Source organism: Nymphalis io, chromosome 15, assembly GCF_905147045.1.
Source record: "Nymphalis io chromosome 15, ilAglIoxx1.1, whole genome shotgun sequence".
Lineage (NCBI taxonomy): Eukaryota > Metazoa > Arthropoda > Insecta > Lepidoptera > Nymphalidae > Nymphalis > Nymphalis io.
This window is the reverse complement of record NC_065902.1, coordinates 9,830,060-9,949,512: the sequence shown is the minus strand read 5'-3', so window position 1 is coordinate 9,949,512 and position 119,453 is coordinate 9,830,060. Positions and strand designations below refer to the sequence as shown.

General features: G+C 31.7%; 5 protein-coding genes across 6 annotated transcripts; 2 read left to right on the top strand and 3 right to left on the bottom strand.

The window, feature by feature from the left end:
* Positions 1 to 60,506: 60,506 nt before the first annotated feature.
* On the top strand, positions 60,507 to 70,291 carry LOC126773771 (NFX1-type zinc finger-containing protein 1-like). Of its 2 annotated transcripts, none has more exons than XM_050494918.1 (14): positions 60,507 to 61,252; positions 61,598 to 61,811; positions 62,114 to 62,159; positions 62,717 to 62,951; positions 63,407 to 63,571; positions 64,168 to 65,028; positions 65,343 to 65,498; positions 65,953 to 66,100; positions 66,265 to 66,348; positions 66,653 to 66,927; positions 67,354 to 67,500; positions 68,006 to 68,180; positions 69,272 to 69,414; positions 69,970 to 70,291. In XM_050494918.1, the coding sequence occupies exons 1-14, from the start codon at positions 60,581 to 60,583 to the stop codon at positions 70,033 to 70,035; spliced, it is 3,387 nt and encodes a 1,128-aa protein (XP_050350875.1). In that variant the 5' UTR covers positions 60,507 to 60,580; the 3' UTR covers positions 70,036 to 70,291. The 2 variants fall into 2 exon arrangements, with proteins under 2 accessions (XP_050350875.1, XP_050350874.1); XM_050494917.1 differs by having other exon boundaries at positions 64,144 to 65,028.
* A 1,499-nt stretch (positions 70,292 to 71,790) lies between these two features.
* On the bottom strand, positions 71,791 to 81,140 carry LOC126773848 (probable serine hydrolase). Its single transcript, XM_050495062.1, has 2 exons — positions 80,865 to 81,140; positions 71,791 to 74,506 (listed from the first exon to the last, which is right to left on the bottom strand). Exons 1-2 carry the CDS (start codon positions 80,899 to 80,901, stop codon positions 73,599 to 73,601), a joined length of 945 nt encoding a protein of 314 aa, XP_050351019.1. The 5' UTR covers positions 80,902 to 81,140; the 3' UTR covers positions 71,791 to 73,598.
* A 2,560-nt stretch (positions 81,141 to 83,700) lies between these two features.
* On the top strand, positions 83,701 to 101,971 carry LOC126773830 (translocation protein SEC62). Its single transcript, XM_050495034.1, has 8 exons — positions 83,701 to 83,836; positions 90,778 to 90,904; positions 94,857 to 94,990; positions 96,550 to 96,669; positions 97,299 to 97,516; positions 98,259 to 98,445; positions 98,632 to 98,810; positions 99,200 to 101,971. The coding sequence occupies exons 1-8, from the start codon at positions 83,801 to 83,803 to the stop codon at positions 99,345 to 99,347; spliced, it is 1,149 nt and encodes a 382-aa protein (XP_050350991.1). The 5' UTR covers positions 83,701 to 83,800; the 3' UTR covers positions 99,348 to 101,971.
* Positions 101,972 to 103,654: 1,683 nt separating this feature from the next.
* Positions 103,655 to 108,695, bottom strand: LOC126773833 (4-hydroxyphenylpyruvate dioxygenase-like). The gene is made up of 9 exons (XM_050495036.1): positions 108,598 to 108,695; positions 108,111 to 108,200; positions 107,310 to 107,414; positions 106,506 to 106,721; positions 106,027 to 106,127; positions 105,719 to 105,823; positions 105,126 to 105,333; positions 104,690 to 104,929; positions 103,655 to 103,875 (listed from the first exon to the last, which is right to left on the bottom strand). The coding sequence occupies exons 1-9, from the start codon at positions 108,598 to 108,600 to the stop codon at positions 103,801 to 103,803; spliced, it is 1,143 nt and encodes a 380-aa protein (XP_050350993.1). The 5' UTR covers positions 108,601 to 108,695; the 3' UTR covers positions 103,655 to 103,800.
* A 4,144-nt stretch (positions 108,696 to 112,839) lies between these two features.
* LOC126773835 (4-hydroxyphenylpyruvate dioxygenase-like) lies at positions 112,840 to 118,896 on the bottom strand. The gene is made up of 10 exons (XM_050495040.1): positions 118,778 to 118,896; positions 118,587 to 118,679; positions 118,211 to 118,312; positions 117,505 to 117,717; positions 117,065 to 117,165; positions 115,849 to 115,953; positions 115,001 to 115,088; positions 114,109 to 114,231; positions 113,662 to 113,901; positions 112,840 to 113,105 (listed from the first exon to the last, which is right to left on the bottom strand). The coding sequence occupies exons 2-10, from the start codon at positions 118,671 to 118,673 to the stop codon at positions 113,031 to 113,033; spliced, it is 1,134 nt and encodes a 377-aa protein (XP_050350997.1). The 5' UTR covers positions 118,674 to 118,679; positions 118,778 to 118,896; the 3' UTR covers positions 112,840 to 113,030.
* Positions 118,897 to 119,453: the final 557 nt, after the last annotated feature.

Below are 119,453 nucleotides of genomic sequence, written 5' to 3'. Positions count from 1 at the left end.
ATAACTTGTCTACGCTAATCTTATGATGATCTTGAGTATCTGTTTCCATCAATTTATTTACGATTCATGTTTGTTCCTATAATATTTTTTATGTTAATACCTATTGTAATATATCTGAAAAAAAAATCAATAAATCTTTCGAATATATAATGTGTTTTTATTAACATTATTTGTATCTTCAATTGTATGTAGGTAATATGTATAGATCGCTGCGTTTCCCGCAGAGCACATTTTAACCCTCGGGTTTGGGTGAAAGAGCCGACTAAAGGAATTTTTGTGTTAAGCGCATCCATCGATCGAGTTTTGTAAGCGTCCTGTTTCATTTGTATAGAATCGACGAACCAACACACAAAGCATTCCGATGGAGGTTTTACGTCCGCTAGGCGGCTAAGCTACTTCTTATACTGACCCCAAATAAATGCGGATGGGATAATAAGTTATTTTGGTGTGCGTAGAACGAATCAATGTAGTAACTGGGATGATGTTAGAATTCTTAGGATTCCACATATGTAAATCCAAAAGTTAAGGTTGAAAAGAGAAACTCACAAATATACATACATGAATGAAAATCACACATACATACAAAACCATTAAATTACTATTTTTGTGTAGTCGTGTAATTAAAAAATAAATAAATAAATAGAGACTCGAAAGTTTGACGAGATTTTATATCCCTGTTACAAAGGTCGTTAACTTCGTCAATTTTTTTTATTTTATCATATCGTCTCAATTTTATGTGCATCAAAATGTCATACTTATAAATGAACATACATTTTTGTAATTAGACAAATATGTCGCGCATGTATGAAAAATGTACTAACACTTTTCTATTGCATTTACTTTTCGCTAAGAAGACAAAATAAGTGAAAAAGTACTTTACTGAGAAGTAAAAATAAGTATAAAAGTAACTAAGCGAACCGGGCTGCAGGAAACATTTGCAATTATTTAAATTATCAGAAGTTTATCTTTTACATTATATTCCATTTAATGGGTAACATAATACTAACATCCGATCTCGAACATAAACGAGGCCGTTGGATATGTAAAGTTTTGAATAAATCTTTTCAAAATATTGCTTTTAAATATAAAGTAGAATGTTTCTTGAGCAACGATATTATGTCGACAATAAACTTATATCGCAGCAAAATTGCTCGCATGCTCAAATAGCTTTTAAACATCTGAGGCCATATCAATGATGCCTTATCGTGTTGTAAATATATTTTATTTGTGATTGAATTTCGTCTTTTATGACAATCTAAAATAATTATTAGGATCATTGATTCTTAGGACATATTTTATACAATTTGAAAGATTAATGCTCATGATATCGAGTTGAAAGATTTTTTTTTTCTTAGTGATACATAAGTATGATATTTATTTATTTACAGAGTAGCATTAACAATAAACGTTCTTTACATTAATTAAAATAACAGACTTCGTAATACACAATGACATATACAAATATTATGTACCACTCAGTTCGGCAACATTTGTTATTATTTTTTTTTAATTAATAATTTAATTCATTAAATTTTAAAGTAAAATAAAGAAAATTATTTTCATAAAAAAATAACTTTATCAGATTTAGAAAATACTAAGATTTATGAAGTAAGTTTAAAGTTAATCTAAGTTGACGTGTCAGGGATATATTCACCGAAAACGGATAGATAAGTTTTTTTTCTAAAAGCACCTTTTGAATCATGCAATATGTCAATGTACGTAGGTGACGTTTGGTAAAATGGCTAGCTTATATATAATATAAACACGTTTGTTAACACACCGATGTCACCTTTGAGCAGGGCGTTCAGAATACCATATTTAATACTTAGCTAACTTACCAATAAAAATAATAATATTGAATATTATATTGTAAATATTGAGCATTAAGATAATTGTACCCACTCACTGGCAAGTTTTTGTAGTAGTAGTTAATTTTTTAAACAAGTAGGTACATTTAATATAAATATTAGAGTATGTGTATGAGTTTGAGTACTTTCTTTATTCATAATAGAGGAAACGTAATAGAAACGTTGCTATTGGTTAGTCGCGCGACTACAGCGCCACATGCTTTGAACTATAATTCTTGTGTCATCGATATCCGAACTGATCGGTCGTTGTTTTACGCGCTCTTATAAAAAACTATAATATGTGTTCTCTGTGAGTTCTATCTTTTGTGAGTTTCTTTTATTTTGGCGTGATCCAGTAGCATTTTAAGTCCAGTAACCGAACCGAAACCGAAACAGCCCGTGAATGTCCCACTGCTGGGCTGAAGGCCTCCTCTCCTCATTCTGAGGAGAAGGTTTGGAGCTTATTCCACCACGCTGCTCCAATGCGGGTTGATGGAATACACATGTGGCAAAATTTCAGTGAAATTAGACACATGCAGGTTTCCTCACGATGTTTTCCTTCACCGTAAAGCACAAGATGAATTATAATCACAAATTAAGCACATGAAAATTCAGTGGTACTTGCCCGGGTTTGAACCCATGATCATCGGTTAAGATTCACGCGTTCTTACCACTGGGCCATCTCGACTTTTTTTTTTGTCCAGTAACGTATTAGATTAATTTATAACTATTTGTAGGAATTCTTAGTAAGGTTAGATGCGCCAATTGGCAAAGTTTTATTCTATTCACTCATCCACTTCAAAGTGGTGACGTTTGCCAAATTCAATCATTACTAAATTTACTGAAAAACTTTTTCATAGAATTTACAAGTAAGTTAAGCGATAATCGTTTGTAGGTTTTTGGCGATCAATAAATAAGTTTATTATATCTATTTTGAATCATTTTACTATTGTTTTTTAGTTCACAGGATTTAAGTAAACGGATGGTAATTTTTTTCTCTTTTTTGGCGTGTATCCACGCTATTTGAGCGCAATATATTATGCCAAAGTCACGTATAAAATAAATATGGGTATTAAGGGGTAGAAAGTGATATATTATTATGACACATGATTACGTTGTCGAAGTCATCATTCTATGCAGTCTGTTTGTCAATGAATAATAAATGCGTGATATGTCACCGTGTTTTTTTTCATAATGATTTTGAGAAAAGAATTATTTTTAAATATTTTAAAAAGTATGTTTTCTGTTTTATTTTTTATGGAGCTTTGTACTTCTTGGATGTAATAAATAAAATCAGTTTGTAAACATAGCTTAACTTAATAAAAAACCTGAAAAAAGTAGTTTTAGCTAATTTTGAAATATTTTATTAACTAAAAATATATTTTAATATAATTAACCAGACGGTCTATCTACTCGTCTGCCCTCTTGCTATTTATAGATTAAATAACATGACTGCTACATTACAAATACCTAAATGTTTGAAAATATTTATTCAGATGAAAATGATTTATCACACTCAATCTTTTCCTCATTAACATTGGCATGAAAGAGATAACAAAAGTGAATACCCTTCATCCTACGGCCCTTAATATCAATTATACCTACATATGTCGGATATCAAGAAAATTCCGATACATATTGATCATAAAAGGTGTGAAATGAATCGATGATTTTATAGTATATCAGGATGCACGAATTAGTAATTAGTATAAAAATATACTACAGAATTTCGTGCTGGCTCTTATCGACTATATTGACTAACCGGTTGGTGTGGTTGGTGGATGCTTGCCTTTCACGCCGAAGGTTGTGGGTTCGATTCCCACCCAGAACAGACATTTGTGTGCATGAACATGTCTGTTTGTCCTGAGTCTAGATGGTATTATCTATATAAGTATGTATTTACAAAAGAAAAATAGTATATGTAGTATATCAATTGTCTGGTTTCCATAGTACAAGCTCTGTACAAGCTTAATTTGGGATCAGATGGCCGTGTGTGAAAAATGTCCCAGGATATTATTATCATTATTATAAGCAAATAAATACACATAGAAATGATAATATAGATATGAATATCCGGTGGAATACGACGAATGGAAAAGTATAATAATTTGTATACATACATACGAGTGTCACACGTTTTGTGAATTTGCCTGTTTTGCAATTCGATTCTCATTCTATGTGCGTAAGTTTAATTTTCCTTTTCTTACTATAAAATATGCCTATTTTGTCGTTAGATAATATCATATCAGTTATTAGTCAAAAATATTAGAAATAAGCTCCAAACCTTCTCCTCAAAAAGGTAGAGGAGGCCTTAGCCCAGCAGTGGGACATTTACAGGCTGTTACTACTACTACTATTAGTCATATATTTTACATTTCTATCTCTCTTTATTTAAACTTCCTAAAATTCTTATCATGTCATATTTAATATTCACAGCACTTACTACGTCTTGTTTCTATTGTTCCATTTTCATCTAAAGCTTACTTAATTCCCCATTTCTTACTAAATTAAATATCCATAGTAATTTACAATCTGGACTTAGAATGAGGCATAGTACTATTACTGTTCTTGCAGATGAAATTTAACATGGCAGTTGACAGTTGACAACACCACACACACCGCTCACCCTCAGACTCACACTTACACTCACACATGCACACATATAGCGGAGAGGATTTTGAGTTGTTAAAAATGTCCGGTATAACACATACACATTTTACACTAAAATAGCCAAAATCGGTTAGGAATGTTCTTCTTCGATTTTCATATTCAAAATAGCGCCAATTTTCGTTATGATATTCGTGGTTAGGAGGTCAAAATACGTTATTAAACCAAATTTCAGATTCATCGGCAGTATGCGCTTTTCGGGAGTTTATACAAAGATTTATAGTTTAATCATCTATATTTTCACCATTTTCACATTAGATAAAAGTATATAGAGACCATTCATCCTTCCTAATATTATTCTATTATTATTATCTTACGAAAGTGAGATTGTTTGTTTGTTTATTTGTTATGCTTTCACGTCTTAATTACTTAACCGATTATCCATACACGTTCTCAGGGGTACAGAGAAATACATATAATTCCTTCCTCCCGTCACGCGGGGTCGAAGCTACGGGCGAAAATTCTTCATAAATATTTGAAAAACTGACGCAATTTTTTTAAGTCACCAAGAAATTATACAAATATTTGATGTGTTACAATTTAAATTTCAAGTTGAAATGACCTGGAAGTAATCGTTATATTCTTAGAGCGTTTATCATCTAAACAAGCAAACGTTTCTTAATGTTTTTTTTTTAATTTTACTATTAAACATTTCTAAAGGTTTATTGATATCCTATTATAAAAGCCCTCAAAAAAAAATTAATCTAACTAGCTAATGTTTGTATTGTTTCTTGTATTATTAGTCTGTATGTTATTTTAAGTCAATATTTCTAGAAAAATCTTTGATGTTTTCACTAATATACGTCATATTATCATATTTATGATTCATATTATTGGTAAAGTTACATACACATTTCTGTAATCTGCTTATAAAACTTAAATGAAATTCTTGTTACGTAATTCTAGAACATAAGAACCCTTGAAAGATGTGAAAAATTCTTAAAAGAAATATGAGATATAAATCTCTGAGATTAAGATCTAAGGACACTTCGCCATCTTCAAGCATCACACCCGGGTTGTAGCGTTAAGCTGCCCAACGAAATATTGTTTTAAGAAAATGAAAAATTAAATCCAAGATTTCTTTAGATATATTAAAGTATTAACGCTGTTTCGAGAAAAATATTTATCGTGATATGAAGCGTTTTTTGTCACGGTTGCCTGTCACAACAGAGAAGAATTATGGGCACAGGCGCACTCTCCATTCCCACACATACATGATCTGATAAGACGGCAATTCGATACGACCAGAGAGAGTTCAGGCGCAGGTTAACCGATACACGTGCTTCCGAGTTACGAGTCTCAAGAGTCACTTCTGAGATTTTCTTGACTAACACCAGAAGGTTCATTGATCCAACTCGAGATTTAAACCCAGGACCAACGAGGCAGTCAACAATTGTAACAAACATATAAATAAGTACACAAATATCCTGACTGAATGGATAACGCACAACCTGATTACCAAGAAACAAAGAGACGTGAAATTTGAAGATCAATATGGGAGCACACCAAGAAAATATTTTACATATAATAATAACAATAATAATAAATAACTTTATTCACCAAAAAGAAACAAAGACAAAAAGAATTAAGGTGCAAAACCATAAAAAAAGAGTTAACAATATCATATTTCATTATTCGGTGAGCAGCTAGGCTGCTTTTCAGTCTACGCTTTGTACATATGCTGCCAACACAAACGCTACATTCAGTGCAGTAAAAGGTAAAAGAAGATAAAATTACTTAAATAATAAAAGTTAATACAATTTTATAACACGCCCAATATGCTAAAATAAAAAATAAAACATGCAAGCATTACTAAAACAGTGAGTTTTTTTTTTGTTAAATTCTAGAAAAAGGAAAATATTTCATATTGAATAAAAAAATGAAAATAAAATAATAATAATAATTTTAAAATGTTTAAACAAATAGAGATATATGTTTTAATAAATTACAATCAAAATAACAATTAAATATTGAAGTTAGGTTGCACACATTTGTCCAGACACATTGCGTCTTTTGCATAGATAGAAGCCATTGCTTGCATTGTGCCTTAAACTTATTTTGAGATATACTGTTCTTAATCGGAGGTGGGATATCGTTCCAACACTTAGAATCAGCGAAACGAAAGCTACCTCTAAATTCTTGCAAATCTAGGCAGTACTAGTCGCAGAACTCGGCTCAATCTACAATTGGATTCATTTGTTAATATGTATATGTTTGATTCGAAGTGTGACTGAGCATATTCAATCTTCAACTTTATTTATTCGATACTTGCAAAGAGTAGCCTCAACTTCAGATTCACGGACACTCAATAATTTTCAATAAGACCAATTTACAATTATTATATTTCTCCTCTTTTTTTAAAATAGCAATTACAATATGTCGTATACCAACCATACCTTTTTCATTACTGTCAATGTCAAAATAAATTTCAAACCAAGAAGTATCTTTCAAATTAATAAATCTGTAATGAAAAATAACTCAATAACTTGGAGAATTTTATACAACTGATAGAATCCTCATTCTTTACAAACGTGTTAAGTTAAATAATGTAATAGGTTTAAAAAAGTATCATTATTTTTAGGACATCAAGACAATATCATACTATATAAATATCATACTATTCGGATTACGCTCAAAACGAACTTAATAATCAATTATATGGTTTCGATCACTCTTACGTCTGTCTACCCAGTGTCACCAATCGTTTTTTAATTTGGTACTCATGTAGAGTCCGGTGACCAAATCACGGATTAATAGCGTGATTTTGATTTTTCATGAAAATAATTGCCTTTGTTATCCTACTTAAATCGAAATACTTTAATAATGTATTTGTCTTTAGATAAGTGGTTCTCACGTCTGTTCTAGTACTTGAGTCATATCTATAATATTAGAAAGTATTTTATTGTATGAATTATTGTAGAAATCTAATTACTTTTTATCCAACGGGAAATACATTTTTATGAGGTGTCTCGATTTTACTAGGATAATAACTCGGTTTAAATAAACAGAAATCAATACGGTATTGCGCAAGCAACGCTTAATAATATTTCAACCTCACGTGTCGCTAAAATTGTTATAGTAAATGCATTATAGAAAAAATTGTGCTGCCGGTATTTTATCGAATATATCAAAATCGAATTACATGAGCATGGGAGCGAGGGCATATTTCCAATAAATTCGTTTTAATTTATAAGTTTCCGGCTAAATGTAATGTATATTTTTTTTTAATTACTAGCTTGCAAACGATCTGAATATAATCGAGGTGATACTGCTTTAATAAATTGAATATTATTAACCCGCTGTTGAAAAAATATGCTTTAGTAATGTAGCCTTCAACATCGTCTTTTAACGAGCAATATTTAGTATTGTTGTATTCCAGTTTGAAGGATGAGTGAGCCAGTGTAATTACAGGCACAACGGACATAACATCTTAGTTCCCAAGTTTGGTGCATTGGCGATGTGAGGGATGGTTATTATTTCTTACATCGCTAATATCTAAATATATAGAAAAAAAGACTTATTAACTACTCCTAGGATTTTAGAAAAAAAAAATTAACGTAAAACAAAAGAGGTTTTATAATGACAATATTTCTATCAAAATAATGAAATGACTAAAATGACATTTACATGAATCAACAAAGCTTGACCAAATAACGTCATGCTTCCGGTATTTTTTCGTAATAGAGTAAATTTAAGAATATAAGCTTCATGAAAAAAGTATCAGTCACAGCCTGGTATTCTTCCTACTGATCCTCTTCCTTTGAGGCCTCCCCTTTCTTTGAGGCTTGGAGTGTATTCCACAACGTTGCTGCAATGCGGGTTGGTGGATACAATTGGTGGTGTGGCAGTTTTCATTGAAATTAGACAAATGCAAGTTTCCTCACGATTTATCCCGTCACCGCCGAGAACGAGATGAATTATAAGCACAAATTAAGTACATGGAAATTCAGTGTTGCTTGCTCAGGCTTAGACGCGAACATTGGTTAAGATTTACGCGTTCTAACCATCTCGGCTTACATTTTATTTGAAAACATAAAATTGTTTACACTGTTTTTTTTTAATGTTTATTTTATAACGTAAAATTGATTTTGTAATATATTAATTTTAAGTTACTTATAAATTAAATAAACACGATATTTTTGTTGATAAATTTAATGTTTTTGTTATACTTAATAAATACATCAGTACAAGTCATAAATTTTAATTTTTGTTAATTTTAATATGTATATCTTTAAATTTCTGAGATATTTATAAAACTAATTTAATTATTAATAATTTAATATTATAGTGGTAGTTAGTACAAGTGGCGTCGTGGCTCTAATTTTATGTAAATAAAATAAATATATTATTTAAATCCATTGAGATAAAATTTTAGTATTATCATACATACAACAAAATAAAAACTAAAAATTTATGTAATTACCAACTAATTATATTGTTTGATAAGTATTATGTAAATTATTACTATGTATCACGAATATTTTCTTATACTTACTAAAAGTTCTCAAACTTGTTTCTTTATATTGTACACTGTTAAACAATGAAGGTAAATGTTTACAATTCATAAACGAGAAATATTACGAATAAATAGATATGTCACTCAAATGTAGTCGAGAGGGTCCCTGTGTGACAGAGGCGGCCCAGTGATACGGTCGAGGTTAAATTTGACAGCCAAATTATAGATAAAAGTTACAAGTACCTATTATTAAAACATCAATTACCTTAAATATATCTACGAAAATAGATATTTGAAGATTTTTTTTATATAGTCAATTAGTTCTTAAAGGAGGATCTACTTACTAATGTCAAAATTAATCAATAATATTTCGTTTATTTTGTTTGCAATTTAACTTATAATAATAATTATTATTATTGCAAAAGGGAATGGTTTATTGAATGATGAAATCTTTTACTGGTAGGGCTTTTTGCTCGTCTGGGTAGGTACCACCCACTCATCAGATATTCTACCGCAAAACAGCAGCACTTGGTATTGTTGTATTCCGGTTAAGAGAGTAAGTGAGCCAGTGTAATTACAGGCATATGGGATATTACATCTTAGTTCGTAAGGTTGATGGCGCATTTTCAATTTAAGCGATGGTTAACATTTCTTTCAATGCCAATGTCTGTGGGCAGTGGTGACCACTTACCATCAGGTGGCCCATTTGCTCGTCCGCCTACCTTTTCTATAAAAAAAAACCCTTAGTAAAATTATTTAGAAAGCATAATCCTATCCATATATTTTTAGTATAAACCGAATTATTTTATAATACAAGTTTGCTGTACATACAATAATTAGCGTTAGTAAAGAATATTAAACTGTGAGTCATATCGATTTCTCTATAACTATTTCCATGTTCAAGTATATTTTGATGAGTGAAAACTTTTAATTGGCCTTCATGTTATTTAAATTTTACTTTATCTAAACTATAAATTAAGTAATAAAGTATAATATGTAGTAACAGCCTGTAAATGTCCCACTGCTGGGCTAAGGCCTCCTCTCCCTATTTGAGGAGAAGGTTTGGAGCTTATTCCACCACGCTGCTCCAATGCGGGTTGGTGGAATACACATGTGGCAGAATTTCGATGAAATTAGACACATGCAGGTTTCCTCACGATGTTTTCCTTCACCGAAAAGCACGAGATGAATTATAAACAGAAATTAAGCACATGAAAATTCAGAGGTGCTTGCCCGGGTTTGAACCCACGTTTATCGGTTAAGATTCACGCGTTCTTACCACTGGGCCATCCATTCCTATAATATGTAATTTTTGGTTTATTATTAAGTACTTGTTTCATAAGCTTAATTTTGGATTAGTTACTGAACAAATCATCACCGCGTGGAATGATGGCAAGAATGCTAGCAGCATTTCTCCTTTGAATCGCAATTTCGATTCTCTGGGCGAAAAATGAACCAGCCCTCCTGTCACCAGTAGAGGCAATAAGACGGGGTGTAATATTTTTGATGAAATGTACGAAACAATAAAACATTTCAGTGCCTTTTTCTCAGCTTGTTAACCGAACCATTTTTTTTTTGGTAGACTATTGACGAGTTTTAGTATGACCAAAAAAAAAAACGAAAACAGAACGTTATTTATTTTATCGTTAATAGCAATTAAATTTTTAATACGCGAAATCATATGTTTTTTCCTCAATTTTTCTATAATGATCCAATTAAATTTAGACTATTAATAATAATGACCTTTTTTAAATCAATTCGTATGTAGCTTTATGTTTATGTCAGCTGCGTGTCACAAAAACAAAATTCTAAATTGAGTTACATCAAGATTCTATTATCTCCCCATAATCAAAACGTGACTTGATTTTACATAACATAATTTATCGTGAATCTCTCTGAAGATAATGCAATGTCATTTCATTACGCCACGACGTGATTGCTCCGCGGAAGATTTATGACTTCCTCTAACATGGACAAAGCCCACTTTTTTTTTAATCATCGAACATGTGAAAATTTTATACAGCGTTAGGGGTTGTAATATGTTTTAATACTTTATGAGATTTTCGAGACTAAGGGGCTTAGAAAAATATTTTTAAAGTAATTCTGAATAATAATCCATACCCTATTAAAAAAATTGAAGTAACAATGACTCAATGAGAATATTATTGGCAGTAATAAAATAGAGAGTAATAAACAGTATAAATACTAAATTAATGAAATTGAAATTAAAATAAATAATTTTAACTATACATTCAATTAATTATAACTACATATCATTAAATGAAATAAAGACTAGCCAACTGTGCAGGACATATTACAGTGTACAAGTGTGTTCGCAAGCACAGGTGCACTCTCTATTCCCTAACTCTCATAATCCGATGGGACGGCAATCCGACAGGACCGGAAAGAGTTCAAGCGCAGGACCAACGGCTTCACGTGCCGAGGCCCGGATGTGTACACAATTCGAATAACGTGTTATCGGCCCTACCCTGGGATTTGAACCCAGAACCTTAGTAACTACGGCCTTATATGTAGCCACTAGACCAACGATCCAGTCAACTATTTTATAGTATGCAAAAACCATCGACTGTACTCTTTTTTAAATTAAATATAAATTATATAATATATATTTTACCTTACTAAAATAATCGTCATCCTCGACGATTTAAGTCTATTTAAAATAAAAAATAAAGCTCTCTCTCTCTCGACTTGAACTTATCCTAAAAAAATAAAGACTTATTATAGTGTTTTTATAATTAAAGAAAGTAAGAATTGGTTTTCTTTTATAAATTCTACCGGACATGAAGATAAGTGAAATATGTGGTTATTTACAATAATCCCATTTATTAGGATAAGCCAAATAACTTTTACATTGCGCTACAGATAACCAGACAGAACATTGTGGGAAGAGGTTTTTTTTCAAGGTCACATTTAATAGTGAGGCTCATAGCTTGCTTGCTTGTCCAAGGAAGTTCTTTTATTCATTATTTCATTTTCACAAAGACTGTTGGGAGGATACCACCCATTCATTACATATTCTAACACTTAACAGATGTACTTAGTATGGTGGTGCTAAGGTTGGAAGGGCGAGTAAGCCAGTGTCTGTAGTCACAAGGAACACAACATCTTAGTTCCCAAGGTGGCGTGGCGCATTGAAGATATAAGGTATGATTAGTATTTCTTACGTCGCAAACATTTTCCCGTCCGCCTGACTATCAATTACGATTACTGCCTTACTACTAAAATTAAAAAATATATATTCCGTATACAATCAGACGAAATAAAAACAAATGAGCTCATATGTATCTCTATTCATAAATAAAATTTACTGATCAATAGTCTGGAATTGTAATAATCCTTATTATAATATTATATCAATGTTATAACAACCCAATGTCACATAGCGGTGATTCGTTTTTTTTTAATATTTAGATTTGTACTTAGTTGCATATAATTGATATTATTGAAGGTATAATTGTTGTGCTGTTGTGAGAAATAATTACTGACTTTTGTTGTTTGATTAAGGGAGGGGTTAATCAAGAGTTAAGGTTGGAGCAGACGAGTCCTAGAGTGGAGACCGCGAATCGGCAAGCGCAGCGTAGGGCGCCCTCCAGCCAGGTGGACCGACGACCTTAAGAAGGTGGCGGGCACCAACTGGATGCGGAAGGCGGAGGACAGGGAGCTTTGGCGCACCTTGGGAGAGGCCTATGTTCAGCAGTGGACAACGATTGGCTGTTGATTGATTGATTGATTGATTGTTGTTTGATTTTCTGTGCATGTATTTTGTTTTAAATCCCCACTTCTGGGTAAATACCTCTCTCTCCTATTGAAAAAAAACGCAAATGGGTCTGTGGGCAGAAATTCATTTGACACATACAAATTTGCTCAAGATGTTTTCCTTCACCGCATATCACGAAATAAAAACTACAAATTAAGTACATAAAATCTCAATGATATTTGTTTGTTCCAACCACTAAACCACCTCGGCTTACAATAATAAAGTTTATTGTTAGTGAAGAATAGACAGTAAATTGTTCATGTGCATCCGTTGCGGACAGCCACCAGATAACGTCACAGTAATCTCAACTTGGCTCAGGGCTGCCCGACCCTTGCCAAGTTTGCCCTTATACCCATCTTAATTAATAGCTGATAACCAATTATTTACTTTCTTAACTTTGTGAAATTAATAGAGAAATTTTGCACGAGGACAATGGAAGTTATGACGCTATATAGCGCTGTGCTTACGACTTTACACATAACAAGAAAATATATATTTGAATTCGATATTCACAAGTATTAGTACTTGGAACGAGTGATTTCCTGGTGTGAATTCGCGTGGGCGATTGTTGAAAGCATTTTCTGACTTTCCATTAAAAAAGGTTTTTGTTTGTTTCAAGGCACCATTCGTCATTTTACGCTTCCTACATATGTACATGTAACATGTACATATGTATGTTCCATGGCGCGTATAGGAGAACGTAACCATTGTCTTCCTAAATAATATAAATATATCATTGAAATATAACGACCGAATAAAAAATTAAACTTGCCAAATATTTTTATTTTCATTATGATTATTATCATATGTACCAACGAAGTTTTTTGGACGAAGATGTATTCGTGCCACGAACACTTAAGAGAATAGAGAGCGGAGGCGGAGAGCTGGCATGACGGCAAAGAAAAGCACCATGCCGTTAGAAGTCGCATCATAAGGGTCGAACTTACCCTCAAGACGAGCTAAAAGATATCACACATCATAGATATATTGTTGTTACACATTGACGTTTGAACAGCTGAACGGATTCCCATAAAATTTTATGTAGGAGTCAATTAAGTCATGGAATAGAAAGACTAATTTTATAATTAAAGATTATACTTTTTTTATAGAATAGGAAGGCGGACGATCATATGGGCCACCTGATGGTAAGTGGTCACCAACGCCCATAGACAATGGCATTGTAAGAAATGTTAACCATCGCTTACATCACCAATGCGCCACTAACCTTAAGAACTAAGATGTTATGTCCCTTGTGCCTGTAATTATACTGGCTCACTCACCCTTCAAATCGGAACACAACAATACTTGGTATTGTTGTGTTCCGATTTACTGCTGTTTTGCGGTAAAATATTTGATGAGGTACCTACCCAGACGAGCACGCACAAAGCTCTACCAGTAAAATGCACGTCGAACAAAGCGAGGCAACATAAAGCCTAATTTCGTATATCATATGTTTAAACATATAATGGCTAAGATTACAAATAATTTTAAGCGCCATACCAAGCAACGTACATATTTCGAGTTTCCAAATCTGAACTTGAAAATTATTGTATAATTACTTTGACTATTATAATTAAATTGCACGAGTAATATGAGGGTAGACCCATGAAACGTTTACATTGAAGGATAAACACCCACAGGAAAATACACAGAAAAATAGTTGTTTTTGGGCTAGGAATCCTCTCAAACGCAAAAGAAATAACCAAAGTTTCATCACAATCGGATGAATGGTCCGTGGAACACATAGGATATAACAAACGTGACATATACACAAACATTTATATTTATTTATATTGATAAATAACTGAAAGTTCCAAGTACACCATGAGTAACGAATTTCGTAAAAAAACAACTGTTAATTTTGACAAGAGGCGATACCAGCTTAAATAAAATGTCAATTTCACAATTACTGCGCTAAACGTGTAAACTTGAAACTCGCCAAATACGTCCATCTACAAAAGACATCATACAAAGAACTAAATCCAATTACTAGGATACGTTTTATTTCATTTTCCAACCCTTTGCCGACTTTATCCAGATGGATGAAACGCAACATAAATAATTGAATGAAGAGATACGAAAGTACTTTACTGTAAATGTAAATTGTATCCTAATATTACGATAAATTCGTGCGTTAAATTTAATGTTTTTACGATATATCTAATTGGAAACGAACAATTTTCAATGGAGCACATTAATTTAAATAGCTCTTTTATATCCTGATATAAAATAATTCAATTTCCTTGACCGAGACAATTAAGACGTTTAGTTTGTAGTTACAATTATTCGTATTTCTTGCGACGAATAGTGCAAGGGGATGCAGTTTGAATTTTACTTTATTATATGTTTAAAAATATTTATATGATCATCATTTAAAGCAGTTTGGAGGAAATAGTATATTCTACTGGCTACTTTACTTTAAAGTCGTTTAAGCGGCACAGCTTGTCACGTAACCCACTTGTCATGTAACGCATAATATTTTAATATTGTCTTTTAATTAATGTGGTGCGGAATTTTTATTTGATCATTTCAAAAAACAATATAAAGGACCAATCTTTTATTTTTTTATCGTTTTTTGAGGTACTTTTCAATCTCTCTTTCACACACAGTGTGGGCATCGGAGGTATGTTTGTGAATATTTCTCTCGCCTTGCATGTGCTTGGCTCTTAATAACTTTATTGCTATGCAAATATTTAGTTAACACCAGACATATAGAAAATTAATCTTTTATTAAAAAACACGACAAAATTTCATAAGTGTAGACTAAGACAAAATTGCAACCATACACTATTTTTTATCATGACATCTTTTATCACTTATCAACAAGGTTCGAAAAAGGAAAAGCTTTATCTCCATAACGTTTAACATTTCTCTGTGGACGCGTTGAATCCTAAGTGTTTGTAAAGTTTATTTTATTTCCAAATATAATTCGGTAAAATAAAAACCTTCACCAGCTTTCCTAGTTACAGGTGTTCGAGTTTGTAATGGTGATTAGTTACGTCCTTTTACGTTCCACAAATTGAGATTATGTCTGAGTGGTAAATTGCGTGGGTCGGCCTTTTTTTTCTTTCAGCTATTTTATTTCAATTAACTCGAATGCCCAGTTACGTAGTTAACCATCCATGGAGATTTATTGCTATAGTTTCTTTGTATTAGGCTAAGTGAAATTTATCGAAATTCACGTAAACAACAAATAAATTCGTTTTTAATTACAATGATTTATTAATTTTAATGTATTGAAAATTAGTTTAATATTAAAATAACTACGTTAACTGTTGGTGATTAGAAGATACCGTAAACAAAATATTTTTATTAGCCAAACGGTTCGTGCTTTATATGTTTGTATTGTACTGTATCTCTAAATCGTAATTGTATATTACACACATACACAAGTTTACTTGTAACGTTTTATACAGCGTAATATAATTATAGTCGTATTTTTGTTATATTAATCAGTTCATAAGTATGTAATCATGCTTACATACTACGTTGCAATTACTACTTTATACGCGGGATAATATGATTACAGTAGGGACTTGCTTGCTAACAATGCATACAAGCGTCGAACAATAAAGGCTTAGACCTAGTTTCTTCATGAACAATGAGTAAAGGTTTTTTCATTTACATTTAATTTAACCTAAGACGCAACAAATTGCTTCGTCATCCATTATACAGGTTATATAAGTCAACAGTTATCCATATTGTGAGAATATAACGTGTTCAAAAGAAATATCTAGTCATCTGAGACATAGGCATGACCTAATTCAGGCCCTTGTACCCATTGAATACTGTAACTGTAACTGTAACAGCCTGTGAATGTCCCACTTCTGGGCTAAGGCCTCCTCTCCCTTTTTGAGGAGAAGGTTTGGAGCTTATTCTACCACGCTGCTCCAATGCGAGTTGGTGGAATACACATGTGGCAGAATTTCAGTGGAATTAGACACATGCAGTTTTCCTCACTACGTTTCCTTCACCGTCAAGCACAAAATGAATTATAATCACAAATTAAGCACATGAAAATTCAGTGGTGCTTGCCCTGGTTTGGACCCACGATCATCTGTTAAGATTCACGCGTTCTTACCACTGGGCCATCTGGCTACTTATGAATAAGTACGTATGTAATTTAATGAATCGATAAGTTAAGGTCACTAAATGTATAGGCTATTGTTTGTTAGATAAATTAATTAAAATAAAATAAAAATTGTTTGAATTTTTTATTGCTGTATTCGAAAAGTTAAGAAAAATTCTAAAAATCGTATATACACCTTTAGATTTACTAATAAGTGAATTAAAGTAACATGTTAAAGAAACATTAATTTCTACTGCGTTACTCGATAAAAGATTATATACATGATAAAAAACTTGGTTAGTAATCGTTTATTTTAATCTAGGTTATATAATAATAATTTGAAAAAAAAATTAATTACGTACCTATTTAATTTAATTGGTATAAAATTGGAACTACCAAGTTTCTTGTCTGTTCTGTCGATAAGTTAATACGCACTGATGGTAGATTTTAATTTCATCTTTATTTTATTTTATTTACATATTTAGTCAACCAACAACCAAAAACAACATCATTATATTTTACTTATATATAATTACAAATAATTGTGAAATAAGGCCAAATAGATTACACAACATATATAACATATATAAGTTAATCAAACATGTATGATTAGACAAACAAACTCCTTTTTAAGTTTTTTCTTAGTTAAATTAAATAAATCTAAATTTTATTAAGCTGTTGTAGCGAGTCATAAAATAATAGTTTTGTGGATATAATGTATTAGCTTTATATACAACCAAAAGTAAAATCAATGCCTCCTGTGTTTTGACGTCTAAAAGATGAGGCATTGAATGAAAATTTGGCGAAGATCTCACCAATGAATGATTTACAAATGTATTCTATACAAAATTGTTTTCGAATAAATTTTACCTGTATCTTTTCTTAAAACTCAGTCATGCGTGCGCAGATTTAAACCCGCAATCTTCGGATGAGATTGACGTGCTCTAGCCTCTGGACCACCTTGGTTCCTCGTTTTCAAGAAACATAATATAATTTCCGTAATATCCGTAACAACGTGTGAGTGTCCCACTGCTGGGCTAAAGGCCTCCTCTCCTCTTTTTGAGGAGAAGTTTTTTTGAGCTTATTCCACCACGCTGCTCCAATGCGGGTTAGTGGAATAATATAATTTAGTAAAATTTAAAGTACATTAATATATCATGAAATAATAATTTTACTATTTTCTTATTACTATGTAAATTCTTCTTCTTCTCCTCAAAAAGAGGAGAGGAGGCCTTTAGCCCAGCAGTGGGACAATCACAGGCTGTTACGGATACGGACGGATGTAAATTCTTATTGTAATGTAAAATTCATTGCAATGTAACAAGTCTTCGTCATGTTTGTGACATTAATAATAGTCTTCGAGACTGATTTAGGCCACGGCGGCCAATCTCAAGAGAGATTGGCTAATCTCTACAACTAACTATCTAAAACTACGCAGGAGATATGTGCACCCTCTATTCCCCTAACTTTCATAATCCGATGGAATGGCAAATCGACACGACCGAACCGACCTGCGATTTGAATCCAGGACCTCCGGGTCTGCTGCCTTACATCTAGCCATTAGATCAACGAGGCATTTGTGACAGCAATCTGCGAATAAAATACTTGACAAATATTTTTTTAAATCAACTTAAAACCAACTTTTATATATATTATTACTATTTTCCGCTCCCTGCTTCGACCGCGCATGAGGCAGAAAGGGCAGGTAACGTAAAGAATATAGTCCTTTTCGGTACTCTGGACAACGTGTATGCGAAATTTCGTGATAAGCGTACTTAAGATCTGAAAGCATAACAATTAGACAAATATACCATACATATAGTTGGTCTATTTGTATTGTATACCATACATATACAATACAAATAAACCAACACACATTCTCATTGATAATATGGGTAAGGATTATTATCCATTATTACAATTATATCATCATATTATCCATTTATTTTTAAAAATAATTATGATACTTAATTAACATAATAATATACATTTATTATTTTTGATAACAGCAAACGTGCAAATGGGCCACCTCATGGTAATGGTGACCAAAATGGCCCATAATAATTGGCCCCGAAAGAAATATTAAACATTTCACAATGCGCCACCAACCTAAGATGAACTGAGATGTTATGTCTCTTGTGTTATATGTATGTTGTTAACACTGGCTTACTTACCCTTCCAACTGGTATCATAACAATACTAAGTATTGCTGTTTGGCGACAGAATATGTGATGAAAGTGTGGTACCTACCCAGAAGGGCTAAATTATGAATTAACTAGACAAAAAAAGGTTTTTTATGTTGTAAGTCACTAAGTAAAATATTCACCGATCAGAAAAAAGGGTCTCCGTTAATCTTCTCACGATTTCACATTCAGTCCTCGCTTCGCTACCAATTTGTAAGCTTATCTCTAAGCCCGAAATTTTCATGACTCATGCGAGTACCGTCAAACTCGAAACGAAACCCGATCGTGAAATGTCAAGCGATTATGACTCTAATAATCGTAACGTTTAAAAGTACACGCTAAAAAATAGCATATCACTATAAGTTACCATACTCTCGTGTGAGATACGAATTCAATTTTTATACCGAACTGTTGTTTTCAACCGAAAGTAACTTTATAATTAACATGAGTTAGTGTCGCAACGATGATCACACGAATTTTAAAAATGGATGTCACTTTTGTAGTTATTTTGGGAGCAAATATAGATATGACGGTGGCAGCGACGGCTGAGCGAAAGAGCTGTCTTTGTCCATGTTCAGTGGTACGGGGTCCATCACGATATTGTATCAAAATTATTTTTTCTATTTCCTTCAAAATTCATCATAGTCTTATTATTTATAATTACCATAATCGATTAAAATTTTTGAACTGTTATTTTTTTTTAAGTTTTTAAAATGTTTACTTAAGTGTTGTCTCTGTGTTTGTAGTATATTTAATCTGTAGCGTATATGAACCTATTATTGGACTGTGTTTCCATTAATATTAATTTTTCCTTTAATAATAATTTAATATACATAAAAGTAGTTTTGGTTGAAACCATAGATAATGATGATAATAAATGATGATAATAAATTTGTCGAGAAAATTTGTCGGTTTCTACGTCTGCGTTACGTTTTCGCGGTAAAATTGCGTAATAAATTCGTTAGGCCGACCCATTGGAAACCATTAAAGGTTTTTAAAGACAAATTATTTGAAGTTTTTTCGTGGGTGCAATCAACACTAATTGCGAGCTTTAAAAAACATTGTATCATTACGTAGACTTAGGACCGTTGAAATATTTGTTCGTCAGTTTTTACGTTTCTTTATATTATCTTATCATCAATTGTTGACAATAATAATATTGATAATGCATTGTAAATATTAATATTATTAAACAAACAAACTCTTTGAAGATTTCGCGTATGTGTTTCTATTTTTTTGACAAGTAGGTTGGAATCATACCCACTTCCCTACGATGGCCGTTTACAACAGATCCAAATCGCTTTCCTTCGCTTCACGGCTCTTAGGAAATTTACGGAACTTCAGGAGCGCCTTAATATTTAAAAGTGTAAGTATCAACAAGAATAACAGTGCAATTTGCGTTATTTTAAAGCTTTTAACATCTTAAGTCACACTGCCAAATACCGAGCACACGGCGTAAATATTAGTATCTCATAAAAACATTTGTACTTTGGAAAAATACTGCCAATATAGTGACAGTAAGACTGTTATATTTTCGACCAAAAGACTCGAATTTGCGATTCGACGGTAAATCGTTGCTAGCATTTTTGCAACTATTAAACGACGTCATCATTTGTACTGAAACTTTAAGCCAAAAAAATTACCGTTACGTAACAATTAACGGTTAAATTCCTTCAAGGTTCAAGGTTGTTTGCAAGAAGGAATTTCACGTTGCACACGCTCTTTATTTACAATTATTTTTTTTTAGTCATATTGAAAGACATTTTATAATATCCCATAAGATTAAACTCTTTTAGTACATTAGTTCTTAATATCAAAACCTCAATTTCTTGTTTAGTAGAATATCGGAGAAGGTATCTACAATAAGACATTAATATTCATAACGTTTACTTTTGTAATACAAAAATATATAAAATAGACTACTAAAAAATATATAAGTACAACGAAACACGTAACATTTTTATTTTGCAGTAAAAAGGTTTAATATCTGATGTGTGAAATATGAAAGTTGATCTACGTGAGTAACTTTATATCATAATTTTTATTAATATTATGTATTCTAAAGTGCAATGTATGCGAAGAAGACGTTATCAGAAGTACAGAAAAAGACATAGCTTACCTATCCTGCCTTCTCACACTCCGGTTAATCCATGAGCGTGGTGACCATCAACCATCAGGTGACGCATTTGCCAATTTACATTCCTTTAGTATTTAATAGAAGTTAAAAAAATCTTTTACCATTTAGTACGTACATTTACAGTACTATCTGCAGAAAAAAAACAATTATTATTTACATTTACAACATTAATAAAAGTCACATCATTTTAATTATTATGTTTATTTACGATAGTAATGGCAAAACAAATTCAATAATATTTCGAATATAATAAATAAGATCACGTAAAGCGGATATTGGTTAATAATTACAGCATATATTAAACTTATCAGTAATCTTCATTATGAGAGCGGGCGAACACAATCGCTATATTACATTCATGGCATAAATTGCGTTAATCAAGATCATTACATGATATGCGTCATGCGCGGTAGTTTAAGCTTTAAACTTTAATTAAACAAAAACCACGTTTAATTTGTAACAAAAAATTGATTCGGAGACTCGTTATCCGATTAGTCAGACAACTATATATACAAAATAACACTCTGAGTACTTGATATTATAGTCCGTTTAATCGACAACATAAGATTGCAAATTAACTTTACAGTAGAACTTTACAGGAAACGCGGTGAAATCGATGCCACGTGGTGATTTTCTGCACGACCGCTCGTTCTGCCTTCGCTATCTTGACCGCCGTTGCTCCTCCAGTTCGAATTCTCCAATGATTTTTTTTCCTGTTTTTAACTGTCACTCCAACTGTCCAACATCACCATGGCAACAACCGCACCCAAGCAGCTATGAACTGATAAACGTTTCCGATAGATAGCGTTATAGTACTGACGCTGCGACAAATATAATATGTATTATTTTAATTCAAATTAATAAATTACTGTTTTAATGACATATAAATCTTCTGTACGTCAAGTCATTTCTTAGACACTTTGTTTTAATTTTGTATGGGTAAATGTTAAAGGTACAGTTCAAAGATAAAAATTAAATATTGTTTTTAATACATTAAATTTTCACGAGTTGTGTTTGATGAAACATAAAAGTGGACATTTACCATTAACTTCAACAGCAGTAAGTCAAGATGGCCCCAGTGGTAAGACCGCGTAAATCTTAACCGATGAACGTGGGTTCAAACCCTGGCAAGCACCTCTGAATTTTCATGTGCTTAATTTCTGTTTATAATTCATCTCGTCATTTTCGGTGAAGGAAAACATCGTGAGGAAACCTACATGTGTCTAATTTCATCGAAATTCTGTCATATGTGTATTCCACTAACCTGCATTGGCGCAGCGTGGTGGAATAAGCTTCAAACCTTCTCCTCAAAAAGGGCGTGGAGGCCTTAGCCCAGCAGTGGGACATTTACAGGCTGTAACTTACTTTTTTTTTTTTTTTCAAGAGCAGTTGAAACAATCATCACCATCATGATCTCAGCGGAAAGACGTCCACTTCTGGACACAGACGAGCCCAAGGACCTCCTTGACGCCCGTACTTACACCACCTGCATTCTGCGGCCTTCACAAGTTAATTTCTCGTTGATCTACCTCGTAGTAGACCGTGCTGTTTCTTCCGACTCGTGGTCAATATTAGTTAAAACAATAGTCTTCGTATATTCGTTTGTGATTTCGAACTTCAACGAACGCTCTGGAGGTAAATATGATAAAGAGAGGTGTTCAAAAAGCAATCAATTCGCCGCCTCGCTTAGCACACAATGGACACATTTACCGTGAAATTCGATATGCATCAATCCTGAAAAATCTTGGACATTTGTTTTCATAGAACTTCTATTAAGTTTGTAACAGAGCTCGCTTGTAAGAGATAAGATCCTCTGCGTACTTATTTTACAATTTAATAAGACAAACGTTTTCGTTTCCCGGATAAATGGCTATTGGAATAAGATATGTCGTCATTTTTAGCTATTAAATCAATACAAAATATTTTTATCAAAATGAATTTTTCCAAATACAATTAACTGGTCAAACGAAACCAATAAAAAATATTTAAAAATACTTTTTTGTATAATACATATTGATTATTTGCATTTTTAACGTATAAGTCCGCATAATTAAAGTTATATATAATTTAAAATATATCTTACAGAATATCACGAGACTATAAAATTTTACCTGTGGAAAAAGGAACGTCAAAATCGCATGAATTATTATCATCATATGATTGCAGTAGCTTAAGTTCGTCCATTTCTTTTTTCTCAAATTTATTGCCGGAACCAAAACTCTAAAATATACATATATATTTCTTACAAATAGAACAGATATATTTCAATTGAAAAATTGAAAATCAAAATTCATTATGCCATATAAAAACATTCATACGTTATTTTGAGCAATAAAATAGTTAAGCCAGACTGTGCCCATATGAATAAAATAAAACAGCTTTTAAAAAATAAAACGCAAACGCTACACTACACAACGAGTAAGTATAAGACTTAATATAAATAACAAAGCCATTAAAGCCTAAACCGCACCATAATTTACCATTAAGTTTCTGGAAACAACAGCAATTGGCGGCTTCGTACAGTTTAAAACCTAAACACTATAGATCATGTAGGATCTACATTTAATATATTTATATATATAAAAGTTATAAAATAATTTTACACTTATAGAAAACTTAATGTACGCAATTTTAATGTTGCCAAGAAAATAAGAATTCTATAAAATATGAACTGGTAACAAAGTGCTTATGGAAGATGTTGGTAACACTAAAATTTTACATAAATAGAAGCGATGGTCAAAATCTTTAGTTAAGCCAGTAAATATCCCACTACTATCTAAGGTCTACTCTCCTTTTGACATCTCCTTCATGTCAATGTTCCACTACACTGAATGCGAGACGTTGGATACACTCATTTTCATACAACATGTGTACTTCACGGTTTTTTCCTTCAACGTCAAATACGAAATTTTAGAGACGCTAGCCCGATTTTAAACCGCAATTTTCGCTTAAAATACTATGGTAAAAAATTTGGTGCCAAGCTTATTTGGGTATGTTGCTTTGTGTTAAGTTTGTATGATAAAAATCTGACTCAAAAAAGAGTTTCATACGTATCACGTGCAAGTGAGCACGTGCAAAAAACAGTATAAAATCACTACGTGTGCAAGCGCTTTAATTTTTTAATTTTTTTAAGACTAAAATTTGCTTACTTCCTTTTCTAAATGAACAAGTATGGTATGCAATGTATTTAGAGATTATACCTCAAAATATTTAATAAGTATATTTTAAAAATATTTAAGATTATTTATTTATTTTTAATTTGCTTCAGATTATATAAAACAAATATATATGTAAGCCATTGGTAATAATAATAATAACATCCTGGGACATTATTCACACACGGCCATCTGATCCCAAATTAAGCTTGTACAAAGCTTGTGCTATGGAAACCAGACAACTGATATACTACTTATACTACTTTTGTTTTGTAAATACATACTAATATAGATAATTACACCCAGACTCAGGACAAACAGACATGTTCATGCACACAAATGTCTGTCCTGGGTAGGAATCGAACCCATAACCTCAGGCGTGAAAGGCAGGTATCTACCAACCACGCCAAACGGCTCGTCGTTTTACATCATTATGTTCCTATTTTAAAATATAGATGCAAATAGTATCACTTTTTACTAAGTAAATAATAATATGAACCATATAAATCTATACAGTACAGTAACAGCCTGTTAATGTCCCACTGCTGGGCTAAGGCCTCCTCTCCCTCTTGAGGAGAAGGTTTGGAGCTTATTCCACCACGCTGCTCCAATGCGGTTTGGTAGAATACACATGTGGCAGGATTTCAATGAAATTAGACACATGCAGGTTTCCTCACGATGTTTTTCTTCACCGTCAAGCACGAGATGAATTATAAACACAAATTAAGCACATGAAAATTCAGTGATGCTTGTCCGGGTTTGAACCCACGATCATCGGTTAAGATTCACGCGTTCGAACCACTGGGCCATGTCGGCCCAAATCTATACAAATATTATAAATTTAAAAGTAATATCTGTCTTTCTGTTACGCTTTCGTGGCTAAACCACTGAACCGAATTTGATGAAATTTAGTTTCAATCATAGACTACTTTTTTGTACTAAGCTAAACTCACACGAAAACTTGTGCAATATAAATTGAAATACTCTATAACAAACGAAAATACAAACGTACATCTGCACTGAAATGAATATAATCGTTTGCATGTTTTATTCGCATTTTTATTCCATATACAAAGTGAATAATACAATACCTTGTAAATGCGAAGTAATCAAAAGTCTCAATATTCCAATAAGTCGAGTATCGCTTGAACAAAGGCCAAGAACGGATGAAGACGAAACACATGTAAATACAAAATATTCGTAGCGTTTTACCATAACAGCACTAACACAGGTTTTATAACCACGCTACTCGTATAATATATTTAAATAAATGCAAATATATATACAAATTAATTAAATTGAAATTAATATGGCTATTTACGAGTTACCAAAACCACAACAAAATTTTGTTTTTTTATTTTTGACTTACCTCCAAAACTGCTAAAAATTAAAAATACATATAACTAGATTATGATAAGAACTATTTCGAGGTAGATTTAACCTTTTTTTTAATAAGAATCGGTTGAGTCTATCAAAAGTTATAACAACTTAAAGATCACGTACGTATTTTTGTTGACCACTATTTTAGGCTTATATATACAAATAAATAAAATAGACTGACTGCCTCGTTGGTCTCGTGGCTTGATATAAGGCCGCAGACCCGGAGGTCCTGGGTTCAATCCCCAGGTCGGGCCAATAAAAAGTTATTGGGTTTTTCTATCAGAAAAATTCTCAGTAGCAGCCCGGAGTCTGGAAGTTGGAAGTGTGTACACTGCCGTGCCTCGGAAAGCACGTAAAAGCCGTTGGTCCTGAGCCTGAACTCTTTCCGGTCGTGTCGGATTGCCGTCCCATCGGATTATGAGAGTTAGGGAAAAGAGAGTGCACCTGTGTTTGCGCACACACTTGTGCACTATAATATCTCCTGCGTAGTTGGCTAATCTCTCTTGAGATTGGCCGCCGTGGCCGAAATCGGTCTGGAGGACATTATTATTATTAAATAAAATAGAAATGTCTGTGTGGCATCCACTGAGTGCGACACTAGCGAAGCCACAGGGTTTGCTCATATAGCATATAATATATTTTATTGTTAAATTATCTTTACCGTGAAATCAGTGAAGCACAACAACAAATAACGACAAAATAGCTAAAAATAAATAAATACGATACTAAAGAACTAAACTTTATTAGGAGGTACAGCTTTGTACAAGCCCGTCTGGGTAGGTTCTTCTTACTCATCATATATTCTACCGCTAAACAGCAGTACTTAGTATTGTTACGTTCCGATTTGAAGGATGAGTGAGCCAGTGTAACTACAGGCACAAGATGTTATGTCTACATCGTTCCCACGGTTGGTGCTGCATTGGCGATGTAAAGAGGATTAATGTTTCTTATATGGACAATGTCGATGAACGATTTCGGTGAAACCTGTAACATAAAATAAAAGAATAAAAATAAAATAAAACTTAAGACTACATTTTGTTTTCATAATTTTATTATATAGATAATAAATAAATCATAAATGCCCATATTTGCCTAATAATTAAGCAAATATATTATGAAAACAATTTAACATAAATCATACTATTATGATAATGTATGTTTGCAATTTTCGTTCATTCGAAATTCAATTAATAAGTTATTATGTTACCAGTGTTGTAATTATTTAAATACATCGTGTTTTTTAATATTAATAGGTTTGTGAACTGACAAATGGGCCACCTGAGGATAAGTGGTCACCACCGCCTATAGACACTGGCACTGTTAGAAATATTAACGATTCCTTACATTGCCAAAGCACCAACAACCTTGAAAACCTTGGGATGTTATGTATGGCTCACATACCCTTCAATCCGGAACAGAACAATACTAAGCAGTGCTGTTTACGATTAGTAGTAGAACAAGTCTTGAGTGGGTGGTATCTCCTCAGACCTTGCATAAAACCCTACAACCAAGTATATTAAGAACAACCTTTAAGCTATTCGTATCACTAAATAATAAAAAACAGGACTTTGGTTTATAATACGTAGTGATACGAAACTGCATATGAAGAAAGTCATGCTGACTGCGAGGGTTACAGGCGTTAGCTACGTAAACCAATGAAGCATTACGATGTAAACGTTTTTTAAATACCCTTTATTACGTGTTAACCCGGGACGCGTAGCTATTTTAAATAAAACAAAGTGTATGTAGGTGAATTTTATTTACATGGAGACCCAACAGATGTTACGAAACATACGTGAAATGTGCCACAGACTTGCCGCCGCCGTTCAGTCGTAATTCACTTTTTGCTCTGCAACTCTGATGCCATTTGTTTTGTTTGAACCATTTTCTATTTGAATATGGAATTTAGGTTTTTAGTATTTTGTACCTTAAATATTATTCCGTTCAAAAGTTTCAATATTATTTGTATAATCATAGATGTATGTATCTCAAAATATTTGGCCAAACGGCACAAATATTTTTCGGCATGTCTTAAATTCCAAATTATATCTTTGTGCCGATTGCAGTTGAAATACTTTAGATTAATAGTGCAAAATATTTCTTAAGAATATACCTGTCTTAAGGTAAACGCCGAAAATTCTTATTCAGTAAATCAAATCATTAAGTAATTAAACTGTCCTATCACAATATATAAATATATCTTAATTTTTTTTCGATTAAACAAACACCTTTTTGTACTAAAGTGTCTATTTTTATTGTCGAGTACTTCAGCTCAAATTGTCTAGAATTGTAAATACACAAGGATGTCGTAACTAGGACCAACGAAGCCATAGTCGGTACACATTAGGTTCATAGGCGAACGAACTGGAAACGACCATAGCGAGGGCTGCCAGTACAACCCTTAAATGTATATTTAAGGCTTGTGCTTGATCAACCCTTCTCTAATACGGGTTGTTTAATACACATATAGCGGATTGTCCGAAACGTGCATTCCTAACCATAACACCATGAGATGTTTATTTACACAAATTAAGGTCATGGCTTTAATAGCATAGCTGGACTCGCACCCACAATCTTCGGCTATAAAAGAAATGCTATACCGTCTAATACCTTACACCACACCACACAACAGTTACTTACCTACATAAAAAACAGCTACAATTATAAGCTTTAAAGTATTATTTATATTTAAAAATAAATCAAAAATATGGTTTGCATGTTTTAATAAAATAAAAATGTATACAATTCTGACACACTTTTAAATACGAGGATGTAAAAAGATAAAACTCTTTAAGCCGACGAGAAACGACATGGCAAGCATTAGAAAAAGGTATGTTGACAACCCTAATCCAGGCAGGACATTTACCTTACAGGTAACACGAGATATCAATTTGGTACAACGAAGTGGTCGCTCGTAGTAACAATAATACAACTAAGAATTGCTTCTATCTATCTATCTTTTTTTTAAATTTAACTTATAGGGCCTATAAGTTAAATTTAAAAAAAAGATAAATATATCTATATATTTATAATTTGATGTTTAATATTAATAGACACCGACTCCGTTTGACCGATGACCATGAGATTATATATATATTTGGAAAATAATATTTATCTATTCATTTTATATCGTTCAATCGTTCGACATGATTATACTTTAACTTTTTGTGTGTATACGTAAAATTTATACTTGAATAATAACGACATTAAACAGCTACGTTCTACGAGGAGCGTTAAAAATATATATAAGACGCAAGCTGCTCCGAGCAGTCTTACTCTCGTTAAAAGTTACTCGATCATTTTATTATGGTCTAGCCTTTCCCAATACTTGGGCTATTTAATGCAAACATATTTCTCACTTCGGACTGGTAGATCTTCAAAGGTAGATTTAAGATTAGTACTCGTATGGCCATAATAATCTTTGGTTTGGACAAACAAACTCTTTATTTATATATAAAAAAATAGTATTGAGAAGAAAACTAAAGCTACAATGTTTTATCATAAGTTCATCCATTGATAAACGGATAACTCTTCATGTTTTATACTGGAACTGTTTCATTTCGAAATTTCAAAATAAAAAGCATATTCAATATATACAAGTTGAAATAATAATCCCACATAAGTCACAGTTCCCTTCTGTTGGATAAAAATCAAAATTTACTGAAGCAATTTCTCTTCAACGTCTCCTTTGTGATTCCTTTTTGCCGCCGTTAAAAATGAAAGGCATTTCTTGCGACAAGATTTATATCTCTATAAAATCTAAGTTTGAAGTAAGCCTCTGAAAAAAAGAAATGGCATAAAAATATTAAGTGAATGACCCGCCCAAGCACACAGGCTTTAATGCCATATACTATATACATGGTAGTAAAGCTTTGTGCAAGCACCTCTGTGTAGGTACCACCCACTTATCAGATATTCTACCGCTAAAAAGCAATGCTTAGTATTGTTGGGTTCCAGTTTGAATGATGAAAGCCAGTGTAACTGATTTGTAAACTTTTTGTGAAGAAATAAATAAAAATATTATTATTATTAAAGAAACTACAGGCACAAGGGACATAACATCTTCATTCCCAAGGTTGTTGGCACAATGTCTATGGACGGTGGTGACATTTGCACGTCCGCCTATAACATAAAATATATATATTCGCAGTATTCTTCACTCTGCGATATTTAATTCAAAATCGTTCACATCTGAGATAAAATCAAAAAACAAATTTAGCGCTTGAAAAACTCACTGATATTTATCCGGATGTGAAACCGAAGATTGAACTTCTCTATACATTGGGCAGGTCTATTATTATTTAATGGCGCACATTTAAAACTGATTGTTGTTTTTATTGCACACAATCGTACAAGGAATAAACTAAATCAAATTGATAGATAGAAAGTTTGCACTTAAACTTAAAGCAAAATAGAAATGAGTAAAATAAAAAAATGGCAAAGGAATTAGATCTCCAAACTTCTGATCGGTAAGATTTCAGGCGTAGGACTAACGGCTTTGCTTACTTTCCGAGGCATGGAAATGTATACACTTCCAACTTTCAAATTTCAGGCGGGTAACAGAAATTTTTAGGACCTCGGGAGTTGTTTGACAATATTTTTTTATATAACAAAGAAAGCATAAAAATAATGTCTGACGCTTGGAGGGGTTCACTTTGTTAATTATACCAATAAAAATAATTCATCATATATATATATAAAAATGTTTAAAAATATCATTTCTACTTCATACTCTTATCTGAGGTTTCAAATTTCGTGCTATCAAATATGTATCGTCCCTGGAGTATGAGATTATAATAGAAGATATGAAGATTATAATTTTCGACTAGACTCGAAAAATCGAAATTTATCCCTTTAATTTTTTTCTAGTTTATATATTTTTCTCCAACATAATTATATTATTTTTTATTCTGTTTTTTTTTTTTTTTTTTTTATATACGTCAGAAGTAACTAACTTTTATTCAAGGAGTAACACGAAAAAAATTGGACACTTTTGTTTCTATTTACTATAGACCTGGATAGCTTGGTAGTGTACTAAATACAGGCGACAATCAAGTGTTCCTATATATTGTATATAAATTTGCTCATCCAACAATTGAACAATGTCCCACGCGCAAATGGATTACTAAAACAATATGTGAACTATATCAACTAATAAAATCCTCTAGTACTATCACATTGCGGATTCAAAAAATTGTGTTTTTCAACTGCCTCGAAAGTTTAATGGCAAGTTTCTTTGTAATTGATTATAAATATTCCTAAATAATAATGACTTGGTCAAAGTGAAATCATCTCATGTCTTATCTACGTTTTAACACAGATATACGACTTACCGAGGAGACCAGGACCCCCAGAAAAGCCGAGATGGCCTAGTGGTAAGAACGCGTGAATCTTAACCGATGATCGTGGGTTCAAACCCGAGCAAGCACCACTGAATGTGCTTCAATGTGCTTAATTTGTGTTTATAATTCATCTCGTACTTAATGGTGAAGGAAAACATCGTGAGGAAACCTGCATGTGTCTAATTTCATTGAAATTCTGCCACATGTGTATTCTACCAAACCGCATTGGAGCAGCGTGGTGGAATAAGCTCCAAGCCTTCTCCTCAAAAAAAAAGGGAGAGGAGGCCTTAGCCCAGCAGTGGGACATTAACAGGCTGTTACTACTTACTACTAAATAATAATACTTTAACAATCCAACTAAATACTAAATAGAACAGGAACCGTTCTATTACATGTCGTAATGCCTCTCCGAAAACTGTTTAAATTTATGTAATCTTTATGTAAATGCTACGCTAATCGTAGCATCTGCTACGTGACGCTGAAGCTACACACTACTGTTGCTACAAAATTAGGCAGAGCAGAACTTAAGTGATATTAAAATATCCAATTATAAAAAAATGTCATACGTGATCAAATTCAATTTAACATAAAAAATATATATTATTTATATTAAATTATATATATGTCGCATCCGGTTAATCGTACGGACACTCAATAGAACGAAATGCGCACCAACGGTTGGGAACTTGACTTCGGTGTGGTTCGGCAGAACTTCAGTGCGCTTTCGACAGAGTCGTGATGGTATCGCTCGGGTCCGGGCAGAACACTCTCTGTGAGGCATCGGTCGAGTGAGGTCAAAGCACAGTTGTTTTGTTACAATTAATAGGCGAGCGTTTGACCGTTGACTTGCCTGATGTTAAGCATCGACACGGTCTAAGATGTAGCACGCTTGCCTATAAGAAACCTGTTTACTCTGGATTTGAAGAGACCAACATTGTACCTAACGGGAAATACGGGCTCAGACAAAGCATTCCATAGTTTTGCAGTGCGAATGATGAATGTAGACTCAAAGCGCTTCGTACGTAGGCGGGGAATTTCCACTGTGTACCCATGGCGCTTTGGTCGCGTTTGCCTGGCCGTTCGATAAAGTACTTTGTGTGATATTAATTGTGAAGTGTAATAAAGTGTGATTATAACCCACTGTACGCCCACATGATGTTCGACGATAGTGATCAAAGACCTGATGTCCCTCCGACATATATTATTATTATATATTAACAAAATACACCTTTATCAAATTATTAAATAAAAATTTCCATAAATCGTGTGTTTGATTTACAAAATAACTAAAAACTTGATAACAATTGTACCTGTAGTACAAATGTTATGAACAAATATAACATAAATATTTTCGAAAACAATTTTTTCATAAAAGTAATATAATCCTAAAAATATAAACGACATGGCTATGAAGAGATATCGTGACAACAATAAAATACGACATTCCACTCAAAAGCAGAAATGCAATAAAAAATAAGCAATAAACACTATGAACACATTTTAGAATCTTAAGTATGTTCACGCACTTAATTTTAATAGCTATCCATAATAGATATAAGAGCTAAATTCGCTTGAATGATAAATAACGTGTTTATGTTTTGTGTCACAATTGAGGATATTTTATAACCTCGACCCAAAAATGTAACGAGTAACATTTTAACGATCAAAACTGAAAGCATCTTCTATAAATTGAAACACTGTTAAATGTTCATGGGGGCGATAAAACTTTTTTTTTATATTTGCCGGGAAGGCAAATGACTACTTCACCTGATGGTAAGTGGTAGTAGAGTCCAAACAAAACGACGGCCAGTACAGTCGGGAAAAATATTCTGCACTAGCCGCTCTCGCCCTGCCGGAAGAAAGAAGAAGAAAGGAACCCGGGTTGTAAGAAGAGGGGAAAACGTTATATTGTAAAACACTCCATATACGTAAAATACTCCATAGACTTACACGTAACATTGGCAGAATATTCGCAAAAAACTGCAAACGTATTAAATTATATACAAACAATACATGAAATTCACGCTTGACAATAATAATTTCAGTTAAAACATTTGCATGACATAAATATTGCGACTTAACTTTTATATTATGCTTAAAGCAAATAAATTGAATTGAATTTAACGTTGTAGTCTGTGGGCTTTATTTATTTATTTACACTGTAGATATCCACGGAGGTCCCCCGTACAATTCTTGCTTTGTGAAATAAACAGTGCAACCACAGGCATAAGGGACGTTATATAGATCCCATGCCTCCACATGACATTGCAGCCATCGTTTCATTATTGTTAATATTTTGTTAAAGTTTCGTAAAAATCTGCCGGCTTTGACAAATAACGTACTGATAAATAAAATCAAAAAGAATTAAGAACAAATGTAAATACTTATTTTTTTTTCCAGAGATTTTCGACAGGTCGTGTGACCAAAATGATGTTGACTGTTGTTTATTTTTATTCTATTAATCTGTTTAGACTTATACGTGACTTTGGCAGAATTCGCTTAACTAGTGTAGATACACGCCAGAAAAAGAAAAATCATTAATTTAATCACAATCGGCCGAATGGCTTAGAAACGCATTTTTATCATATAGATAAAAAATAAGAAACCAGTTTCCATCTGCGTATAATAGGACATGTGGTAAGTAATCTATTCATTTCGTTAATATCCTAATAATATCCTGGGACATTTTTCACACACGGCTCTCTGATCCCAAATTAAGCTTGTACAGAGCTTGTGCTATGGAAACCCGACAACTGATATACTACATATACTACTTATCTTTTGTAAAAACATACTTATATAGATAATTACACCCAGGCTCAGGACAAACAGACATGTTCATGCACACAAATGTCTGTCCTTGGTGGGAATCGAACCCACAACCTCAGGCGTGAAAGGCAAGTATCTACCAACCACGCCAACCGGCTCGTCAAACGCTCGTTACGATCAATTTCATTACGATCGGTTGTTAAGACGTAACAAATAAACTCACTTTTACATTTATAATATTAGTAAGAATAATCAATTATATCAATTTCTCGATCTCTTTCATATCGAAAGGTAATATTTTGGATATACTTCGAGCCTCACTTATATTTCAGATATTAAATCCATAATGAATAGTCTGCAACGAAATCCACTGTAAAATTCCACAAGTTGCTTAGCTTAATTAATTCGTAACTTAATATCTATCCTCGTCAAAATAAATACGGGACTAAAATTTCAGCGCCTTTCGTGAATAAAAATCAGTTTTAGAAATAACTTGAGTCTTAGAAATAACGAGAGCCTTGGTGCTCTGTAATTAGCAGACGTTTAAGAAAATGTTATCAAATATCATTAAAATGTAATATTTGAGCTATTTCGAAAGTATCGTTTCGACTTTTTTGACTGGTCGTTATGGCTGAAGATATCGGAGTTCAAATCCCTGCTCGGACCGATAGTATATTATATAATGAGTTTTCTTGTCAAGTTATTCTCAAATGTGGCCTAGTGTTCGAAAGTTGTCAATTTTTTTCTTATAATGTAGGAGCTATTTACAGCACCAGGGTAATCACAATATCAAACAGTTACTCGTTTGTAATACGTATCCTACGATCTACTCCTTTCCCTTGCATTGCTATAGAATAAAAAAAAACTTTCTTTTTCATTCAAAGTCAAAGTCAAAAATCTTTATTCAATATAAAAGCCTTACACTTACTGATTATCATAAATCTACCACCGGTTTGGAAATAAACACCACAGACCTGAGACGAAGCGGCGAAAGAAACTCAGCGGGATAAAGAAATTCAGCGAGATTACTGTTTATATTTGCAATTATCTTTTCAAATTATCATTTACATATGATGATTGCAGTTTCAATTTCGTGAGTGGCGCATACGAAATTTCTTTCAATTATGTTCTTACATAGCGTACATTTTTTGCGCACTTTACTTGATTGTAATATGAAATCTAATTATATTATTGCTTACATTTCCATTATAAATTCAGATTTTAGTAAAACATTTATTAATAGAAATATTTTTAAATTAAACGCTGTCTCGTCCTTAGAACACAGTATAAAAGAATATTCCATACATTCACAAAAATTACATCATACATACGTCATACGTCAATAGCGCAATGGTTGACAGGCTGTCGTCGTCCCTACCCCTAACACAAGCTTTGCGCTTAACTTGAGGAGTAAATACAAATATTAGTATTTCCTTAATAACGGGATTAAAAAAATTGGCGTTTTGTACGGGAGAAATATAGTCAATTTTTTTCTTGTAAAATATATTTAATTAATGAAAGTATGCACCGTTGTTATCTATGCACTTTTGCCATTTCATAGGTAGTTCATTGATCCCTTTATTAAAAAAACATAAGCCTACCTACCTAATATAATATAGATTTATTACAAGTTTGTGAAACAAGAACTCAATAATGTTTTGCAGTATTACATTAGAATGTATAAACCAATAACCTCGTTTATTCGAAGCCAACTCCGCAATTTGATTTGTCGGCTTATAATAAGATTTTAAAATAATTTCCTTTTTCAAGTCGCTTGAGATGATGAATCTCAATCTGCAATGTTGACTAGATGAGCGCTTTAGTGTTAACGATTCGTTACTGTCTTCTTCAATACGAGAAAAAAGTGAAAATGAACAGCATGTAATTGACAAAGTAACTCAAAAATTAATTGAGACATTTTCGTTAATAATTTTTTTAATGTTAGATTAAACGATTTTATACAAGTAACCTTCTAACTTTTATTAGAGTTAATAATGCATTAAACGTCTTTGAATTGAAAATTCGTAGGGCGTGATGAGAGTGAAATTTCAATGTCAAATGTCAATGCAACGTTAATTTATGTCCGTAACAGCCTGTGAATGTCTAAAGGCCTCCTCTCCTCTTTTTGAGGAGAAGGTTTGGAGCTTATTCCACCACGCTGCTCCAATGCGGGTTGGTAGAATTCACATGTGGCAGAATTTCAGTGAAATTAGACACATGCAGGTTTCACGATGTTTTCCCTCACCGTAAAGCACGAGATGAATTATAATTACAAATTAAGCACATGAAAATTCAGTGGTGCTTGCCCGGGTTTGAACCCACGATCATCGGTTAAGATTCACGCGTTCTTACCACTGGGCCATCTCGGCTTCTTATCTAATTTATGTAACGTTTCGAAATGAAACGTATCTTATCTGGTAAGAAATTTATTTCTCATTAAAATAGTAATTCAATTACATGAGAAATCAATGAATATAACATTCACTAAATGCCAGTACAATCAAGTTACATGTAATACATAACATTTTATATATAGTTAAACTATTCTCGAGTGTACATACTTACCCTTCTTCATTTCAGTAACAGCCTGTGAATGTCCCCCTGCTGCGCAAAGGCCTCCTCTCCCTTTTGAGGAGAAGGTTTGGAGCGGTTTCCACCACACTGCTCCAATGCGGGTTGGAGGAATACACATGTGGCAGAATTTCATTAAAATTAGACACATGCAGGTTTCCTCGCGATATTTCCCTTCACCGTCAAGCACGATATGAATTATAATCATAAATTAAGCACATGAATATTCAGTGGTGCTTGCCTGGGTTTGAACCCACGAACCCTCTTCTTCATTTACAAATAGTCATGTCATAATTGCTAATATTTGTAATCATTCATATCAAATCAAACCACTTATATTTTCTCACGCTGTCCAAACGAAAGTTTTAGGCGAGTGCTGTATTTTCGGTCGAATAAAAATAATATATTCATTCAAGTTACTACCTCCACGCTTTTATAATATCGACATCGATATTTATCGAATAACACGCCTTAATCAACCTTTTTTAACATGAGATTCAAATTTATTAATTAGCAAAGCCAGCTTTTTTATTAAATATAAAAATACGAGCAATTGGGCCACCTGGTAGTAATGGTCACCACGTGAATAGATATCAGAAATATATGTATTACTAGTTTTCGCCCACGGCTTCATCCGCGTGTTTTAGAAGATGAAAAATTTCTTCAGAAAAAAATTATTAATATTTTTTTTTTTATATTATTTTAACATAAAAATTATTTTATGTATAAGTTTATCTTTCCTTGGGGTTCGAGCTTGCTTCTTACCAAATTTCATGAAAATCGGTTTAGTGGCTTACCCCTGAAAGCATAACAGACTAACAGATAGGCGGATTTACTTCAGCATTTATAATATTAGTATTTATAGATGCATTTTAAACTACCACTACAATTAAGATGTTTCTCATTATTACCGGTTGTTACACCGACTTAATCGTCTCTAACACCGAAAGCCGCAGAAAGTGCTGCTGTGTGGCGGTAATATATTATAATCAGGTTGTACTTAACCAGAGAAACAAATAGCTCTAACACCAAAAAAATAAAAACAGAAATTGTAGATTTATTTCGATAAAAAAACACTGTTGATTGATACAAAACTTTTCATTCCGTTTTCCAATTTTTTGAATTAAAACTGGTAGCTGTGTCTATAAATGAAACTATAAATCTCACAAAAAACCTTCGTTATTTGAGTAGCGTTTGCCAGAAAAGTGTGCTGACTATGTTCTCTCTGGCTATACATACAGCTTTATAGCTATAAAATTCGATAGTTTAAAAGGAGAAGTAAAGCAAAATTGCTAATCTTTTATTTCATTTTTGTATGGGTAAGCCCATTTCAAAGTTAAAAATAAAATATTCTATATAAGCTTCATTATATTTTCAAGGATTGTGTCTAATCAAAAATATAAAAATATAAAATTTTATCACCACACTCGTGGTGCGCCAATCGACACGGCGCAACACACCCTGACAGATTGTGCCATATGGCCCCAGAGGCATTCCCTGGCGGCAGTTGTCGGGCATCATCAACGCGATGCTCGGAAGTGAGGAGTGCTAGTCGGAAATGGTCTTCTTCTGTGAATGTGTGATGTCGCAAAAGGAGGCCGCGGAGCGGGAGCGGGAAGAGGACGCCGCGGCAGACCTGCTCTACTGAAGAAGAACGGAGAGTAGAAAAAGGCGTTATGTGCAATTTCTCCGTTTTGCTAATGAGAATAATAAAAATTAAAAACTATTCGATAAAATGTCTTCTAGGTGGTTTTGTCAAAGGATCCAATAAGGCTTATTATTAAAAGTTAGGATATCCTAAAATATAAACATTTAAACAGTACAGTAACAGTAACTGTACTGTTTAAAAGTTTAAACAATATATGTGTATTTAAGTAGCCTACCCTATATTTATGTATAGGATAGAATAAGTAACAACGACCTAAGGTCAAAAACAAAACTTACCGACATACTCTCAAGACCAATAGAAATTGAGGTGGGCAGGACACATGCGTGACAAAATAGGGAAGTGGAGCAGGAGAGTGACGATATGGTATCCAAGAGACGACAAAAGAAGTCTAGGAAGACAAAACGCTAGGTGGGAAGATGAAATAAAGATGACGGCAGATCCAAACTGGAGGAGGGTTACCCAGATCAGGCAACAGTCGAAATCGTTTGAGGAGGCCGTTGCCGAAAGGCACACCGAAACCAGAAATATATTTTTTTGCGTTTTGTGTGTAGTTTATCTACTCAATAACAGCTAAAATCCCTTGAGCTTATAGCCGAGGTGGCCTAGTAGTTAGAACGCGTGAATCTTAACCGATGATCGTGGGTTCAAGCCCGAAAAAGCACCACTAAATTTTCATGTGCTTATATTATGTTTATAGTCCATCTCGTACTTGACGGTGAAGGAAAACATCGTGAGGAAACCTGCATGTGTTTAATTTCATTGAAATTATGCCACATGTGTATTCTACCAACCTGCATTGGAGTAGCGTGGTGGAATAAACTCCAAACCTTCTCTTCAAAAGGGAGAAGAGGCCCAGCAGTGGGACATGAACAGGCTGTTACTTTACTGTACTGTACTATCTACTCAATGTTTTAGTTTCGTTATAAAAAAAATTATTATTATATTTATGTGTATAGCCTAGCCTAATCGTTTTATTCATAGTATTTCGGTGTTTTACTACAAAATTAATAAAATACTATTAGTTTCATGTAAACAAGACCAATGTTCAAACAAAAATGTGTTCATAGGCAACACAATGCACAAAATGTTAGCCTAAAACCAAGGCATCGGCTTCAAAGCGGGAGCCTCTTTGTTTGCGCTGGAGAGTGCTCGTGTCGCGTTGCCTGACCGGGCTAGTGACAAACAAATGAATACACGGTTTGTAAGAATGACAAGTATTATAATGAGTTTTAGAAATCTTATGCAATAAAAAAAAATGTCCTCATATCATTTAACGGTCTTACTTATAAGCGTTGCTGAGCATGTTATAAGTCAAATAATACTATGTCTTTGTCTTTCGAATGTCAAATTAATAATGTCAGAAAGAGTGAAATAGTGATTAACTAAACACGCTATGCAAGGTTTATAAGAAAAGCCGTAGATATGTCTAAATTAAACATATCTGTGATTCGATTTATTATTTGTAAATTAAATTACTTAATACGAATGTATAAAGATACGTGTGTGTTTGTGTTATGACTGCATATACATTTTGTAAAATATTTGTATGTATTAAGTTACATATTTTTTTTAAGAGTATGGCAGTGTGTAGTAATATCAACAAGGCTTTTATATTAGCTCGCAGACATCAGCTTAAAGCTGAGAGCATTTTGTTAATAAGCCTGCAGTCATATAAGCAACCAGGATTTTTTTATCTGTCGTCACAACAATTGCAAATAAGTACCTTTAGTTATAAATAAGGGTATGACCCAAAAACTCATGGATAGGATATTTTTTTTGGGATATTCTCAAATAAAATGTTTTATAACAACGATAGACGGTAAGACAGACAGACAGAAATAATATCGAATATAATTATTTTATCGTTTAACAAATGTCTTTTGTTATTTTTAAGCGGTTCTATTATCATAACTGATTAATTAATAATATAATAAACAAAGGAACACAAATATATAAATTGTAATTATTTTCTGCAGTACGTTGTGATGCGTGTATTCCATATTCATATCAATAATTCATTTTTTTAACAATGTCGGTTTTTGAAAAGTTTTACTGTATAAATAAGTCCCATGCAAGGTCTATTTGGGCAGTTTTTTCAGAAAGCACGAGTACTTACTTATTTAAAACAAAAAAAAGCATTGCAAGTCGAAAAACGTAGAACGCAGAATAAATTAACAACCTGTGAATTTCCCACTGCTGGGCTAAGGCCACCTTTCCTACCTTTTTTTGAGGAGGTCTGGAGCTTGCCACCATCCCGCATGGTAGAAGCCATACTGCTCCAATGCGGGATGGTGGAATACATATGTGGTAGAAATTAGATACATGCAGGTTTCCTCACAATGTTCTCCTTCACCGTAAAGCAAGAGAAGAATTATAAACACAATTTAAGCACATGAAAATTCAGTTGTGCTTGCCCGAATTTGAACCCACGATCATCGGTTAAGATTCACGCATTCTAACCACTAGGCCATCTCGGCTAGAATAATAGTATCCTAAAAAAACTTTCTTCCTTTATTTCCGCTTTCATCAAAACTGAGTTTCGTGGGAATGTTCAAAAAACTCGTCAAAATTGCGTCAAGTAGTGATGTCTGAAAGGTCGAACCCATTAGGGACCCGACCCTCTAGTGCATGGAAATACGACACTTTTCTTGCAAAATGTACGGTTCTTCGGAGATTTTCTCACAGGGTAAGTAAATATACTTAGTAACTTATAAAGAGTTTTAGAAAAAGTAAGTGAGAACTCTGTTAAGTAAATATGAACTTTGAATGTTTGTTCAATACACGGATTTCTTGGATACACCATAATATAATTACAAGAATGTAAAAAATATGATTACAAAAATGAAATAAAAAGTTTTTATAAAAATAAAAACCTTATACCTAACATTAAAATTACAATATCTCCTACAACAATTTTTAGAAGGTAATCTTTAATCCAGAAAATAGCTAAAGTTATTTTTTTATAAATATTGTACTGGACGGGCGATTTGCAAGAAATCAGAGAAATAGCCATACGAGAAAGAAGTATAGATAGATTTCGAACTCTTCTTAAGACTTAGTAAGAAATTAATTCTGAAAATTATAAGATGTTACGTATCTTTAGCAAGTAATAGATATAAAGATGTATTTGTAATATGTTACTAAGCACAATTTACATACCAAACATTTATACTTTCTATAATACTGCAAAGTTAGTAATTCAAATATGTGACATTTATATTTAGAATCACGGCAAGAAGAAAAAAAGGCACATACTTTTATATTTTAATTTATATATAATATCACAATAATATCAGCATCCTTCCAAGCGACTACACCAAGTTCATCCATCATATTTCATTTACCCCATTTTCTTAAAAATATAATTAAAAATATAATTGTTTTTACGTCTGTTTTTCTTTTAATTTTTTTTAACATTACACTATATATTACTTACATTATAAATCTGAAAGTATTTTTTATTTGAATATTTTGAATTAAGATCTACCAGTCTGATTTAAACGCTATTTTTCCGTAGCCCATTTATTGGAAGAGATTCTGACTATATAAAATTCAGTTTGAGCAAGTTTTTTCATTTATTTTGAAACTAGATAGCGCGATTCAGAAAATCGAATAAATTAATTAAAGCCACCTATTGATCAATTTAGAAACTAACACATGTCACAAAATTATACATAACCAATATTAATATAAGTATGAAATTTTATTAAACTACTAATATACTATACGTTAAAGACATAAATGTGAAATGAAATAAATAAAGTGTGTTAGAGGAAGTACTCACGTGGACATCATAAGGATAAGTTTTAATAACTTTAACGTTTTAATATACACTAGATAAGAACTAGAGTCACGGGTCACGGGTTGGTGGTAAGACTTCTGCCAACTCTCCAAGTTCAGCAAAGTCGTTCACCAATTCCGCCGTGCAATGTTTCACACACCTCGACTTTTATTTTTGTTTTAAACAATATAAACATTTATATTACAAGAAAAAATATTTTTATATTTTTGTCCGGTAATTTTCGCTTCGTTCGCAGACCAACTCCCCGAAATTTCCTTACAATCGGATGAATGGTAAGAAGAACACATAAAAAACAAACACAAATATTCATTTTTATTTATAAGGAACATATTACTGACGTCCTAGCTTCGCATGATTTCATCATGTGTCATTCTTTGCCATATTAATATATAAGTAAATTTTAATGAAATCAGTATCAGTTCTACATATTTACAAATTATTCTAAATAATTAATTATAAAATGATAATTAATACAAAGCGCCTTCAATTTTTTTCCCGAAGTACCCTCGTGACAACAGCGCCGCAGCAATTAAGGACATCATTCTTACATTGTAAGAAACAAATATACATTTGAAGTATAGGCGCCATGCCACATGAGATGTGTTTATCACGAAACGAGAATGTACATAGTAAGCGCCTTTTCTCTTTATAAAAATAAAACGAAAAAGTTTTATATTTACAACAAATCCTTAATGGCAACCCTAGATTATTTGTAGATATATTAATTATATCTACAAATAATCTAGGGTTATACTGTTTTTGTCTTAATAACATATATCATAAGTCTAAGTTAAGGGTTTTGGCTTAGTATCATTAACGTACATGGTGGCACGCAGATCGTATCGTTTATTTTTAAAAACAATTTTAAGAGCGTCACAATGCATTTGCGACATTAACTTGTTAAAAATACGATAAATATCCCAGTGATGTTGACAGCAGATTAAGTGAGGCTGTCAAGACCAAGGGTCAATTCTACTAAATTATAAATGTAACTATTAAAACTAAAATATCCTGCAAAAATGCACTAATGATAAATTATGAAACCTTCTTCGTGCTACTAATTATTCCTTAAGCTTAAGCCCTTCAAAATAAAGCCTGTGACTGCGTGCTGCTGATAGAGAAATTAGACGTTCCTTACATCTAATATATTATAACAGCTCGCTTTCTACTTATTACAGTATTATTTGGTTGCAAATTTCGAGCTTTGGAAGCCATAACATACGTAAAGAAAGGTAATTTTTTTTAATTAAAATGGATGTTGTTATACCTTCTTTGAATAAATAGATTTTGTCAGAATTTATCCGATCATCAAAAAAGCTAGCATGTATGTTATGTTTTGATGGAGAAGGTATTTATTCCATCCACTTTTTTCAAGCTCTCCGCTAGAAAGCACTGCAGCACAATTTTTCGATAATTATCGTTACTAAATAACTGAGAACTGAAATAATACGGAAAATAAAACTATTATAACAGAGTTTAAAACATCTCTACTAATTTGAAATTTTCAGTAATGATAACTCAATGTTATACAGATCGCTTTGTGATAAGAAATCGCAGAATCAATCCTGACCATGGGTCCACTGTATATTGTTGTCTACACTCTTAACAAAAACTTTATACTTAATTAAATATTATTAAAATAGGAATTTTAGTAATTTATTTAAGAACAGACATTCCTAGCATGTAGAAAAAAACATGTATTTGTTTCTTTTACGAAAAATGTTACGACGTTTTAAACTTAGTATCAAAAAATAAGTAGGTACATATAAGTGAGACAGTTAATGATCCTATGATATAAAATAAATAATAGCTAGCTACATATTATGAGCTTTGCGCTCCCCATTAATTGAGGAAGGTATAAACTGTATAACTTCTCACTACGACCCTAAGGAGCGGAGCAATAACCATAAACGACAACCAATCTAGTAAACTATAGGCGAGTTTTATCATGGTAAGGTCCAGGTTATGTAGGATTAATGTTTTTGAAATAATATTTTTTTTTAGTAAATAATAATAAATATTCTTTTAATATAACCATTATATAATATAATTCATAAAATAAAAATGTTTTTCTTTAAATAAACAAATTTCTGGTGTTGGCTTTGGTATATCTTTCTATTTTTTTTACAAGAAGATTAAATTTGCGACTTGTTTCTTGTACATAGTTTCTACATTACGAACCGCACACAAATACTGCTAGGTACACCTATGTTCCCTCCACTTCAATGTGACGAGATTAGCTATATATGCATTCTGAGAAAGGGGAATGTAAAGCTGCTTTCATAAGTCCATCCTTTTACTATGAACTCCTTAGCAGAAATTTCTAGAAACATTGAGCCGACAATTAATCCAAACTCAGAAACTCGTGAATATCAATAATTGTAAACCAGCAACCAGAACAACGATGCAATCGAATCTTTATACGTTATCTTTACTGATAAAGTCCTGACTGTCTCTCAACGAAAATCCAAAGCTATACATTCAGTATTAAAATCCAAAGCTATACATTCATTTGAAAAGCATTTTCAACATTGATAATTTTGTAATGTAAGCATCTGCAAAGAATAATAAGAAGGTATTGGAAAACTATGTACGAATTTTACAAGTACGACGTCAGGACGGCCAGCTAGTGTCTAATAAGCCCAATAGATCTTGTAAATCACACATTAACCATGACCGACACAAACGAAGATATATCGTCGTTTCACCTCAGTCTATAATGTTAGAAGTAAACGAAGCAAACGCCCTCCGAATCTCTTTTCGTAAACACGCTTCGTTGAATGAAGCGAACGACTGGAAAAGTGCTTTGAGATCAGATCATTTGGTTTAAATGATAAAATAAAAATCATTCAAACATATTTCGAAGCGAGAATAGTTCTGTGTCTTTTGGATTTATATATTTTATTTATAAGAGAATCAAACAGTAACACAATTCTTAAGTAAGTACATCACATAATAAATACATAAATAAATTTTATACAGAAATATTTGACACATATAGTAAAAAAAATGGGTAATAATTAAATATTAAAACAAGAACAACAACAATTTCATTGAATAATAATAATAATTAAAACGAAATTTTAAAATATAAATTAAATAGATGATTTGATTAGATTTTTAAAATTCTTAATTCGAACGTCCCTTAATTATTATTTTTATGTCAAAGGGGGCAAACTAGCATGAGGCTCACTTGATGGAAAGTGACTACCACCGCCCATGGACACCTGCAACACCCGAGGGCTTGCAGGTGCTTTGCCAGCCTTTAAGGAATGTTTGTATGTCATATCGGTTCGGAAAAGTCGCCGGTGATAGCTGGTTCCACAGAGTGGTTGTGCGAGGCAGGAAATGACTTAAAAATTTCCAGACATCAAGGTGGTGTGGGTAGAATTTAGAATTCTGACGCGATTCTTACGGGAATTAGGAATTAAGCGGCTGGGACTAATCCAAACAATTCCTCAGAACTTTTCTTAGTTTTTTTCTATTTATTTATAATAAACATACCTGATATCAAGTGACCATGGAATTTAGTATTCCAAGAAGCATTCAGAATTTATTGCCCATACGCTGCCAAGTTTACTTAGTTTAGTTCAGTGAAGTAACTATTCTTATATAATCACGGTGTATATTCTGATATAATAATAAGTATGAATAAGAATCCATACTTATTCATTCTTATTTGCACTTTCCACAAAAGTATGTTTACAGTAAGTAGTTGGGCTTACAAAGAAGTATTAATTACTTCCTTATAAGTTATATATATATACCTCTATTCTATGTATGTCCTTATTAATAAACATTGTTTAGCGTGTGTGTACATTGATTTCTCTCTTTCCGTCAACAATGATTTGACATTCGAAAGAAGAAGACACAGCATTGCTTAAAAACATATATTTAAATTATATTTACTATATTGAAATGTCCAAATATCATCATATGAAAACAATGAGCTTAAGACAGTAGACCCAGTTAAAAAGTTTAATAATGCGATTCTTTGATAGTCGAATTCTTTAAAATTTCTGCTATGGTTGTGATAATTTTATCATCCATTTAATATGTTGTCATTTAAGGACATATATTTGATAAAATGTAGAATATACTTGGTGGTAGGGTTTTGTGCAAGCTCGTCTGGGTAGGTACCATTTACTCATTAGATATTCTACAGTAAAACATTACACCACCATCACACCATCTCCCCCTAGCACGGGCAAACAATAGTAAATTATATATAACCAAAAATTTTATTTCGTTATATTCTTTTTTGTCATTGTTCTCAATTGCACATGTTTGATACACATATATAGCTCTAATAGTTTCACACAAAGTCAATTTATTGCAATTTCCACTGTTACTAGGTCAAAAGAACGAAGCTAACAAGGAAGCTAGACTTTTATTGCGCTTATAATTAAAATTTCTATTTCGTTTTCGTCGCTCCATACGAACGACGGATGTTATACAAAATGGATATTTCAGTTCAAAACACTATTTTTTTCTTAATTATTTTAATTGTGTATTCGAATTTATAGTATTTCACGTATCACCACTTAAGATTCATTGTGTTGATTATATATTATATAACTTTAAATATTAATTGCGACGTGCGTGTAATCGTAATTTTTCTTCTCTTGGTTGATTATGATAGAATATTGGGTTTTGTGTGGAGTCGACTGGATAGTTCTTAGCTATTTTTAGACCCGGTAGATGGCGCTGTTGCCACAACATTTTTTTTTTTATTTTGAATCTCAATTATTTTTAAAAATATTTTTTGGATTTCTCACATTAAAAAAACATACAATGCTTAATTTTCAGCCTTACTCACAATATATATTTAAAAAAAACTCGGTATAAAATCCAGGTAAAGAAAGTTGTTTACCTCATTCAGTTTTTTATTTTTATTATGATATTATTATTTGAATATGTTAAGTTAAATATTACAATGATTTTTATACCTTAACAGTGTATTGCTAGCAACATCTTGTATTAATTATAAACTTTGTATACACCTGTAGAGGCAAATCACGCAGTTCAATGATACAGTAATAAAAGTGTAATATACCATATTTACTTGGAACGAAAAGCTAATTTTTCTACATGTTTTGATCATGTTGATATATATGTACATATAAATATGTATAACAATTAAGAGTAGAGTAAATGGGTATAGAAGTAACAAATTTAAAGATAACATTATCACAACGCACATCAATTATTCTTTTTTCAATTTTGACTAAAATTCACAAAACATTTCGCATCGGAAACGGAATATCCTTTGTATTCTTTAACGATACACGGGAATCCCGTCGAGTGCACTCCGCGTTGATTTATACTGTCTCGTTACAAGTACGATCGTATAATATTTATATTTTTTCAATAACACTTCGCACTTGTGTACATTTTTAGTAGGGATTATAAATCTTGCTAAACTCTCTGACTTATATTATAAACGTATTTATGTCTGTTTGATCATCATGACTAAACCATTGAAATGATAATAATGTTTGGATAAGGACATGGGTGTAGAAATTATGGGATGTACATAAAAAAATGGATATTTATACAAACAGAACTTTAGATCGACGCCTCGACTCGATTAATTATAATAAAAAATTTGACCGTCACGGGACGTCTAACGGATTAGAAACATCGGAATATTAAAATAGCTATTTTCGCCATATTTAGATTTAAATTTGGAATGTGTGAACAGATTGCTTGATAGATATGGAAATTGAAACATGTTAAATTAAATACGCTTAATGTAAAATACAATTATTAAATATATTCTAAATAACACTTTTATAATAAATATTCAATTTAATCGAGAACATAAAAAAAGTTTGCTACGCAAATTAGTTCTTTCCAAGGCAATATAAACCGACTCATCCTAATCATTACAAATTAGGTAATTAAAATTGTCCCTCTATAATTATCTCAACCCTTCATTGAAGACTTAGTCGGCTTAAATGATATTACTTAATCTGTTCATTCTGTAATTATTAGGTACCGACTTTTGTAGACGAAATACGATTCTAAGAGCTTCTATGCCACCGTCCAAATACATTATTAAACCTAACATGGGAATACCCTTTATCCTGGATTGAATAGTGTTTGCAAATGTATCTAATAGTTATTAGTTAATAATCTACACCACTATAGATCATTACATATGTACATTCGATGTATTTTGTATATCGTGTGTATTATACTACTGCCTCCCTGGTCTAGTGACATGATGTAAGGCCGCAGACCCGGAGGTCCTGGGTTCAATTCCCAGGTCAGGCCAATTAAAATTTATTGGGTTTTTCTGTCAGAAAATTCTTAGTAGCCTCCCGGAGTCTGGAAGTTGGTAGTGTGTACACTCCCGTTTTTCATAACAAGTATATGTTTGTACCCTAATAAGTTTCTTCTCAAGGCTGTGTTTCTTTTCCGAGCCGGTGGTAGTTTCTAATTCGACAATCAATAAGTAAGTGTACACTAATCTTAGAATAGATTAAAAGTGTACTTCAATGTTGAATAAAATATATTGATTTCATATAAAAGCCTCGTTTCCTATAAAACAGGTGATTTGAAGGTAACTCCAGCACATTCAAGAGCGAGTTGGATATACGCTGACATATGCTGATATATGCTGACATTTAACCCAACACCTTCAGATATTTCAAGGATATTTTTTTCGCCGCTGATGAATTCGAAAAATACAAATCAACCACGTGAAAAATTAGTAGACCGAATTTGAATCTCTTTATATCTCGTTATTTTTACTGTATTCTAATACTGAACTGTATGTTAATTAGTCATTTGAAATGACATTTTATGCAAACGAGGTTTGTACAATACATCAGAGCTCTATTTGACTAGGGCAAATATTGAACCAACATGATTCATTTCACACACAAACCTAATTGCACCGCTAATTGGTGCTGAGCATTTAAGGAATATACACAATGTCAGACTCTAATTAAATGCATTTAAATGAAAGAACGTAACAACGCCATAATTACGAAAGGCTACGCTTACAAGAGCGTAATAATAGATCTAGAATTGCATCTCAGTAATTGATCCTCAGATTAGAAACAATTGCTTTAAATGGAAATGGAAATACTAATTGCTGGAATCTCTGGAAATTATGCTATTTTAACAAGCTTTTATTGAACTTGTAATGTAAAAAACAGTTTTTTTTAAGTCAAATCTAGAAAATAATTAGAACTACATGTCTGCTTACTGAGTTGAAGTTTTACATATTGAGAATTAGCTCCAGACGAAGGAATTCCTCAACCGTTAACAGCATAGATACAAAATCTTGATTTATATAAAATTTATTTTAGAAAGGTATATATTAGTAATATACAAAATAGTTATGGTAATTTGTGTTCTTTTTTAGGCGGACGAGCATATGGGCCACCTGATGGTAAATGATCACCAACGCCCATAGGCATTGACATTGTAAGAAATGTTAACCATCGCTTACATCGCCAATGCGCCGCCAACCTTGGGAACTAAGATGTTATGTCCCTTTTGCCTGTAATTACACTGGCTCACTCACCGTTCAAACCGTTACACAACAATACCAAGTACTGTTGTTTTGCGGTAGACTATCTGATGAGTGGGTGGTACCTACCTAGACAAGCTTGCACAAAGCCCTACCTGCCAACACATTTAAAATTTTAATTATTTATTTAGATAATTTAACATTTGTTTTCATAATGCATATATAAGAATGACGAATGAGACAATTAATGCAGTTAGTTGAATAAGAAATATTTTGATTTGATTTCTAATTAAATAAAATCTTGAATGGTAAAAGGTAACAGCGTAATAGCTTCCAAACTGCTAGATACATATCAGAATTTAGTAACGATAATAATTTTATTGCCTCTACCAGGGCTTCGAACCTAGAACCTCATGATCTACAGGCCGGAAAGCTAGCATCTAGATAATTAAATTAGTATATCTATCATGAACATATCAGGGGATAATTGAATGAAAATAACATGCAATTTTCACATAACATTTAACACAATATACGTTTTATAAGTATATTTAAACTCAAATTTATTTATTTGCAAAAGCAACATTATTTTAAATTACAATAACATGGGGTATCCAAATAAATTAAATCTAATAAAACATTTAACTGACCTCAAAAATCTTTTATAAAACGTATTTCCAAAGATATAATATCATAAATTATTCAAAGATATAAAACAAATATCACTATATATATATATATATATAAGTTCGCTTATTTCATGACCATATTCGTTGGGCTCGTGATCCCGATAACAATTTCTGCCAGTCCATAAATTTTATAGTATGAAAAATGATCACACTGTCCACTTATCGCCGTCGGTGCGAAAACTTAAAGGATAAAATTTTATCTTTACACAAAAGATTACGAAAGTACTATTAAATATTTCACGATATATTTGTGTGTATAATGACAAATGTTTAGCTAAATTAGAAAGAAGTTATTATATAAGTAAATAATAAATTATATGACAAAAATGATGTTTGACGAGTAAATTGGTTGGGCTTAAATATTTTAACATATTGTTCGTTACAATACATACTAGAATAAAATGCTTTTTTATTGCAAAGACAAACCATTTGTCACTCTTATAATTATTTAAATCTGTAGGAAGCATTTCTAATTTTAAGAATCTTTATATAACCTGACATTTTTTACTAATATTATTATTTTAATATTAATATTGTAATTTTAATATTGTAATTTTTTCTAATCCATTTTTATTAATGTGTTTTGCTCTTAATATTTTTGCTATATTTAGAAACTTTATTCGTATAAGTATGTGTTATGTGCATTAATTGTATTTGTTAACGATCGGAATTAAAATAAAAAGCGTATTGAATGATATGCGCTTTACACAAATGATAGGTCAGGTCGTTATCTATTAATTTTTCGTTGCAGAGCCAATCGTTGTCCTCGTCAGTTTTGCGTTTTTTTCTTGCTCTTGTTTATGTAACCGCTCGAACAGTATTATTCTATTTTACTGTTTGTTTTCTATACTTAAATAAATAAATTTATAAATGCTCTCAAATAAAATTAGACACAGTGACTATGTTATTTTTTGTTTAAAATTAAACATTAAAACTGAGTACGACATACATACACTACAAACACATATACAATGAGTGCTGCTAACTTAATAAAAAAACTTGCATAATGAGAAGGATAACACATTACCTGTAAAACAAAATTATATTCGTGTTTTTTTTTTTATTATCGCTAACAATGTTTCCCTACAAGATTTTGACACAATATGTACATACAAATTTTATGGTCTAACAATTACGATTTCATATACGAATGAACTCTTTAAAAATATTTTTTTAATAGTAGTTTTAAAAGAGTAAAACATGTTTGTTACTATTTGTCACTAGATGGCGTTGATTCATTTTTTTAAATTCCTGAATCACGCTAAGTTTTTTTGTAATAGTACGTATACGTAATGTCAATGTTATAAGATTGTTGACGCTGTCGAGGCCATTCGGGCCAACAGCAACAAGTCAGTTCGAAAAAAAAATACAAGATTGATTAAATTTATTAAAGTCATGTGAACAGTGAAATAGGTACTATACTTATTTCATTCATAATTTGGTCCCTCCGATTACTTCGGGGAGTAAACAGTAGTATTTTGAATTTAATTTTACTATTTCAATCAACTTAAGCAATACATTTTTTTTATTCGGTCATTACTCTCTAGCTTAAAGTTGTACTTTCGCACACTTTATGTCTACCATTTTGATTTATTGTCCTCTCAGTTTCGCAAAGATTGGTTGGAAATGATCTCTTATTGGGAAGTCCGCCTTTCTACAGATTTTTTTAGTTTTTTTAGCTAAGTTTATTTCTTGTATTTTCATTTGTGTCATAAAGATATCTACTATATTTTAGGGATGCGATTAATTAATGGGCCACCAGATTTAGACTTTTAGAAGTGAGTATGTAAAATATGCCGCCAACAATGGGCAAGAAGTGACGTCACTAATGCCTGTAATTAAACTGGCTAACTTGCAGCGCATACAGCAACACAATGTATCACTTTTGTTAGCTATAGAAAAAATAAGTGACTATTTATTTAACTGTTTTAACAAGAAAAACGCTTTCCAAAAAATAGAATAGAAAATTATTTATTTATCTATAAGATTTATCGATAATAAGGGAGCAAAATTTTATCCAATATATATATAAATCATCGTCCGTTTCATTCAATTATGATTTAAAAAATATTTTATATATTTAGCATCCAGAAGTGAAACTGATTTTATAAAAACCTCGAATCTTAAGTACTAATACAAGTCATTGAATGAAGTGAACTCTTTTGTCTTTGCCTATTCATATATGGATACCGCAGTTTGACCATAAATGTAAGTTTTTTTTTTTATTTGTCCAAAACGTCGCTCTTGAACTGGCAGGCTCTTTTAAAACATTTATCATTGATTCCGAAGAGATGCGAACTTCGCGAGAAATACATAAATCCATGTCGCAACTTGGCAAGATATGATAACCCGTTTTGAGGAGAAAACTCTTTTCAAACATTTAAGAAATAAGGCAATTTCATCTTGTAAATTTCGTTATATTTTTTTTATTAGCAATGTCAACTTGCTGGTAATAAATAAATTTATTTATATAACTCGCTTTTATTACGAGTAATACGACTTTAATTTGTGTAAACAATAATAAACGACAAATAAATGTACCTAAAATTTTTGTTTTTTTTTGTTGGACATGTAAATACGATTAAGGTGGCTTGGAGATCTTTAAGTATTACAATAAAATGACTTAAAATATATACAACATATAATAGTAAATGTAAACGGATTAATTGATTTTTTTTAAACCCAGGGTGATTGTAATAATTTAATAAATATGATTTATTCTTAATTAGGTAAAATGAAAAACACAAACAACTATATCATTTTATTAATTTAATCTTATCTGTCTGAGTTCACTGGAGAAAACTTAAAAATCGAAGGAGACTGTACCTTAGAAAAACGTTTTGCGCAACGACTTAAAATAATTGTCTTCGTTTTCAGAACAATATTTTATATGATTTTTTAACGGAAAAGCGCCTACATAAAATAAAAATAACACGTAATTGAAAGAAGCTACATATATAAAACTTTTCAATAAGAGTATATTTTCACAAATTGTTCAATATTTCAACTCAAACGAACGGAACTACTAACAGTCGAAGTTAAATAAAAGTTTGTTTTTATTGATAAAATATAATAATTAATATACTCAAAGATGTACTAAAAGTAATTAAAAAATATTGAATTTCATACAGTATTGGGAATTGAACCCAGGACTTCCGGGTCAACGCCCTTATATCTAGCCACTAGACCAACGAGACAGTCACATACATATAATGGATCATATAAAAGTAAAATATTATAATTATATATTTAAATAAAATTATTGCAAATATAGTTAATATTAACTTGTGAAAAAATCTTTAAATATAAACATATTATTAAAGCTGACTGTATACAGTCCATTATTAAACAATAACATGAACCATGAAAGAGCTTTCATAAGTTAAAAACACAAACGGCGTAGCGAGACACAAAAGGAAACTAAAGTAATGGTATCTGCAAAAGGAATCTAATAGTTTTTTTTTGATATATCAAAATACAATATTGGCATCGATCTGAACATTATAACCGAATGATTTAATGGAATGAAAACAGTCTACCAAAGACGTTTAAAGAACTACACTGCCGTTGAATTTATTACTCACAATCTCGTACAGTAAAACAATTTGACAAGACTATATATATAGAAGAAATATATTGCTTTCCTTTTTTACCCCAAAGAGAAGAAAGAGTAAGAAAAATATTAAGTCCTATCAATTTACTTCAGATACTATAGAATTTGCAGTGCTATTTTGTAAAAGCTCACTTCATTAGTCACTCGCAAAATGTTGACAACCGACTTATAGTGATATACTACTTTGATCGGTGTATTCTTGAAATGTTAAAATCATTATGGTCAATGGCGCACATCATTCTGACATTTCAAGACCGTTTTATGCGGTGAGTTTCGAGTGTGTTCTTACAGAATTGCGTCATTATGTATCAAACTAGTCTAAGGTAACCGATACGTAGACTTATAAGGCTCCAAGTCCTGAGGAGTAAGGGCTTTGAGTTTTGGAGTTGGCAGTGCTTACATACTCTACCTCACCAAGCACGCACATTCGTTGATCTAATCGGATTATAATATTGAAGGAATAGAGATTGGTCATATACATTACTCGGTGGCAGGACTTCTTACCACACACCCATCGCATACTCAGCATTTTATTTAGATTTGCAGGGTTTAGCCAATATAACTACAGGCACAAGGGACATAATATATTGATTAGTTCCCAAAGTTGGTGGCGAATTAGCGATGGAATCTTACAATGCCAATGGGCGGTGGCGACCACTTATCACCTATCTCAATTTATGGTAAGGGAAGTACTAGTACTAGTGATGGAAATTTCATTATGTTTGCAAATTATTAAATAGCAATAAATGAAACAAAAAATAAATTTAAACACTCGTCTGATTTTACAGATATGGTGTGGATGCGAGGATATAGAGGACGAACACCCACGTCCTCCAAGCTACGAGTGCGCTCTAAAAGTAGTAAGGATTATTTTGAGGGGAAATAAGGAACTTATTTTTAATCATTCGTAGCTGTATATATTATCTACACCGTAATACTGATACGATATATAAAAAAGTGGATTTTCTTTTCCTCTATTAAAGCTTATTTATATTTTATAAGAATTAATATTAAATAACATTATTACACACACACAAAGAAAAAAGACAAATACAAGTAAAAAAGAAATAAACAAAAGAACAGTATAAAGGTCATGCTATATAAACGTAATTACGGACTGTGTATCGATGCATGCAAGGGGCGGTCTTATTACTCAAGTAGTGATCTCTTCCAGACAACCATGTTTTTACTCTGGAAAAATGCATGCACACGGGGACAGTGGGGTGGTATGGGGGGCTCGCCGGTGTCCAAGGTACCGTGTGCGCCCCGAACCAGCAGTAAACCAGCGGTACCCTTTCCGTATTAACGAAGAGCGTCACGGGATCGTTTGCGTATGCTACCGTGACGCTTCCAGACAACCTTCATTAAGATACTTGCTGGACATAACAAATAATGCGAGTGCATTATATATACAAATATTTATAAACTATAAAAATTATATAAATGCACACAATACATATACAAAGATACACATATACATTTATAACAATAATAATAATGTCCTTCAGACCGATTTAGGTCACGGCGGCCAATCTCAAGAGAGATTAGCCAACTACGCAGGAGATATTATAGTGCACAAGTGTGTGCGCAAACACAGGTGCACTCTCTATTCCCTAACTCTCATAATCCGATGGGACGGCAAACCAATACGACCGGAAAGAGTTCAGGCGCAGGACCAACGGCTTTACGTGCTTTCCAAGGCACGGGAGTGAACACACTTCCAACTTCCAGACTCCGGGCTGCTACTGAGAATTTTCTGACAGAGAAATCGGATAACTTTTTATCGGCCCGACCTGGGAATTGAACCCAGGACCTTCGAGTCTGCGGCCTTACATCAAGCCACTAGACCAACGGAGCAGTCATTTATAACAATACAACATGTGTCAAGACATATATACATAAATATAAATATAAATTTATAAATAATACGAAAATTTAAAACGGGTCACATTTATAACATTACAGTAGACAGAATGAAATGTGAAGGAAGTAAATAGGTAGGGTTACCGAAATGGGTAATAGCTTGTAATACGAAATTTGAAGATGGAAATTCAAGAAGATTATTTTATTAAAATACATTTTCAACTATAGCGGGATCCACTCGTCTTTTCGTCATTTTCTATATTACAAAAACTCAATACATCATAGATTTTACATACTGCAAATTGATCAAAAATATATTAAGTTTTATGCAAAATGTAATATAAAAGTTATTCATAATTGTAACTCTATCAATCAACGCTCTAGATTGCGGTAAACTAGAGCAATGAACTAATTGCACTAGTTAAGGGCTACTGAATCAAATAAGACTTAAACATATCTATACCTAACCTAACCTAACCTATACCAATAGAAGTAACTATAACCAAACCTAAGATTTACATACCTATTCAATTTAATTTGCTAATAACTCTTTTAATGTTTTAATATAAAAATATCTTTACTTGCAGCATAAGAGTAGGTATATATTATATATAAACTAATTCAGTAATTTCAACTAATACTATTTTAAATAAAAACTATTTCTATTATATTTTCCAAAAATATAATTTTTAATATTATTAATTTTATACATCAAATTTCGAATTTGTTATCAGTGTTCTCGCTGATTGTCGGTTGATCAAATCGAATTCAATTGAGAATTTTCTTCTAACAAACGTCCCTCTGGAATTGAATTTTGATTAACTCGACGTTCCAAAACTAATTGTGCAGGTGATGTAATACACATAATAAGCCTGTACGATCGTGATGATAATTATGTTATCATTAATTAAAAAAAAATATATATTAACATTTGTGTTGGCATACATTTGTCGTGACGCTAATTACAGGCAGTCCTCGACTTACGTCGTTTCGATTTACGTCGTTTCAAGTTACGTCGAACAATGTTTTGACACTATTCCTCAAGCATACGTCATTTGTTTCAATTTCCGGCATACGAGAATTCACTTGTCATTCAATAAGCCAAAAGTTTAATTTATTATTTCTCATTACATACATATTTTGATTAAATATTAAAGTTTTATAATTATTATTGAAATTAATATGTGACACACAAATACCAAAAATAACTAGCAATTTCATAAGTGCATATATAATTATTTTAAGAATTTACTTTTGATAATAAAGTATGTATTCCTTTTTTTTAATTTTGAGTCCGTGTGGATCCTAACCCTTGAGTTTTACATGTAAACATGTGAAAAAATATGTCTCGACTTACGTCGTTTCGATTTACGTCGCGTATTTCGAGATCCTAACATGCCGTAAGTACGAGGACTGCCTGTAGTGAGCCAGTGTAACTACAGGCACAAGGGACATAACATCTTAGTTCCCAAGGTTAATGGCGCGTTGGTGTTTTCGTTTTATGTTCCTTGTGCCTGTAATTACACTGGCTCACTCACCCTTCAAACCGGAATACAACAATATCAAGTACTGCTGTTTTGCGGTAGAACATCTGATGAGTAGGTGGTACCTACCCAGACGAGCTTGCACAAAGCCCTACCACAAGTAATAACAGTAATTAACACATATATGGTATGTTGTACATCTTTTAATTCATCAATATCAAATTAAGTGAACACAAGAATACCACATGCACTTCCGAAATGAAGATATCTTCATAAATACTATTAACCAAATCCGCAAAACCATTTCGTTGAAATTTGCTATACGAATTTCAACTATATCACACTTACAATAAGGTTGACAATATATAACCCAACTGACAGTCAGAAATCTGAAATTTTATATTGCACATACTCTTGGCGATAAAATAGAAAATCCGGTTTCGTTCGCAATTTCGACAAATTCAAAAATAAGGCCTAGGGGACTCCAATGTGATTGGTTTGTATTTGATGTGTTATCGGATCACATTCGCAACATTCGTTGGTGCAGCCGACAGTTTTACATAAATGGAGATTGCTTATACGAAAACCGACTTAAAGATAAAATTTTAAGATTGAAATTAGAATGTGGAGCGAGATTTCAAAGTCCCAAAGAAACAACAGATCAACTATAAAAAATACTACAATAAAAGTATATTGTTTTGCTATTCAACAGATTTTACTATGTAAAAACTTTTTTGCTTTAGTAATTTTAAATTTCGAATTAAGCGTCCTTAATAAAATATCTCAAAGCAAACATAATCAACAATTTACCTTTATCTATGTTAAAATTCAGATTTATGCTTTACCGAAACAATACAGATTAAAAAATCGAACTTTGAATCAGTTGTCAAGATCGTAGGCAGAGATTGATGGTTTGAGTGCGCATCGATGCCATAGCATTATTTTAAAAAAATGTCTAACGAAACATTTTTTTTTTCGTATACCAATATATAATAATAATTGTAAATATTTTAATTACTAATGATTTTTATTTATTATAAATAATAATAAATTTACGTTCAAATAATAAACTTAAACTGTATTTAAGCGATAAGACATTTCTTTAATATAATGTTTTTATACACAGCACATAAAAATGTATCGTTATGTATAAAATCTTATCTTAGACACTCTAATTTTTATCCCGGAAAATGGGTGTTTCCGTAGGGTATCTCAGCAATTTGTATTTCCACATTCATTCACCACTCAAAAGAAATTGCGTACTCTGTAATTTAGGCTTTATATATATTTTAAGTTCTTTTGGCTGAATGCAATTTAAAAAAAGACTAAATTCCATTTTTAATTTTCCAGTACTTACTCACCCGTCACCATAAAACTTTTAATCCTTAATCTAAATTGATTAATCAGGTACATTTTTACGGATGCCTACCATCTTAGAGGTCATCTAAACCCAAGAGATGACCGGCAAGGGTTAATAGTTCGACGATGAGATTAGTTGATCCGAGCCGCGATTAGCCAAGGGACGAAGTTGGATTTGATAATTAAGAGATGCGAAAGATTAGACCGTTAAGTTACATAATAAATTATTATAAAATGAGTAATGGTAATTTTAAAATTATTCCTATTAAATAACTCGATACAATGAATATTATGAAAATCACATTAATGACGTCTAAAAGCTTGTGATAGAATGTATCTATAAAATTATTATTCACAGACCACATTTCTTACTTCTAAAATTAAAAATGGATGGAAAACGGTAGTTTAAATTTTTAAGTTTTTTTTCATGGTTAATAAATAAAATGGTTAAATTAATTGTTGGGCCACCTGATGTTAAGTGGTCGCCACCAAAGTCATTGGCGATGTAAGAAGTATTAACCATTTCTTACATCGCCAATGAGCCACCAACGTTGGGAACGAACTCCCTTGTTCCTGTAGTACCATCCTTGAAATCGAAACGCAACAATACCAAGTATTGCTGTGTAGTGGTAGAATATCTTCCTGATGAGTGGGTGGGACCCAGATGGGCTTGCATAAAGCCCTACCACCTAGTAAATATAAATTACATATTAAACACATTAAAGTATTGTGTACTTCATTAATTAATCGTATATTTTATATACACGTTTATATGGTTTTAAAGTTAATTCAAACTAAAATGTTAGAGGCGTGTTAACTCTATTTGGTGCTGGTCTTAGATCTATCGCATAGTTTTATCATGAGATATAAAAATATTAAAAAATATATATAATATTCATTTTAGGACTTTTAATTAAATAAATAAATAGAATTAAAAAAATATTAACAGAATATAATTAATTACAAAATGATAGACACTTCTGTCAATAACCTCTTAGACCTCCGTCACTTTGACAGGCATGAGATATTCCTGTGACGTTTAAATTAATCCATTAGGTCCTTGAATTAATATATTGAAGATCTTTGCTGTATTTATAATGATTTTTTTAAGTTATTCAGCCGATAAATTGGGTGTATATGCTATTTTATTATTAATACAAATTTAGCTAATTGTCTTTGACAAATAACGAAGATAAAACTTTAAATAAATATATTATATTATAGAGAATAATTATATTATAAATTAAACGCAGAATATTATAAATAGAAATTAATAGTAATTGAAATAACATTTGTAATCACAAAACGTACCTAAGCTTTTCATTGTATTTTTAGTTCTTATGGAATTAGATTATGAATATTAGTGCTAAATATTATAAAAAAAAAAAAAAAAACAAATTAAAAGTTTGTTCATAAGTTTTACATTTGCACATACAATTACAATTCTTGGACAGAACAGTCAATGGCAATTTAACAATCTGATATTGCTTTTTTAAATGAATAGCGTAAACGTCGACGACGCCAAATGAAGGCTTCCAATAGCGCTGGCAAAATGCCAATATCTTTAATATACTATTTCCAATTTTATTGAAAAAGACGTGACCCTTAAAAAGACTAAATTATTACAAGAATGATGAAGTAAAGACCTAAGTAATTTAACTAATATTGTAAAGGCGTAAGTGAGTTTGTTTGTAAGATTTCTCGTCTTAACTTACTCCATCATCATGAAGCTTGGCATTCACGTTGTCAGGTGTACAGAAAAAAACATAAGTACCTAACACCACTCCTCACACCCAGGCAAAGAAACAGACGGGAGCTATTAATTTATACTTCTCGTCAAAAGGGTACTTTTTGAATACATACACGCGTATAAGATAAGTAAGAATTTTGATACTTTTGCATAGAATATTGAATTATACCACCACTTACCATCAGGTGGCTCATATGCTCGTCCGCTTCTTATTCTATAAAAAAAGAGATATACCATTTATTCAGATATAATGTGATATACTACTTAGTTTTAACTATCACAATAGTTAGTTTATTATACCACAAATGTTCCATTTTATTTTAAAACGAGTAATTATTTTCAAAAAATAATAATTTGAAATACATAGTCTGAGTTGAAGTTTGAACGAACTCTGTCATAATATGACAATGACAGCTAACATTTTATGACGTGTGACATAAGGCATTTCTCTTGTTTGCTACGTACAAACTACGAATTATTACAAATAAAAAATACAATTTTTACTTCTAAAATGAGTGAAAACAGTAAATCCCTTCGCATAGACTGGTTTGATGGAACAGTTATTGAAGAAACGAGACCTAATACGTCACAATTTTCTGAAGAAGAATCGGCAGAACCTAAACTTTTGCCTAAATTGCATGATATAGAGAAAAAACCAATAGGTTTTAAAAGATTAAACGATATTTCATTTTTAAATCCACCACTTCTGAATTTGGAACTGTCCAATAGGCCCGGGTTCTGGCTACTTTTAAATGTAGAATTAAAAGGCGACTTTATCGTGTTATTAGTAAAAATATTCGGATCTATATACAAGTCGTTGGAAACAAATGATAAGTCAAAAATTGTTGTTTTACTAAGGAATAAATTTGAAAAGTCTGACTTTTTGGTCAAGTTAAAGGAATATTTGAAAGGATTACCACATGTCAGAATAGTGGATAAGCGAATGAATACTAAATTATGGGATGATGTTGAATCATTTTATTTTTCTATCATTGATTTTTGTAAATCTTTATTTTTATTCGGTGGTCATACCAGAGAATACTTAAAAACATTATATGAGGTGCTGGAAACAGCAGAGCTGAGTGCAATTGGAGTCCAAGAAGAACATATGGAGCCAATTAATGAGAGTTTTTATAAAAAATTGCTTCAACTGAAAACTGCACTACAAGTATCTATTAATGAAGTATGTTTTGCATTACACATTACACACAAAATAAATCAACATAGTTTCATATACTTATCGGTTTGAAATAATAAAAAAATACTTAATATAAAGAAAAAAATTAAAGAATAAATTTACACTCAAGTAGTAATATATCTAGACTTTATTTTTTTTAATTCCATTCATTTATGAAATGTGATGCTTTTAGTCTGTGCCTTTTCTTTAGTTATAAATATTTGTTTTTTTTTCTTCTACTTAGACAATTTTTATGTATTATACTGATAATTTAATAGTAGTTAGATATATCTTTTATGCAATAAGTATATATATGTGTCGTAATAAAACTTGTATTAAAAATAATTACAGGATCAAAAAGCTGATATTGAAGTTAAAAGCGATGATCCCAACAGTTTTAGGAATCTAAATATTTTTCCAACGAAAGCCGATTTACTTGGAAATAATAATGTACAAATTGTACCTAATATAATTAATGGTGCCTACACTAGTGTTGAGCATTACTTGGACTTACAATTTAAATTGCTGAGAGAAGACTGCTTTGGATCGCTCCGAGAGGGACTATGTTGGTAAAACTGTATTTGTATAATTGAAAAAAAAAACTTTCATACTTGCTCGCTCATTAGTAAAATATTTGTTATTGACATAGCTTTTTCATATTAAAATTTTGTTTGTTTGTCTTTAAAAATATGATTTGATAACTTTTCGTAAACTTTTATCCTGTACCTAAATAATATAGAATTTAAATGACAGGTTCTTGTCAAAATCTTTTTACTTTTAATCTTCGATACAATTATTCAAAATTGATTATTTTTTTTCATACTTCATTCACAGTGACAGTTAGGTACTTACTATATTATTTTTTAGGTAAATACATGGAAAATCCAAAGAAAAGACGACATGAAAACATTAGGTAAGATACGAAATATTATAAATCCACACCAATGACAGGAGGAATAAATAAATAAACAACTTTGATCTTGAATTGACATGACAATTGTTTGACATCTATATAATCTGTGGTATTCATGCAATTAAAATTAAAGTGAATCTAAAGTTTGTTTATCTTAACTCCTTTGATTACAATCAGGCTTATTTCATCTAGCCATCCTTACTTAATGCAAGTTATTCTTATAATCTAGCTAGGATGACCAGACTTTACTTTAAAATGTCTGTTAGCTTTTGCATAAGTTATTTCTTGTCTACACTGAGTATAAACCCTTTTATGAAATAAATTATTATTAGGTAACAAACATTTATTAATTGACAATATTTTATTTAAAACTAAATTAATATTTATTGATAAAAATATATAAATAACAATTCCATTTATAACAAAGAGGTTAGAGCTTTTACAGCCCAGCGGTAATTATTGCCAATCTATAATTTGTCCAAACATTTGCCCGAGTATCAGTTGTCGTAATAATAATAGTTGTTTTTTTTTTTAACACAGCCTCTTTTTAATTTTAGAGTGTATCCAAAGGTGCGTGTGATTCGAACATATGTTAGTAACAATAAAGTCGGCTACCTTGTCGATATTGCTTGGAATGAGCGCATTAATAATGCATCAGTTGATTTTAAAAACTATGCTTATAATAAACGACTGATGTTCGGATCATTATTACTGTTTACCAGCGACAACTTCCAAAACATTCTATGTGCTTCAGTACTAGATTCGAGCATTGATTTACTGAGCTATGGCTATGTAAGTATAATATATATTTTTAAATAAACGTTAGTATTTAAATGAGTACACACACAGGTACAAAATATAACCAGATTATTATAATTCACTTGTTATGAGCAATGTGTGCAATTCATCTTGTGGTAAATTTTATAAAAATAGCTTATTATTTAATAAGTATTATACTTAATCTTATGTTGAATTATATAAATGTTACCTGGTGGTAGGGCTTTGTCCAAGCCTTTCTGGATGGATACCAATCACTCATCAGATATTCTACCGCCTCTAATATTGTTGTATTCTGGTTGGAAAGTTGATGAGCCAGTGTTACTACAGGCACAAGGAACATTAGCTATCTAAGGAATTCATATTTCTTGTAACGCCGATCTTTATCGGCCCATTTGCTCGCCTACCCTTTTTATAAAATATATAAATATATATATTCAGTTATTCATATATTATTGTTACAATTTTAGATAGCAGTATCCTTTGAAAGTCCAATGTCTAATAATATATTCTCTGAAAAATTCCTAATGGTCGAGAGTGAGGTATTCTTCGAACCTTACCATAGAGTTCTTAAAGTGTTACAAAATGCCAGCACAGACGATATGCCGATGAAAAAGTATATAATTGATGTTCAGGTAAATAAATATGTATAATCACATGTTTAGGTGTCATCTTCTTAGTAGCAATGTAACGTAACTTCACATGTATTTTTCTATATTAGTTAGGGAACGATATTTAGCGCCATAATTCAAACGGATGCACTTATGTCAAAATGAGGCGTGACGTCACAGATAGGGTCGAATGTTGTCACTTACAAACACGCAAAAAACTGTAACTACTTACTTACATTAATGAAGCAAAAATATTGCATTATTAAATACTTTTAATTTTCTATATAGACTTTAAAGTTACGAAAAATAATACATTAATAATAATACAGAATTTAAAATAAGTAACAATTATTATCTGTAAATAAAAACGTAACTTCAAATTTGTTTTTCTATACCACTTTAGAGGCGATAATTAGTGCCGTAATCATAATTCATTTTAACATAAATGAATGCACTTATGATAAAATGAATCGTGACGTCACGGTTAGTCTATAATCCACACTTTCAGACACACATTTTAACACATATTATACGCTTTTTTTAACTTTGAAATTTGCGTTTGCAACAACTGGCGTTTCGATATTTAAAATTTCTAGTGTGCATTTTTAACAAATTTCCAGAGAGAAACTAGGCCTCCTGCCTATCTAACATCCGACACAATTTACAGCGTAGAAAATGATAAATCCGAAGAAATCTGTTTTCCAGTACTTGACAAAGACCAGTGGCCGTCGGAAAAATCATTTGGTCTAAATGAATCTCAAATGGACGCTTACAATTTTGCCCTTACACGAGAATTCGCTGTGATACAGGGTCCTCCTGGTACAGGAAAAACGTTCTTAGGGATCAAAATAGCTTCAACGCTTCTTAGGAATGTATCCTTAGAAGGGACGCCGATGCTGTTAATTTGCTACACGAATCACGCCTTAGATCAGTTCTTGGAAGGTATACTTAAAGTTACAAATAGTATAGTCAGACTGGGAAGCCAGAGTAAAAGCAAAATCTTAGAGCCATACAATTTAAATAATATGAGGCTAAAATTCAAATCGAAATACTCACATCTATACGCAAGTAAGAGATCCGAATTGGAGAGAATATATAAAAAAATGACAGAATTACAGGGTGATTTAGAGAAATGTGAAAAAGAAATCATCAGTTATAAAACAATAAAACCTTATTTGAAAATTTCTGAAAAATTACTGGAATTAAAAAGTTCTAATGAGGATGCTGTACTGGATTGGCTTTTTGGAAATCTCAACGAATCGGATGATTTAGATGATTGGGAAAAACAATATGAGGATGTAACCGCAACAGATAAAATAGAAACATGTTTTTCAGAAGAATGGGCTCTAAAAGAAATAAATTCGATGCAGAATAGCATTAAATATGTCAAGGATATGTCTGAAGATTCAAACGGAGAATCGATGATAAAAAAATTCGAATTGCAAATCGAAAAACTTAAAAATAGACTTAACTGTTTCAAGGTACGATGTTGCAATTATCAAATAATTATTATCAAGTAAATTAAAAAAAATGTTATTAATTATTCTTAATAATAATAGTTTAAAAAGATGATTTTTTAACATATGTTACATAGTTTATTTATTTATGACGTAAGTGTCAGCTAGGAAAAAAAATTTGGAAATTTCAATCTTTAGTGGGGGGGATTTTAGGTCGATTAACAGATTTATATATATTTAAGATCGATTTAAATCGTAAATATAATATTAATTTCGGTCGTAAGAGTAAAAAAACAAAAATGTTGCTGCAATTATAACCTTTCATTATTTATTTTCAGAAATATATGGCAACTTACTATTTAGATAAAGAAAAAGTCAAGATTCCAAACGTCACTGATTTATATAAACTGTCAAAAGATGAAAGATGGCGACTGTACTTTGATGCAGTGGAAGGGGTTAAAAATGATTTAATGATCAAACTTAATGATTTAATGGTGAGACATTTTACTTTGATAAAATATTTGTCATCATTCACTCGGTCTAATCTAATTTGTTTATAAATAGTAAGAGGAATAGTTTGACATATTTTATAAATAGCAGCTTTATTTTTGTGTTCTCTGGAAAAGTAATTACGGTCGCGAAATCATATTATCTCGACGCACTGACGGTCGGTACGCATTACCTTAACCAGGTCAGTGCATTTCACCAACCATAGTCATATACCAAACTTGATAGGGGGGCTTACATCGAAGTAATATCGGGGGCTCAAAATGAAATGAAACTTAGGAAGTGCTTTACGCTGTTCATAACTTATATGATCACATTATAATTATTGCTTCACAATATATAATACCCAGGAGCGAATATCTAGACGGTGCGATTCAGGAATGTGGTACATTCAATGAGCGCCACCTATCGATCCCGGGTAGTAACGAGTGGTGTCCGTAGCGGCAGCACGGCGCGTGCGGCGCGGAGCTGCGCTCGGTGTCGGCGGCGGCGGACGGCGCGGTGTGCGGCGCGGCGCGGCTGGTGGCGCTCACCACCACGCTGGCCGCGCGCCGCCGCGATCTGCTGCAGCAGCTGCGCGCGCCCATTGGTACGTCCTGCTGTCGGATGGTGCGGCGTGCAGTTTACTGTGCCAAATTTCATGATGATCGCTTGAGTATAAATACGGCTTTGAAGCCGTGAAAGCATAACAAACGAACAAACTCACTTTCGCATTTATATAAGTAAGAATTTTATAAAAATCAATATTTACAGTCATCGTGGAAGAGGCTGCTGAAGTAATGGAAGCTCATATTATAGCGTCCCTGACGAATAAATGTCAACATTTGATACTTATAGGTAATTTTATTTTGTTACGCATAAATTTCAACTTTAATGTTAAGCAACAAGGTCCAAAATATAATATCAATAATGGATCTACTATGTAACTGTTCAATATGCAACTTCTGAAATTTTTAATAAAATTTAAATGTGAAAAAGTATATTCTTTGTAATATTGCAAGTATTTAAAATTAAAGAGCGACGTTGATGTGAAAGACCGATCATTGCGTTAATTAATATTGCTATAGTAGCGTGATCGAGGTTTAATTAAAAAAAAAAAAAACAGCCGCTTTATAACTATACCATGATGATTTGTTTTTAGGTGACCATAAACAACTGAGACCAACTGCAGCACATTATATATTAGCTAGAAATTATAACCTGGACATTTCTCTGTTCGAACGTATGATACGAAATAAATTACACGCAAGGACATTGACAGTACAAAGAAGGATGCGACCACATTTCGCTGAACTCTTGGTTCCAACGATATACGACAGATTGGACAGTCACCCGAGTGTCCTGGATTATCCTAAAATCAGAGGAATGAGGGACAACCTATATTTCTTTAATCATGAGTATTTAGAAGAATCTGAGGTAAGTGAATTTGAATTAAAAAAAAATAATCCAGAAAACTCGATACACATTCAAATGAGATCGTCATAAGTCAGTGTTTTAATCAGCAAAAAAAACTAAGTATAAAGGCCTCTCCTAGTATTAAAGAGATTTTTTTATATGTAAAATTGCTAGGCTTACGGACAAATGGACGACTTGATGATAAGTGGTCACCACCGCCCATAGATATGTTTATTGAAGAAATATTAAACATTCTAAGTGTAGGCTTAAAATATTCAATTATGTAACACATTCAATTAACCCATTTGCCAATCCGCCTTCCTATAGCATAAAAAAACTGCAAATTACTTATAATCATCCTTTTGTTTCATGACACTCTTCCACTTATGCCTTCATTTGTATTCTGTGAATTGTTATATGATAAAACTATTATTTTTAATTATCCAGGGCTTAGAAGACAGTTGGAGTCATAAAAATACACGTGAAGCTGAATGGTGTGTCTCGTTAGCTAATTATTTGCGTCGCATGATGTATGGATCGAATGAAATCACAATCCTAGCAACTTATACCGGACAAGCAACAATCATCAAGGAGGTAATGATTTACTTAATTATTTATTCAAGTTTGAATTAGGTTCACAGCCTCAGGAGGACTTGAATATAATCGATACGAATATTATAAATGCGAAAGATACGCTTTTACAGCTAAATCACTGAACTGATTTTGATGTAGTTTTGTGTGAAGTAAGCTTGAACCCTAAGGAAGTATATAGGCTATGTTATTAAACCTATTATGTACATGATAACCAAAACACACTGGCGAAAACTAAACTAATAGTTTATATATCATATAGTATTCGTATCTTACTTACTTACTTACCATCAGGTGCTCGTCCACCTTCCTATTCTATAAAAAAAAAAAACTTAGTCTATGGGTAGAGGTGACCACTACCTATTAAGGTAGTAAGTAGTAGCTTTTGCTAGTCCGATATCATGCCTTGATAATAAAAAACCTATTAGGGTATAACCTATAACTAACTACTGTTAAAACTTACAAATCTTTAAATGTATATTGTTAGTAAGTTATGTGTGTGATACAGATAAGTAAGAAATATGCAACACTCCGTGACGTCAAAATAACAGTCGTGGACAATTACCAAGGGGAAGAAAACAAGATCGTGATATTGTCTTTGGTCAGGAGCAACAAGGATGGCAGTATTGGGTTCCTGGCTGCACCTAATAGGGTCTGTGTCGCTTTGTCTAGAGCGAAAGAAGGTTTGTTTAAATTATCTATGGTTTGTTTCAAATTATCCAAATTGACTTATAAAAGTACTTAAGTAATGTTTCGAATTTTTGTGTTAACTGTATAGAACTGGAAAAACGTTTATACTAATTACAATTAAATAAAAATTTATATTATTATCTTAATTACATTCAAAGATTTTTTCTTTGGTTTTGGTGCTTATTTAATATATATGATATATAATAATCTTTTAAGTACCTATTTAATTGTGCTTTTTTTAGAATGTTTAAAATTATTTTGATGTTGAATACATATTCATTTATAAAAGATTAGCTACCGGATATTACATAAATGATATCTTAATAAATCATGTAATAATCACTAAAACGAGACAAAAAAAGCCGAGATGACCCAGTGGTAAGAACGTGTGAATCTTAACCTATGATCGTGGGTTCAAACCCGGGCAAGCACCACTGAATCTTCATGTGCTTAATTTGTAATAATAATTCATCTCGTGCTTGACGGTGAAGGAAAACATCGTGAGGAAACCTGCATGTGTCTAATTTCACTGAAATTCTGCTACATGTGTATTCCACCATGTATTCCACCATCCACCATCCTCCATGCGGGTTGCATTGGAGCAGCGTGGTTGATTAAGCTCCGAACCTTCTCCTCAAAAAGGGAGAGGAGGCCTTAGCCCAGCAGTGGGACATTCATAGGCTGTTACTTTACTTTTACTTTTTAAAACAAGACACATTTTATGTACATATTATGTACACCTGCTTAAAAGCAATTTGCATGTAGTGTTCTTGCAGCCATTACAATTTCATAACAATATTAAAGTTCTTGACTAATAAAGAAAGAGAAAAAAAACAAGACACAAATATAAAAAGAAAACAAATAGGTTTAAAAAAACAAGAAGGAAAGAGAACGGAAATAACGAAGCCGTCTTAGCTTTTTAATGCTACATTACAAAATATTTTACATTAAAAGCGTTAAATTAATTTAATTAATTCAAGAGCTGGTCGAAGACCTCGTGGGGCCAAATATTTGTTTAAAATGAAAGTGAGAATCTATTAACATATTTTTATAATCAATTTATATTCGAATTGAACATTTTCAGGATTCTACATCTTTGGTAACATGAATGTGCTACAAGCGGCGAGTCCTATATGGCGAAGTATTCGAGATAAATTAAAAGCGCAAAACGCCATTGGAAAAGAAATAGTCCTGCAATGTGACAAACACACGGATAATACTTTCAATGTAAGTATACTAATGTTCAACTCAACAATTACATTTTTTGGAGCATTTTTTTGCTAACGGTACTTAATTGACGCAGGTTCAATTGTTAGGGCTTAGACACGTGACGATAATTTTCTTTTTCGTCAGCAAACCGAAATAAAATAATAGAAAGATATTAACATTGGTATTAATTTTGACAAATTGATAAAATGTTTTTTTAGTTTCGGAGTTAAGTCGAACAGATTAACAGATATAAATCTTGTATTACAAGTTTAAGGCTTAGTTGAAGGAAATAAAATCGGCATGACTATAGAGGTTTTTCCTAATAGATATTTGAAGAACTTGGTTAATCTCACACTCAATATCACACTGGCAATGTATGAAATATACTCATATCAATGCACAACATTCATACTGAGACGTTATGCCCTTTGTGCCTAAAATTATCATGGTAAATGTTCCCACCCTGACCCGATAATGTTTGTTATCCTCAAATGTTACTGAAAGATATATTATAGAAATAACTAGTTACAACTTCGTTACTAATATACATTGAATTCTGGTTTTTCTTTTCAGATGTACTCCGTAAAAGACTTGGACAATTGTTTAAAAGGCGCATGCTTCAGAAATTGTAAAAAATGATATTTATAATTTAATATTTCCCTCATTCTTATATTGTCTATGAATATTTTACTGTTAAAAGCTTTTGTTTATATATATTGCTATTGTTATATATCTTTTACGAAAACAAATAATGTTTTTACTGTCATTTTAATTTACTTTATTATTAATATTATTTACTCACTCTTAAATTTAGTAATCGATAATAACTGGATGTCTATATAAACATAATAAACATAAAAACACCTACACAGAGCTCATAAATATATTTTTTGTAAATGGCTGCATTGTATTTTTTTTTGTTCAAAACATCCTGGAACCCGGTTGTAGTGATTCAAATCTAAACCGTCCATAGACATGAAACACATACAAAAAACAATCAAAATCGGTTCAGCTGTTTAACATGACATACATACGGTATATATGTATTATAAAGATTTAAAAAATATTTTGCTTAAAAAAGTATATTGACAAATGTCGACATATATGTTGGATATACTTAAGTACCTTTTGGCTACTTAAACTGGCACATTGACCTTTCGCACTGAAACACAGTAATACATATTGATGTTTAAAATAATGTGATATTTCGGTGTGTTGATTGTGTTACGCGGTAGATTTTGCGATAACATGGTTTTCTCTTTGCAATTTTATTTGCATGTCTTTATATTTGGCCATGCATCAGTCATTGTTGAGTTCGAATTATAAATGTATATTTATCTTACGATCTCGTTATCATTTACTAGATTGAAGATAAAAACAGGACTTATTTCGCTTTTGTTCAAATACTCAGACCAAATGAATATTTTATTTTGATATTTAATAACAATGGAATTATGTATTCTTCAAAAAATTTTATAATTACTTAATATATTTTATAATCATTAAATCGTTACTTGAATGCTATGTTAGTTAGTTTAGGTTAAGTAATGATTTCGCTCTCTGTTAATATTGATTGAAGTAACATCGTTTAATGTTAGGTTTATTTAATTACAATCGTAAAAAATACGATACACTTTTTTTATTAAAAAATCTACAAATTATTTGGCAGAGATGTAGTACACACACATCTACAATAATGTATTAATTATTATGTTTAAAATATATATTATCTGTGTATCTATCCATACAAATACAAATATTTAAAAAAAAACTGTCATCTCGGATGACACACCGTGGAGCGCGGGAAAATAGAATATATATTGGAATTGGCGCGAGACGAAGACGGTGTGTGTGCATAGCGAGCTAATATATAAAATATAATATGTATTATTTAATTTGTAATACCGATCTTACGCTTTGAGTTAAAGCACGGTTAAAAGGTGAACATTACAGGTGATACAATTAATTATTTTATTTTTGTGTTCGTGTATGTACCACCTGTAGGAGATTAACGACCGCGAGCCGATATTTTACTTCAAAAGTTTAGGACAAATTAAAAAAGGGAAAAAAATAATATTATAATTATTTGTATAAATAAGAACAGCAATAAAGGCTTTATTATTATTATTATGTACCACCTAATTATATCACGTTTTGCGAACGAAATAATCAAATTATGAAATCAGTTTTCCAAACCTATTAGATTATCGCTCGTTATCGTTGCATATATAGTTGAGATTCGAGTCTTGAAGCAAAACAGACCAATCCGGACGGAGCAATCCGTATTCTATATAATACTGTTTTTTGTTTATTTTGAAACTAAGAAAATTTGAATTTATAATTTGTGTCATTTATTTAAAAAGTATAGGATAAAAGAAAGAAAATAAGAACGACAATTGCTTACAATATTTAATAAATAATTTCTTATTTACCGGAAAATTTACTTGGAACATAGAACCATACACTGTAAATAAAATATAATAATAAGCATACGAATGATTAATTAGAGATCTAACGGCATTCACGCACAGCGCCATTTTATTTTTAAGATTATTTGTTCAAAATGCGTTGCAATGTGATAACAATAATTCTTTAGAATTTAATTACGTATTTCTTCTACTATTTCATGTTGCACTCGTAGTCGTCGTATATGATACAATATTCTATTACATAAATATATAAGGCATTACATAAAATTAAAAAAAATATATTTTGTTCATTTGTATTCACTTTTATTTATATGAATAAGGTGTGTTATTGCTAATTAATTTTTTCCGCTTCTAATCAGTCAACTGTAAAACTCGCCACAAATAATCGCTGTATGTTGCCATGTACAAAATTAAATATTCATATTATTCATTTTTGTAATGTCTTGTTAAATGTTTAACATTAATTGAATTAACAAGACAAAAACAATAAAATATTATAAAAAATATACAATAATAGAAATTAGCTTCATGTGTCACAAATATATATATTTATTCGTCATTTTTGTTCAACAAATGAATATTTAAATAATAATGTTTGTTTAGAATTACAATCGCTTGACTAAATGACACTCGAGAGTGTTACAAACTTGTGAAAGATTCTACATGTTTTATAAATACTTTGACACAAATCAAAATAAATATACAAATCACAAACATGTGATGTTAACCCTATTACCTCAAAAGATAAACAAAAACCGCATACGATATTAAAAGAAGCCATTAAGTAGACGAAAGGAATAGAAAATTTCACCTTTGACTTATAATTAAAAAAAAAACACCGCTGTTACAAACTGTTGTTTGGGTAGAAATGTCAAAAGGTTAACTTTGAAACAAGCGTGCATTAACACAATCCGTGTAAGCTACAGTGCATAAATTGCTTATATTTATTCATTTCGTGGAAAAATTCTTAAAACTTCAATAACGCTCTCCTCATCGAAATACAAACACCTAGTTGCTAGTTAACTCCGATATTACTTTAATTTACATTTTGCATATGCTTTCATATTCATATATTTCGATATGTATTTTGCACCGTTAAACAACAACGATACATACACGTGTACGTGATTTATTTCCGGTGTTATATAATATACGAAGAAATATCAATGAATACGCGTTTACTTAATTACATATACCGACTAAATAATAAAATAATTTAATATAATTGTGACTATTTTGTTCAAATATCTGAGTTTTAGAGTAGACGTACTGAAACAATACGTTTAAATAACGGAGCTGACCTTAGGTTACCTTAGTTATTTGAATAATGTAGGTATAATTACGTCATCACTATAATTCAAATTTAAATAAAGAATTGTTTCTTTCCATTTTTCTTTTGTAATATTTATAATAAGGTTAAGGCAATAAAAACTATTTTAATGGAATAAATTAACTTAAAGTTATATGACTATCTAGTTGTTTTCCAAACTCGAATGAATATACGATTTCGTTTAGATAAAAATAAATACACATGGTTCGTGTAGCGTTTATATTATTAATCTAGCTGCTAGCTTGGAAACAAATACCGTACTATTTTACCCGTCAATAAATTACAAGCTTTTAAAAAGTATTACAACTATTATAAGCTTTTAAAAAGCTTCCATAAAACCTCGAAGGCAATATCGTTTAACGTAAACATATATTTGTGCATTTTTTCTTAATTTATTTCATCACATTGATTATCACCTGCATTAATTAATATTAAAAATTAAACTAATACAGTTCTAAGAATTCTTCAATAATATTAACTATATTTTGTGGTGCATTTAAATGAACATGATGTGTTCCTTCTACTTCGATATAACTAACATCTGCGTTTTGCTTTAGTTTCTCAACCACATTCAGGTAATAGTCGAGCCTCTCCCACTTCTGACCTGGTATAGCCCTTATGTTTAAGACTTTGCACGTAACTTTACTCGCATATTCTAGGGCTGTCTCGATAGACATCATCGCTAATCCGGCTACTTTTAGCTTCGGATCCCTTTTAAAGTAATAACCTTTCTTCTTCATATGAGCTGGAACAGGAGCCATGCCTCGTTTCATTAAAACTTTGCAATTCTCCCTCGAGACTGATCCCTTGTACGCGTCGCAGACAATATCTATCATCTCTTCGTATGCGTAGCACGGTAGTTTGTCCTCGGGCACATTATCGTATTCAAGATTCTTATCAATCATTCGACTTGTATTATTAACCATATTCTCCGGTACCCGTACCGCTGGACTCGCTATATCGATGCAGATAATCCTATCGACTTCGTCAGGAAAAGACGCAGCGTACATAAAACTCAAAGCGCCCCCTAGCGAATGTCCCATTAGTGTAATCTTACTCCAATTAAAGTATTTCACTATTCTTCGTATAAGAACAATTCCATCCCAGAATATGTAATACAGCATACCCGTTGGGTAGTGAGTCGACAATCCGTGGCCAGGTAAATCGATACAGAGCACGGAAGTCCCAATAGGGAGGAGAGGTATCAGGTTGTCCCAAGTGCCGGCGTTGTCCTGCCAACCGTGAATTGCGATCATCGGTTGCTTATTTCTGGGCCCCCACCATCGGCCTGCGACGTGGCCCCATGGTACAGGAATTTCTATTTCTTCCACTTTAACGCCAAGAGGTAAATCTGAAAATAAATTGTTCATAAATTATTTCTTTTAATATTTCGAATGGACAAAGCGGCGCAGAGAACCTACATGTAAAAATAATGTTGCTATTATAGAACGTCCGTCATTTTAAAATAAATATATTTTAGTTATTATTAAAATGTATAGCAACAAGGACAATAGAGCAGCGGGGACGAGGAGCATAAAAGCATAAGAGAGCGTCATGCCCTTTCCCATCAATAGATATCACACATCAATAATAGTAATGGTTACTTTATCGCGTGATCAACTAGACAAAGTGTAATTTACACTCACACGAGAGACCGTGATAGGAGTAATTTAATTAGTGAAAACACATACGTCTTTGGACATTTATCAAACGATAACAACAATCACATCGCGTCCACAACACGACAGTCTGGTTATGTTTTTATATTAATAGATCATCATGTAAATAACATTTGATGATACTAAGGTCAATAATGTAAACGTTCTTACTATATAAGCTGGACATATATTTTATAATACATTGAATACTATATACTAACGATGTATGCTGTAATATTGCGTTCTTTTTTATTACTGTTTTATTCGTATTAAGTTTGCATGATAGATTAACTACACTATAAAACAATCACATCGCGAAATTCGTATCGCGACTATCATGCGATTCGACCACAATACGTTGAGGCAATAAAGAAAATCCATGACGCTATCAAGACCTCACAATTAGGTTTTTATTACCAATTTAGAAAAGCAACTGCCTCCGGTAGTATCGAGGGTGCTGTCCTCGGTACGAACGTACATACGTGGTCACTGGAAGCCAGTTCTTTGTGCCTAAGACGTCACAAAATGCATAAAAAATAGCAATTACACACATTAATTGTTCTCGTTTAATAAAAGAAAAAACATTTAAAAAAATATATAACAAAAACATTAAAACAACTTTTTTATCATTAATTTAAGAAATTAATGATAAAAAAAATTGTTTCCGTACTAATTAAAGAGATATAGAATTATTTCAAACTCAATTTAAAATGGATATAATTATTATTATCAATTTACTTAACACAATTAAATATATATTATATAATATAACCTAAATGTACAGTATACATGCCTAGCGATCTTAGACGCAACTTAGATTCTGATCCTTTGAGTCCAATATCGAACCTCCTAATATATATTGTACACTTTAAGAGAGAAGAAAATATAATTGCTTAAGAAAACTTTAAATTGATATCTGTAGGGCCATTCTGTAAGAATCAACTCGAAACTCACCGCAGAAAATGGTCGTGAAATGTCAGAAAGTGATATGCGACATTGACCATAATAATTATAACATTTCAAGAACACACGCTTCAAAACAGTATACCACCAGAAGCCGGCTGTCAACATTTAACGGGTGAGTTATGAAGCGAGTTCTTACAGAATAACATTTCAGTACCTGGGCGATTGAACTTCGCTCGGCTCAATAATCAGTTTTATGAGTTTTTTTTTAAGAAAAACACCTATATAGATAAACTAAAAAGCAAAACCTTGTCTTAATAGAAATTGGAGCCAAATCGTTAGAACCGTTTTGAAAATAACACGAAATAAATTTTAAAGTGCTGCATCAAATCATAAGATATAACGGCCTTAGCAGCTGTTTTGTTAAACACTGACTTTGCTCTTTCTGCCATTATTGAATTGATATTAGAAAGAAGAAGACACAGCATTGTTTAACGAACCACTCGCTATTATCGCTTTATATAAGGCCGTATTATGTGTATGGCAAAAAAACAAACATTTATTTTTGTCGACTGTCTATGACAGCATAGTAATGTCTACTAACGCAGCATTGCTATCCTATAAGAACTCACTTCGTATCTCACTCATGAAAGGTTGAAAATCATCTGAATACGTAAGGTGCACTTAAGCTATTTTGATGCGTGTATCGTGTGTGTGTTGTATGATAAATATTATAGTTAGTATTGCATATCACTTTTCGACATTTCACGATTGTGTTCTGCGATCAGTTTCGAGATTGTTTTTGCAGAAGCGAAAATCTTAAAGTCGCAGGTTCGATATACCCCGCAAGTTTTTTTGTGGCAAATTAAATTTGCAGTTGTTAAGTTATATGATTTATGATTTGTATAAATGTATTGAACGGTACTTATCAAATGTAAATTAAAGTAATTAAGATTCTTGTCATATCATTTTTTTTAAATTAATTAAAAATAGAAAAGAATAAATTAATTTCTTCATTTATCTAATCTAATTTTCGAATTAAGCCACTAAGAGAAAACTGGATAAATAAACTATACGATAACTGTAAAAAACTCGAATTGCACACACACGGTTTTATTTAACTCACACTCAAACATTCTAACATATGAAATTTTAGAATGTGTAAGTCAAATCTTAATAATATGAATTGTTTCGTAGAGTATCGCTGCCTTGCAAGAACGTTATAAGTACAAAATTCCTCTAAAATCCTATCTAGGTTAGCGTAGACAGTTTTTCAATTATGTCTGCATTATTTTATTTTTTGATTATTTAAAAAAAGAAAAAACCATTTTAACGCTGCAAAATTTCGCGTTGGTGTACTTGGGCACTGACTAATCATCGATTATAATTAGTTTTACTTGTTCCTACTTAGAAAGCCCTATTATAGACCTACATTATTTAAAAAAAATCCTTCAATTAACAACGATATTATCGAAATTTTGAAATTAATAAGTATATAACAAAATGCAATGTTTGTGTTGTGTGTGAGAATTTAAGCCATTTGCAATAACAAACCGAGCTGGCCTATTAAACCTACGTATTCAGCCGTAAATTGTCTCGTATAATTGACGATAATCTTATCAAGTAATTAAAACTACGAGTGTTAACGAGCTACAAATACAAGGTCATGACTTGCATGTGGACCGTAACAAAAACCACCACAATGTGCTAGCCTAATCTTGTCGTAATTTTTTGCTGTTAATTTCGATGTTTTTTTTCTGCATTAGTATATTGTTAAATTGAAGATAATAAATGAAAAAATACAATTGGAAATGGTTACTGACACTTAAAAAATTGATTTGAAGAAGTGTATTTGCCAAATGATAACAAAGATAACGTTCAGACGATATCATGTGTAAACGTGTACAAAGTCCATTCAACGTAAACATGAATTGTGAGTTTTTTTTATTAATTTCACCTTCAACGGACATTTTTAGTCTATTACTAACAAAGTACTTAATAAATTTACAAAGTCCTATCATATCTTCTCGTACGATGTGTTCTTAATAAAGCCGTAAGACTGACTGACAATTTGCTAATAATTCAAAACCGTGACGTAATCCTTTACTCTAGAGTTATGAACCCGGAACTTGAAAGCGCTCCGCGAGGGTCCACGCACGACGACGATAACAACGGCGGTACGCATTGTTTGGTTGACAGTATAATAAGAAACAGTGCGTTCGGTGAAGTTGATCGCGTCTTCTCTCGTCTTCTCGTACTCTTCGCTAGTGCGTACGGCAGCGGGAGGCTATCCCGGCTGCCGTCCACCAAAGAGCCATCTTAAACAGCGTCCTCAGACATCCATCTTTTTAAACACGGACGTCGACTCTGTGGGACGACTGAGATGACGTATTCGTCATTTCCGTTGAGCGGGGCGGCCATGAACGGGGGCAAGACGTCTCGACCGACCTCTCGGACACTCCTCCAGCTTAAGCTGGGAAATCTCCCGGTCTAAGTCTCCATGGTGGTACAGATATTCTCCAAAAGCACCATGGCCCGTCATTATATGTAAGTCTCCGACTCTCGTTTAATGTCGTACCCCTCACGACTTGTCTTGAGTAATTAGTAGTCGAGTTATTTTATCGTTGGTCGTTGGGGTGGTGTAGAGACACATTTTGTTATTTTAGCATTTAAATCTTAACTATTTATTATAAGTCAATTGTATATCTGTGATTATCACAGCATTGCAAATGCAATCGTCATAATTAGTTTGTTATCTTTTCACATTAAAAAATGACTAAGTTTATATTGTCAAAAAATATATGAATGAAAAATACTATATGAAACATATATTCAATATATATTCAATATTGAGTCGTTTTAGTATATTACTTAAATATGTATACGATTTGTGCCTTAATAAAAAAATAATACTACAAGTACAAAAGGCCAAAAAAATGTATCCTTGTAGAACACCCATTTATAACACAGATATTCCAATAATGAAAACATGTTGAACTTTTTTAAATTAGGTATCAAGCATGCAAGCAATGGAAGACCACAACCTTCAAGACCTTCCCCTTTAACACCATAATATTTTAGCTTAAGTAAAAACGTTCCATGTTCTACACAAATAAATGAAAACGCCAATAGCATTCTGTGATTTTTAACATGCATCACAAATATGTCTTTTAAGTGCTTTTCCCGCGTCGAGCGACAGATAACACCGCATTGCTCGCTATAAAAAAATAGTGTTTTTAACGATGAATTTTACCGAAAATTGTATTATTATAATGACCGAAATTTGTGTGGAATATGAGAAGATTGTCCGATTATTATTAGAATTTAGGGATGAAGAGACAGAGATCGAGGACCACATTGAGCCAGGACAAAAAAAAATCGAGCTTGCCGCGAATTTTTTTATTTTGAGATTTGCCTCGCAATATTTTTGACCTGTGCCAACAAAGAGAATAGTTTTTGGAGTTCTTAGGTAGCCTAGTAAAATACGAGATATTATTCTATTATATTTTTCTATTACAATGTTTCCTTTCTTTATACACCTTACATATATATATATATAAATATATTGCTTACCAATTGAATTGAATGATAAATATGACTATTTATAAATGGATGAATCATCATATTACTACTAGAATTTTATTTAAGGATATAGTGCTGTGTAATATGCTGTAATTATGTATGTTACAATCCGGTCATTGACCTTATTTTTATACAATTATTAACTATCATTATTAATATTAATACTGATATACATAATGTTTATAGTCATATCACACACAGAGTAAACATCTTACATATATTTGGCATACATGCAAATAGTTTTATACTTTAAATTATAATATTACTTATTGATCGACTACAATTTTTTTTTTTTTTTTTATGAATATCAATTAGTTATAGGTTGTACGGAATTGCAATATTTATACTTAAAAAAACTCTTACATTTCTAAAATCTTTATTGGAGCAGCATTGTGGAATACGCTTCAAACTATATCCTCAAAATGAGGCCTTAGCCTAGCGATGGAACATGTGTATTATTTTACTTTCACTCTGAAACATTAAATCTTCTTTGATGACCTAATTTGGGGGCAATAAAGAGGCAAGTGACATAACTGACATTGACATATAAATGTCTGTTTATATATTTATAAACACACACATACTATGTTTAAACAATCAATCAATTGGGTAGTTAATCATTTTATATTCACTATTTGTAGAAGATGTTTAATTAATTTTATATTATAGTTTTATCTTTATGTACCATACAAATGAATATGAATTTTGAGCTTGTCTCACATACTGGCAATGCATTAAATAACCAGAGGGATTGTACACCAAAGAGAACATTATAAATCAATCAATGATCACACTATAATTTATTAATATTTTTAATTGAATTTATAGGATAAATAATATATTATTTAAATGTTGTTACAATTTAAATATTCCAAGTATATCTGATAAACTTTTCAATTCTCTTCATCATTTTCTTTTCACAATATTCAGTGATAAGTAAATTTGTGAGAATTACTTAAATTTGTTTAGCAAAATATGAGGCAAAAGTAAGGCCACCAAGTGGTAGTCTACTGCTCATACGTTTACATTGTAAAATTACTCTTATGTTATATTTAGGATTAAACTGTAATAATGTACCTACTAATTACTATGAATCTCACTGATAATAATTCACTGATAAAATCTAGCACTGGGTTCATTTGCTTAAGATTTTTGTAATGAAAAAGAATGTACTGAATTTTAGATAAAAAGATCAACTTATGATTAATTTTATACTCTCTTGGCTTTAAAATTTAATAATCTCATAACAATATTGTTTATATATAAAACAAAATTCTAAACATTTTAAAGTCATTAATTATAAATAATTACAAGATAAAAATAATTTACAGTCTGAATAAAGATTACTAGTTATTAACAACATGCCCAATTAGATTGTAAAACATGTAGTTTTTTTAGCATGTTAAAATGTTTTCAAGGCATTATGCGGTAATAATTGCGTAAAATTCATAACGTATGTAACTATGTCAACATTATTCATTTCAAACTTGTCTTGATGAAAATTATTTAATAGGATCAAATTAATAAAAAGAAACGTAAAAAAATATTTTAAATCTCCCTATATACCTTCTTTGTAATATCCATTGACTTTCTCTTCAGCCATTCTGCAGTATTTTTTTCGAAAAAACTAATTACACTTGAACTTAAGACTAAGGTCACAATTAAAAAATATAATAAATTTATTCAGAAAAAATAATGTTTTTCGAGAAATAAAACTATTTATATATTTAGAACACTGCAAAGTACGACACTACGTAATAACTCGCGCACGCGCTTTACCAATAAATAAAATAATTTACATATAACAACTTGAACAGCTGAATATATAGTGCGACACGGATCTTGTTGTGTCTTGCAATCAAATGACACTGACAGTGGGGCGTACTGGCGTACTTGTAGTTACAGGGTTACCAGTTAATAATGTCCTTACTTTTAGATAATACATCAATGCTTATTATAGAATTTCGTTTGATGGATATCGGGAATAATAATTGATTTTTGTAAATTATTAAATCGTTATGCTCCGTCAATCATAATATTTTGCTTCCCATAGTTAATAGTACGAGGTTTTAATAGTTTTATTTCATCAGCATTTCTTAATTTTCTTCTTTGTGATTGTTGGTTTTATTAAATTGTATTTCTGTGTGTATTAAACAAAGTAATTGTAGGTTTGAGCGACATTCATCATGTTTGTAAATTTTTTGAGTTGATGTGAGAAAGTCGTAATTAAAAAATGTTTTTACTAATTTGTTCTGCTTAACTCGTAATTGTGCTTTGTTTGTTGGGGCAGCTGTAACTTGTATTTTGCAATAATTATATCAAATTTTCGCATTTTAAAGTCTTCGTTTATATCGTCTTTGCTATAATCTGAATCACTATGCAAATTTATATCAAAATTATCCAACATATTCATAATTTTTTTTTTCACTGGAAAAACGCTTTACTCGTTTCCCCTACTTAAAGTGGGGGGGGGGGGGGTTTGGGACTTGCTGGTGCCTGGGATTTCCATGCACCGGAATATCCACTAAAACACCAGCGGTACCATCAGTCTCTTAGAGGAGCGTCACGGGATCGCCTGTGCATACTACCGTGACACCCACACACATACAGAGAACCCAACTAGCCCCGTCGGCTTACGGCGGGAGGAGAAGGTGCGCATATAGCCGATGCCTCCTCCCCAGTCTTCTTCTGTGGGTCGGAACAGCGGAGGCACTCTGCTCTCGCTGCCGTTCCGCGACCTCCTTCTGCGACATAACACTCTTGCAAAGAAGCCCATTGCCATCCAACAATTCTCGCTGTCGAGCCTGTCATTGATCACGCTCGACAGGGAAAGATCTCCATTGACTGTTGAGGTCAGGGAATGCCTCTGGGGCTGCTACGCAGCACACTCCGTCAGGATGTGCTCGCTATCCCGTCCAGGTACTTACAGAAACATCCAAACCTTCGGTAAGCACCTGCGTCAGCCTGAACGTGAATGTGCCGCTTCTTTTTGTTACTCAGTGACTCAGTGATAGTGTTACCGCCATCCACGACACCGTATGGTAACCTCGTATCGCTTTCGCCGCTATAACTCTCTGCGGTCTCGGCAGTAGAGCCTTATTACGAGCAATGAGATCGTCCACCTATATGTGTGCACCATACAGTGCCATTGAGTATATACAAGCCAGCATAAAGGTGCCAGCATGGTGATGCCGTTGCTTGCTCTCACGTTTGGTAAGAGTCGGGCCCAGATGGACAAAGTGCTGCCCGAAGCTTCATCTTCCATTCAGAACCAGACCAAGATACCTCATCTGGGCCTTCACCTCTATCACCGTCCGATGTTGAATGTTCGTGTTTAGTCCACTTCGTAACTTTTTATGTATATATATAATACATAAAATTAAGTTGTTAATACATAAAATAGTTTTGTGATTGTCCTTTTAGTTTATGTTATTATAATAATAATTTATACTTATGCAATTATTTATGTTGCTTAAAGTTAAGAGTTTACAACAATTTGTCACTGTTATGCCTTCAAAATTAAATTAAATCCGTAATCTCGACCGTACCGATCCATCTTCTTCGTATCTTATCCATCGCACGGGACATTGGTGAAATACTCTGTCTGTGCCAATTTGTCAGTGTTAGCACAACTAAAAGCCATTCAAAAAAGACAATTAATGACAATTTGACAAATACTAATATTGCATCAGTTAACTTGTAATGAAAGTTCAAACATTATCGAAAATAGTTTTACAATTAGTAATGCAAATAAAATCATACTTCTAAAATCGACTATAAAATTTTAACAATTCTTTCAATACTGAAAAAAAATAGAAAACTAACATATTTTTAAATTAATGTAGTATGAGAACATTTTAAGGCTTGAAAGCTTAAATACATAAAAGTGGACAGAAGTAGACTGGGAATTGGGAAGGGGAAAATTAAGCATTGACAGCAGCGATGTTACCATCTATTGAACTTTTATTGTATCTTCAATGAAATAATTATATTTTTACTTTACATAAAATAAATTAAATAATCTTAATTACCTTTGCTTATGTTATCGCCAAAATAATTGTATACTGTAGTCTACAGCTTACTTATCATATATATTCTCCTACTGACACTTAATTTTTAGATCATATAACTTGATACATGGTAACGAAAAGCTCACCTAAAACTTTATAAAAAGGAATCCTGTGCGATCAAGGCGAAAAAATTTAGGGATTGAGAAAATTTATCGTCAGGTTTAATGCTCATAAATCAAAGTACGAATTTATTATTATTATTAAAATTATACATTTATTTATTATTTCTATTTACAAAATTTGTATTTTTTGTTAAACAAAAACATAGATAAATGATTTCTCTTTAAAACTATTAATTAATTATCTATATCATTGTAAGACTAGGCAAGTAGCAACATTGCAGTTGCAATGCGTCATAGAAAACTGAACTCTGAAGAAATAATATTTCAGTGAAGACAACAAGAATCGCTACGTTGACAATTTTATGTGATAATGGCAGACAAAAGGAAAATTAAAAAACGAAAAGAGGTACGTATTTTTAAAATATTTGTTAAGAAATTTCTTGTAATAGTTCGGTTTTATAATACAGCTATATATTAACCTTATTATTGTTTTCGTTTCCATTTCCATATTGCCGACTGTATATTGTCTTTTAATTTACGTGTGTATTTATCTTATTATTTCAGTAAAGTAATGTTGTTCATTATTTATTTATTTTTAATTGTACAACTTTTCTGCGTGCAATTGTAATGACGTAGTTTATTCGGCTATAAAAGTTCTGAAAACACGTATACTATTTGCGGTGTTTGTACAAATGAGTCAATACTTTGATATAATTACTTCAAATAAAAAACAATACGTTTACTTTGGCATAATGCGCAGTAACCCTTGTTGTATCAGTGGCATGGTATTTTCAACATTTTAAAAATAAACCACGATCCTTCCGGCTGTTCTTTGTTTGATCTGTGCCAACCGTTCCACGATTAATTTATTTTATTTATTTTCAGCGAAAAAAGGTTTGCAATTATTTTATTTCTATTTTGTTTGAATACCTCAGGTTATATACGAATAAATGATGAAGTATGATATATAAAACTAGGTTTGACAATTACATGTACACAGATATTATATACTCTTAGAAATTTTCTGCTACCAGGTAGTTATAACAGTCTCTGTAATGAGAATATATATATATATATATATAAATAATAAACAATAATATAACTGATTAACTATCTTAATTGCAATTTAGTACTAGTATAGCACATACATAGCAATATTAGGAATGTTTGTTATTAATGCTCGAAATTTCGGTCTCTAAATGTTACATTGCTGATGTTGCCATCAAGGATTCCTTTTTTAAAGTATAACAAAGAAATAGAGTTGTGTTTTAATATATGCTTGCATAATACTAATGACTAATTTAACCCTTTATCGGAAAAACTGAAAACTCGCCTGGCCAGAACAAATCCTGCATAAAGGAATACCTGTGTGATACATATAGACTCTTCAGAAAAAGGAACATAAGAGTTTTATTTAAATATTTATTTTAAATGATACTCAAACTATTAAGTTATAGTTAATTCAATTTTAATGAAACATATCGTTAAGTCTTCATTTTGTCTTATCTATTATATGGTGACCTTATTTTTTTAAAGTTATTATGTAAAATGACTTGAGTTTTTTTTTTAATAAATTGTTTTATTTCTGGCTATGAAATGTTGATATTATAAAACCCTAAGATGGCTCGATCGAACATCAGGATCTAAACTGAAGATTGCTGGATCTAATTAAAAGAAGCACAATTTAAGTTTTCATGATATGCTCAATTTGTAGCGATGGAAAATTTCACTAATTTCCGACACATATATGCTTAACAAGTAGCAGTAGAACATCTTAGAAGACTAATTCTCACAAAAAAGCCTACATCTAGGCATATAATATATTTCTAAAATAAATTGCACTGGTTGATTGACAACCAATGGGAAATTACAAATTTGTAAATATCCATACAAATATTACTTAATTTTTTTTTTGCACATAACAGTCATTTAAGTCAACAGGTTCAATTTACATAAAAAAAATAATTGAATCAAATGCCCTTAAAGTTTGAAATGGTGACAGTTATCTGTTCTTATTAAACAATTTTGAAATAGACAAGTTCCATTGCAATGAGCTTATAACTTAAGTCTATTTTTAAACTAATTAATAAAAAGGGGGGGGGGGGAATATGTGTATCTTTGACACTTTGTGTGACACTACAGATGGTGTCATTATTGTTTCAGATAGCACAGACAAATACCTGAGAAGTTGCATTTATGTTGTTTTTATAATAGTCTTCTATGGACAAAATGTTCATGCCATTTTTTATGTTTATATTTTATGTTTATAATTTATTAAATTATTTTATTGTTTCGCTAAATACATCTGATGTTATTAATATATATAATATATAAATATATTAGGTTCAAATCTCACTACTTAGTAATTTCTTAAGATATTTAATTATTTTCTTCGTTTCTTATACATTTTTTTGTACACAGTATTACTGAGATACTTCCTGATCTTGAATTTCTTTCATCTAATTTATTGTAATTAATATAAGAAATCTTTAAGACATGTTACTAAGTGGAATTAATTAATACACAGTTTTTTAAATTAATAATTGAAGGTTTCTTAGTCTTTCGTTTCTGTTATTTACGCAAAAAATTACGTTATCAACTTTTCGCCTTTGATATTCTATTGCCGCCAAAAGTATAAAATTTAAAAATGACAGATTATTTACTTAGTAAACTGAAAACGTTTTTCAATTAGGTTGCTGCGTGTCTATAATACAGGCGAAGAAGTAACTGCAAACTTATGAAGGTCTTCCTGCTATTGTCATTGTTTAATCTTCATGATCTACACTTTTGAAAAAAAAAAACAACTTTAACGCTATATAAAATAAGTAAAACAAATAGGTCCGTTATTAATCAATTCGAAAATCGAATATGTAAACTATGGCGAGTAACTTCTTTATTCCTACAAATCATGGTATCATTTATAATAGCTTCAAGAGAATGTCCCACTTTCACCGGTACGGTAGCGTTAGTCGAGAACAGCCACGATAGCTCGCGGGTGTGTACGTGGCCTTAAATATTATATTAAAAATGAGAGATTTTGTGAGTATTCTATTTTTAAAATATGTTGATCTTTTGTGATTTTTTATGTGTGTATTTTTTAAATAACAAGGAAGAAAGCGAGTTTCGTTTATTTTAATATTTAAAAGCTGTTACTAGTATGATTCCTTTTTTTTTAAACATGTTAATTATATAGACAATTTTCGTCTTTCTCTTACTACATTTATGTGATCTAATAATATTGCGTTTTGAATCATAGAACGATTTAAATATAATAATTCAGGTACAGTTCGTCCATTCTTGTTCGACAAAACACAACAATATATGTTCAATGACTTTAAATTGTCCAAAGATTGTTGACTTGAATCATACGAGTGACGTGCGTATTGAAAAAAAATGAATGTAGTTTATTTTTATACTTTATATATAAATATAAAATAGAAGTATGCACTCATGATCATAACTGTTACGCACTCAATAATGTGTTTAAACAAACGGATCTTGTTCTCAGTTGGTCTTTGTCTATATTTTTTATACCGGGTTTAGTTTGTCACGAATTGTTTCAAAGATAGATTCATTGATCATTGATTTCTCTCAAAAGTCACTTGATGAGGTTATATATAGTATCATCAAAAATCGTCAACGGTTTGATAAGTGTATTATTGTTATTAGTCTTTTGCCTTGTTTATTTTACTATTTGCATGCTAATTGTTACTGAGTTAACTGACATAGACCTTATACACACGTAGCCTTGAAGCGGAGATGTTAGGACGACACCATAGACAATTTAGTACTTTTTAATGACGACATATTGCTTGATATATCTTGAGAATAAATGTCACAGGAACTTTTGAGGTATTATTATTCTTCTAGTTCCTTTGGTAAACGATATCGCAAACCTGCATTTGGCAATAAATGGGCTATCTCAAGCAGATATATTTTAGAAATTGGGATTAGCAGTTCATAAAATTAGCTCGGCCGTACAAATAAACTGTTAATCTTTATAATATTAGTGTATATTACAGAAATGATTCTCTTAACTGCGTTTATTTAACTGTGGTTGGAATAGGCTATAGGTATGTGTATACTTTCACTTCGCTAGGCGCGCTAGGCGATGATAATAATTTGTTATTCATATTTAGTTCCCGTTTTGAAATTATTGTAAAATATACAAATTTTGGACTGCGAAGTTTTATCAATCACGTTCCGAGGTATTCGGAGTTCAAATTTAGTAGGATGTAAATATTTCTTTCATCAATGATATCTTGGGATATAATGGTAACATCGACTATATTTTATATTTTTGGTATAACTTATTTTACCAATGGCGCTGAGTTTATTTTTAAACTTACACAGGATCAATAATCTTTCACTCTTTCTCACGTAGAATTTAAAATGATAGCACGTTTTTAATAAACTTTATATTTGAAAATAACTATATATTTACAAACAGGTTTAATTCGAGGTCGAGATAAATATCTCATACTGAATGTATTACGTAATTCATTAGTTGTTAATAATTACGGTTTTTGTTAGCAAGTGCAATGTCAGGGTCGCAGTGTTATGCAATCGTTAAACGCTTTGCTTTTTAAATCGCTTTGAAATGAACTATCTGATTTTAAAAGTATAAATTTTAAATTTGACGTCGATTTTGTTGTTATTAATTTAAACGAATGAAATGAATTGAAGTTAACACAATTAAATGTTCGATACAATTTTGTCATTTAAAAATAATATATATTATTATTATACACTTAAACTTTAGTACATTTTTATTTATTTCAAAATTATATTTCTTCATCGCCCTGCGAGAAATCGTGTCGGTGAAGCTCCACAAGGTATCAGAATGGAGGGCTGTAGTCTCCTGTGAGACCGTCATTGGGTAGAATCGATCCCACTCGGTGAGAATGACAAAGGCACCGTCCAATTCCAATTAATTCAATGGAAATAAACGATAACAATCACATGGTATTTCTTGAATTAACTCTCGTAATTGACAGTCATGATAAAATGTTTATTAACTAATATTTTTTCGTACATAATTTGGTAAAGGTACTACTGTTCGACAAGTCGTCGTAATTCGACCACAATCTTTTTTAAAAAAAATGTAAATTATATATTTCAAATGTAATTATATATTGAGTTTATTTCTACTCTCTTCTCCAAATTATTTATTTTATTGATTATTTATTGAACATTTAATATTCGAACAAAAAAAAAAGAAAATCGGTTGACAAATAATAATTGGAATCCGTGGATAAGAAAAAGTTATTGTAGTTATGTGTAATTAAAAAGCTCTTTAAAAAACTCTAGTTACATTTTTGCTCAGAAACTGACGGTTAAATGAAAGTTGCCCGTTTTCTTCTACATGCTAAGATATATTGTTAATCCCAACTATAACTGGATTATTATTTATCGACCTAGAACTAGTACTCACTGAAACTAGATTTCTCTTCTGTTGCTATATAAAAGTATAATTAACAACAGACTAATGACTACTTATACAAGAAATATCTTCAAAGTAAATATAATCCAGATTGTTAAATGATTTCATTAAATTAATTTCAATAATTGTGTTTCATTAAAGCTGTTTCTTGGCGTAATCAGGCTTACACTTAATTACAATCAATAAAAAAATCAATTAATTATTATTAAAAAGCCAGCAAAACCAGGCAACTTTTGACTTTTATGTATTTATATAAACTGTAGTACAGTTTATTGAAATAATAATGACGATGGTTGTATAAGTGCATTAACAAATTATAGTTATAAGTATAATAATTAAGCGATTTTTACTGGATATTTTTGTGCTTCGTACATTGTAGAAGACGTTTGGATCTTAATGACAATATAAATTATATTATATATTGGTCTAAGGCTCCGTTATTAATTTCGGCTTATAAAATCAGAATTCACGATTATCTACAAGTACCTATAATATCCTGAGAGATTATTCATATGCGGTCCTCAGATCCCAAACTAAGCAGAGCTTGACTGCCTCGTTGGTCTAGTGACTTGATGTAAGGCCGCAGACCCGGAGGTCCTGGGTTCAATTTCCAGGTCAGGCCAATAAAAAGTTATTGGGTTTTTCTGTCAGAAATTTCTCAGTAACAGCCCGGAGTCTGGAAGTTGGAAGTGTGTTCACTCCCGTGCCTCGGAAAGCACGTAAAGACATTGGTCCTGCGCCTGAACTCTTTCCGGTCGTGTCAAATTACCGTCCCATCGGATTATGAGTGTTAGGGAATAGGCACCTGTGTTTGCGCACATACTTGTGCACTATAATATCTCCTGCGTAGTTGGCTAATCTCTCTTGAGATTGGCCGCCGTGGCCGAAATCGGTCTGGAGCACATATACTACATATACTACTTTTCTTTTGTAAATACATACTTACATAGATAATTACACCCAGAGTCAGGACAAGCAGACATGTTCATGCACAAAAATGTGTCTGTCCTGGTTGGGAATCCAACCCACAACCTTAGGCGTGAAAGGAAAGTATCTACCAACCACGCCAACCTGCCCGTCAATATACGCCGCATTAGCTGTACTTTTATTTAAAGAACGAAAATAAAAGTAATTACAAAAAAGGGATTAAAGGCAACTGCATTTCTACCATCCAGCCATAAATTCTAGGTACAATACTTTGTATATAATATACTTTTATGATTGTGGTTATAAATTATATATGAAGTCATCAAATATGTAATGGGTAAAAGGTTAACTGACTACAAACCATTATATCGTAAGCTTAAACGACCGAGGTCTTAGACGTTAACAGTGTTGTTTATACATCGCGTGCAATTTGTATTGTGACATTGAAAAATTTATCACGAGTGTGACTCGGAAAAGTTAGTATGAAAACGAAAATATATCTTTATATAAACCCCACTTTGAGTCGTATCTCGCATCCTATACTTGTCGTTAGTCAGTACAAGTACATAATCATACATACATTCATACGAACGTGTTTATATCACAATAAATACTAAAAATAGTTATACATATTATAGTTTTAGGATTTAGTTATTGTACCATCAAGAAGCAGACTAATATTGCCGTATTCCGGTTTGAAGAGTGCCCTTTGGGCATAACATCTTAGTTTCCCAAGGTTGGTGGCGTATTGGCGATGTAAGGAACGGTTAATATTTCTTACAACCATATTTACCATTATTACCATCAGGTGACCCATTTGCTCATCCGTTTAAAATATGTAGATTTTATAAAAAAAGAATTGTTATGTTTGTTTTTTTTATATAAATTTAAAAAATATTGTTTTTGATAAGTTGCCAGCAATGATGATTAAAATTATATATATATATATATATATATATAATATTTTAATTTTTCAGGAATTTGGTGAACCGCCCGTGTCTGAGAAGCCAACGAGTGAAGAGTACGCTGTCGCGAAATGGTTGAAGGCTAACGTTCCTACAAAGAAAACCAAATTTCTCAACCACCACGTCGAGTACTTCACAGGTATAAAACATATTCTAGAGTAGTTGTATCTTTTATTGATTTTAATTTTACTATTTTTAGGTATCGTACCTCATTCGTGTCCTTATGGCGGCTTTGTCAAAACACACACTTAAGAGGTCCATGTCCCTAGCCAATTTGACAATTGACATTCTCAAAATTATACTTGTTATTTGCTAGATGGAGCCTCTAGGCCGGTGCCTTGTAGGCCTAGACAAATATCCGGCAAATATAGCAAATATCTTGTCTCAGCATGTTTTCTCATGATTTAATACTTAAAAAAATGTTGGAATAAGGTACCCATCCCGAGTTAGGTGTAAATAAATGAATGTGAATGATTTTGGAGGTGCATTGACGTACCAAATAAAAAATCTGTTATGAGAAATGCAAATATTTATCATCCGAAAATAAACGAAAATTAAATACTTACAACCTTTTTATTCCAAATCTTAAATCAAACCATTTTGGGGAAAGTCCAAATGAAAGTTACTCTACTACCCGAATTGGAGTACTTAATATAGATCCACGCTAGTCCGGACAGCGTAAACTTTAACAGTGGCGTAAGAAAAGAATGAACATATGAAAACCTATTTCAACATGGGATAGATTTAAAAATAAAAAAATACTCTTAAAATAGATACGTAAATAACAAATTTATCTATTAAACCGTCAAATGTTTTATATAAAGTATACGTATAACGAAGCTATTTGTTACCCGCGAGCTGCGGTTATATTTCGCCCGCGTTAATTTAGATCATACTTGACTACTTACACATTCAACGTCTTTAATATGTAAAGTTTGCCGATTTAGTTGATGTTTGAGATTATTGCTCATCTAAAGATCATAGTGTTTTACACCCTATAACCTTAACGGGCAAACTAACGCTAAAAGAATAACTGGAAGTTTCTTAAAATGAACCACCGTTTAACATCTCCGTTGAATAAGTTTTAAAACGATATAATTTATGATAATAAACACCAATAAAAATATATGAATATAAAATTTACCTGTAATGGCGTTTAATGACGTGAATAAAGTGTATAATAAATATAAGCAATATAATGCTTTACTATTATTGTCTAATTAAACGCGGATTTCTCATTCTTTCTTTTTTTATTTGATTTTCTCATTTTTAATTTTTTTTATTTATTTATTTATTTATGGTCCACAAAACAGATTATAACTAAAGACACATTTAATATATAAGTAAACATTATAAGCAAGCTAAGTTATAACCCAACAACTGATTTCATTATTGATTTCACATTCAAAAGAAGAAGACGGCAACTGCCCGCTTATAAGTGAAGGCCACCAATGTGTATTTAATATTCACATTCTTTTAGTACAGCTTTTTGTTGAAATTATTGATATTTGTGATATTGTAAGGGCAGTGGGAGGTATATGTATACAACTTTCCATTATAAACGGGCTATCTAAGATATTACTTTGACGAGCCGGTTGGCGTGGTTGATGCTTGCCTTTCACGCCGAAGGTTGTGGGTTCGATTCTCACCCAGGATAGATATTTGTGTGCATGAACATGTCAGTTTGTCCTGAGTCTGGGTGCAATTATCTATATAAGTATGTATTTACAAAAGGAAAATAGTATATGTAGTATATCAGTTGTCCGGTTTCCATAGTACAAGCTTAATTTGGGATCAGATGGTGTGTGTGGAATAATGTGCCATGATTTTATTATTATAATCGATGTCCAGTGGTTGGATTTGATAAATCGGACTGAAGACCAATTCCACTAATATATAACAATTACGATACATTTCCGATTCAATTCCAATTAACTTTGACTTATCTATCTTTATTCGGTTCGGAACCGAGCTGATTTGAAATTAAAAAATATCTTTATGTCAAAGCCTTGTTAACTTTTATACCAATAGCAACGATTCGATTGCGATAAAGCGTCATTTTTTTCCTTAATTAGTTCCTAAAATGAATGCGGTTCAGTATCGTGATCGAATTTTACATCTTTTTAATATAGAAGATATAGAGATATATTTTACAATGTATTACTTAACCTGTATGACCTATTTGTAGGTTATCAGTTATATAATTGAAAGAAAACATAAATGTTTAATATTTTGTGTTCACGTTTGATTAAGAATGTTTCGAATTAAACGTGTAACCAATATGAATTTTCATGCTGTGACGCATTTAATGAACAATAAGCGGTCGGGATTTTATTGTTTAGTAAATATCTTTTAAATTACTTTATTTTATCGCTAGTAACCTACCTAATTTAATTTAACTTTAAACCCAAAACCCACTGTATCAGAATTTTCTGTGTGAAAGAAATACAGTGTACATTTCTCATGTAATAATAACAATACAGTTTGTGCGTTCTATAAGAAATATATTCCAAAAAGTTTTTATTATATAGTCCAGAAGTGTATTCTGTGAGAACTCACCTTGAAATGTTGACAACCGATTTATGGTGATATACTTCTTTAATTTTTAAACAGTTATATTAAAACGGTTATTATATATTATTATAATTTATAATGGTCAATGTCGCATATCAATTTCTAAAATTTTACGACAGTTTTCTGTGGTGAATTTCGAGTTCATTCTTACAGGGCGATTTACGCCATGGAAGTCTTTAGAAAATATCCAATTGCTCAATATATAATATAGTGCTTATATGTGTGCAATAACATAGGTGTACTCTTTACTTCCTCGCTCTCATAATCCGATAACATGGCACGGCAAACCGACACCTACGGAGAAAGTTCAGGCGCAATATTAACGGTCTTACGGGCGTTTCGAAGGTCAGTAGCGTAAATACTGCAAAGTTCTAAACAGGATGTCAAAACATCTCAGCTGGGTTTCCTCTCTGGGTCCCTGAACCTTGAGAATTAATTATAAAGTAGCTACTAGACCTATATAATAGTACCATAACCATATCCATACATAACCATAACCATTTTACTCTCATCCCTCCCTCTGTGGCACACCGCTGATGATACAAAGCAAAATCGCCATGCTGGGGATGGACGTTCGCTGCGACCTTAGTCCAAGGGATTACATCGAGGCTATTATAAAAACAGCTTCACGGAAACTCGGAGTTCTGAACAAGGTGCAGCGGTTTTTCACGCCACAACAACTGTGCCTGTTATACAAAACACAGGTACGGGTTGCGTTGAATATTGCTCGCACCTTTGGGATGGCTCCGCTAAGTACCTACTGGAGGCCTTGGACCGGTTGCAGCGACGTGCAGTACGCATTATTGGCGACGTAAAGGTCACAAACACCCTTGAACCTTTGCAATTGCGTCGCGAGATAGCAGCACTGAGCGCTTTCTATCGACTGTATCACGGCGAGTGCTCTGAGGAATTATTCTCTCTAATTCCTGCTTCCCCCTTCCTTCTTAAGTCCACGCGAGCTGGTTCTCGATGTCATCGCCTAACTGTGACATCAATTCCATCGCGCACAAAGAAATTTGGCAACTCTTTTCTTTGTCGCACTACCAAAAAATGGAATTCCTTACCAGCTCACGTGTTCCCATCCTCTTACAACCCGGGTTCCTTCAAACGAGGCGTGAAGAGGCATCTTGCGGGCCGGCAAGGCGGGGACGGCTAGTACAGAACATTCTTCCCGACTGTACTGGCCGTCGTCGCGTTTGGACTCTACTACCACTTACCATCAGGTGGAGTAGAGTCATTTGCCATCCCGGCGCATATAAAAAAAAAAAATCTCACAGTACCATTTTCTAAGGATCGTGGTGCGTTTAATGTGGTGGGTCGTAAAAAAATTTGCTTTTCCGCCTACATATATATAAAGTCACATAAGTAAAGATTAATTTAAAAAAAAAGAGTTACATCCGTTAATCCATTATAAAACTTAGTGAAAACAAGAATCTACTAACGAGTTGAACTTCTTTGATTATCCGTTGAAGTTAATTTCTTCAACCAAATTTGTATGTTCGGAACGTCTGTTTCAGGCACAAAGGCTGTGGATGCGCTTCTCACATCGAAATGGGCAACTGGAAAGAATCCGATCTTCACAACGCGTCGCGAAGTATCCGACTACCTCCACCAAATGCTCGTGCACAAACTATTCCATAGAGCAAAGAAGGTATATTTTTTATCAGTAAACCGTAACAGCCTGTGAATGTCCCACTGCTGGGCTAAAGGCCTCCTCTCCTCTTTTTGAGGAGAGGGTTTGGAGCTTATTCCACCACGCTGCTCCAATGCGGGTTGATGGAATACATATGTGGCAGTATTTCAGTGAAATTAGACGCATGCAGGTTTCCTCACGTTTTTTTCCTTCATCGTAAAGCACGAGATTAATTATAATCACGAATTAAGCACATGAAAATTCAGTGGTGTTTGAACCGGGTTTGAACCCACGATCATCGGTTAAGATTCACGCGTTCTTACCAGTGGGCCATCTCGGCTCTATTCATTATAATCTATCTTGGCTATATTTTTTATAATTAGACACATAATCTATACAAATAAATATAATTGAATTGTCTGTCTGTGTATTTTAATACCAAAACAACAGTATTTTTTATTAAACTTCACCGGTAGTTCGTAATAAATAAAATATTTTGTGTCTTGTATAATTCTAGGCATTGTGTATGTTAAAATGGCGGATTTTAAACGATTTACGTCACGAATTGTACGTTTGTACTACGTGTTGGCGAAATCGCGTTTTTTGCTAGTTTAATATTATTTTCTTAAATTATGTTTTAATATATTATATCTGACGGCTTTTGGCAACGGCGCCCTTTATCAAAGGAGAGTAATCAAGTGCGTTGGAGAATAATAGTACATGTGTGTTCTTAATTGTGTTTGTATTAAACACAAACTTGGTATTTTTGTGTTCCGGTTTGAAGGGTGAGTGAGCCAGTGTAATTACAGGCACAAGGGACATAACATCTTAGTTCCCAAGATTGGTGGCGCATTGGTGATGTAAGCGATGGTTAACATTTCTTACAATGCCAATTTCTAAGGGCGTTTGGTGACCACTTACCATCAGGTGGCCCATATGCTCGTCCGGCTTCCTATTCTTTAAAAAAAAAAAAAAACTTTCTCACTCGCTCTCATAGTCACATAGGAAGAAAGTCCAACACAACATGAGAGGGATATGACCTTTCTAACTCTTAGCTACTAAAAAATTATCTAGTGGAAATTATAACTAACTAAACAAACAAGCAAGTCTATCTTTTATAATGAGTACAATACTTACCGGCTTACGTTAAACTGATCACATATAAATTAATGTTAATTATTTCATAGGTTGTTATTTAAGATAAGATTATCTAATTGTAATCTAAAAAAAATAATAGTGGACGGTTGGTATTTTTCACTATTACACTGTATCAATTATAGTGAGATAAAGAATTTTATTAATGAACTTCAATACATATGGGATACTAGTTTTCTTCCACGACTCAGCTGTCACATTAGGCAGGCGGGCAGGCGTTATGTATTAAAAAGTCTATCCTTGGGATTCATGATGCTTCATATAAAATTTCATCAAAATCGGTTCAGTGGTTTTGCCGTCAAAGTGTAACAGCAGACAGGTAGAATAAATTACTTTTGCATTTATAATATTATCATAGATACCAATATCTATCAATTTGGAAGACCAGCCATTAATTTTTTGATATTGATTGTTTATTTCAGGTGCCAGTTAGTGAGCAAGAATTGAAAGGAAAGTCGAAGAAGAAAGATATTGAAAAGTCAAGCAAGAGTGGAGATGAGAAGGATGGAGAAAAGAGTCAAGCGAGTGCCTGTGAATCTAAGGTATGCGCATTATATGTACATTTATATCTATATGGGTTTTAGTTAATGGGTATGTTTCACTATAATTGAATGTTATTTTAATTATTGTTATTATCATCTTATCGTCTGACCATTTACTTACCTCTTATACTCCATTTATAAACTTTACAATGCAATGTTCTATTAGATTTTATACAAGTTTCCACTATATCAATAAAGATGTGGACAGTGGGTATGTAATTAGTCAGTTCTACGAGACAATGGTTCTCTGTTGTAAAAGAAATGGTCAACATTCATAAAGATATTTATTTAACATATATGTATATAAATCATCATCATCATCATCACCCTTTTCGCGTCCACTGCTGGACATAGGTCTCTCCAATGGCACGCCAGTGAGCTCGATTTTCAGCTCATATATAAATATAATTTGAATTGAAAAAATCTTTTATTAATAAATATTCCGATTTTTCTTTTACAAAAGTGAACTATTTCTAAAATGTCATAAGTGTCACAGTGCATAGGCGTTATACGAATTATTAACCATTCCTAACATCGCCAATGCTCCTCCAACCTTGGGAACTAAGATGTCATGTCCTTTTTTACACTTTTATTTAACTATATTAAATATACATATGTATAAATTTCAGGACACAAAAGACAATAAAGATAATAAGGACAAGGAAAAAGAGAAAAAGAAACGTAAGATCCGTTTAGAAATGCACATGGAGCAATTGTTCTTGGACAGTTTGGACGCGTACGTGTGGATCTACGACCCGATGCCCTGGTACTACTGGCTGTGTGGAGCGCTCGTTGTCTTTGGTACGATTGGAGTGTGCATGTTCCCACTCTGGCCAGCTACTGTCCGGTGAGTTATAATAAATAATAATTTATATTGCATATGTATTGCACTAACGAATGTATTACATTAGTACTTATGATTGAAACTTATCTTAAGTGTTTTAATGAAATGAGCTTACATTATAACTATTTTTTCTTAAAAACAAATCACTTCTTTAAAAACATTACATAACATATAAAAAAAAAAATTTGAATAACTTTATTATAACGAAAGTTGAAATCAGTCTACAGGAACTTAATTAAAGATATTCGAGACTATACCATATATATTTTATATTGTACTTAGATGCATCCCATAAAAAAAATTACAACTGACACTTGTGTATAGTTTGTAACTAAAACCTTATTATAAAAAGATTTTGAATGCAGGAATACTACATAACACTTTTTTTAAATAAGTAGAGAGACTAGCAAATGGGCCACCTGTTAGTAAGTGGGCACCATAACTCATAGACATTGGCACTGTAAGAAATATGAACTGTCCCTTACATTTTCATTTCGCCACTGTCTTTCTTGAAACACCTGTTGAACTAAGATGTGTTCCTTTTGTTTAAAATTAAGCTGGTTTACTCACCCTTCAAACCTGTACACAGCAATACTATATATCTCCTTTTGGAAATAGAATATGTGATGAGTGGGTGGTACCAAAAAAGAAGGACTTGCAGAAAGCCCTGCTACCAAGTGAAAATTCATGATAGTTCCGTTCCTACTGTTAATGAAATAATAATATGATTTTTTTTTATCTACAGGAAAGGTGTGTATTATCTAAGTGTGGCAGCTGCTGCGTTCCTCGTCATGATCATAGTGTTGGCTGTGCTACGAGTTGTTGTGTTTTGTCTGGTGTGGATACTGACTCTTTCACGACACCATCTGTGGCTGCTACCAAATTTGACCGAGGATGTTGGATTCTTTGCATCTTTCTGGCCACTTTATAAGGTAACTATTTTTATATATTACACATATAAATTGTTCTGAGAATCAAAAAAGTGAATGCTATCAATTTTTGGCATTATATATAGAAATATTTTGCTAACTCTACCTGCTATCTGAGCATACTTTTAAACTCCACAGAATAAATTTTTGTTAATAGTAAATTTTTGTAAATCGTGCGTTTTTTTTTAGTACGAATACCGCGGGCCGGGTTCCGAAAGTGATAAGTCGTCAAAGAGCAAGAAGAAACGCAAGAAAGACAAGCATTCAGATGAGGAAGAAGAAAAAACTCCGCTAGTGCAAGCAGAGAAACCGGCAGAGCCAAGCGTAGAGGCAACACCAATTTCTCAAATGGAAACTGTAGATTCCAAGTGAGTTCGAACATGATATATAAACATTATTTAAAATTAATAAATTATGTTAATAATAATAAAATTAAATTGCGACCTTGGTTTACGAATATACTTGTCTAATTTATTTAGAAAAGTTGAAGATTTTCTGTCATTGGTTTTCCCTATGGATAATAATATGTGTTGTTAATACTATTTAGTAATAACTCATTGATCTATCATGGAAATTTAAGAAATTCTTCTTAAATTTTACTAACTTTGAATGTTGTACTAAAGGGTAACTAAGATAATCTATTGGATATATTACAGGGATTTTAACCGAAAATTGCAAGTTCGAAGTCATTAAATTGTTATAATAATTCATTTCATACTCGGACAACATCATATGTAACCCATATTACACTTTCCAGGGAAGAACCACAGGATCCGACAGTTTCCAACACAGATAAGCTCTCAGAGTCGGAATCGGAGAATAGCCAACGATCTTCAACCGATAGAGACTTTGAGATGGTTGAGCCAGCGGACTTTGAACCCGATCCGAAGGAAAACGCAACATAGATATAGTAAATATTAGATAATACTGACTCATTGGGACAGATTCTAGATGATTATATTATTGTTTTGAATTATGAAAATCATCAATTTTCTGCAAGAAATCATTACCTGCAAAATATCACCAAGTACCCATATGCTACTATTCATTTAATACATTTAAATAATATGCACGGTAACACACAAGCATATTATTATTCTTTAAAATAACGATATATTAGCTATAGAAATATTAATGTGCATATGATGCAAATTATATTGATATAAACTTTGTTTGCAACTAATGAATTCTTGCACTAAGACAATGAAATGTGCAGTTTTATATATACAAGCATATTATTTAATTGAATGAATCATTAATAAAATCTACGATGTGGAATATTTTTTTATTAAAACAAATAGAAATCCATAACAAGATGAGTAATGGTGACATCCTGAAAAACTCCCGCTACTGGGCAAAGCCGTACTCCATTATTAAGGAGTTCTACCAAGTAGTAATGGAGCCTTATGAAAAGTATCATCATCATCATCAACCCTTCGTCGTCGGTTGATGGAAATAGGCCTCTCCAATGGCACGCCACTGAGCTCGATCTTCAGCTCTTAGTCTCCGTCTGCTGCCAGCCACTTTGAAGGAATTGCTTTAAACTTTTGTTGTTCTACCTTCGGTTTATTGTTTTTTAATGACAATGACATGTTTGCTAATAGCATTGATGATAATGTATAATTATTTTGTTTAAATAATTCTTTTGATTGAAAACATTTGTAATTTCTGTCTATTTTTTGGGATTTAATTAATTTTATCAGATTTTGTTAACTTTAAAAGAGTACAGAAGAGAATTTGTATCCAGAGACGTTGGATAGTACATTAAAAGTTGATAGTTAGTATTTTAAAGAACTCTCATTAAAAGTGAAAAAAGATTTTATATAAATGGAATGCAACAAGATAAATACTAGTAAAATACAATTCAAGAACTTCAACATGGCAACACTGGTTTTTTTGTTTTGTATTTTTACATATTTTGCATTTACTTATATGTAAGTCGTAAAGCAATTTTTCTTGTATTTTAATTTTGTTCATGATCATGTAAACAAGAATGTATATAACGTAACGCATTGGTTTTGTAGACAAACATAGTATAATAATTTAAATTAGGTAATGAAATGTTTTTTTTTATATGTGGACCAAATTATTGCATTGTTATGGTACATTTGTATCAAAGGCGACTTATGTTGCCAACAAAAGTTTTAAACAATGTTATTTGATTGTTGGTCTCTATCTAAAGATTTGCAAATATGATATTGTTAATTATTTCATTGGAAACACGGCATAAAATACCCACGAACTGTACTTGAAATTATATTACTTTATAAACGTCGCTTAGCGGTTATTTAGTTAAATACTGATTTCTCTTCTTTCTTCATACGCGGATTTCTCTTCTCTCTCTTTCCTCCATTATTGATTTGATATTCGAAAGAAGAAGACAGCATTGTTTAACTAATCACCCGCTAATCGTTTATAAGAAAGGCCGATAATCTTTTCAATTGAAACTAATTCGATATTACGTCATAAAAATTTCAAAGTCAAATTTGAATGTAACATTCAAGTGAAACGTTTTTGCACGAGAGGTTTTCATTGCAATAAACATTTATTTATTAGAAATGTGTATTTGTATGTCTGTATTCGTCTGTCCCAGTGAGTTTTAATAAAAATAGATCGATTAGTTTTCAAATTTTTTTTTTTTTAATATTCGACAACGTGATATTTTTAATTTGGGACATTGATAGAAGTATTTTGGTGATCAAGTTTTTTTTTTTTTTAATTAGAAATATATATGAAAACAAATCTTATACAAATTATATATTTATATGTATATTTTTAGTGTAATTAAAAAATAGAAAACTATTTAGCGTTTAGATAAAATATTGTGTTGTCTTTGCACATTAATATTGTTTACTTTATTCGTGTGTAATATAATATTTTGGTGCTGTTTAGTTACGAGTTTTAAAATGACCGTGTATAATTAAAAAAATAATAATTGAGAAAGAAAATGCTTTTAGAAATATAAAAATATTAATCCAAACAAAAAAGAATGGATATCATGAATAAATACAAAAAAAAAAATAATAATATTCTTTTCTAAAACTTATATCGTTCTGTAATTTTTTTCTTTTTATATAACGAGTAAACGAATAAATATAAAAGTGGCCTATAATGTTTGAATTATTTTAATTTATTTAATTACTCAATACTTTCGCGATTCGTCGGCTTGTCAATTATATCTGTCGAAGATATTCTTTCTTGTAAAAAATTGTACTCCTTTGTACGCTAAAGGTAAGAACTAACGGAACGATTCTCACGCAGCTGTCGATGTTATATGACTTATAAAACTCAGCAATATTAATATTCAATCATTATATCTTTCATATAGTAATTACACTAAATCAGTTTTTAGAGTATAAATTTATATTTTTCATTTATAGCACGTGTATTGCGTGCGGAAAATATGCACCGTGAGTACTTGCTTAGTTTTTGTAAATATTTCGTTCTCGTCTCAAGATCTTACATCAACGCAACATGACGATGTATCGTGACGTTGATATACGTCAATCAAATAAAACAATATAATCTATTTGATGTTTTTTTTTTATTTATTTACATTTCCCGTAACGGTTATGCATCAAATACATATGTGTGCAGAAGTTAATCTCCATACACACTGATGTTTAAATTCATTGGCGTGATTTGACACAATCATACTTATATATAACTATATATAAATAATAACATATAGCCTTTTTTCCGTTGGAAAAACGGGTTTACGCGTTCCCCCACATGAGTTAAGGGGGGATGTGAGACTCGCCGACGCTGAAGGCGCCGGAATACCCACTAGGAAATCAGCGGTACCCACGCCGTTTTTTCAGGGGATGCACGGCATCGCTTGCGCATACTACCGCGACGTCCCGACAATTACATACAGCCTATTCCAATCGAAGAAGGAATAGAGATAAACTTTAAATATTCCATGCGGTTTGCTAATAAATTTGTTATGCACTATAAAAAGTTATTGCTTAATGTATCTTTATTTAGTACTGTATTTTACTTGATTATTTATATCCATTTTAATTCTAAAGTTCCAATGATAACCGAAAACTGACACGTTTGTTAAGGAATCTAGAATGAATGATTATTATTCAAAATCTCGACAATATTGTTTATTCATTTATTTATTAAAGATGTCCAACAAAGTTATTTATTTATATATTAAGAATCTCCAACAAGAGAACACTTACGAGTACATTACATCGTGGAATAATGTTTCAAAATATGTGTGCTCCTTTAATTAAAGGAGACCACAACAATCACGTAAATAATGAGTAAACAGAAATTTAAAAAATATAAAATAAATGTTACATAGCGGTACTCAAATAAACACAGGAACTATAAAAAGGTAAACAATGGTTAAGCTAACACTAAGCTGTGCAAATGTGAGTTAAGTACATATTACAAAAAAAAAAATATAAAATGTAATTAAAAAGTAATAAAAATTAAAATAACGAATAATAATAGAACTCAAAAAAAAAATCAAAACAAAACATTATATATTGAGAAACAATTTTTTGATATATTTTTAAACTTAAATTATTTAGAGGTATATACATTTTAGTCAATTTAGAAAGCGCATTATATAGTCTGCAGATCCTTGGCAAAGCAGCATAGTGTCCTAGGTTTGAATTGGATGTAGAAATATAAAAGTGATTGTAATCGTTTCTACGAGGTAAGCGAGAAGGTACGTTAAGATTAATTTGTTGAAGAAAGTCGCTACAATCAAATGTTCCACTTATTATTTTATACAACATAAGCATATCAGTTATTTTTTGCCTGGAATTTAGGCAGGTCATCTAATAGTGCTGAAGCCTATCGCAGTAGGTAGGAATACTTTTAAGGTTAGATTCATTGTATGACAGGTGGTAGAGAAAACGTTTTTGGATGCTTTCTAGTCTTTTAATGTGTACATTTTAATGTGGGTTCCAGATTATACTGTTGTATTCAAGGATAGGACGGACAAGCGTGTTAAATAATGTATTTTGGTGGACGGCTTCATAAAATCTTTGGCATTTCTTAAGACAAATCCCAATAATTTAAATCATTTTGAAAAACTATTCATGATATGCACATCATATCGAAGTTTAGAGTCTAGTATAATTTCAAGATCACGTTTGTTATTTAATTGTTCAATCTGGATAGGATCTATGAAATATTTGTTTGATTTAAGAGTTTTATTTCGAGTAAAATAGACGTTAAAACAACTGAATCATTTAATATTTTTATTAATTAATTTTAATGTTAATCGTTTAACAAAATATAATACAAAAACAAAACTAAACTTAATTATTTTATATTGACTGTGTTAATAACACTTATGGTATTAGCAATATAATATTAATTATGGCAATCAATTTACAGATTACCCCGTTTTTCTTGTTCCAATTCAATAGATTCAAACAATGTCTTGAAGTTGCCAGCACCAAATCCCTGAAAAGAATAATCATCAATAACGAAAAAAAAAAATCAATAGATGAATTAACTATATATAATAATACTATATATAATTCTATTAAATAATATTATATTAAATATTAAATAAAAAAAAATAAAAAATAAACACCACTCATCACGAGATCTCCTAATCTATCCAAACGGTTGACTTGAAACAGATCCCATCAAAAACATAAATGTGAAATAAGAGCCAAGTTCAATATTATGATATAATGATATAAGGTTTGGTTGTTGACTTCAACGACAAAAGAAATTATATCTAAATGGGTGCCTCAATGGTCAGTCCTGGAATTTATTTATAACAACATAAAATATTTTATAACAACTTAAAATATCATTTCTTCTTACAACTTAGGATAATATATTGAAGCCTAAGGTCTGACTTGGCTAGTTCTTATATACGAATTATTTTTAAGTACCTACTAAAACAGTCATACAAGAGCCTTATGTTCGATGGCTCGTTTCTACCAACAAGCCAAGTTTTCGTAAGAATAAAATAAGAACTTACAGCTTTAGAACTTTCAATGGCTATGATATAATTCGAGTTCGAATCGATAGAATTATTTTAAATACAAACAATAACAAATTTTTGCATGGCTATGTGAAATTATATTAGGAATATAAATTTTATATAGAGTACAATGCTTCATCGTAACTGTTAATTTTTTTGAATACCAAATGTCTGAGAAGAATCTGGGATTCTTTTGACGTCATTTTAAGTTCTACATTATTGTTATTATTATCTACTTGTCTACCTATAATAGTGTAGTCATTTATTAATCGTACTCACATTATGATTTCTTCTTTGTATCACTTCTAAGAACAGTGTTGGTCGATCTTGTGTGTTCTTGGTGAATATTTGTAGAAGATAACCATCGTCGTCGTAGTCTATGAGGATGTTGAGGCGCTCTAGCGTGTCTATGCTCTCTGCGACTTGGACTTTGCTGTCTTTCAACTTTTCACGGATTATTTTGTAATATACTGAAGGTATGGATAGAAATTCGACACCACGTTCACGAAGATGTTCAATCTAAAATATGTTTATGAATAAATTTACATATCTGTTCTGAAAACTGTTCGTAGATATTTTTGTTTATTTTCAGGCTTTCGCATAATTATATTATATTGACAATTGATAAGTCTTTTATTATAAATTTTTATCTAGTTGTTAAGATATATTTAGTTCATTTTATTTCTATTATATTTAAGAATAATGCAGCAATTACCGCGGTAATAATATCCTCGGTATTGATAGCAATATGTTGCACGCCAGCACCGCCGTGGTACTCCACGTATTCCTGGATCTGACTCTTTCGTTTGCCAGCAGCTGGCTCATTGATAGGGCACTTCACTGTTTCCTCCCAATTCGCCATCACCACAGATCGAAGAGCTGAGTACTCCGTACATACTTGTTTGTCATCGACGGACCAGAATCTAAAAAAAAATATAAAACAGCGATTTTCGTTAAAAATAAAACAAATAACAGCCTGTGAATGTCCCACTGCTGGGCTAAGGCCTCTTCTCCTTTTTTGAAGAGAAGGTTTGGAGCTTATTCCACCACGCTGCTCCAATGCGGGTTTTTAGAATACACATGTAGCAGAATTTCAGTTAAGTTAGGCACATGCAGGTTTCCTCATGATGTTTTCCTTCACCGTCAAGCACGAGATGAATTATAAACACCAAGTTTGAACCCACGGATATCGGTTACGATTCACGCGTTCTAACCACTAGACCATCTCGGCTCTTATTTTCATTATCATAATTAAAATCAAAATATATAACGTTTAAAAATAAGAAGACATGATATATATTTCGTTACCTGTGGAATTGCAGACAACGTTCGTACCACGACGCTGCTTCCTCCATTCCATTATCCGGCTGATTACCAACTACGTGATCGATAAAATTAATCTCTACTTTTGGCCTAAAACAAAGAAATATAATTTTAGTCTAATAGTTTTATACGAAGTTCTTAATAAATGAACTGAAAAGTTAGTTTTATGCCTCAACGCTTCAACCGATCCAAAAAAACACATTACAACGCGATTAATAAAGTAAACTTGGCTACAAACGAATTTTATTTTTAATAAAATATTATATAGTCAAATATTATAATAATATACTTACAAATACTTCTGTATAGGATCTTTTGCTGATGGTTGATATCCAGGTAAGAATAATCCTTTATATTGTGACCTATCAACTAATGTGTGGGTGTTGTCACCATACTGAAAATTAATGCACAATTAATATTAAATTTTTAATAAACTTAATAGGTTACCTTTATTAATAAAAATATTAATTATTAATAAAGGTAACCTATTAAGATGCACAAGTGAGTGCACAGACAAATTAAGAGCAAACAGGCTTTTAAAATGTCACAAATCTCCTTGTGGCCGTCGAAATATTATAAAAAAAAAACACTTTGAATTCTATATTCATTGATTCTCTTTTTCGTATTTTATTTGCATTTGCCGTTCCATTGTGAGAGTGAGAGAATAGAGTACGTGTGTTTGCGCACACACTGTGCTGCATATATCCTGCACAGACGGCTAGTCGATCATTATTAATTTTAAAGAACCATGTTTCTCCTACAGAATACTCACCGTTTTGAGTGTTGCCATCCTAACAACACCAAATTCGTCTTTTTCTTCCCAGAGGTCCCTAACAACGACAGCGCCTTGTTTCTTAGCATATTCAAGTATATAATCTAAGTTTTCCACTTGGAAGGCAACGTCCTTGACGAAGTCTCCATGATGTTCTATTTCTTTAACAAATCCAGTTTCCTCTGGTTCATATTGAGCTTGAAATATGAATATTATCTAAAACGTAATATAACACGTTAAACCAGTTTATTATAATATATTTAAGTTTTACCGTATTTAACGCGGAATACTGATGAATAACAATATGTCATTGAATGAGCCGAGATGGCTAAGTGATAAGAACACGTAAATCTCAACCGGAGATTATGGGATCAAAGCCGAGCAATTAATTCTGAGTTTTCTGTTGTGCTGGCTTAATTTATGTTTATAGTTCATCTTTTGCTGGGCTGTGAAGGAAATCGTCCAGATACCGGCTTTAGATGACATTGTATCCTATAAGCTCCAAATATTCTTTTCTAGAGAAGTGGGCCTTTGTCCGGGCGGTGATGTATTTTACAAGCTATTAATACACTTAATAAAAATAAGGCCAGTAGAAAATAAACGACTTTTTTTCAACAATATCAGGTAATTTAAAAAAAACTGTTTCATATATTTTTTACACGAAATATGTGTGTATGTGGCACATATAGCATTCTCTAATATAGCAGGCAAAGTCGTGGGCATAAGCTATGTGTTACCATATTAACATAGTGAATTTACTTGTTTTTATTTTTTTATATTAATCAAAATGAATTAATTACTAACCTTGTTCATTCTAACAGCATGAGATGCGAATTTTCTAGAACCAGTTTCTAAGCCTTTGTATGCTAGAGGTTCGAAACCGAACCGCGTTATGAAGTAACTGGCTGCCTAAAAAAATACAAAATGTAGAAAAAAAAATAATTAAAATCTCAATCAATTCCGTTTCGATTTTCGATTATTCATATGCATGCCATGTAAATTTTGCAATAGTCCAAAAGTTATGTAATTATAGTTTAAATATGGAATTGTATTAAATAATTAAAAAAATATATACCTACTTTGTCGTCATCATATTGTATTATGGTAAATAAATACGACCTAACACTTATAGTGTGGTTTATGTATGTATTTTTTATGTAAAAAAGCGGTTTAACTTGACACCTATTCGGTAATAGGGAGCAAATTCTACTAATAAATTGTCACTTTATCGCAATCGTTTCGATTTTTCCTATTCAACTAGAACAGCGATCCAGTTGCGGTTCCGTCGAAGTTGAATCGGAATCAGGGGCGTATAAAGAAACGGGGGATACAGGGGCCCCGAACGCGAGTAAGCAAAAATTCGTATTAAATATGATACACTTTTGAAAAATAATCTTTAATAGGTAATTTAACTCTTTGACGGTAAATTCCCGTGAATAAAAAGGCCGCAGTTAGGATGAAGGTCCAAATTTTGATACAGGGCCCATCGAGGGCAAACTACGCCACTGATCGGAATAGAATTGAAAACGTATCGTAACCGTTACTAATTAATAGAATTGACTCTCAATATAGATTTATAACTCGGATAATAATAAAAAAACTTACTTGCTTTGCATTCGATACCCAAAAAGTAATGTGATCAAATGACAAAAATCGCCCATTCTCTGGTTTTTTCCCTTTATCTGTGTACGTTGTCTGTAATAAGAATAACATTTTTAAAACAGGAATATACCCTAACTACTTTGTTGTGTATTTGAATGTTGATATTTGGAATTTTGAACCAAATTCATCCATTCAAAATCAGTTTTTTTTTTCAATAGATGTAGAAAATAAATTTTAAAAACTATTGCATACACATATTCTCTTAATGTGCGTCCAACCATTGTAAATAATGTGAACCTGGCTAATTGTCCTAATTACACTCGCTTACTCACTATTTATATAGTAACACAGCAAAATAATATTGATTTTCGACAGTAGAAAAATAGTTGGAAAAACTTAACTACCCGGGTAAAATCACCGTTAAAAATAATTTATGATTTTAATAATATTCACTTATGCTTAATTATTTTCAATTTAAACTGAATCTTACCATTATTATATTTGTGTTAACTTTCAATGAAATAACTTTCGCTTTTAATATTAAAACAGCTTACGTCCGTTTACAACAAGAACGAAATTAGAATAATTCCAGAAAAGCTTACATTTCTTAGGTAAAGTCGAGTATTTATAACGTTTTATGAATTTTATTAAAAACAAGTTTTACTAAAGCCATTTTCACATAACACAATAACATTCTATTTATAAAAAGTCTACGCAAATTGTTTCAGCCTTTAAACAACTTAAGTTCTAATTATTTTTAAGTAATTAATGATCATGAGTTTCATTGTACTCATAACTCGTTGCAGTTCATTGTACCGATACTATCTCTAGGACTAGCCAACTTTACTGAAGGCATTACGAGTGTGTGCGAAAATACAGGAGCATTCCTTGATCCTCATAATACGATAGGGCGGCAATCCGATACGACTGGACAGGGATGCACTCCGGGCTGCTATTGAGTTACAAGTTAGTACGTATAGTGCAAAAACGCATACCTCTAATATATTAGGGTCTTAAATTATTTTATCACTAAATGATTACAACTAAATGTTTAAAGCTTTCATTCGACTTTGGCAGGTAGGTCTTTAATTTGTTTAATGTAATGTATGTAAGTAAAATTTTAGCTTGTTTGTTTTAATATCTTCATTAAATCTCTAAAAACTGTGTTTGTGCCGTTAACTTAATTAGTATTTTAATAAACTAATGTTTTGAAAATTTAAATTGTAATTACTAACAAACAGTTTGTCTTGCTATTTGGAATAATTTAGTTATGATTTATATGCCTTTTTATATCTGTTATAGAAATATAAAGAGTATTTTTAATTGGAGCCGTATGGGAAAATCTTTGCCATATTATAAATTAAAAACAAAAATACTACGTCACTTATTACTGTGTGGCTTCAATGTGGACGGCGGCTTGTAATGTTGTGTTGTTTTGTCGTTCGGTTTAGTGATTGACCGGTTGTGGACGAGCCTCTTTTACATAGCGTTTTATATATTTATACAAAATTAATAAACAATATCGTAATAAAAAACATGTATTTTTGTATTCAGTAAGATTCTTGTAAATTAAATAATTTTTATTACTACTTGAGATTTTGATATTAAAAATAACTTTATACAAAAACATATTTGAAATACTTAATGAAATATAAGGTCTCCAGTATAAAATGAATTTTAAAATAATTATAAATTTAAATAAATGAAAACCAACGTATGTAAGAAAAAAAATCAATTTTTGACTTTAATTTTTAGACTTTAATCAATCAGCGATCGATATCGATAATGTAGCGGCATGTAAAACAAAAGTAGCGTTTTACATTTGGCCTGTTTTTGTAGCGATAAAAGCACTCTATGTACATAGACGAATTATCGAAGGGGGCGGTACCTCAGTCAGATGAATTCTTAAAAAATAAGAGGAAATATATATATATATCACGCTACTTTTGTTTTACAAGCCGCTACATTATCGATATCGATCGTTGATTGATTAAAGTCAAAAAATTAAAGTCAAAAATTGATTTTTTTCTTACATACGTTGGTTTTCATTTAAGTAAAAATTTCGTTGCTAATGTATTCAATAATTTTGATGATAAATAAAACAACTGAGTTCGAGAACTGTTTTTATTTTTGATAGCTGTAAAGGGCGGCATGAGGGGGTATAATTTGTGACACCATTGGATGGTCAATTGATGATATCTGCTTCAATATGATAACTAGAAAATAAATAGAATATTTCTGTTAGGAATATTTCTAAGCAGTTAAAAATAGTAATTGTCTATGGGATCATTGTAACATCTTTGATTAGATTATGTGGCACTACGTCAGACGGCTACGTATGAATAGGGTCTCTGCTGGAATTCCTTTACAGTAATAAAAACGTACTTATATAGAGTATTAAGAGATAAGCGAAACGATAAGATTTGTTATAATAATACAATTGCTAATTACAAAAATGAATAAAATATTCCATTTATACGAGCAACAGTTGTTTACACAAGATTTTCAACAACCTGCGCAGCACCAATGCGCAACTAAAAACATTATGCTAATTTCTCCCGGAGATCGTACGAGGTAAACACGTTGGAATGTCAGCACAGAAACGGGGAAGCGTTGTGTTAATATAATCTGAGTATTATAAGAGCATTATAATATTGATTATCAACCTTTAACAAACAAGGCAAGCGATGATGAAAATATGTTGTTGATTTGTTTCTAAACAAATAAATGCATTTGTGTTTTAAATACTTATAATAATAATAATAAGTGTAAACACTTGTATTTATAACACGATCATTGCAATATTGTTATCTTTTTAATAATTTTTATTTAATTTTCTAAACTATATAATGTATAAAAAAAACAAAAATTATAGATTTACAAACATATAAAACCTTATTTATTCACGAATTGTAGTCGTTGATTCAACCAATGTTATTACCATTATGTAATTTAAGTAGAATTTTTAAAGAAATTAATATTTTATTTATCATTTTACGTTGCGTATGTTTTAAGTAATAACAAAAACAAACAAACTTTATTCAGCTGAGGATCATTTAAGAATTGCTACTTTCAACTTTGTTATAGATAATACCTATAGCCTATTCCAACCACAACATCTTGTATATGTAGTAAAGACAAAAAAACAACTTTGACATCGAAATGACGCGATATCATTGGTCGAAATCTTGAATAATCTATGATCTATGGAGAAAATGGCGTTTTTAATGTTCGCGAAGTTGTAATCGGAACTTTGGAAGTTATATTAAACTAGTTTAGAGTAATAGTGTTGTATTATAAATAAAGGTAAAATAATCAAGGACTATTTGTAAGCTTCGCTTATTTTTACTCGTTCGTCCATCGGAATAAGGTATATATTTGCTTATCGAGATTACTCAAATGTTTCTAAGACTGCATATCACTTTTTGACATTTCACGATTGCGCTCTGCGGTAATCATGCTTGACTGATATGATAAAAGTATTATTTTAATTAATCGTATATTGTTATTAGTAGATTTATAATATTTGAATTAAATTTTTAATTAATTAAATAAACGAAAGAATAATCGAAATAAAAGTTATGGTTTCATTTTAATTTTTTAAAGGGTAGCGTCTCTTCCCCACGTGAAAAGGCAATAAAAATAACCTGTTTGTTGACTTTAATATATATGTAAAATATATATACTTAGCATAGTATAATGTTTTAATATTGCACAATACTTTATTATATATTTAATTAAAATATTAATGTATTATTTGTTCTTTGACTATATTACGTGATGTCGAATTAAACGAGAAATGTTTGATCATTGATATGGTTCTTTGCTGTAATTGACTACAGATTATAAAACTTACCATTATTCAACATAATTCTCATAAAGTATAAATAAGTATTTTATCCCGTGCATTTTTTAATCAATAAGGTATAAACATTCATTAATCAATCCATATGTCCGTACAGTAAAGTGCTAAGGGCATAATGAAAAGTACATTAAGAGCTGGGGGTCAATTATGTGAAAATCAAACTTTTGTTAACTTTTATGGCCAATAGCCGATAATTGAATTAAAGAATAGGTGAACGCATAAACAGCAAACAATACGCTTTGATTCGATTGCGACGACAATTTGTAGCAGAATTGGGCCCCTGCCCATTTTTTTATGCGTTTATTTAAATATCAAAATTAATGCATTTGTTGTGTATAGGATACACACGTTACGTCGTGTATGCAAAATTTCATGATGATCGGTTGAATTGTTAAATCGAGAAAGCGTAATAAACATATAAACAAACAAACTCAATTTCGCATTTATAATATTAGTAAGGAGTTAAATGCAAAGTAATACCTAATATAGTATTATGTGATCTTTATAAATACTAAGTTACATCTCTTAAAATGTAGTGCTTTTATTTTCTTTGGATTATAATTCAATGAAAAAGTATGAGATTGATAAAAATGATAAGTAAATTATATTTTATTTTAATTTTAACACTTAACAACTTTATCTTATGATAAATACAAAAAACCAGCACCATAAATACATACATTTAATAAAACTGTAGATGTTTATATAATTTACTAAATACTATATACAAATATATTTTTTATGTTTTCTGAATTACTAACGTAATATTTATTTATTATGATGACATTATATTATTATATTCGAATGCAAAGCAAATATAGCTAACGATTATGCTTCTTCATTACTTTCAGGATGTTTTCTTGCCCAGCGAAATATGAGATGAATTATAAAAACAAATTGATCAAATAAATTCATTGCTGTTTATTCCGGATTAACACGTTTTTCTGTTAAGATTTTTGTGTTCTAACCACTGGGCCATATCAGTTACATACACACAATACAATCTAAAATGCTACATATACAAGCTAAATATGTTTTTTTTTTTTCGTTATTTGTATTTAGTTATCTGTTTCCTTCTTGTCTATGTGTTCAATAGCTTCAAAGACCCATTTGTAGTTCATAGCGCCGAAACCCTAAAAAAAAAACAAAACAATTAAAACGTAACTTGGCTGCGAGATTGTATATGTCAACACAATACAGATATTAGTTTACCAGTTAAAAATTCGCCATTTTAAAATAGTGTTGCCATATAGCTTAAGCTTTAGCTGGAAGCTTTTAAAAAGCCTAATATTAATTTATTAATTACGGTAATTGGTAACGAATACAACTGCACAGGATATATTACAGTGCAAAAGTGTGTGGAAACAAAGATACAATCTCTATGTCATCAAAGGTAAGTTCATGCGTAGGATCAATAACAACTCTTCGGGGTATTGAAGTTTAGTCCTCACATCTCAGTTCTGACAGAATAGCATTGCTGTTTTGAATTTATTGAGATAAAAACCCAATCATATATTTACAATTACAGCTCGTTACCACGATAGGTATAACTCAAAACTCGAAACATCGCGGTTCAAACCCGTGAATGCATTTAATTTAAATTAAATTGTATTTTTATTATATATAATATTTAAACTTAAATAGTAATGCCTTGTATAATAAAAAATAATTAATATAAATTCAACTCACCCTGTGGTTCCGTCTCTGTATTATCTCAATGAATAAAGTGGGACGGACTTGCAAATGCTTGGTGAAAGCTTGCAACATGTAACCTCTTTCGTCGAAGTCTATCAAAATGTTCTGTTCTTTCAATTCTTCTATACTCTCTGCTACGTTCACGGGACTGTCTTTAAGTTTCTCCTTTATCAGGTCGTAATAAGTTGGCGGCCATGACAGTATGTCAGCGCCACGTGACTTCAAACTCTTCATCTAAGTAAATTCATATGACATTTGTAATGCAAAAAAAAACAACAAAATATTGACATAAATCAGCGTGATATAATTATTAATGTAATTTATTCATATTTTTTTAGTATATAGGATAGTAGTTCGTTAAAGATGTTGTATACGAGTGTAAACATTTATTTAATAAAATTGATTGATTTATTATTTATTTTAAATACTTTGTATACTTACGGTAGAGACGATGTCATCTGTGTATAGGGCAATGTGTTCGACCCCCGACGTACCGAGAGCTTTTACAAATTCGGTAGCTTTGCTTGTAGGTCGGATACCCTTCGCTGCTTCGTTTAATGACAGCTGTAACAAATGAATCAACAATTCTTAAATACATCACACAATAATTATTTTTCCTATCCTATAAATTATTAACAAAAGATGATAAAATTAACTTGTATATGTAGATTTTATTACATATTTTAGTATAGGAAGGCGGACGAGCATATGGGCCACCTGATGGTAAGTGGTCACCAACGCCCATAGACATTGCCATTGTAAAAAATGTTAACCATCGCTTACATCACCAATGCGCCACCAATCTTGGGAACTAAGATGTTATGTCCCTTGTGCCTGTAATTACACTGGCTCACTCACTTCAAACCGGAACACAACAATAACAAGTACTGCTGTTTTGCGGTAGAATATCTGATGAGTGGGTGGTACCTACCCAGACGACTCTGCACAAAGCTCTACCACCAGTTTATAATTGGTTATTAATTTTCGGGTCTCTTAGAGTGCAACTTATTAAAGCTATTTAAATATTTATAAAATAACTTACAAGCAAACACTTAGCCAAATAATTTACTTTCGAATTCAAAAGCTTATGTAAAGTTTCAATTCGCAAATAATGGAGCGAAATAACGGAATTGTAAATAAAACTAAAATACATGCGGGCGCATGCCTCCGGTGAAAATAAAAATACTTACAAGAACAGTTTCTGTCTGATTAATAACAGAAGCTGAGTTGATGCAAGAGTTTCAATTCGCAAATAATGGAGCGAAATAACGGAATATAAATAAAACTAAAATACATGCGGGCGCATGCCTCCGGTAAAAATAAAAATACTTACAAGAACAGTTTCTGTCTGATTGATAACAGAAGCTGAGTTGATGCAAGAGTGTGGTACTAAATCGTGGCTGTAATCCACGCACCAGAACCTAAAAATATTTTTTTTTTTTTTTTTTTATAGAATAGGAAGGCGGACGAGCATATGGGCCACCTGATGGTAAGTGGTCACCAACGCTCTTAGACATTGGCATTGTAAGAAATGTCAACCATCGCTTACATATCCAATGCGCCACCAACCTTGGGCTTAAATTTCAAATACAAAGTTATGTCAGTCAAATACAATTATTTATATTTATTTTTATAATATATTTTTTCTTTTTTTATAGAATAGGTGAACGAGCATATCACCTGATGGTAAGTGGTCACCAACGCTCTTAGACATTGGCATTGTAAGAAATGTCAACCATCGCTTACATATCCAATGCGCCACCAACCTTGGGAACTAAGATTTTATGTCCCTTGTGCCTGTAATTACACTGGCTCAATCACCCTTCAAACCGGAACACAACAATATCAAGTATTGCTGTTTTGCGGTAGAATATCTGATGAGTGGGTGGTACCTACCCAGACGAGCTTGCACAAAGCCCTACCACCAGTAAAATGTTAACATTTTGAAAAGATACTGGAATATTGTAAAGCTAAAGTGGTATAATGAATTGAAGTGAGTAATGCTTAAATAAGGAAGGAATTACTTTGAATTTAATTTAAAAAAAAAATGAAATTAAAAAAGGAAAGGATGTCAGTAGTTGAACTGCTCAACAGCATATGTACGATATTATGTATATAGAAGCTTGTTTAAAAAAAATATTATTAATTTATATCGTACAAATTCTGTGACATTTTACTTACCTGTGCATATTCAAGTTCTTCTCATACCAAGTCACAGAATCCTCAAGTGTTCCATCCGCCATATTACCTTCCACATGATCTACGAAGTTCAAATTAGTTTCAGGCCTGAAAAAAATAATAACACACTTTTTACACTCATATTTAAAGTAACAATTTTCAATTAAAAATTCCTTTCCTTTGAGAGGCTTTAGTGCCAGCGTCTTGGGTACAATGCCACAGGACAATATTTTAGACAGCGTGTTTTTGCTATAAATTTGTAATGTGTATTTTGTTTTTTTTTTTGTATATTATAAAAATGTCTGTACATAGTGTAGTTTGAATTTCAATTAAATATAAATATCAAATCTGTTTTGGAGATAAAAGGTATATTTCTTCCCCAGTTCTACATGAATCATATGTAAACCAATATTTATTTAATTTATGGTTACAATAGCATCATGACAAATATTAACATAAATAAGTAGTTTATTTGATATTGAATTGACGTGATTGGTCGAGATCATTAATAAAATCTATGATATTCTGTGTATTCGTAAAAAAGTGGCGCTTTGAATATAGGCGAAGTTATTATCGGAATTTTGGTAGTAAAACTAAAGTAGATATAAGTAATGTGGAATGGTGTTGTATTATATATAAAGATATATTAATCTATTATAGTTCTTATTGTATGTAGTGCCTAACATAATAAAGATTTATTTTTTTATTTATAGATATATTTATTTATTTAATTTAATTTACTTACAACAAAATATTAATGTTTATTTTTATTCTTGACACCCATAAGCCTTGTCTGGGTGCTGCTTAAATTAACACACATAAACTCTAGACAAACTAACGTATATATAGTACATACATAAAACTTAATAAAAAGAAAAAAAAAAACAAAGTAAAACAAAATCATATACTGTGGTGAGCTTTCACTAATAAAAGCGAAACAAAGCTATTTTAAAATTGTACGTATTTTGAGCGTACAGACATACTTACAATATTAAATATTATTACAAAAGCATTGTTCGTTATGATATTGAACCGTTTAGCAATTTTTTTTAATTTATACTTAATATTATATTTTATCAATTTTGCTTTAAAATTTAATGGTAGTTGGCTTATTAGCTTTGGTAGGAGATATTAGCAAATCGCATGGAATATACAAATCTAAGTGTCGTCTATATCCACTCATTCGTCTATATCATGGAATAGGCATAAAATATCTTACAATAGCTCATTCAGTGGATCGTCTTCAAGCGCCTGGTATCCTGGGAATAGCAGTCCGGTGTACTTTGATCTGTCAATGAGTGTGTGAGTATTGTCGCCGTACTGAAAAATAATAATGGAAGAGGGTCGTGTTAGATGAACTGAACTTCTGGATCTTATTGGTTTCAGAAATATAAAACGCAGATTAAAGAGTTTCAAATTTTAAGCTGTTAAATGATCCTGCTGGATTATTACAAAAACCGCATGGCTAATTGGCATTGGACTATTTAATGTTCTTTAATAAAAAAACAAAGAAGTATATATATAAAGTATCCTTAAAGTCTTGTGCGTTTTGATAGACAGAATATTACCGACAGTATTATACCTATATATTACAATGTAACTTGATATAGAGTTAATGAGATACAAACGAAGCTAATTTGTTTCTATATTGTGGCTTACCGTTTTTAAAACAGCGTATTTTATAATTCCATTTTTATCATTTTCTTCGGTAACGTCTTTGACAACTACAGCGCCTCCTTTCTTAGCTTTTTGGACAATCGCGTCGAGATCAGATACTTCGAACGCAACGTCTTTCACGAAATCTCCGTGGTCTGCTAAATCTTTTGTTATTTCACTCTTGTTTGAAAGAGGTGATTCAAATATAATTATTATCTGGAAAGTTATTAACGTTTATTTAAACGTTAAGAATTTTAAACAATAATATAAAATAAGTCCGCTAGTCTACTAATAAGACTTGTCAAATCGAACGGTTTGATCATACTGAATTCAAGTTGAATTGAATTTATTTCAATTTAAAATGTACAGATTCATTCTTTAAGAACCGGTAAGAAACTCGGTAAGGAGTTGTTCTTTTACAACAATGAAATTACAAAAGTGTGATAAATATATACAATATAATTTATATATTATATATGAAAACAAATGAAGAAGTATTAGTTAGTAATCCACGATGTTTTATCTTCTCAAAATGTTTTTAACGCGACATTAATAAATTGACAAAAGCAAAAAGTCTAAATAAATTTAATAATATGCTATTATATTGTTTAATAGATTTTTTTAACTCTAAGCGCTGTTAAGCGCTTTATCTCTTAGCTGTATGTTTTTTTTTCGTTAATGACTTATAATTAAATATATATTTGCTTACTTTATTTTGTTGAACGGCATAGGAAACGACAGGTCTGTCTTCTGTCGAATCTCTGAAAGCCAACGGCTTAAATCCAAAGCGAGTGACAAAATAACTAGATGCCTGAAATAAAAGAAGAACATGAAATAGCATTTATATACATAAAGATTTTGTGACAAGTAAATACTGAATTAAATATTATATCGACATATATAAATACTATTATCATGAAAGTATGTATGATAACAAAAGCAATGCTATTTCGGGTTTTTGAGTTCTATATAAGTAAGGTGTTGTCTAAGATTCTTAAAATGTAATACATTCAATCTTTATAAGGTTTTATAAGTATTAAAAAAAAACTTAAAAAAAGTAAAAAAACATTTTTAATAAAATCTACCGTTTTTGCATTCGCCACCCAAAACGTAAGATGGTCGAAATTTAATACTTTTCCAGTATTTGCTTTGATAACGTCTCCTTTCTTCATTTTGCACTGAAAAATAAATAACAAATATATATTATTATTTTTTAAATATTATCATCGATGTAGTAGATTTTCTCATCAACAAAAAATTAAAATCAGTTTTTAACTTCTTTAGCAATCGAATAAAAATGTGTTATTCATTTGAAATGTAGCAGATTTTATGTTGTTTCTAAGTTATAATTAAGTAACTTAAGCACTTAGCATTATGCTAACTTGTTTGTTTAAATACGTGTCGAGAATACAAGTGAGAGAGTGGGAACATTGCAGAGCTTAAAAGCGACTGAATAATAAATAAATATTTTTAATAAAAAAATTAATGTGTTACGAATAAATAAAACGGTACCTAAAGCTACATATAAATATATTATTTCTATTTTTTAACATGTATTTTGTTCTAATCACGTATAAAATATATATGTTTTTGTTTTGTTTCTCAAATCATTCACGAAATTACAAGAAAGTTCAACTCAAACTATTAAACTGAAAGATATAAAATCATAATTTATAAGCTTACGGAAACCGTTAATCTTATTTATAAGAAACAAACTTCCTTATCAGCGTCGACACTTGCACAAAAGCTTTTGCTGTGATCTCCTGACAGATTTCACCCACGTTAGTGTATGGCGGCCATTTGGCAGTCTGACTAGACTAGCAGTTACTGCACAGGTGACTAGTGCAGTGTGTGCGCAAATCCAATGGTACTCTTTATTAGAAAAAAAATAACTCACCCCTAAATTTACAGCAAAATATCTGGCTAAAAATATGGCTTTCGTAATGCCACCG

Bases quoted from the DNA above. Each gene is read 5' to 3' on its own strand.
- LOC126773771 (XM_050494917.1), top strand. From the start codon at position 60,581: ATGAGTGAAAACAGTAAATCCCTTCGCATAGACTGGTTTGATGGAACA. The intron at 65,499-65,952 runs GTGAGACATTTT...TGGTGTCCGTAG, and splicing joins TCAAACTTAATGATTTAATG to CGGCAGCACGGCGCGTGCGG. The intron at 66,101-66,264 runs GTACGTCCTGCT...CAATATTTACAG, and splicing joins GCAGCTGCGCGCGCCCATTG to TCATCGTGGAAGAGGCTGCT.
- LOC126773848 (XM_050495062.1), bottom strand. From the start codon at position 80,901: ATGGCTGAAGAGAAAGTCAATGGATATTACAAAGAAG. The intron at 74,507-80,864 runs GTATATAGGGAG...ATTTATTTTCAG, and splicing joins CAATGGATATTACAAAGAAG to ATTTACCTCTTGGCGTTAAA.
- LOC126773830 (XM_050495034.1), top strand. From the start codon at position 83,801: ATGGCAGACAAAAGGAAAATTAAAAAACGAAAAGAG. The intron at 94,991-96,549 runs GTATATTTTTTA...TGTTTATTTCAG, and splicing joins TATTCCATAGAGCAAAGAAG to GTGCCAGTTAGTGAGCAAGA. The intron at 96,670-97,298 runs GTATGCGCATTA...TATAAATTTCAG, and splicing joins CGAGTGCCTGTGAATCTAAG to GACACAAAAGACAATAAAGA.
- LOC126773833 (XM_050495036.1), bottom strand. The intron at 106,722-107,309 runs GTTAGTAATTAA...ATTACGTTTTAG, and splicing joins ATGCTGTTAGAATGAACAAG to ATAATATTCATATTTCAAGC. The intron at 104,930-105,125 runs GTAATTGCTGCA...AACATATTTTAG, and splicing joins CCGAGGATATTATTACCGCG to ATTGAACATCTTCGTGAACG.
- LOC126773835 (XM_050495040.1), bottom strand. From the start codon at position 118,673: ATGAAGAAAGGAGACGTTATCAAAGCAAATACTGGAAAAGTATTAAAT. The intron at 113,902-114,108 runs GTAAGTATACAA...GAATTTACTTAG, and splicing joins CAGATGACATCGTCTCTACC to ATGAAGAGTTTGAAGTCACG. The intron at 113,106-113,661 runs GTGAGTTGAATT...TTTTTTTTTTAG, and splicing joins TACAGAGACGGAACCACAGG to GGTTTCGGCGCTATGAACTA.